At 33.7% G+C, this 144,179-nt stretch overlaps 4 protein-coding genes and 1 long non-coding RNA gene across 5 annotated transcripts; 3 read left to right on the top strand and 2 right to left on the bottom strand.

The window, feature by feature from the left end:
* Positions 1–64,808: 64,808 nt before the first annotated feature.
* LOC128996107 (uncharacterized) lies at positions 64,809–66,640 on the bottom strand. The gene is made up of 2 exons (XR_008491016.1): positions 66,455–66,640; positions 64,809–65,007 (listed from the first exon to the last, which is right to left on the bottom strand). It is a non-coding gene; the product is annotated as an uncharacterized LOC128996107 (long non-coding RNA).
* Positions 66,641–70,066: 3,426 nt separating this feature from the next.
* LOC128996881 (TM2 domain-containing protein almondex) lies at positions 70,067–77,333 on the top strand. Its single transcript, XM_054422405.1, has 6 exons — positions 70,067–70,322; positions 71,876–71,973; positions 74,195–74,329; positions 75,067–75,188; positions 76,576–76,719; positions 77,157–77,333. The coding sequence occupies exons 1-6, from the start codon at positions 70,238–70,240 to the stop codon at positions 77,290–77,292; spliced, it is 720 nt and encodes a 239-aa protein (XP_054278380.1). The 5' UTR covers positions 70,067–70,237; the 3' UTR covers positions 77,293–77,333.
* Positions 77,334–79,811: 2,478 nt separating this feature from the next.
* Positions 79,812–98,739, top strand: LOC128996440 (general transcription factor IIH subunit 4). Its single transcript, XM_054421769.1, has 10 exons — positions 79,812–80,045; positions 82,769–82,873; positions 83,564–83,695; positions 84,308–84,493; positions 84,813–84,993; positions 88,817–88,900; positions 89,311–89,495; positions 96,268–96,389; positions 97,013–97,206; positions 97,470–98,739. The coding sequence occupies exons 1-10, from the start codon at positions 79,894–79,896 to the stop codon at positions 97,536–97,538; spliced, it is 1,410 nt and encodes a 469-aa protein (XP_054277744.1). The 5' UTR covers positions 79,812–79,893; the 3' UTR covers positions 97,539–98,739.
* Positions 98,740–98,827: 88 nt separating this feature from the next.
* Positions 98,828–107,644, bottom strand: LOC128996441 (eukaryotic translation initiation factor 3 subunit J). The gene is made up of 8 exons (XM_054421771.1): positions 107,600–107,644; positions 106,658–106,771; positions 106,495–106,574; positions 105,273–105,389; positions 104,082–104,220; positions 102,863–103,009; positions 100,726–100,862; positions 98,828–99,594 (listed from the first exon to the last, which is right to left on the bottom strand). Exons 2-8 carry the CDS (start codon positions 106,668–106,670, stop codon positions 99,544–99,546), a joined length of 684 nt encoding a protein of 227 aa, XP_054277746.1. The 5' UTR covers positions 106,671–106,771; positions 107,600–107,644; the 3' UTR covers positions 98,828–99,543.
* A 2,754-nt stretch (positions 107,645–110,398) lies between these two features.
* Positions 110,399–143,596, top strand: LOC128996182 (uncharacterized). Its single transcript, XM_054421321.1, has 6 exons — positions 110,399–110,500; positions 112,449–112,619; positions 130,144–130,343; positions 135,269–135,448; positions 136,641–136,765; positions 139,684–143,596. The coding sequence occupies exons 2-6, from the start codon at positions 112,487–112,489 to the stop codon at positions 140,747–140,749; spliced, it is 1,704 nt and encodes a 567-aa protein (XP_054277296.1). The 5' UTR covers positions 110,399–110,500; positions 112,449–112,486; the 3' UTR covers positions 140,750–143,596.
* The last annotated feature ends 583 nt before the right edge of the window (positions 143,597–144,179 follow it).

Below are 144,179 nucleotides of genomic sequence, written 5' to 3'. Positions count from 1 at the left end.
TTTGGGTAGCAGTATTTATTTTATTTATATATGTATTAACCAATCCGATCCGGGGACTTATTTCTATCATTTACACTAGTAAAACTAGGAAATTCCCTTTGCAGCAAACCTAATTTCCCACCATACTTTCAGTTTTTCACATATTCATTGTTCATTACGTGTTTATGAGGAAAATAACTGCAACATAAGTTTTATTTATGTTACAAGGTGAAGTAATGCTTTTGTTAAATTATTAAATTATTTTTATTGCCCAAATATTTTAAGGACTTATGTTCAATGATGAATATCATAGAGCCATTAACCATTGTAGTTTCTATTCTTTTGTGGTATTATTGTTACGCGATGGATTTCCATTGTTATTAGGGACTTACTCTTATTTTTAAATTAAGCTATGTTCACAGATCAGGACATTATGCAATAATAATATGTAAATGAATTGGCTACCAACAAATGAAGTACAATATGTATTACTGTTTCTGTATAACGATTAGAAATTTGTTATATGTTTTGACAAAAAATCATGAAATAACTCTTAATTTTAATTATGCAAAACCAGTGAATGTTTTTTTAAAGGGGAAAAAGATAAGATGCATATAAAACTGTATATCCCATCCTAGTCATCTCCCATGATTATACGAAAGACAATTTGCTTTGTAGTTTATGAACGTTTTTTTAGAACATAGATATCTTTAAGAAATAAATAATGTTGTTTGGAGTGTAATATACGAGTAATGATGTCGTATAGCCCAGGGAGTGAGCCATGTTTTACTGAAGAAATAACACCTGAGTCTTCTCAGGGCGAGGTAATCAGGTAATCATTTACTGACCACAATATAAATCAGGTATGCCGTGTAACAAATCTAATAGCATGGTGTGATCAATAGTGTTTATCTGACGAAGTACACATAGGCTACACTAGGTGCTGATATTCAGGCCATTATTCACTGACCGTCCTATACATCAAATCCGTGTAAAAAACAGAGAACAAACGTTGTTCGATAAAGTAACGTGACCTACCTCAGGTGCTGATAATAATACTATCGATATCGGAGTATAAAATTGGTACGCCATATAACGAATCTAATAAAACACATTGGCTACTTCAGGTGCTAACGTGTTTAATAAATAATGAGTTTGAAAAGTAGCAACTGCTTGAAAGCTTATGGCGATATGAATAAGCAATTTTTCTAATGTGGGGAAAAAGGTATTGTACAGCAACACGAACACTTTCAGAGTGAAGGTACGAACCTTCGTTTTTGTGGATTTGGTGGGAATCAAAACCCTTCCTTCACTCACTGAAGCGATAGGCATATGTCCTAGGCATATGTCATAGGCATAAGTCATAGGCATATGTCATCCATTTTGCTATCAAAAATGTCTCAGTCTGTTAACATTATGGTGAAACAAAAAAGAATTTTCTAAGCTTAGTTTTAATATTATTCAACAGAATAAAAATATATTTACCTATTATACGTTAATAAATGACAAATATGATAGCAACAATATTTTATTGTATACGCTGTATTTATAAATGTTGAATATATAGTATTTAAGATTTAGTGAGGAACATTTAGTTAATTTAATGTAACTGGTGTAAATTAGTTAATTTATAAAGGACAAAAATTTGAGGTATAAGTTAAGCAACTATGTAATTTTTTATAGTCATTTCATAGGTAGTAAAAAGTTACTAACGCTTTGAGTTGCATGGCATATATATTCATACAATATAGTTAGTAAACTGTTGTACTATTTTATCTTTGCCCCATGTGATTTTACAAGATAGAGTTAATTATTGGCTTGAACACTATTTTTATCAACCTACTACATAAAATAATCTAATAATTTATAGTTGACCCAAATTAAATATAATTATATTTAACAAAATGAGATACTTCGTCATTGGTGGACATTTATTTGAACCACAGAGTAAGAAATATTTTTTTTATTATATTGCCTTTATTCCAAGGTGACTTATCAATGTTAAAAACATATAGTAGTCTTTGAAGGAAACTCCGTTATCCAATACCCATAATGCACCAATGTACTTTAGGCCAGACATCTTCCATAATTGCATATCTTCTTGGATGAAATTCCGAAATGGAATCATGCAATCATACCTCTACTAAATAGATTCCAGTTTAATATTATTCTCGTACAATTTATATTTGGTTAAATATATTGAACCAATGTAACTTAGTTGCACAGATTTTATCATATAAATTTATCATATACCTTTATAATATAAAAAAAAAACAGTTTAAAAACTTAACGATAAGTGAAATAACAAACGTCACAGCATGAACTACATAGTTGTTTCTATGCTGAGGATTTTTAGTGTGTTTAATATAATACGTCATATTTATTAAAATATATATCTTATATCTTAATTTGTAATAAGATGCTTGTTTACAAAATGGCCCTTGATGTATATTAAATAAAGAAAGTGTCTCAATAATTAACAAATCAATTGAATATTGCAAATAGAGAAAAACGTAAACACCAATAGATTTCGTGGAGCAAATAAAACTCTTTACAAAACTACTAAGAATGGTTATAAATTTGATTATAACGTATATTTTTTTGTAGTTCATTTACCTTCCGAAAAAAGCATAATAGTTGACTTTTGTTTAATTTATGACAAAGCCATACACCAAGCGTATATTGAGAAAACGTAAATGAAACATAAACTCAATAGTTTCTGAAAGGCCACCCGCTGTGGGACTGCTACCTCTCGCCACCGAATAACCTAAGTGATCCCTGTACTTGTATGTATTGCGTTTGCAATATTTTTATACGGAAACTTTTTATTTTTCAATATACTGTAACAGAAACTGTTAGCAAAATAAATTGATTCGTATCGCTTCCAAAGAGAGGTCATGTAACGGTTTGTGTGTAGTTCTTATTATAACTTAAGCATAATTAATAAATAACTAACAAATAATTCTACTAGTGTATTTAATGTGCCTTGAACAACTTTGTTTTAAGAGTGATTGATTTAAGACAGAAAGTTAGAGAGAGAGAGGTCATAGCATATATTTCTTTAATTGTAAGACAATAGAAAATTGTTTTCATCTACGGTAAACTAACTCGATAAATATAATCAACTTATTTTCTTCATTTACCACGATGTTAAAATCACGACGATAAATCTTTACCGCGTTGTTTAACTGCACTAGTAAACACTCCTTATTCTAAATGTCAATTCCGTAAAGTTGTGCGTTATGACTATTTGCTTACTTTCCGTATAATTATTCTTATAATATTATTTGTAGTAATTAAATGTGCTACATAAGTACTTCTGTATAAAAGCAAAATTTTGTACTTTCTATGCAATGTCCTTCAAATTATGGCTCTAAGGAATTAATTAAACTTCAAACATTTCAAATCAGTTTCAATGTGTATAACCATGTATTTAATTTTTTACTAATAAATCGAGAGAATATTGCATTTTAAATCATCCATGAGCGTTGTAAGTACTCTTGACTGAATTCTTAATGTACTTTAAATTACCAATGTAATTACACTCGTATAGTAATCATAGCCATTAAAACTGAATTTCTATCATTGTAATTAATTGAATACATTTATTAGTCTGATGCAACACAAATCAAATAGAGCGACTGCCTGAAGCGTAGCTGTATCAAAGGTCTGCTTGTTTATTAATGTTGAAACATAATAAATGCTTAGTTTTGTTTCACAACTCAGATGCAGCTTTTGACACAGACATAATTAGTTTTTAAAATGCTGACTGCCAATGAATACGAACCCTTTGTTTTAGGCCTGCCTACTTTTATACATTGTTTTGCAAATGAAATTTTTGTCAATTATATTGATATTAATTAAAACTATGGCTGCTTTATTTGATTGAAGACAACTTATTCTTTCTAGCCTTTTCTATAAAGTACTACATTTTACAGTAGCGTTTACACGTCAATCATTATAATAATTTATAACATGTAACCTATAATTGGGCATTTCAATATTAAGTGAACAGTTAAAAACTCAAAGCAATATTGTTAGCAATAATATTTTCAATATTCAAATGTTTTGTTTTGTTTTGAATAAATACAAACTTAAATCCAGAAACTGCTTAAAATAAATATTGAAACACCTGTAATTTTATTTTTATTTACTAATTTTCCGAGTTTGAGCTTAAAATGGAAGCAGCTTCAAAGGTATCAGGTCGAAAAGGGAAAACTATGTTCATATATTAATATTTATTATATACTGTATATATATTCAACTGTTACTGGTTAATCCGTTAGACTAATTTTTCAAAATGAATAAATATATTTTTCATTATTGTGTTCACGCCCTAATCTTTTATTTTCAATGCCAATTTATTTTAGTTAAAGCATATATTTTATATGACATTGTAATATTATAAACCTTTTTACATTTATTGTAATTATTGCAAGAAAATATTAATTTTACATCAAAGATATTTTATAGCCAATGACTGTATATACTATGTTGTACAGACAAAAATACTCTACAAATCCCTAATTTTTATTTTATTTGCAAAATAATATAATCACAAGTGTCCTTGATAAGTTGTAAGTAAAAACGAATTAAACAAGTCAGAGGCGAGTCTTAAAAAAATAATAATAATCTTCATTGCTTTAGGAAAGTTTATATTGTACAGTAAACGCCTTTAGTCTAATAATTAGTAATGCAATAAGTAACATAAATAGCATGGAATTTTAAATCAAATAACATCATATAGGGCCTACGAAAGTTAAAATTCAACAAATGTTAACCATAATAAATAAATACTAGAGTAATACAAGCAAGAGATGGAAGAAAAATTTAAGAACCTTACAGAAAAGCTTTTTTAAAAATTATTGTAACCGATTATAACAATGTAATTTTGTCATTCATCTTTAGATAAAAAAGGCTTAATAGTACGCCAGTATGTTGCACTTTGGTTGAAATAATATTTTGAAATTATATTGAATATAAATTATAAATACTTAACACACAGTTATAATTTTACTTCTGTGGTATTAATCTTTGAAACTACATTCTGAGTGTTAAACGAAATACCACCTTAAATACATTAAGTTTTCTATTTTAAAACCTTGCTTACTTAGTAATGAATAAGCATTCCAACCAGGGAGCAGTCCAATAATAAACCTGTCACTTTCAGATGTCATAAAATATAATGAGACAACTGACGCAGTCCCAGCTGTCTTTATTAGGGCTAATCACATCTCTGACAACAGAGAGTTGTTTACTGATTTATTTTTGTCCGATTCCATAAAATAGTTTATTGCTAATATAAATTTAGAAAAAAATAAAAGGACTTTATACCTATAAATTCAAAATTTCCTGCAGTTATTTCCTAATTAAAAAAAAATGTTTATCCAAACTAAATTTATTATTGACAATTTACGTATCGGTATTACATTATATTAACTCAACAATATGAAGGTACTTTGGACTGTAACCTTATTTACATAACCTTATAACCATGCTTTTATTCAAAACTTAAAACCTTTTGAGGCCTTTAGTTAGTTCAGAGGACATCAATTTTTTTCAGTTAGCAAAATAATTAAACTCAAGTAACACTAAACCAACAGTAAAGTTGATTTAAATATATTAGTAACAAGATTACATATAACACTTAAATCAATTAGATAGCTCTATGTAATATACGCAATTTGAGGCCAGCTACAAAAATTCTTCAGGATATAATTATTTTAATTTTTAATCTTTCTTTTTTTTAAGACAATAACTAAATTATTATAAATTTTTTTAAGTCTTGAGTCAAAAAAGGTAAAGATGTTATTTTTATTGTTTTCTGGTTATTGTGTCCGGTATTTAATAAAACAATTACTTAGATTTAATAAGACTTTATTACAAGTTTCTAAAGAAAGGAACCTGGTCAAGACATCCTCGCTGTACCCTTGTTGTGCATACTGTACGACCATTTTGTTTAAATCGCTTATGTCAAACAACATACAACGGTGTATGGTTCCATACAGGCAGTTTGAAAGTGAGCCAAAACAAATGCATCGTTTGGCGACCTGGTTGGCAGCTCAGCCAAACAAACATGACTGCAAAGGTTGGCCACAGTGTTCATCATGTTACAATAATAATAATAATAAATGTAACACATACAGTAAAACATAAATATAGAGAATACCTACAACAACTAGGTCAGAACGTAAATTGCTAAATATTATACCCTCCAGGATGGCATTGCATATAAATAAATATTAGAAATACAATGATATATTTGTCACATTATAGCTCCTGACATAGGTTATTGTGAATACTTAGAATTTCGTTAAAATATTCTATGGACTGTAACAAGTTAAAGGATACATAAACCTAACTATATATGATAAATCTTCAAACATACTTGCTTGCTTTTCCAACTAAGGTTTAACAGCGATTCTTTTGGTTCCTTTGTTTACAACAGTGTAAAAAAAAAAACATTTTCCTTTAAATCTTATAAAAGGTTGTCGTTTTGTTATTACATTTTTACTAAAACCCATCTAAATATTGTTTAATGCAATGTCAAAGGCTTTCTCTGTTACTCAAACTTGTATTGATACAAAAATATTTTCTCCAGGACATTATTACGAAAAACCTTCGTTTTTAACTGTTCGACTTTTAGTGAAAAACTTAAACAATATGAAGAAACCTAGCTTAGCCCGAGAGATTAAAACATTTTCTGTGTTCTTGATACACACTATAAATTGTGCTTTGAGAACCTTGTAAATTGATCAATGATTGCTAAATTCTCTCACAGGTGTCGTTTACAGATGATTAGAAAGGTTTTAACCTGTTGGTTTAAGACAGGAATACCTCTACTTAACCATTAGACCAGTCTTGTTAATCACAAATAAGGCATTTTTCTCTCACATTCATTTGCCTCACATAGACACTTTACAAGTGAGGAAGTCTTTAAGGTGCGAACGATTTAGGTACAGGAAAATATTGCAGCGTATTAATTTTCCAACTCTCTTAAGTTTACCCTTACTATTTACATTATTCTTTAAAATTATAATTTAGTGTTTTTTAAATATTTAACAGTGTGAATGTAATTAATTTTTTTATCTGACTTTTGAATATATAAAAGTATAGCGTTCTGAGTGAGATATTCCAATATATGTGTTTTGTCAATACTGTATGACAATTCGTACTATACCATTTCACTATTGCAGAACGTTTCATTACAGTTGTGCAACAATAAGTTTGTATGCATATTAACATACAAGATATAATATATCTTACTATATTACTATATTATTGTAATTATATATCTTAGGCAGTACTCTAAAAGAGTGGATTTTTCTAATTGAGTTCCTACAACAGCTGAGTATGAATAGAGTATGAATAAAAATGAATTGACAGGTAATAACAATCGCTCGACCTTCTGAAAAAGGCAACAATTTTATGGTTAAGAACTATTCTTGATTATCGTCCTATTTTGTAAATAATCCTGGCAAAATAAACATGTGATCTTTATTAGAAAAAAAATGGCAACGTCTAAAACCCTCTCCACATGTAGCTTTTACTCGTAGAACTTAAAATAAAGTTAAGCTAGAGCTAGTATTGTGTTTTATTGTTGAAATTATTGTTTGTAACTATCATTCAAAAACAATGTGATTTACAGGTTTTTATATAGTTTTTATCAATCAGATGTAGTACTTTAGTACAAATAACAGTTGGTAATGGTAATAATTAGTAATTTGTATGTGTTTGGTCAGTAGATAATAAATTTGATGGTTATGGATAACATGTAACTACATTAATCCTTGTCTCAAAGTAAATGTGTTTACCAACGATATATTGCTGTGAAGGCAACAAAAATTGCGGCAGTAAATTAGCCTTGGTTTATCAGAGTTGTGGTTGTACCTAATACAGACAGCTGAGGCTGGTCCATTAATCTTCTTTATGTTATTTCTCTCATTTAGGAAAAACCGAATTTAAAAAAATATCCAACCAATATCATGTAGCTAAATAATAGAAACAAAATAAATGTGTAATAGATATTATATATTATTATTTCGTATTTACAGTGATGCTTCTTTTATTATTGTTTTTTAATTTTGAAACGACAACAATTGTACATAAAAATTGTGTAAGACTCAAAAAATTGAACGACCAAAATTTATATCATGAAATATATTTTATACTGGCATGACAAGCATTCTTAATAATTCAAAAAATCCATATTTTCAACGTATTGAGTTTGTTTGGCTTAGAAATGGTTTGTGACATAAAACCTTATTTATGTAATCAAGAGCTGAACTAAACAATAGCAAAAGTGTTTGTCCGACTATAATCCTAAAACTATACAACTCATGGCTTAATTAAAGCACTTGTATTCTTGTATTTCTTTCACTCTGGGAAATAATGGTGTTTAACAGGAGCAAATGTACCTGTTTAACGTGTCTCAAGTAATAATTTAGCTTAGGTCAGTTTCGTTTGAGGCTGGATATCACATCTAGGTTAATTCTGTGCGCTCTCTCAAGTAGCTTGCTGATTGACCTACCTGTGAACCTATGAAGATTAACCTGTGAACCTATGAAGATTAACCTGTGAACATATGAAGATAGACCTGTAAACCTATGAAGATTAACCTGTGAACATATGAAGATTAACCTGTGAACATATGAAGATTAACCTGTGAACATATGAAGATTAACCTGTGAACATATGAAGATAGACCTGTAAACCTATGAAGATTAACCTGTGAACATATGAAGATTAACCTGTGAACATATGAAGATTAACCTGTGAACATATGAAGATTAACCTGTGAACATATGAAGATTAACCTGTGAACATATGAAGATTAACCTGTGAACATATGAAGATTAACCTGTGAACATATGAAGATTAACCTGTAAACATATGAAGATTGACCTGTGAAAATATGAAGATTAACCTGTGAACCTATGAAGATTAACCTGTGAACATATGAAGATTAACCTGTGAACATATGAAGATTAACCTGTGAACATATGAAGATTAACCTGTGAACATATGAAGATTGACCTGTGAACATATGAAAATTGACCTGTGAACATATGAAGATTAACCTGTGAACATATGAAGATTGACCTGTGAACCTATGAAGATTGACCTGTGAAAATATGAAGATTAACCTGTGAACATATGAAGATTAACCTGTGAACATATGAAGATTAACCTGTGAACATATGAAGATTAACCTGTGAACATATGAAGATTAACCTGTGAACATATGAAGATTAACCTGTGAACATATGAAGATTAACCTGTGAACATATGAAGATTAACCTGCGAACCTATGAAGATTAACCTGTGAACCTATGAAGATTAACATGAGCATTTAACCTGTGCGAGTTCGCACTTAGTTTCAGACTATACAGTGTATGGTTAAATTTTGTTTTTTGTGAATAACATGCTTTCGGTAAGACAAAGAGTGTTAAAAATAAGTTATGGGAGTGACCCACAGGATGGTTTTGTAGACATATATTTGTTTAAAGTGATGTTTTATGGGATAAAAGTTGCTGATATGTTAAATAATTTAAAAGCGTGGAATGCTTCAAAATCCATATAGTAGAATCGTATATTGATAAAACATATTGAAACTCTTATAGCAAATAAATTATTATTGTAAATAGATTTTTACTTAAACTTTCACAAATTTCACTCCGAGCTGAAATTAATTAAATGTTATGTTACGCTTCGGAATTGCGTGCTTGATTTCTCACGCCAGCAAATATTAGGTTGGAAATGCCATGTACATTTAATTTTAGTTTTGGAAAACATAAGCTAATATAAAAAATGTATCACACCTAGAGTAAAAGTCAAACTATTCAACCCAAACCTTTGTTTGTTATTGTAAATGAACTTTAAAATATTTAATTCAAAAACACAAGGAGACCTGAATATTTTTCAATAATATATAAAGTATGGACACTTTCAAAATAACATTTGAATGTTAAATATGTTGGTTTGAGCCTATCTGAAAGCTTACTTCCCCTCTTGTACATCTCGTGTAAGTAACATTGCCTTGTGGTTTTATATTTGCACTAAAACTTCATTTTTTTAGAATTCGCCCTTTACTAAATATACTTGTATGAAGGTAGACATATGTGTAATATTAATAACGTATACTATGCTAATTTTATAAATATTTGTATAACCTACACAAACTCAATACGTGAAATAAACTATAAATGAGGTGGAGATCATCTAATTTCAAAAGAGTTTACAATAAGAAACTAACGAAATAACAGTAATGGATATGCCAATATTATATACGTTAAATAGTTGTTCATAAAACGATAGCTACACCATACAGTTAAAATTAATATTTTTAATAACAAGTATTTCATTAAAGTAATTTTCTTTGTAATTAAATACGAGCACTTAAACCTTGGGGTTTGTTACTTGGAGACAATTGGTTTTAATTACTTGTGGTGTAGTTAAGAAAGTTGTTAAAAGTTGTTTGACTTAAAAGTTGAAGCTGTGTTTTTCATTAGCCACACTTCACGTCCTTCCTTCGACATTGTGAAGAATTGTAAATTATTTATTTATTTAAACAGACAAAGCTGAATATGTAGACATACAATTTAAACATAAATATTTCCAAAATATACCACAATCTATTTGCAATTTTTAATAATAAAAAATATTTTTAGTAGGGTTTACAACCTTTTTATTTTAAATAGCCAATAATACTATAAAATTGTATGGTAAATAATTTCCATAAGGGATAATTTGGGAACGCTATTATTGAAGTTAAATGGGTTTCCACTTTATTTGTTTCAATATTGGCAAATTTAAGAAAAGTTTGAATGGATAACAAATTATTCGTTTGCACTTGATAATACTTCCGTCAATTTCATGTCTGATACACGCTAGTTTAAATTTAAATTAGATTTGATATTTCTTTACCGATTCAGGCAGATATTGTTGTTATATAATAGTCCCCACTCATGCTTCGTCTCCTGGAATGTAGAAAGTTTCGAGCAGGACCCTCAAGTTAAATGGGTCAGCTTAACTTCATTCTAATCATTGACAACAATAGAGGCTATTCAAAACATATAATTAAAATTTATTTCTTAAAAAGAAAATATTACACTTTGGTGTTAAGTAACAAACGACAAACCAAGTTAGATACCTAGTATGCATGCATACGTACACGCCACGATCATCTAAACGAAAAGATTGATGCACACTACTACAGCATTACTTTTGCTCTATGTAGGCTTGATATTTAACAGGAAACATCCATCTCAATCCACCTTTATTTGCTGGTTTTCTAAATCAAACAATCGTTACAACTCCTTTCGGCATAATTTGTAAAAAATTTTCTCAATATTTACAACTAAACTGCTGTGTTAGACAAGCTTGTATATTTTCAAATATACAACTTCCAAATGTATACTTAGTTTAATCAAATATCCCTCAGTCTCTCAACAGATGAATATTTAATTGTAACCAGCTCCATCCAAGGTTCAGCTTTAGGGATTCAGTTGAAACAGGATAATCCTTCTGAGATTAATGTCTCAACGATTGAAACGTTAAATGTTGAAATACTCTTTGAGTCTGGAATGGTAACGTGGAGAGTTTTTATCAAAATCTTCACACATTTGTTTTAATTCTACCACTCATATCGTGTGATCACCTCTACAAAACCGTAGAAGACTTTGTTGTGCATTAACCTTTCACAGGGTGCATATTTTCAAAATTAAAGAATGCGCACTTTGAGAGCTTTAAAAACGATTCATACGAGAAAACGCGTTGGCATATACTCGTACATTATTTCTATTTCACGTTCGCCTGTATACATTATACTATGGTTATAAGGATGCAAAAAGCTAAATTAGTTTTTTATTCAATGGGTTTCTTAATTGGAAAAGATTACAAACAGAGCTAGATTCCAAGAAAAACTGTGTTCATCATGACACATGTAGATAATTTTATTTAGGTTTGCTGATTACTTTTCGGATTCTGATAAAAAAAACTCCCAAACTTAAACATTAACTCTAAAATTCAAAAATTGTAAATACGATAAAGGCGTTTCTGACGCTGTTGATTAAATGCTACTTTTATGTGAGATACGAAATTATTTTCAGAAATTAGGTATATTTTTATTTACACATTATTTCAAATTGAGGTGGCTCAGAATAATTCCCAGTTTAATCTTTCGATTCATCCTTGCATCCGATTCTTCCTTGTCTTGTGGCTCTTTTCCAGTTGCGAAAGTAGTTCTTTAGTGAAAGACACTTCAGGTTCATTCTAAATTATTCATTTATATGTTCCTAAAACAAACAAACTTCGAATTACCTTTCGAACTATGTCTAACCCTTAGTAACTACTCTTGGTAATCTGTTAAGATTAAGTGACGTTTGACGCTATCTAGAATTCACATTATTTCCCAGCAATGCTGATGACATAACAGGAGACGACATGAATTACAACAGACGTCTAGTTGGTATGTGAATATGTATCGTTGACATTAGTGAATGTGCTTAACATCAGTCTACACTGCACCGTACTTGAAACCTTACCTAAAATCTAACACGATTGATTATTTTGCATAAATTTATTTTTTACTAGATCAATGTACCGGAGGCAAAACAAGGTATACATTCCATCTGTAACAGATAGAAAATAAGATGTTTCCTTCAAATTAATTAAATTAACAAGAAACCAAAATTTAACGGTTCTTTATTTTATTTATCATCTGAAAGAGACATAAACTAATTCTTTGTGGTCTATAATGCCAGTGAAGCCGTTGTATTCCACTAAAAAGGATGCAAATTAGTGATGAGTTTAGTTTTTGTTGTTATTTTTTAGAGTTTATTAACATGTAATGTTGGACTATATTCTCAATTCCACCAAACTGTGGATTGTTTCACAATATTTTAAGGGAGGACGAAAAGAGTGGCTGATGAAAAACTAAAACTTTTGAGTCAAACCAGTTTAGAAACTTCCCTAACTACCTAACAAGTAATTAAAACCAATTGTCTCTAAGTAACAAAACTCAAGATTTGAGGTAAGTCGGAAAATTTATTTTGAGATATTTTTGGCCTTTTGATTATTTCAACTAAAAATATGTTATTTTTGTCATTACGTGAAAGATGAAAACAACTAAACAAATAAAGATTTCTAGGGACTCATTCATGTGTCTAATTCTACCTACTTTTTTTACTAATACTATTTCAAAACTTTATTTACTGTTTCAATATTATCACTGTAATTCAAGTATTGAAATATGTGATATTGTCATAAATATGTAAAAACAAATTCTTTCAATTCAATCTGGTGATTGTTACACAAGACAGAGTTTTATAAATAAATAAAACTCATATAAAATAAAAACGATACTGTCATGTTAGTTGGAATCTGGACAAAGTGATGCTTTGACGTCAAAAACTGGCATTTCATGTATATTTGTTCAGCGCTAACATTCTATGTATAGAATTCCTACCTTGTACACAATTACTTTACTGCTACTGTCAAGGTATTTCTGTTTCCAAAATCTTTTTATTACATCAATAATGTACCACAAAATGTTTCTATTAAACACCTTTTCCTTAAAAATGTATTGTATATTCTTTACATTTTTTTAGCTGACTGCATCTATAAAAACTGCACTTTGAATGACCATAACAAAAACTCACTCTGAAAACTACAATTTTAGGGCTTGATATGGACAACATGCAAAGGCATATATTTTTAAATCATACTTTTTTGGTGGTTCTCGGAATGAGTTTACGTAATGCGAGGTTAAATATGGCAGAGAAAAGAATTTCTGTTGTCATATTATAATGAAGGGTGTTTTTATAAAAATTACCTTAAAAATCTTTTAAACATCAGTTGAAGAAAACCCAACTGTTTCCAAACTTAGGCCTGGAAAAAATGACGTAAGAGAATAGCTGTTGACTATCTCTTGTGTTTTATTTTATTTTATTTAATGATGTTCAATTAAGAGCACAATTAATTGTTAAAAGTATTATTGTTGCCTGTTGATATTAATAAAATATTAAGTATCTCATAATAGAATTTCCGTTGATGTTGAAATGCATAGAATTAGTTATTGCTTAATCATCAAATAATGTTTAATAATGGCAAATGCAATACAATGAAATATCACTGTCCTATAGCAGATTATTTATGACATGATAATTGCATGTAGGCTACTGTATTGTATTTTTAATAGTCAAATATAAAAAAGGTTGACACTAGTATTATTTCTTATTTTTAAATTGGTTGTAACTAAGATGAAAATAACTTACAAAGGTAGGTTTTTAAGCTTATTAACTATCCGAACAAGTATGAAAACTGTTAACAACTAATATTGGTTTACAAATAAGTAATTACAGTTTTAGTACAGGTAAATTCTATTCAGTCGTCCCATACTGGGAAATCCAAATACTATCCTAAAAAAAATTTTCTAAATATAATAAAATATGTTTACAAAGATTTATTATTATTGAATCCTAATAATAATATTTTCAAGATTTAGCTTTTATCATTGGGCGTTTTCACAAGTTTTTATAATATTTTTGACTTCCAAAGACCGACTAGCAATAGAGTAAAACTAGTACCTAAGTATACCTGTGATCTAGTTTGCTTACAATAATTTAAAAGCCTCAAAACGCTTAGCTAAAGTTGTAATAAACCATTTATTGTCTGTTTTGTTTGTTCCATTGATGAGCAATAGCTTACACAACAAGATCCACATTTTATGGTTGGCATTTTACGACGCACGTAAGTCATAAAATGTTTCATCATGTAAAACGTGCAAATAGTGGTCATGTCGTCTGTAGTAACATTGGTAACATTGGTGTCTATAGAAGTTAAAGATATATCCTTTTGTTTGTATTGTCTATAGATCTTAAGAGTAAAATTCATTTATTAGGCCGGATTAACAAACATTTTGCAAATGTCAAGTTTAAACTAATAAAATTATATTTATTAACAAATTACATTAAAGTACTAATACAATTATACATGCTGTAAAACACGACCCATATCGGTGTTTAACTAGACTAACAGTAAATTCCAGCTCGTTGTAGCATACCTTATTTAACTAGATGGACTTGCAGACACATTCTAAATTCCCGATGTTCTTTGCGGCTTTCAATGGGAGAGGATAACATAAAAAATTTTACTACATTGAAGTGGTAGTGTTTTTCTTTTTTTTTATTTAGAAAGTTTTTGAGTATCGCGGTACTAAAATTTTTGCTGAAATGATTACTATGGATGCTTGGAGAACTACATGATCATCGGGTTTTGTTAATGAATGATAAGGTTTCTAAAATATAAATTGATGGAAAGGTGAGAACTTTATGGGACCAGAAGACTTTTGCAGAATTGGTGACGGTAAAAAACAATTCGGAAATTCTTTTTTCTGAACCTAGAATATTAATTGAGTCCTCTGGCTTTCACACTCCCAGTCAGGCACAGCATAAACTATTTTATGTTTTTATGCTTTCATTCAATGTTGGTAACACAGTTTCTATTTGATTAGTGTAGCAATCTGTGTGAGTAAATTTTCAACGATTAAATCTATAATAATCAATACATAAAATATGACTGCAAATTTTGTGAATAAAGTTAAAAAACAAAGGTAGTAGAGCTATACCCATATTTAATTATACATAACAGCTATTTAAAATAAAATTCCAAGCCAATCATGACAAAGAAGTAAAATCATGCACAGGTGGAATGTCTGCTAGAGAATATGAATGCTTTAATTTCCTTTCCATATCCGATACACTGTTGTCGACAACATTGCAATATTTTCTGTTGATAAATGTTAGAAATCTTTCATGAATTTAATATTACATTTGATGGTTTGTCTTCTTCAGGCATGAAATGGAGTTATATGTTTTAGAATATTTTGCGAGGAAAATGTATACTTCAAAACATGACCTAAGATTTAAAACAATTACATGTTTCAAATACATATAACTGTATAGGTAACTGTAAGGTTCAATATTAACTATCGTATTAGCCATAATTATAAAATTAGTTATTTAAAATATAAATCAAACCAACAACCTTTAGGAATCTTTATACAAAACGCAGGATAACACTGATTACTTGCGCTTGACAAATAAATGAAGTCGGGACGATTTTACGAATCTTAATCAATAACAAGGCGTTTAAATAACGGTAGCCTATAGCGAAACAACCTGATTGACAACCAAATTATGATACTTAAATGTGTTTACTTTATTATAGTAGATATTTTCCTAACATGCATTACAGAGTTTAACAAAGAATTTATGCTACAATAAAATAATAAACTAAAATTTAGAATATTTCACAAGTAGAAATGTCATGTCCAAAATAATACTTTTAAGGTAAGTCTGTCATAGTCACCTTAATCGTCAAAATAAAAACAATTACACTAACCTTTTGAACAAAGAGTTCCAGTTTTTTTCCTTTACAAGAATGACTTGTAAGGGAATCATTTTATGCAAAGTATGACTTGTATGTATAATTTTTTAAAGACCTAAAATCGTATTGTATGTGAGAACATTATATAATTAGTGTTAAACAAGATCAATAAAAAGGAACTTACGCATGCAATTCTATTAAGATAGACTAGCATACAAAATATAATATTTAAAAATACATTAATTAGCCTATCAAAAATATATAAATAAATATCGCAGACAATGATAAGCTATGTACTGCACATGTGACTTCCAGGTGTAAAACACCTTAAGCCTTTAATGCCCAAGATGCACGAGTGTTGATGGGAAGGAAATAATGTTATGAATAATTAGTAGAACCGAGTCGTAGTTCCCTTAGGTGCCGTCAGAAGCGCTAGCGGAAACGTGTAACGCTGTATCTGAGAGTGAGAAACAATCCCTAGAGAGACATACTGATTTGTTGTATCCGATTCAGTAAAAAAACTTTTTAAGAAATCCACGGTGACTTGGCGGAATAGCATTTTTATTTTTGTTTATCCAAGACCAAGTACAATAAATGTTAATTCAGCTCCTGTTTGATATTAAAAACCTAGCAGTGGCTGGATAACTAAATGCTTATACCTATAAAACTGTATAGTTTGGAAAGTGACGTTTGATGATTAATGATTAACCAATGCCGCATTGTAATATACCTTACCATCAAATAATCCAAAAACATAAAAACGCAAACCGTTAAAAGTTCAATGTAAAATTGTTAATAAAGGGTTTTTAATAATGTATATTCATTTTTTCTTATCGTTTCGAAACTTTTCCACTTAAAATATTTAATTTATAGGAATATAACATCCGAAAGTTATTCTTTAAAGACGGGTTTATCTCGAAGTTGATGTTAACGCCTGAAATCATACAGATAAAACTAGTACGGGTTTTGATCAACCACAGCTTATTGATATCCTTAAACATATGCTTACAGTTATTCAGTAAAAAAATATATAATGTCTAACCATGGCTCTGATTGTCCATCCGTCATATTATCCACTCTAGACTTATGACAAGGCTTCATTGCCTTAAATGAGTAAAATGAACCAGTATCTGTTAAACATTTATATGTAATTTGTTTCTTTTTTTGGGTCCTAAGTTTTCAAACTAGGACACTGATCTTTAGTCTACAACAATTTAACACATTGTTTTAGTCTGGGTCTAGAGGTTCAAGGCTTTATTTCATAACTAAAATCCATTGATAATTGCTCAACTTGAACCCGACGCTTCGGCAAAGAAACCCCCTAAGCATCTACACCGATTTCCTTTGCATTAAAGGTGAAAACATTACATCAAAAATGTTTACAGGAAATTACCATACAAAATCAGATATGCAAACACAATAACACAGGCAACAAACCTTTACTTCTAATTTAGCCATTTTCAATTTATACTTGAATGTATGCGGATAGCTATTATTTGACATATATTGCACTCTCTGAGTTACGTTATAAATTAATCAAACATTATTGAAATGAACAGTGTGTGCGTTATATAAAGGTCGAGTTTTAATTTTAAATAGAGCAAAGGTTTCAGTGGAGAACGACAACCAAATTCACTCCTCGCTGACATTAATTAAATTTCATGTCCCGCTTCCGAGAAGAACCCCGTGGTTGTTCATTTCTATTGTCATGAGTGTAAAACGTCACTTGATTCCAATATGTTTACACGTACACGATACCAAATAGAGGAAAACAATTGAATATAGATTGAAAAACTAAATTAAGTTCAGCAACATTTCATTAAACTATTATAAACACTATTAAAGTGTTATTAAAAATGAAAGCTTGAAATAAAAATGTTCTATCTATTTAATGTTAAGCTTTCTGAATTTATTGGAAAATTTGCATTTCAAATTTACTTTTGAGTTACGAACAAAAACTGAGCCAAAAGTATACAATAAAATCTAACTAAGTGATTTCAATTTTGTAAAGAAGTTTTACTTTGGTGTCAACTCATATTGGATTCTGTAAAAGGTTTATTACATTTGTTTATTTATGAAAAATCTAAATTTTTACAATCAATTGCATGCATAAAATTTGTGGATAATATTAATACTGTATACATGCAGTAAAACTTACATTGTGCTTTATAATTTTATTTTTATTTTAGGAAGAGGTAGGGAAATGCATTGTGCTATATGCTGGTTTATAAATACACGCTAACACGATTTGCAACTCATTTTTTATTTTCACATTATGAGGATTTGATTTCCAGTGCAAACACAACAAGAAGAAAACATCCACTGTTCTTTAATTTGAACGAAACATATTTAGCCAAGCTCTGCTATATATCAGACATTGAAATGAAAGGATATTTATTTTCAGGGTTCATAGTAATTCGTTAAAATCATACTGTAGTTGGATTGGAGTTGGACATATTCCATGTGATGGTGCATGTATTTTATGGTTGTAATACTTTTGCAACAATGTATGTTTAATGTCATCGTCAGCGTCAGTGGGATTCTTAATGAAAATAAAAGAAAATCCGTTTAGAGCAAGCTCTCCAAACCCCTCATATTTCTGTTGTTAGGTCGGGAATTGAAGGCATCCCTCCCACACCAAAGTCCGAGAAGCATACAACGCGGCTGTAAACGCATCCTAAATCCTTTAGCAAAAAAAGTTTACATAACCTTTAACTGAAGCCTGCTGAGACATTAGCTAACTGTCTTGGACTCTAAATTAAATGTTAAGTCATTGTTGTTGCACCTAGAAACCAGTCACAGTCTTATTTATCCCCTTACATATTGCATATATAAATATAATGATGGGTAGCACAGTATAACTACGATCCAAAACAACAGCCAATGGTTTAAAACTACTTAACTAGATCTTGTCTGGGTCCTTGACTTAAGTTTATAAAATCCATCAGAAAAATATTGTTTTATGTAATAACTACTACGATAATTTATAACAAGATATGAGATGGATAAACTAAAACACTTAGTCTGTAACTAAAGGTATATTTATTGGAAAGAATTTTTTTTTAGGTGACATAGAAAAGGAAAGTCGGGTTTTTTACTGAGAGACTCTTGAAAGTAGAGGCTCAAGAAGGTTCTGTGGCTCCCGTAATTTTGAATAAATACTGAGATAGAAAGCTTTTAAATATTCTCGCAAAGTCTCTTCAATAATTATCCATTGTTTTTTAACAGTTCTCCTAATGTTATCTTTATTCACAAATCTACTTGTGATACGCCTATGCATACAAAGTTCTATTCCATTGGTTTACTTAAAGTGGCTTTATGCATGAACTTGATCCTGTTCCACTCGAAGAATACATGAACATTAAAAACAAGCACAAAATGTATACTACTCTCCAAGCTATAGTAAGCGCTGTTTTGTGTAGAATAGTTAACATAACACCAATATAAACTGGACCCATAAAATAACAGTATTATATTCATAAATATCTCTTTCCCCTCGCCCATTAAATACATAGTTTAGAAGGTTTAAATTTTGGAATATTGGTGTAGGCATGGTTCTAGTTTTATAAACCAACATACTAGTGTATATATAGATCAATGCCATTTATTAGTTTTACTGTTACAGAACTACTGCAAACCATTTTAAAAACCATATAAGCATTTTCGTATGTAGGGAACCTTCAAAGTTTTTTTTTTTTTTACTTTTAGACTCAATTAAAATTTGTTATCGTCACGAATAGTGTTTAGATGTTTTGATTACCGTACTGCATTGGATAATTGTTATATAGCATCGAGCTGCAAATTACTTACAATCAATATTTCCACAGCAGGCTCTCTGGATGATTATTTAATTGAATCCACTTTAATCCAAGGTAAAACTCCTGGGATTTAACCAAGACGAGATGATCCGTTGTGATCAAAGTCTTAGCGATTGAAATGTTGAATCTTGAAATATTGTACTTTGTTGCTTTTACTAAGTAAAAAAATATATATTCTCAGAAATCAGATTTAAGCTCTAAAAACGATCACTAATATTAGTAAAATTTGATGAATATTTTCTTGTAAAAGATTTTTCTCTCTCTGAATGTGCACTGTGTGATTAGAAATAGTTGTCATTAAATAACGTTGAAAGAACTTTTTTTTATTCAATCCATTCGAAACTTAAAATAAAAACGTAATCATTATCTGCAACATTTCAGCTTAGTAAATACCTTTGATAATATTTATTATCTAACATACATACATCTTTACACTCTACATACACATTTTTTATACACATATTTATATATATCTTTTATTGTATTATTGATTGTAAATTGCCTGAAACTATACCCTAATAATTATCCTTGTTGGGTATAAAAATAAAAGGTCTTTGTATTTATTTAACATTGTATTATTTGCAAACACACAAGAATTTTGAACTATTTATATGTACTACTCTGTAGATACCATTAAAAGTTCTTACCGAAAATAGAAATGCTTGTAACATATTGCGAATGATTCCATATTTGAACGTCTTGTGTATTTCTTGCTATATTTTCCTTATTGCTTTATAATATCCATCTGTAATCGGATTGAACGTTCACCAGGGAATATTGGTTATTTTGTATTCCAAACTTGTTTTTCTTACAACTCTAAATAAAGAATTGTAAGTTTGCTGTTTATTACAAATGCGCATTTACGCGAATTCATCATTTGTTTTTATACATTGGTAGTTATAGTATTTGGTAAGTATCTAATTACAAAAGACAAATCTTCTGGTACTATATCATTACAATGAATTTTCCTTACCTTATTCAAATATTACGCTTTGTTTTTTAACCGTATATTTTAATTAAACAAATTAATAAACATTAGATTGTAAAACTTAATGTTTTGGTTAATAATTGTTTGTTCTGTTAATAATCCGCTGAAAATAATGCAGCGGCTTTATTTGTATGCAAGAAAATCATTCTAAGTAAGTTTTGATTCTCAACATTACGTAATTTGAGTTTTAAATATCAACACTACAGTTCGGAACCAACCTGTTTGTAGTTAGTTAGGGCAAAGAATATAATTTTCTTAAAAATACAAATTATTAATATTTTTATAATTTTAGTTTTTTTAAGCATAACTCTATCTAATTAAATATCTAAATTTATGTGAAAATTCTAACTAAAAGAACTTTAACATTACGATGTGTTGTTCTATAGGTTTAATAAGAACTAACAAAGAAATGACAGACGATAAAATTGTTTTTAAGATATATATTTTTCATTTTTTTTCAGAAACCTCATAAAGCAGTAATTATTAATAAAACACGTACTGAAGTACAACTGTATTATTTATACCAGAAATGGTAACAAGGTAGGTTACCTTACCCAAGGTAACCTGATAATTATAAATAATGATTACGCCAAAACAGTTGGAACTAAAACCAATAAAAACTACAATTCTCAGATTTCTACCAACTTTGAACATTAACTTTTTCCTCGTTGAACAAGTAACATTTAGGTTTGAAACGAAATAAATGTTTGCTTCGACATAATTAAACAAGCAACCCTTTGACAACACAGTCAAGCTGCAGGCGTATTTGGTACACGTTTCATCTGACGAATAAATAAACATGATTATTTACATGGAGACTTCTTCTGTTTCGATGAATATTATTTCTAATGATTGTGTAGTTGTGACTTTAAAGGTTAATATAACTATATTAGTTATGTAGGTCAGTCTATGGTATTTACAAGACATACATTTAGTTTGTAACACACCCTTTTCCTAAAATGATTATCAAAGTATTTTTTTTTTCATTTTACTTTTAAAATTCTAAAACATAAGTATTTTTAGTTTTTAATTCCTTTTAGAAATTTTTCACAAAATTATTATTCACCTTATTATTTATTTGTGTATTGCTTTTTTTCTGTAAAATAGGTACTAATTAAATGTAAAAGTTTTTTGATCAATCTTTCTCATACCTTTCTTGTGCCTTTGCCACACTATAAAAAATGTCAATGAATTTAAAATTACCTATACATTTTCAGTGTGAATATTAACATAATAGATTTCATTCCTTTGGCCCAATTTATAATATACAATAATAACTCATATTTTCGAAGAAAATAATTTTTCCTACAGTCACCCGGCAAAGTTGGCTTCCTTGTACTGTTTATAGTACAGAAAGCTGCTAATTGCTGCATATTTATACTTTGCCGTACGGTTTATACTTTTCCGTACGGTTTATACTTTGCCGCACATCAGGATTCCAACGAAACAATACAAAACAGCGTGGTTCTATTATGCACGTAATCCGTGTACGCTTGGAAATAGGTTGGCAACACTTAAAGATAATAATACTATGAGCAGCTGGTTGACTATTATAACTACGATTGAACCTGTCATTTCGTGATTATAGTTTCGGTATTTCTGAACTTTCTGGACTTTTCTTTTAAACGTTTTTAAAACCTTCCTACGATCTTAATAAACAAGAAAATACCTTTTAAGCATTTTTTTTAGGCGCGGAAACCACTTCAAATTACAAAAACATACGGAACTATATTCTCAAAACGCGGAGCACATTTCTTGCCGAGGAAAAATAGCGGAGTGATATGGACCGCGGGTACTACTTTCTCTAGGGCACCATTTGTGTTGCCAGCTGAACCTAAAAACGTGTTGCATAGTGTTTGAAAGACTAATTATTTATATGCTTTATAGTGACTGTAGGGAAAATATAATGTGTAACACGAGTGAAAAAGGCCTTTGCTGCACTCGAGATCATTCCACACTCGCCTGCGGCTCGTGCGTAAACATTGCTCTCGTGTGCAGCAAAGTGCCACTTTCACCACTAGTTACACAAATAACTATTTAATCGATTCCAACCCATAGTAATCCCAGTAATAGTGATCTAGCTAGACGCTCAAAGTGAGAGACTTTAATATTTAGCTCACTCGCAGTAACATTGTCGGGACACTTAATTAAAAATACCTCAAAATTTAATACAAAAGATTTCTTGTACTTACCAATGTAGGGAAATTCAAGCATCACTATTAATTTCTCTCGGCTCTCATTGCATTTTATACATTGCTATTTCTTTTACAATTACCTAAATGTGATGTGTAGTGGTTCATAATTCTAATATTTTGAATCTTTTGGAAGTGCATTTTATACCTTAGAAATGCGACTATTTTGAGTGGTAATCAGTGCTACATCTCAGAAAAAGTTTTAAGCATCTTGAAATGCTTACTTACACGAACAAATAATACAAGCTTAAACACAAATAAAATACGGTTGATTTCCAGAATGTAATAGACGTTTTTTTTTAATTTTTAACTGACATTTTTCACACTTCTTGCATAAACACCATCGACCTGTGATTTTGATAACAAGCTTTTATACGGCGATTATGATTGGCTTCTACTATTCCCTCTAGTGATCAAAAAATTTGTAGCAAGCTATATCTCGTATAACAAATGTAATCTGGTACTTCAGTATTAAACGGAGGCCACATTTTGTCAGCGCGCTGCGGCGGTTATGTTAGGTTGGGTTATCATAATAGAAAGTATCGTTCGATTCATAACGAAGCGAGGAAAGTCCTACACACATAATATTTACGATAACCCAACCTAACATAACCGCCGCAGCGAGCTGACAGAATGTGGCCTCCGTTTAATACTGAAGTACCTGTAATCTATTAAAAATGTTAAATAGCTAGGCAATTTTGATTTACTTTTACAAATTAATCCTTTTCCCCTTTAGTTTATTTAAAGGATTACAGAAAAATTGGAGATAAGGCGACTGTAAGAAGTCCCATAGTGGTTGACCTTTCGGGAAATATGACGCCTTCTGTTTTATTCATATGTTTGCTATTTTTGAACTTGTGTTTGTTTTTATTGGTCCCGTAACCTATTTATTATTTTTTTATTTTTATTTTAAAAGCTGCTTAACTTTTCTAGTTAATTATTTCATTTTACTGTAGGCAAGGGGCATAATAATATTAAAGATTACTGATAAAAAGTAATATAACCCCTTATTTCTATTTGTATAATAGCATATATTAGTAAGTCTGCTTTGAAACTTTTTTAAGTTTATATTATGTTTGTTTGTTTTGATGTGGTGGTAGTATTTAGTGTAATTATTATAATAATATGTAATAATTATTCCTCCATAGATTTATGTATTCATAAAGTTCATTTTTAATAAATGTGACATAATTTTAAAGGTTTTCTTGATCAATATACGAAAAAGTTTACACATTACACTTATTTCAGTCGTTTGAAAAGAGTTGTCTATTATATAGAATTTCAATTTGAAATATTGTGTAAGCTATTTGATCAACTGATTTATTTATAAATTAAATCATTCTCACTATCATACCGGAGGGGTGTGACACCTTCAAAGACACATACAGAGAACACGTTACAGCACACGTATGAGCAGAAAAATATGTAATTGCTATAAAAACATAGTGAATACGAAATTGATAATCAAATGAACTGAATAGCATTTATAAAATTACTCATGCATAGATAATTTGTAGAATGACTATTTAATATTCATGAATATTAACTAAACTACCTTTTATGAGCTGTGGTCTAGCTGACGTCATACTGAACTAATACTTCAGGTCAATATCGCTGCACTACACAGAATATTTAGATAGCATTATATTGACAAGTGGTAATTTTACCATTAGCATTTTTTCGCACTTATTGTTTCTAAGCGAATTGGTAAAATGTTAACCAATCAAGAATTTGTCAATAAAACCAAATCGTCTGACATGTGTTATTTCATCATGTTAACAATCCAGTTTTAGAAACGTGTTAAACATTATTTAAAATTAACGAAATGTTCGTATTGTAAATATGCCTACTTGCTATCGAGCAATAACATTTACACAACAATATAATTATTTTCTACAAAGTTGGGTTGCAATTGCTTTGGATTAAAATAAACGCATAGGTTATTGTGTTGTTTTTATAAATAATTGAACTTTCATATTTTACGTCTATATTTAATGTATACGCATATCATTGTTAAGTAACGCCTAGAAGACTAATACTATTTTCATCCTAATTGTATCCAACATGGGAAGGGAAGTGTGTTTGTTATTCATGTATTCCTCAGGAGGAACGGGATCAAGTCTCCATTAAACTTGTTTTAGCTTTGTAAATATCAATTTTGCCACGCCATTGCTTTAAACCCTACACTGATATTTTGTACTCTGTACTTCGCTTTAAGGAATGTATGGATATAATCGGTGTTGAAATTTAACTAACTATCATGTGAATTTAAAGGAAGAATACTCTAGCTTATCATCCCGTTGTTAAATAATTTATATTTCTTCAAACATGGTATTTTGTTTTATTATGTAATACTCATTTTAGACAACGCTTAAAGACAAAAGTAATTACCGAATAACAAAAAAACCTTCGAGAAACAATAAAATCAAAGAGTAACTGTAACATCGGTAGGTATTGGTTCTGTGATGTTTATTACCAACCATTAAATTGCCCTCGGAAAACAGGGTAGTAATATAAATCCCATTCGCTAAAATTACTGTCTTGACCATGTGTATTTAATAAAATACATGTTTCAGTTTAATTTCAGTCTACTATTCCTACTTTCATGTCTAAAAATATAATGATTGAGATATCTTAATGTTATGGGGCTTTTGCAGTTTTCGGATTTTTTTATTATTCAATTGCCCTTTTGAAAGTTCGAACACGAGCCAGTAAAATGTTTGCTTTGTTAATGTGTTCTGAATGCTATAATTTTCTAATCATAAACAAATATTTATTTTGAGAAATCAAAGTACAAACATCATTTACATCAACATTATTTAATATAAATATAATATAATATAAATATTAAACTATCTCCAACGCATTACCAAATTTGCAGTTTTTTACTGCTTTTTAAAACTTGAAATATTTCATTTAGAATTTGTTTTGAAAAGTGCTTTATTAGCTTTGGTTACTGTGTGATTCTTTTCGATAAACTAAATAATGGATTATTAAAATAGCTAGCTGTTGTTATAGTATCAAGAGCAGTATATCTCGGAATACCATAGAGAAGTTGGAGCTGTTTATATTTAATGGTATGTCATGCAACATTCTCCATGTAGCTTTGTTGTACCGGTGTCTTGTATGCTTCTAGAAGATAGTTCTGGACTAAAAACTGTCCCCTTAATCACAGTGGTACGCACATTTAATTAAATATTTATAAAATATTGAATTTCTTGAAGACGTCACCACATACATTACGTTAAGTATAATAAATGAAAATTATAAATCTTGATTTTATTTTTTTTCTGATTTGTGTTGAAATAGATCGTAAAATAAAATAGTTTATAGTAACAATAAGAAAATGTAAATGATATTTTAAATACTTGTTATTCGAATGTATGAGTTGAAATTAGTTGAAGTGAGACTACTACAACACACAAGAGAGTGGATTTTAATTAATTAGTAAACGACAATCTCTAAATTTATTCTAATTTACAAAGTGAATTGTTGTTCTGTTTTGAAAGCTGTGATTTCTACTCATGGTTTTTAGTAGGTGCTACAGAAAGATACCGACTTTATTCACACCCGTAAAAATGAAATAGGGTAAAAAATCATTTTTAACATGTAGTATTTTTTGAGTATTTTTTCTACATCTAAAAAAAAATCCAATGAAAATATTTTGTATTTGCAAAGTTTCTTAAACTCCTGAGACAGTCGGTTTTAACGACTTGATGTACTTTAGAAAGTTCGCGAAAGTTGCTCGACTTAAAAGTTCAAGCCTTGTTTTTCATTAGCCACTACTGTCTTCCTTTCTTCCAAGATAATATGTAATTCACTTTCACTTAGTAGATTTAAAAAAGCAAGTTGAGTTTATCAGTTTATACACTTTTATTGTAAACAACTAAATATGTATATTCCGGGGTCATAGCACATTTACATTGAGGTACCATAATAATTTATCAGGCCATGATATAACATATTATGCTAAAACCTAATGGGACGAATAGCTCAAACTGGCTTTGATTCACACTGCGTGCAAGGTAGCCTATATACTATATGTATTACATTATAAATTATCAAATATATGGCTAATTTATATAACCAACTATTTCTTGAACCATGTTAAGGTTAAGAACGATCTAAATTGTTATATTTAATAAATACATATACTAAATATAAATTGTCTCTTCGCTATGACATTTTATTTGGTATTGAAATATATAGAAGTAAAATTTGTTTATGTTTCAAATCTGAAAGGTAATTAATGTGTGCCTTCTGCGTGGTTCTTTATATTGTGTGCCACGACAAATATAAATATTCAATAGTTCTGGTATTTTAAAAAAAAATGCTAAGCAATAGTAAAAAATATATATGTATATATAAAACCATCCTTCTTGGACCCATATTTGCATTGATTTCCATTAAAGATTATTTCATTCGAATTATTCCAATTTGTTAAGTCCCAGGTAAGTTATAAATTGAGGTGTGGACATGATGTCAAGTAGGGTGTTATACATACAGTGACTTTACATATCACCTGTCAACATCTCTATACTAACTTGTCTTGTTACTGTAATATATCTCATCGCTTGGCATCTTATTCAAGTATAGCATCGAATAATTGTGTTTGATGTGTTGAATAAATTACGTCACCAAACCATCAATAGATTCAGTCGTGAAATACATTTCAAAGAGCAATTCGTTTAGCATTGAATAGTAATTTGAAAAAATATAATGTTGTGGAGATATTAAACACTTGAGGTGACTCTGGTACGATCATTTAACAGACTACATATTCCGTGGGGGATTGAACTACGATAGAAAATGAGGCTACTTCAATCGTGGTATCATATAATGTCCATAAGATTTACCATTATGTGAACATTCTTTTGATAAAACTAAGGGTAATTTAAACAACTAGCATGGCATACAATTAGGTTACAATTAGGAGGGCAAACCACCTCCATTAGGTTATTTTTAAGTTTAAACTTTTTTTTAAATAACATACAGTTTAAATAGAATATAATAAACTAGTTTCAAGCGAGATTTTCAAACGCAACCAAATTCAGAGTGAGGGAATAACAACCGAACTACAAGCTGACATTAATCAAATTTGATGTCACGCTTCATGGACGAGCAACGTTCTTGAATATTTGCTCTTACAACTTAGAAAACGTGAGTGAAAGAAATACTCTGTGACTGCAATGTTCTTTTGATAGGCCATGACGCAATATGTATAAGTTAATCCTTGGTTAAAATCTTAATCCTTTCCTTTCTTTTTGGTTAAATGTTAAAAACCTTTCTTTATAGTAAAGCACACCCCTCATAGACAGAAATAAAAAATATGAATGCCCTGTAATCATGTATATGACGAATCTATGTTACTTTTGCCTAATTTTATGTATAAGTAACATGGTAAACCCATTGACCATATTGTTTTGTAATTTAGAAGAACAGATAAAATATTTAAAAAAAATATTTAAAAAGTATTTTTTACAGCTTCGACGCAATAGAACTAATTTGGTAACATTGCACTTTTGTACCAATCACTTTGGTTATATCCTGCGTCCGTTTTTGTTTATAATATTGTGAAAATATTACACTGTTGTAATCGAACAAGTGAACATCAGATTTGAAAGCTAGGACTACAATCTTAGGGTAGTTTGCTAGGCTTTAATCCCCCAGGTCCCAGGTTCTAATCCTTCCAATCTTTATAGGATTTCAGTTATTTGGCGACTCCGTGACTCTATATTCTACCTTTAAATAATGTTAAAAACTGTTCCTGGCTCCACCCTATCATTCTGACTAAAAAATTGTTATCAATATTTGCAACTTAAATTTTGCATATTACATTTACATATTTATATTACATATTCGCTTTCACATTGATCACCAAAGAGTGCAAAAACTTAAACCTTACAATGAGGGCAGTTATCATTCAAATAATTAGTACTTAATTTCATTATTAACTTTAATTTCCTTGCCCATATTAAGTTTCATAAGTACTCCATTTTATTAAGGAAAGTGGTGTAATGCATGTTATTATGTGCAATAGTTAAACTAGTTTAATTGATACTTGATCCCGTCGCACTCGACGAATACATGAATACCAAATTACTTCTGCCAAAAATTGTATATATAAATAGAATATTAAAAACTATGTTTGGCTTTTAAATAACGTAAAATTATAATCATTAACATATAAAGTTAAAGAATAAAGTTAACACAATAACAAACAGTTGTCGACTTTATTATTGATCCTCTATGAAGTTATTAAGTCACCCCTTAACATAATTCTCACTCATCACAAGAAGGACGTAATGGTTTTGTGATTTTGAAGCAAATTTTTATCTTAAAAATATAATATTGTAGGAAAAATCTTTTTACTTTATAGTAATTTCTAAGTTAAATTATATTGTTTTCTTTTTTAGTAAATAATCTTCTAAGTTTAATTTTGGTCAACACTTTATGAATATTTTTAAACAACGAACGCCCTGTTTAATTACCGTCCTTTAAACTTACAAGGGGTTTAAAGGGAAATTTAAACGTCACGCACGAGTTCACGATTGTTTCCCAGAAACAGAACCGCTTATAAATACACAAGAGGCACGAGTGTTGATGTGAAGGAAATGATGATATGAATAATTAGTAGAACCGAGCCTTAGTTCCCTTCGGTGCCGTCAGTAGCGCTAGCAGCGCGGCGGTAAATGTGTAACGTTGTTTCTAAAACAGACACCATCTCTAGGAATAGGTGAATTTTAATGTAACTTTTCCACTTGCCAGTAAAATGTAGATTTGTTATTTCATTTCTATTGTTTAATGTTTTTAGCTATTCGTTGTATGGTTTTTTTGGCCATACACTTTCCCACGAATTCCAGTTTAAGGTCCCGATTAGATAATTTAACCATTGTTTAGTTCTAAAATCTACTCAAGTTTTAAAGTTGACTATTTTATCGTAGCATAAAACACAAAACAAAAATTGTACTTAACAGAACAGGAAATACAATTCACTATTTATTAACCCTAAAAGTGTGACTGTAGCTGCTTACTTATTGTACCCCTTCTCATTAATGCCAGTATAAGGGTTTGATACCTCTAAAATATAAAAAGATATTCTTTTAGTGATGGGTTAGGCTCATAATATTAAATAACATTAAATAAACCTTATAAGTAAAGTCAATTAATACAAACTGAATAAATGCAGCTGTGTACAAGGATGATATGATTACTGTACATGAAGGTCATCAGGATTAAAATGTTTTGACACATGAAGTATATTCGTCCAGAAACACATAGCACGCACACACATACAGCCGATAATATAAAATAGTAAACACGACAAGCGGACCAGTGTTGGTAATGCAAAAGTTAAGACGTTCATGTGAAGTAATCATATTATCCTTGTACACACCTGAGGACCTCCTAGAAGGTCGAAACTAGTTGTGGAATACAAAAATTGGATTTCCAGAATCAGATGTTTAAACTACTGTCATTAGTAAATAAATAAAGTTGGTTTTTGTGTAAAACTTAGTTTTAGTTAATTTTTAGTAATAAGAAGTGTTCGACTGACTATTTAAAAACTTTTGAATGTTGACAAATTATATATATGTTTTTCTTCCATCCCATTATGTTTAATTACAAGACAAATTATGCCAAAAGAGTAATTAGCTTGTCTGTCATGTTAGTTTACGAGTTGCAAATTACAAATTTACAAAACACTTCAGAATGTGAGCCAAATTTATTGCTTAGCTCTTATGAGGCTTGTAAAGCCTTATAAATTAATTATATTCCTTGGAAGTTAATCTAAATAAAGACATTCTCTGATGTGGGCTTCGCGAAATGTGTCCCGCTATTTGTACCCATTTCTCGTTTAAATAGGTAAATTTGATGATTATAATATATAAAATAATGATTAAATTGAACACAAATCCATGACGACACATTGAGCTTATTGCAGAAGCAGTCAAGTTCTCCGAGCTACGCCTGTGAACGTGAACTTCTCTTTTACATCCCATTGATATTCATGTATTCCTGACGCGTATACAGGATCAAGTGCTCAACTAGTCTTCAATATTCATACAAGATAAATGTTTGCGTTCTTCGGTATATCCTTCTATAGATTAGGAAAGGTCCTCTAACCTATGTCTTCTCCAGTCTACCCCTAATATATGATCCTTCGTATTAACGCATTTCGTTTTCGCCCACCTTAACTTCTACGTTCCTTGGAAATTGATCATACTATTTGTGTTTTATGGGGAACCTCAGTGTTATCCCGCTGCAGACTGGAGTGTTTCATAATAGCTTTGGCTTAGGATCAATGATACTCAAATAGAATCTATATGCAAGGCCTTAACCAGTATTACTAAGTTAACAAATTTGAATTAGTACTTATATTATTCCAATGAATTGGTTTATAAATAAGTTAGTTGATAGTTCATTTATGCTTGATAAAAATAATCAATTGGCAATGCTAAGAATTTGTATGTAAGAAGAATAGAAGAGTTCTGTTGCCCATTATTTCCTAGTATTCTGTATTCTAAAACTGGGTATTTTATCACTAGAAATAAAATGTCTGAAGAACCATTTTAAGTGTATTATATTTTAAGTTTGCGTTTGTAATAAAAGGATGGTTTTATAGTCAAAGATTATTAGTAAACTGTTTACTGAGTTGAAACTTAAAACTATTACTGTCCAAACAATACCTTTTGATAGACGTAATAGTAAAAGAGCAAATTGATAATCTTTTATATTGTAGTCAGCTATACTGTTTAAAGTCTAACAGGTAATGGTTAAATTAGAAAACTAGGTTTTGTGATGAAAACAAATTATATGAAAATGTGACCCAAACCCAAACTTTTAATTACGTATTATTAAAATAGGTTCTGGTACACTATGGCCTTACTTTTATGTAAGGCAAATCATGTCAAATAAACATTAAATAAGCCTACAATGGCGAAAACTTCTTCTAAGACCAAAATATTCACTTGATTTCAGTTAAAGCATACGACATTGATATTTTCAATATACAGCTAATGTTGAAGCAGAAAACACTAATAAATATTTTAATAAGCACACGTATAATAACACGATAAACATATTTAAAGCCGTTCAAAACGTATGTTTTACAAAATTACACTTATTCTTCCTACACAAATATCAATCACACGAAGTAACTGTTAAAGTTTGTTTTTCTGTAGCAAATTACATGAGAGTGTCCTCGAAGGAGTCTGGGAGGAAGAGTCAATTTGTTGGACAAATAATCTGTGAGAATGTCCGAGACATATCTGACATAAGGTCTGGACTTGTCCTATCAGGACCAGCAGAGTTGTGAGTGTGTTATGTGTGTTGTGGAAAATGGATTATCTCTCTTCAAAAACTTCATATTGGTATTTATTTACTCACTGACGGAATAACCTTTATTTAGGCAAGAAAGCTATGAAGATATACAACGCTTGTCCACTGGCTCCTAAATATTAGAAATAACCAATAACAAAACCATGTACATTCCAGAATAAATTGTTATGATGGTAATCTATTTATTATATTATAACCTATTTAATCCTGTATTTTAAATTAAGGTGTATATTTAACTACTAAACTACTAGGTTATGTAATATTATGTTAATGTTTCATGTTTTATAGTTTTGTTAGTTGTGCAATTTCCAATCCAAGTTATTATAAAATGACACTTTATGTTAAGGATCTTATGTAAATTATTGATCAGATTTAAGTTATGTATCTAACATTCATAATTATGACTACTTTTGCTCATCTATATAAATAAAATTAGAGTTTTGTCTGTACATTGCTCAGAATTATATACTTTTAGGTTATTTTTACGTTTTATATATTAAAGAAGCAGAAACGAGTCTTATCTCAATTTCTGTCTGTCTGTCTGTCCCTTTGTCTGTAACACTCAAGATGGCATTTTACGCAATCTTCTCCGTGAAAACCAGAGTACATATCAAGATCCAAGTCATTTTAATGTATTCACTGGATTGGCGAGAGTGTCTTTAGTGATTTAAATATAGCCTCACTACTTTGTAAATAAAATTACGGACGTTCAAAAATGCAGTTTTGTGCGATTTTTGTCAAATTTTCGTTCAATTTTTATCACATAATCGTCTATGAAATAACGAACAGCTGTTCGGATCAAGATTATTTTTTCTAGCTGTCAATGACATGTTTACAAATGTTGTTTACAAATACCGCAACTATTTCGAATCACGTTTTGAAAGCAAATCCCAACCAAGTGAGATTAAAAACGTTTTTCTTACATAACGGATTTAATTAATCGCAAGTGCAATAATATAGTCTAATAGTGTAACCGTAAATGAAATTAAATAACTAGACATCGTCCAAATCGGAACCTGAAATTCTTTGAGTATAAAATGTTTCTTGAGTTTTGACAACCAGAAAGAAGAAGACCTTGAATCAGTGTTGTATAGGGCTGTGACACTGAATTGATCGTCGCCAATAGCTTACAAAAAAGGTTTCCACTCATTGACGGCGCTTCAATGGCGGTTGTGTAAAGTGTAAAGTAAAAAATCACAACTGCAGTGGGTGATTGTAACAGAGGTTTAACAGAGGAAGTGCTAAACTCGCTTTTCCAATGTGTCACTTTCTGTTTCTACTCACCGTGTGATGCAATCGCTGGACCATACAGCCAATAGGCCCATAGCTCATATCTTGGGTACGTAAACCTACATATTTATTCATAACAACCTTTTTGACGACGATCCTTGATACCGGTACTTTTCCATAGAATACATGGCCTACCTACTTAAAAAATAAAATTACAAATGACCAAAACCCCAACATTGTGTGATTTTCGTCACATTTCCTTCTAATGTTAATAGATATACTAATCATTGTTTAGAGAATGCGTAATCTATTAAATAACAAAAAGTTGTTTGGGTAAGGTTGCTTTTTTTTCAAACTGACACCGATAAGTTTACGCTATAACTTTTTACGAGAAAATCCAAAAGCAAGAGATCAATAACCTCGGGACTAGATATTAATGTATTTAATTGGTCCGATTTACTATAGTTCTAGGTAGGTTCTTACGTAGGTACTGGTTCTTTTCCTTAGAACCGGTAGTTTACAAATTTGATATCGTTGGTGTTGCACCTTATTTATTAGAGCCGTCCGTATTCAATTTAAGTGATGTCTTAACTCTGTATAAGTTTTGCTTTTTCTGTCTGGATTCCAAATCTTAGCTTACCCGGTATGCTAAGAAAATGATAACCTATTTTAGTAAAACATTTGTTGGGCAAACCATCATGAATTTTTTACGCCTTTATATTGTTTATGTATCAATAGTTCGTGGCCTTTGTTGGATTGTTGTATTGTGTTGTTTTGTTGTATGTTGGTAACGCACTAATGTCCTTATTTCTCAGTGTTTCACGGAATGGACAAGAGCACCTTTGATACTGAAAATGTCAACCGGAATAAAGTGTTAAATGGTGAGGTTGAGGTAGTACTTTAAATGCGTTTAAGTTAACCGATGTGGAAAGTAACTTTCAATTATAGGCCTACTTTAGTGCTACGCTTCATGGATCTATAAAAGATTTTTTAGTTTAATCATTGGACATATGCACCAACACGATCCGGGTGACATTTAATTGCGAAGCATTTATTTTGGCTTGAACTGTCAGATACTGTATTTGCGAAGGTTTATGATATAATAGTTTTGCCAGCATATCTGCAAATATGCAAACTAATTGCTGTTCTTAATCTTAATATAAGAAGGTTTCAACTGACTACTATAAGATCCCCGTGCGTAGAACGGGCACACAGCTAGTTATTACTATTTTAACAAACTAACACATTTGTGATAGCCTTCAAAGAGTCATTGCATCTATTTCATTTCGAAATCTATAAATTTACATGTTACAGACCAAATTTAGTAGCTTTTAGGTACAAAAATTGGGGTTTTTTTGCTTGGTGATATGAAAGCAAATAAGTAAAATAAACTATAAACCAGATAATATAAAAAGATTACGTGAAAACACATGACGTAATAAAATAATAAAAATGATAATATAGAAAATACAATTACAATTCGATTTTCGTTGTGCGACAATCATAGATATATATTTTTTTTGTTAGAAATTATACAATGCTGTTTGATTGTAACTAATATGTACGGTGTATAACTTCCTATACTCGACTACGTTCATCGAGGGTAAATGCTAGACCAATTCCCATAAAAGTCGACTTGAGACGCTTTGATTGCGTATTTAGTCAGTGTTTATGTAGTCAGATCCAGATCGTTTGTAGGCAAATATGTCTCAATTTACTCCATCCAGCTCGTCTTGCCTCATGAATTGTGCATAGCTCAGAATAATATGTGTCATGTACAATTTACATTTATTTTATATATTTTGAATATGAAAGAAAATCTACTTGAAAAAAATTGTATCTTCCAATAGTTTACATATTTTCTTATAAATAAATATAAAACTAATGTACAAATTCTTAACTAGGTTTATCCACGTACACGTCAAAGTTAATATAACGTTACAATTTCTAATAAGTCCATAAAAATTTTTGAATTTTTCTTATTTAAAAATTATAAGCAATGCTCATCAGGTGAAAAATACCATTCAGTGATAAGCCAATAAACAGTTGATGAAATGACAACAGAATGATAACATTAAAGGTTAAATGATTAGGATCATAAAAAAAACAATGTAAAAATTCGAAAGAAAATATAATAAGCCATGACATTTTAAGAGCTAAGAATTCAAGACTCAATAGGTTTAATGCATATTTATTAGTAGAGTTGACAAATAATTGGATCTAATATACTGTATGGGTAATTTCTCTAAAAAAAAAAAAAAAAAAACTTAAAGTTGTAGTATCAATGATTATGTTTGATGACTTTCAGAAAAGTTGTCAAAACTTCGTTCGTTAGTTATCTAACTTAAAATTATTATTAATAAGTAAAAATAAATATTCTTTATTAATACCGGTCATTAAGATATATATTATGATATAATGGTTTAATAAATGTTTTTTGGTGTTATAATGTTTTTAGTTATGCTAAATGTTAAAGGAAATTAAATACGTAACGAGTAAACATTGCAAGCTGCTTTTAAACCCACTACATATTTTAATTATACGTCGTAAGTGTAGAATTTATATGGGTAAATGTGCTTGTAGCAGATATTATCTCCCTTACTTGTATATATCTCTGCAGAACTGAAACAAGGCTTGCAGTTTATAAACACATTATCCGGTTAAGAAATCCATTATACACTTTTAGCCTTATAATGCAAAATAAGTATTGGTGGTATAGATGTATTAAATATGGGCCACTGCGTGTAAAATAAAACTAATATAGTTTTAATTATACCTCACACAAAACTACCTGTATGTTTCTATAATTGATGTATAATTAATTAAATATTCAAGAATAAGCTCGAGGTCAGTTTCAAATCTAAAAAAATAATATAAAAGGATATCAATAATGTTTTTAGAAAACTGTCTTTTTGAGTATTACAAATCATCAAATCGCAATAAAATAATATAAAAATAAATGATAAATTATGCATCCAAAACTAATGTAAACATTTTTTGAATCGTATACTAATAAATGATACATTTTAAATCGCTTAAAATGATTCTAAATAACATTACTCATGGAAACTTATTATAATTTGCTCAATCTTTTTAAATCTACGTAATATAATGCAGCTTTACATGCAATTTAAAATACATAATAGACGCGTTAAAAAAGTAAATAAAGTGTATAAAGTTAAATACATATAAGTATTAGCCATAAGTAGTATAAGTAGTACCCGTTTACAAAAATCTGTATCACTTGTTTACCTGATGAAGTATCTTATGGGCTAGCTGAGGTGCTGATAATACAGTCATAATTTACTGGCCGTCCTAAAAAAACCTGGAAAAAACCCAATAACACAGAAGATAAACGACGTTTCGCGAGAGAATAAACTAAGTCCATCATCAATGGCAGTATTTTGATTATCATTCAAACTAACGGCAACCCTAATAAAACGTTATAGTAATTAGTAAGGTCAGTCAGTAAACCATTGTGAAACCACTATGAAATAATTTATGATTTAGTGAAATTAATAATTAGATCGAAAAGTTACCTTACAACGTAACAAGTTCTAAAAATATTATAAACTTCGATAAAACCTTTTAAATGCTGATATACGTAACTGTGACATAGTTGTAGTTATACTTTAATAATAATATTCATGTTCCATAGTATACAAAGTCCTGGTCCTACATTAAATCCAACCTTTTTATGTAACAAGTATACTGGAGAGCGTAACAAGTATTTTATTATCTAAATTTACAGCGTGAAACAGAGCGAGAATATTTTAGTAACAAAGAAATAGCTCTTTGTTCCACTTTGCCCTCGCATTTATATTAATGATATGGAATGTACTTCTGCTCTTTCAACGCTTTATATAAAGCAGGAAATTCAATAGTTGAATAATTTTAAAACTATCTTTATATAACAAATTAATTTTTTATGAACATAAAAAGTTAATGAAACGTATTTATGTACCTATTTAAAATATCATTTGGTTTTGTTTTAGTATTAAAAACAAAAATAAGAAAAACTTAAATTAAATTAATAGCTAAAATGTATTCTGATAGATAACAAATATTAGTATTGTTATTAATAACATATTTATTGTGTACACATTTCTTAAAAGCTAAACTTCAATGAACCTCCCCCTTATATGCCATCCATACGAGATTAGTTCTCAATAACATGTTAGGCCTAAGTGTTGAAGGTAAAACGATATACAGTATAAGTTTACTTCAGGTAATCTCAAACAATGCTATTATAATTTTAAGCTCACACTATATGGTTCAATTGCCAAACATTTAAAAAAATATATACGCCAATATGTGCTATCTGATCGTTTCGCTGAAATTTGAAAGCTGGCATCCGTTTGGACCATCGTATCATAACTGATGACTAATGAAATCTAAATCTCATGTAAAAAGTAAAGGAAAAAATATTCAGTGTCAGGGTTCAGTCTCCAATTGTCATCAGTACCTATTAAGAACATTTGGAACATCATGTCAACTTGAATTAACATTACCATGCACCGTTAAATAAATTCATTGTAACAATAAAAGTCGCCTCGCAATAATAAAATCACGAAAGAACACAGTAACCTGAAGGTAGATATTGGATTTGTAATGTTTATTACTTGCCATTAAGTTGCGTTCCAGTAATTTTCAGGAAAGCTATATACTATTCGGTAGATAAGCTAGATTTATACTGTTGATGATGTTTTGGAGTTCTTAAATTATTTTTCATGGCGGATTTTTCTTTTCTTTGTACTATTAATATAAGTATAAACGAATTATTATAAACTTTTGGTAGAGTTATCCAGCGAAAATGTCATATTTATAATATTATACAATATTATATTTCCTAACAAGAGTAGAAAGTGATTCATTACATATTTGAGACCATGTTTGAAGTGCGAGTTTTACCGAGCAATTAAATGGTCGACAATATGTATAGAGTGGATATTTCTTTATTGCAGTTAGGAACATTACAAAACTTAAAGCGTTTTTTAGGTTATGCTTTCAATTTTAGGTTAATATTTACTTTGGTTGTTGTAAATTTAAATAGTTCACAAAACAAAAACTAATATTAGTTTAATTACGTCGGCAAAATAAAAAAAATAGTAAACATTACTTTTGCATTGTAAACATTCTTTATCTGTAGTAAACAATGTAATGATGAATTTTCGCCGGTAACAAACATGTAGCGAAACAGGTCATTTCACAGTAGTGTAGCGAAAACAAATAAAATATTAATACAGATATTTTCGTATGAGGTAACTAAATCTCATCAGAATCGTCAAGTTCAACCTAATAACGTAGACCACTATGCATTTTTGTAAAGGTTTATAAGAACCAATCACTAAACATTACTGAAAACAGTTAGAGAAGATTTGTATATTAAAAACACTTGTGTATTGCACAGACTTATTTTAGTTTAAAACAAAACAAGTTATCGCAAGGATCTGGGTCGTGCCACCTCGTTATAATGTGACAAATATTTCAATTGGATTTTTATCGTATTGTCATACACACTTCGAGGGTATTATGTTCTGCAATATACGGTTTGACCTAGTTATTGTATTTATTCTGTATGTTCGTATTATACTCTACAACTCATGTTCATTGTTGTAGCACATGATGTTCCCTATGGACAACTTTTGCAGCAACGTTTGTTTGGCCAAGTTGCCAACCAGGTCGCCAAACAACGCATTTGGTTTGGCTAAATTTCAAACTGCCATGTATTAAACTATACACCTTATGTTAATTGACGCAAAAGACTTAGCTAAATATTGAAAATGCTATATATTTAAAAATAATGAAATGTGGCATATTTACATTATATCTTTTGACATTGTTTTAATGATCACGCAATTTAATTTCCATTGCAACTCAAACATTTTTTTAATTGGTACCATCCAGATTATTAGACCAATTCGTATATACCAAGGCAAAAATTTTGTTCGGATTCCACTATAAACTGTAGGTCTCTTAGTTACCATTAGTTGTATGGGCTATTAATTAACAGCTGTGTCTAAGGAACATGTCGGCCTTAGTCACTAACAAGACTACAAGATCGCGCCACTAATCTCCATTCATACTTAGCTTAAAATACCTACTTTGTATGGTCATCATTTCATTGGAAAGTATTAAAGTATTTATGTTAAATAATTTATAAATCAACCAATTGGTTGGAACTTAAAACTTTTAACAAAACAAATATGGCCAATGTGTCAGTTTGCTGGTACAGATTTAGTGTTAAAACACTCTATTAGGGGATTTACTGACTTTCGTCATAAAATCGTCATATTTTTCAGTTTTATATATATTTGGGATTATGTCATTTAGTTTTTGTATAAGTTATTTATCTTATAATAAATAAAGGCTTACGATTGCAAAGTATAAAGAAATCTCAGAGGTGTGATGTAAGTTTAATTGAATTTAGAATTAATTAAAACTAATGTCACGGAAGACAAAGGCAGCACTGGAGTTTCATTGTTCGTAGGTTGAATGTAAAATCTAGATTGTGGAAACTCTCTCAACTTTTCATTCATAGACTATTATAAGTGTTCTGTGTTACACTTAAAAATTTAAAGCATAAAAGAATCATGTTTAATACTTCGTTGGGATCAGGCATATATGGACATGGGTGGTAGCCCAATACCTTCATATCCAAATCTATTATAACAGCCTGGTTACATCGTATTAGCTTGTGTGCTAAGTAGGCTATGTAAATGTGTTCAACCCAATTCTACACAGACTATGTGCTAACTTTAATTAAAAATCCCCATTATAAGTAGTGAAAAAACAATGTTTTAATAACTTTTTAGCACTATAAAACAATTAAATATTCGGAATGATCATGTTTTACATTATTATAATGAAGCTAGGTGACTCTTCTGATATTTTATTATCTCATACAATCTCATATCCATATAATATATTATATTTGTTCACTGAATATATTCACTGAATTTGTAGGTTGGAAAACTCTACAAGTAGTTTCTAACAATTATGATTATAAATTATGGTTTTATTATGTACAAAGAAAATACAAATCTATCTTGTAAAATAATTTAAAAACTCCTAGAAATCTGCAATAGTATAAATCAAGCTATATATCTACCGAATAGGATATAGCTTTCCTGAAAATTACAGGAACGCAACTTAATGGCTTGTAATAAACATTACAAAGCCAATATCTACCTTCAGGCTACAGTTCTTTCGTGATTTTATTATTGCGAGGCGACTTTTATTGTTACAATGGATTTATTTAACGGTGCATAGTCAAGTTAATTGAAGTTAAAATAATGTTCTGAATATTTGTTAGCTACTGGGGGACTCAAACTTGACTGTGAACTTTTTGCGTTATTAAATATGAGATTTATTTTTTAGATTAGTCTTGTAAAGTTACGATACGATAGTTCAAACAACTTTCGAATTCCAGGCATAATATTAGCTTACGTAAATTGGTACATATTCATTTGAACCATATAGTGCAGTAAATAAGCATGATATAACAATACCATTGCTTAAGATGAACTGAGGAATTTCACATTATAAATACATAATTGAGGATGAAGTTCGCATACATATGGTTTTACAAAATATATTAATCAAATAATATTTCATAAATAGTAGTATTGATTTTATCATTAGTTGTTTTTTTTAAAGATCGTTGATGTTAATATTCAAACTAAATCAAATGATAATTTAAAGTAAAAATATTCCCAATGTGTTATTAACATTTTATAGTTCGTACAATAATACCAAATTAGTCAAATTACTTGAACTTCTTGTTTTAAATAAAGCGTTGAAAGGGCAGTACATTCCATATCATTAATATTTATGCGAGGGCAAAGTGGAACAAAGAGCTATTTCTTTGTTCCTAAAATATTCTCGCTCTGTTTCACGCTGTAAATTTAGCTAATAAAATAATTGTTAAGCTTTCCAGTATACTTGATACATACAATGGTCAACTTTTCTTGTAGCTGTGTTATTTAAGTATAACTACAGCCATGTCACAGTTAGGTATATCAGCAACAAAAAGTTATAATCAAAACTAATTATAATTTTAGAATTTTGTATGTTGTAACCTATATTTTTTCCAGGTTGTTTGTAAATAATTAGGCATAATTATATTTCACTAAATCATAAATAATTTCATAGCGGTTGCAAAGGTTTAATAACTGAGCTTACTATCACTATAACCTTTTATTACTATTCCCATTACTTCGCATGATAATGATAATCCAAATACTACTACTATTGATGATGAACTTGGTTTATAGCTAGAATAGGGTCACATTATCCCGGGCTTGTCCTAAAAGGCAACTCAAAGGGGAAGAGCACTCTTTTTCTTTTTCGTATCTCTTCTTCCAACACCATTTTCTGGTTCATCTTAGTAGTCCGGATTATTTTCGTACCACGTCGGTCTACTTAGTAAGATGACTTTGTGCTCTATAATAGTTTCGAAGTAGTGCTGGATGATCAGAGAGCACAGGTTAAAACTGGGTCCTGCACCTCCCGAGCAGCCAGATAATACAGACCGGATCAGACAGATAGTTAGCAATGACCCCGGGTATCAGCTGATGAAACCTTCTTGGCCTTATCAGTGCGGGTTGACCGGATAAAGCCATCCATGTCTTGGAGGACTCCGAAAACAATGTTTCTGGGCAGTGATTCTATCTACTCCAACGATACAAACACCCGACACTACCTACACTTATTTACACAAAACCTAGCCATTGAAGGGGTTGAAAATGCATTTTAGAGGAGGACTTTTCCCTCTAGAACGCTGAACAAGACAGACACAAGGCGTCGACAAACATCTTCTTCGTGATGTTCCAGTCCATAGAGCTAAAAACCCTCCTGAACTGATGCTGTTTTAGTACTATGTCCTCTTCAGCGAGGGGAAAGCATTAGAGATACCCACCTCCTCTTTATTTGGTGGGCAGAACACCTCCAGCTTGATCCAAAGAAAAGCTTTATGCTAAAAGTTGAAGAAATAGCTGTACGAAGAAACCGTGTCATTGGCGAGGGAGGAGGGGTGTTTCATCGTCAGCGAAACATAGTTTATTCCCTTAGTTTACAGGTGTTTATGGGACGGTCAGTAAATTACGACCGTATTATCAGCACCTCAGCTAGCCCATAAGATACGTCAGGTAAACATAGTGTGTTCCCTACGATTCACGAGACTGTTACAAAATATATATTACCCTTTAAACAATGTTATTTACTCTTCTAACGCGTCAAGGATCTGTTTAAAATTACAATAAAGGCTGTGTTTTAATACCTTGTTTTTAAAAGATAATAGTTTATATTACGTTTCCCTTGAAGAGGTTTTTTTATCATCTTAAACAAGTTAAAATATATCTGTTATTAGGGAACTCGTCTAAGAAAGTATAAATTAGTGTAGATTATTTTTAGTTTACAAGTATACTATGTTTTACAATGTTTACATACTTTACAATGTTATGTTTTAGGGTGCTTGGATTTTTATCTAAAAATTATTTTATTGTGGATTGATAAAAGCTATAGTACTGAAAAAGAGTTATTTGTAAAAATATTTTTGTAAACCTGTTATATTGTTTTTTTTAGATTTGAAAGTGGCCTAAAGTGTTGGGTTGGATATTCAATTAAAAATTGCTTAATAATAATGTACAGAAGACTTGCACGTAAGTTTTCGTAAGATTTAATTTCAACTATATTTGCTTTATTTGACATGCATTGTTTAATTTTTCAATACATTCACTTTACAATCATTATTTTGCATCATAATACTACAAATTGTATAATGGATTTCTTCAACAGATATTTATGTGTTTTAAAACTGCAAGATTTGTTACAGTACTGCAGAGATATATCTAGAAGTAAGGGAGATAATATATGTTACAAGCACGTTTACCCATATAAATTCTACCCTCACGACGTTTAATTACAATATGTAGTGGTTTTGGAAAAACTGTTTGGATTTTACATTCATTAGGTATTTTTGTTTCCTTTAACATTTAGCATAAGTTACACGACATGTTTAATACACTCCCTGACTATTTGTGTGTCTTTATGGATGGAGTTAAAAAATATATTGTTATTTATTTATAAATAGTTGTATATTTAGTAAGATAATAAAGTTTTGACAGCCTACCAGAGAGCCATCAAACATACACATTGTTACTGTTCCAACTTTTTGTGTATATTTTTCTATTTTATTATATAAGTGAGGAATTTTATAAATTTGTATCCATTCGTTTGCTATTTTTACTACTAAATATGCTTTAAGCTATTGAATATTTAAGTTTTAGCTCTTAAAATATTATAGCTAATGTATTTATATGTATGTAATATATGTACATAGCTAATAAATGTAATAGGTGATTTAACAATTACAACTTTATAATTTTGTTATCATATTTTATAAATAATTTTTTGCATCAAGTTTTATTTGGCTCATCAGTGAATTACATTTCCTACCTGATGGACATTGTTCATAATTTTTAAATTTGTATTTTCAAACATTTTAATATCCTTATTTGGGAGAAATATAAAAATCATATTAACTGCAACATTCTTACACAAGTGTGTACAGTGATAAACCTCTTAAAGAATTGTTAATCTAGTTTTGTAAGTATTTATTCACAAATATATGTAGACTATTGGAACTTGGACATTTAAACCAAAAAGATTATTCGTTATAGTATATGTAATCAGTGGATGGCATTTCTTCACCTAATGGACTTTGCTTATAATTTTTAAATTAGAAAAAATCAAACATTTTTAAAGACTAATTTGGAAGAAATTTTAACGTTTTTTTAACTGCTACATTGATACAAAAGTACGTGGATAAACCTGGTTAAGATTTTTTAAATTTGTTTTATATGTATTTATTCCAAAAAAATTAAACTATTGGAACTTAAACATGTTTTCCGAGAAGATTATCTTTCATATTCAAAATATATAAAATCAATGTAAATTTTATATGAGAAATGTTATACTGAGCTATGCACAATTCATGAGGCAAGACGAGCTGGGTTGAGTAAATTGAGACATATTTGCCTACAAACGATCTGGATCTGACTACATAAACACTGACTAAATACGCAATCAAAGCGTCTCAAGTTGACTTTTATGGGAATTGGTCTGTCATTTACCCTCGATGAAAGTAGTCGAGTATAGAAAGTTATACACCATACATTTTAGTTATCATTCAAACAGCATATAATTTCAAAAATAAAAATATGATTGTCACGTGATGAGAGTCGACTTATCTTTGTATTTGTTTTTCACTATATATTTTATTTCATATTATTTTCAACGTTTTTTTATATCACAAAGCATTCAAATTATTTTAGTTATTTAAAATATTTAGTTACCAGAATTGGTCATTAATTGAAGATTTGATATAAAACCCATAGAGTGAACAATAATTCCTTAAAGGTCCCAAACATATTGTTTAAAGTTTAAAGGGCTTAAATTGAAAATTTCACAACTAACAAAGCAAGAACACATTTAAATTAACATAGTATTACCTATTATTTAAAAATACACCTTAAAAATGGATTAAGTAAGTTATGTTCTAAAAGGTTATTATCATAAGATTTTATTCTCGAATTTAGATTAGGCCTAACCTTCACTTGGAAAGAAATCTTCATAGCTTTCTTGTCTGTAAAAAATGTCAGTGAGTAAATAAATACTAAACTTAAAAGAGATAATCCATTTTCCACAACACACTCACAACTCTGCTGGTCCTGATAGGACAAGTCCAGACCTTATGTCAGATATGTCTCGGACATTCTCACAGATTATTTGTCCAACAAATTGACTCTTCCTCCCAGACTCCTTCGAGGACGCTCTCATGTAATTTGCTACAGAAAAACAAACTTTAACAGTAACTTCGGGTGATTGATATTTGTGTAGGAAGAATAAGTGTAATTTTGCAACACATACATTTTTAACGGCTTTAAACATGTTTTATATGTGTACTTATTCACACATTTATTTTATTTTTCAGGATTTTAAATATACAATCAGACGAATATGTTTTTTTCACCAAAGTAGGATTGTTTCATGTTTGTGTGATCTTATTTGCTATACACCTATTTTAAATATTAAGTTTGATTTTGTATTAATATTTAGTATAATTGGCATTCAGAAACAAACCTGGGATTTTTTTACCTTTCCATTTACATGTCTACTTAAGTTATGTAAAGAGAAATATAACTATTACTACTTAATAAACTTCAAACAATACAGCTGACTAAAATACAAGACATTATAGATTTTATTTCCTCTTCCATTACGTCTATCAAAAGGTATTTTTTACAGTAATAGTTTTATGTTTGGGATTTTATCAAGCAAACAGTTTACAAATCATATTTTACTATAAAATCCATCCTTTTACACGTGAAGTGTAAAATATAAACAAGTGTCCTACATTTAAAAACTGGTTTAAATGCTTTCGTTATATTGATATACTGTAATTATGAAATAATTGGGTTTTTTGGGGTTTTTTTTGTGAGGATATAAAAACAAAGTTTGTTTAAATAAATTGGTTTATCTACGGCATATGGTCACCGAAGCAAACCCCTTCTGACTAAAACCGTTGTTTTGTGAGGTAAATGGGTTTCACAGTTTGGTAAAACAGCAAACATGTATTTACATTCCAGCCTGGGCATTTGATGTCTTTTACTGGATAGTTAACTTAAAATGGTACGTCATACATTTCATTTCTAGTGATAAAATACCCAGTTTTGGAATAAGAAACTTAAGGAAATCATGAGCAACAGAACTCCTCTGTTCTTCTTATACGCAAATGATTAGCAATGCTAAGTGATTATTTTATACTTAAGTATGAATCAAACATAATTTATCATAATATAAAAACTAATTTGTATAAACTACCTGTCTGTATGTGAGATAATACTGGATTTAAAATTGAACAGAAACAGTATGCTCGAATTTCAAAGAACGAAGAAATTATATTTGTTGCAAGCCAGAAAAAAAGTGAGTAAAAACCAAATGCATTCCAAATGATATACCGGAAAACACATTAAACATTTATCTTATATGAATATTGAAGACTAGTCGAGCACTTGATTCTGTATACGCGACAGGAATACATGAACAATCAATGCAGATGTAAAAGAGAAGTTCACGTTCACAGACGTAGCTCAGAGAACTAAAAAGCGAGTACAATCTTATTGAAAATGTTATTGCGGAACTCTGTTCAATTCAATCATTTGTATATGATAATATAAAATTAAACTCTTTGACCGTGAATTGGTGACGAATATGGGGGACACAATTGGCGAAGCCCCTTTCTGAGAATGTCTTTGTATATTGACGTCTAAGAGATATATCTTTGGTGTGATATTTTCTAAAATAACCAGACTAGTCGTCTCATAGGGGTCTTTAGTAGTAGAGAAATAAATAAGGAAAAAGGCATTTCATTAAGGAAGGCATTCAATAAGGAAAAATAAATAGTCTTAAATTTTGACTAGTTTTAATTGACGGGAGCTCAAAGGAGACCTTATTTTACGATAAAACCTCATGAAAGCTAAAGGAAAATCGTACGTAAAATGTATTAATTTAATAGTGAAATAAAACAGCACCTAAGTATATTTATTTAAATACTAAAGCTGTGTATTTTATAACTGTGACTCGTGCTACAAACTACACAAATATACTTATCAAACTTCCAGCAGCAGTAGCAAGAACTATTTGGTTTGACCAAGGAGGATTTTCACAAACGAAATGAAGCACTGAAACCACAAGGGACTTGCAATGTGGTTTTGTGTCAAGAACTGAAAAAGAAACGTTCTACACCGTGGTTTTATATGTTACTCTTAAAACACTGTGCTTTGTCAAATTACTATTCTAGCTTGTTATATTCATGTTATAATAGACACAATTTTACTTAATACGTTGGTTTCTATTCTATAAAGAGCCACCTACAGATGTTTTATGAATTTGGATTCATTATAAGAATACATACATAACATAACAATCTATAAAAAAATATGGATATAATTTTTATATTCTTGTAAGTATGCGTCCTTCCTACACTACTTTAGTGTTGTCTACCACTACGCTTACAATAAAACTTAAAATTCAAAAGAATATGAAGATGAACAATGACAAATAGTTGGTGTTATCTAAACGTGCGAGTTCCTCATTACATGTTCTCTTTAACTAATATAAAATCGTCGTCATCTATATAAGTCATAATTTAAGTTATTCAAGAAGTTCAAGTAATTAACTTCTTCAAGTTCTCGTTGTACATTGATGGGATCGGATAAAAAATTCCATTCCGTGGTAAAACTATTACTATACTAGTTAGTAATGAAAATAGCTACAACTTTATTCTAATAACTAGTGAACAATAACTGTCTGTCCATCATCTTCATTATGTACAGCAAATACGAAAGGCAATGAAGCGAAATGGCGTTCTTGCATAAATAATAGGACTAGGTTTCTGGAAGTTTCGGTGGACACATAACTACTCCGAAACTTCTGGCCACTAAGTATTAGTATTTGTGGAAGGACTACATTTTGACCATTTCAGTCTCAAATTAGCCTTGATAGTTACCATGTGGCTAGTTAAAATTATCTTTATTGTAAAATGTATTATATTTTACACAGCCTTAAAATAAATCACAGTATAAAAATACATGTATTATTTAAGTTATCATTTAGTAAACGCATTTATTATATCCGTATAATTTTTCTGAATAGATAGTGCGTAACACATTCTATACTGTATAAGCAAAACCCAATAACCTACTAATAACCCCAATAAAAAACTAATAACCCCAATAAAATATTGACATTAATTGATAATAACTTTTCACCCTTTCCGATGTAACCACCGCAGACTCGAGAGTGTTTCAAGATTCAACATTTCAATCACTGGAATGTTAATCATAGATGGATTATTCTGTCTCAGCTGAATCCCAGGAGTTTCACCTAAGGAAAAGCTTGATTAAATTAAATAATTATCTGTTAAGGAACTGTCAAGAGATCCGTATTGATTGTAGATTACAAAACATGTGGCTTAAGACGATTCTATAAATTAAACAATTTTTATCTCAAGTATGTTTCATTCTGCAACTAACTCATTAAAGTAGTCATATTGTTATATTGTTCACGTATCTTCAACTACTACTATTTCAAGGTGTCTGTAATTATTTTAAGTTTTAAAATTACTTAATGTTACCAAAATTATCGAAAGTAATAAAAAATTTATTTCATTATTTAGTTGTATTATTTCATAAATTGAACTAATAACAATGAAAAATTAGTAAAATGTGGGTTTTTAATCAATTACCCATATGGTATTAATCCCTTTCAACATTTACTGATTTGAAAGGACTTTAGTATGAAATTATTACCTCCCAACTTTCCCAAATGCTTTACTTTGAGGGAGTATCACAATCGTATTAAGATTAAAAATTCCTCCTTAAAGTCGAAACTTAAAAACTATACCCGATCGAATGATTTAATAAAATCACGTACTATGGTAAATATTTGACCGCGAGATGTTCAAAATTAAGGTAGCGATGATCTCTTTACACAGGTTTACGAATTATATATTGCAGATATTACTTATACTTGTTAACTAAACAATGGCGGATTTTGGGTATCAGTTAGCCAGAAACACCAAACATCCTAATGAAATTGCTTTAAGACGAGTAGCAATGAAATAACAAATTATCTTCTATGGTATAATTTATTAAATTTGTAGGTTAAGGGAATTAGTAGAGTTTTAAAACATTAACCATACAGTTGTATATTTTCGAATGGTTATATAGTTTATATTAGATAAAATAGTAAATTATACGACAAGTATAAGCATACCAGATGAGCCAGTGTTTCATGGCTTTACGTGCCTCATAAAAGCTAAACATAAATTCGGCTCACATTCTGAAGTGGTTGTAAATGTAAACGAACATAACAGACAAGTTAATTAGTTTTTAGTGTAATTTATCTTGTAAATAAACGTAGTAGGATAATATTGAAATAATTGCTTGATTTATTACAACAGAGTTTGAGTCAATCGTTATCTATGAATTAAGATCAATAAAAAAAATTAAATGAATATTTAAACTTAAACTAACTGTACTTATTCTGTTTGGGTTTGAATATTATTTGATTGAAAATTGTGTTTATACAATAAACAACCATAGTTTATACAATATACAAGATTACCCACCCATTAGTAAGCTAAATGTAAACTGTGCTTGGAATTTAAGTTTTTCATTTTTAATTGAAAGATTTAAAAAAAATACATCTTTACATTTGATTAGGCGAGCTAAGCTATAAGTAGCTGAACTAATCTACAGTCTCCTACTTAGTAAGTATTGCTAACTTTTCTCAGTAACAATGTTCTGAGCTTCACAGCTTTTTGTTTGTTACCTTGGAGAAACTCATAGAATTAATTGAATTAGTTTTAAGTTAGAATAAAAGGGATTGATCTCAATCCGATATGTAGAATAATTATTTTTCTATGGTGAATAGTCACGTATTTCTTGTTGTCGTTATCTGACTTGCATAGCTTAATTTTTTGAAAACATATTTTGACTACAAGTAATTTGACAAATAACTTCTTTTAGGGGACGTAATGAGTTTTTGTCGTGAGGATATAAAACGATAGCTATCATTTCAAAGGATATTTTAGAAAAAACAATATTCCTAAATAAAAAATACACATGAATATATTCCGGAAAAAATGTTTAACCATAGAGAATTTTTTAAGAAAGAATTTTTTTATATGTTTATGAGCTTGGTAGAAAATTTGTTCTTTTTCTTAGTCAGAAAACACCAAATGACGTTTAAGTGCCACAAACTCAAACTAATTTATTCTTTAGGAGCAATTCATTAGTATTAAAAATCTAGAAAATCTATGAATTCGTAGTAAACAAAGTTGTCATTTTTTTACAAACTTTAAGATCTTCAATAACTTAACTCAAGATTAGTTTTGAAATTATTTCTATACACGATTGGTTTTCAAACAAAGCCATAATACATTTTACGTTCAAAAATTCAAACTATTTTTGTATTGTCTTGCATGTCTGTTTAGAATATACCAGCATATTACAGAACACCAAATTTACGGTAAATTTAGATAAGATCAATAATAATTAGGCTGGATTAAAATCAGGATGTAATATGCTAGAAACTCGTTTAAAGGCTTAAGTTTAAAATCATCTCCAGATTATGGCGACAGTTTCATTTGGTCGCGTATGACTACAGACACATAAACCAAAATGGTGTTTCTAGTTTTCATTTGCTACAATGACAATGCACTGTCGAACCACCTTGTTGTTTGCTATTAAACACAATTTTGTGCATCGTAGCTTCCATGTTTATTACCTTGAAGCTTGCATACACGGGTTATGAGTGTATTTTAGTTCAGAGTTCTATTTCATAAGAGAAGATAATATGTTTTTATTTGCATTAGATAACACATGTTTTACCTTCACTCATTTCCATGAACTCCCAAAAAGGTTATACACTCATTTATTAACACTCTGATTTGAAACTGGTAGATTATTTTACTTTAATTAACTCCTCTTAAAAATTAGGTATTCTACAAATTATATAGTCGTAATATTTAAATAGGAAGAAAGATCTTCTACGTTAACTGTGTACTAAAAAATCTCTTAAAAATCAACGGTTATATAGAATAATTAGTTCAATTGCCGACAGATAGACGTCCGCGTATTTTAAAATCACCATTGCGAACTAATTAATATCTGACAGCTTAATGGTAAAATTAACAATTAATCTTGCTTGGCTAATTTGGCGAAACATGTAATCGCTTGAACATATCAGTAATTTCCATATAAAGTATAAAACTAACTAGTATTCACATACTTCAATTAGTCATTATTCATATTCAGTGTCATATCACAATTTCAAAAAGTATATAGGAACAAGTTTATGAAAACAACTGAACACAGACAATTATGATAATCAACCTCCTTTTTTAGTAAAAAATAAATAAATTATCTATCTCACAGACCAAAATTATTTCCCTGTGGTAGATCCACATACTGTAAACTGTTTGAGTTTGTTGGTGTCCAAGAACATCTAGCCATGCCATGTAAACCCCGCCTGTTTACAAGCGCGTAGTGACGATTTGTCAATGTTTTTACCGCCAGAAGTTGTAAAAGCATACACCACTAGTCCCTGAATTATATTGTCTTTTATGTGAATGTTTGAAACAACAAAACATACTGTGTAATGTGTTCACAGTAGTACATCCTGTTGAAGGGATACTGGTTATTTGTATGGACAAATGTAGGCATTTATCACTACAGCACATTATTTTGAGCGTTTTTGTGAGATAACGAATGGAAAAAATTGTGAAAAGTCTTAAGCTTTTAATGTGATAAACGTAATACACGTATTTAGGCTCGAAGAAGAAATAGCCTAAAACGAGTACAAACATTAACAGAAGAAATCTTAACTGTGATATGTAAATAACGTTTTGGCCCCGTTCAGTTACTTTCATTAACATTTTACATTTAAACAAAAAAGATTTCAATTCACATTGAATCAATTAGTACAGCAAAATACAAAAATTATCCGATTGTTTTAGATTGGCTTGTGAAACTCAACAATCTGATTTATCGACTATCAAACTTTCATAAGGTTTAATAATAATAAAACTGTGACAAGGTTCTACATTAACCTATAACTCTCTGTCTATTTTTATATTTCTTCTTTTACATGTTCATTTTCCCCTTTCTTATCTATTTTGTCGTAAGCGTGTTAAATAAAACGAAATTTTGCTACTTTTTTAACTACGTTTTACTAATTGCTCTTCTCTTAACAAATGCATTTTAAATTAGTATAGTAACGTTCAAAATAAACAAAAATCTACGGTCAATCTGTTAAATCCGAACAAATATTAGCTACACATTTTGGTTCTGTACAAAATAACTCTCATTCACTAAATTTAGAGGAAATATTTTGATTTCTTTTTTATTTTGAATATACATTTGGTATACAATGGTAAACACCATGCATTACAGCATATTTGTAATATATTACAGGTACAAATAGGAAAATATGTGCAATATACTTGAAAATATCTTGGTGGAACTTCTTTTATCCAGCAAATATAACAAAGGTGTCACCAAGTGTGCAACGGATATAGAGGGGAAATTAAAGCATTCATATTCTCTAGCAGACGTTTTGTATGTTTCACGGTATTGTTTGTTTGCTAGCCAAGAATGTGTTTCTAATTTCACTGTAGTGGGCTTTGATACAAAAACTAATCTGTTCCATTTTAGGTCTGAGCAAAATATAATTGTAATATGATGTTTTATATCTTTCGCATATCTATGCATATCTATCTCTGAGAAGTAGAGGATAATGACGGCAATTTATTATTTGCATGACGCGTGTTTAATTTTTTTTTTACTAAAACGTATGTTATTATTAAAATAACCTACTTCACTCCATTGATGGATGAATCATAACTATCAAGACAGTCCAGTTTAAGTTTACATTAGTTATACATTTAAAATGTTGTCGAAATCTTGCTTGTCCTAATTAAGCAATACAAATATTATAAGTAAAAAATCTTAAATAAATCCTTCGTATACGGATTTTTATTATAAGTCATAAGTTCTTTATTCCAAAATTGCATTGCATTGGAATAGTCAAGTTTATAATGAAATGCACAAAAGATAAAATATAAAAAAACTCTACTAACTAAACAATTTGACCTTCTAGTAAATCTAACATGACAGAAATCACTGACTACATGACAGTGGAAAAATCGCGGATTCTGTCATTCATTACAAATAATTAAACGTTTCAAATGCAGAGACCTAAACTTCAAAGGGCGATATCATCTTTAAAATATCGAAAATTTAGCTTTTATTGGGTGTAAGATTTTCATGACTGAGGTCTAAATAACCTTCCATCATATTTGTACATTTACGTTACCTACATTTCCTAGTAATGGTGCAGATTCATTTATTTCTATAGAATAACATAGACGTATTGATTCAATGTCAGCTCGCTGGATGACATGGTTACTATGTGCACATTTCAGTTGTGATATTTTATGACTTACGTGCGTCGTAAAAGGCTAACCATAAATATGGCTGATGCTGAAGTTATTGGTCATAAATGTTAACATTACATTACAGGCCGGTTATTTTGGGTACGGTATGTAGGACCAGTTTCCCACAAATCATTAATACAATTTTGCGTGATACAGACATAATTGAACATGCAGCTCATTGTACACTAGAAACACTAACTAATTGTGATAAATGTTTCTCCTGACTAGTTAATAGGTTTCCAAGTATAATACTGCCAGTTCATCAGACGGATTGTAGCAAGATATTTTTTTAACAGAGTATTTGACAGCTAGACTTAAAAAAGCGTTAAAAAGAAATTTTCCTATTAATCAACGGCTTCTTTTTTGTCTTTGGTTCTCCTGGTTCGTGGACCGTGAGTTGTTTTTACGGCAGTGTCTGTGAACAGTGTCAACCTGACAGAAAAACAAACAGAGAGTTACTGTTTGTTGGTTGAACATAACCTCTCAAATACACAAGCAATACATAAAGCAGAGTAAATAAATTTCTTTAAAATCTCAATTTTCCCTTCCCATGAAAGAGTATATTTATGTGCTATGGACTTAATCTAGTGGGTTTGGTATGTGTTTTTTAGTTAGCTAATTTTATATTTCTTTGACAGTATGGTATGACTCTAATTTTCAATTTTTATACTAGGCTATGTATGATTAGGTGGTGTAAAAGACACTGGACTTTTTGATTTCCCAAAATAGATTATACCAACGTTAATTACTAGGCATGAAATCATATTTGATTAAATCACTCATAATCTTTATTGATTACGTTTGGATCCTTAACAAGAATAGCTCAACAATTAAAGGAACATACTTCGTTGAATATATTTTGTTTAAAATCCATCCAACGCAATTTAGGAAATGAACATTTCTATTTCATAAGACGGAAAATGATTCATGTTGAGGAATTAATATTTCAAAAGAACAAGAATTAACTGTGAAATCTTCAGTAAAACATTTAATACGCAACTGTTAAAGATGGAGAAAAGTACTTATATTTCTCAGCCTGCGTTCCTTTTTGTAGATATTGAATAACTCCAGAGTTGCTCACTAAAACAACTTAGAGTAAACATAAATCTACCATTAGATATGTTTGTTGGATCCATCCTTTCCCATTAAATCATATGAATATTTTATTTCATGCAGGAAATTGAAAGATACTTGTCTGGAAATTGTGTTGACAAAAACATATTTAAATGTCTAGAGCGACGTAAAGAAAATACATTTGTCTGATGTAAACTCCACACAGAGAATAACAAATATGTTTTGATGGTAGGATATTTTTGTTTATCTCAGAAACACGTCTGTTTTGAAGTTTATGAACAAAACTGCTTTTACGTTAGTTTAATGATTATATTGTTATCAACTTAAACAACAAAGAATTTATAAAAATATCATGATTTATATAAAAGATTGCACTACTTCTTTTGACACTTTTTTAGATTATTGCCTACAAGTCATATTGTATTATACGAATAGTTAAATAGATTTGTACTCGATAGAGCAAATTTAAACTTTTCATCAGATTCAAAATTACCTATTTGTTTTAAAACATTATTTTCCCTCTCCAAATATTTTGGTTATGCATCCAAACTGTTTAAACCCTGTCTTAGAAGAAAAGTTACTGTTTTTGCTTTGTTCTATTTATTTTAATTTTATAGGACTTAATTTTGAATAATCGAAGGAATGTACCAAATTATCTTAGGTAAGGTATCTTTAATATTATTGTCATGTTGGTTATGATAACAATACCAACAAATCTCTAAAGGCCTGTGATGTTTATTACTTTGTGATAATACACCTCCAGTGTATTGCGATGTATCTTGTTTCCTTTACTTGCAATATTGTTAATTGGATGTTTTGTTTCATCTTTTATCTAATAAAGGCAATGTTACAATAGCCATTACTGGTTTCATGCAACTATTTGATCAATTAACGTTACTGAGTATGTAACAACATTGTGGTGAACATTTAAGATTTACCTTAGATTTTTTTTTTATTCTACGTCAAATCAAAACCAACAACTAGATGTGTTAATGAAAATTAAATAATATATGCATATCATTAGTGAATTTACAACCAAAAACAATTCTACTTATTTCGGCTATTTAAACCTTTACATAATATTTATGTTACTTAATTACAGTAGAATATTTCAACCTAATGAATAATTTCTGTTATGACTGCCTTACGTCAGGCTGAATATTTAATTTCACGCCTGAACTAAGTTTGAACAGAGCGCAGATTCCTGCGATAGCTAATTTAATTCTTGACTGCTTCAACATCGGAACCTTATTCCTGTTTACCATCGCACCCATTGTCTTATAAAATGTTCATAGATCGTTAAGGTTATTAAAGAAAATATATACAAACAGATTATTAAACTTATATAGTGTTAGCGATAGCCTACATAAATTAAATATTTGATATTCGACACTTTAAATACATATGTTGCTCCTTTTTTTGTCTCTAGCTTTCAATTCTTAAGCATACTAACTTTAAATCGTTTGTTCGTAATTTAAATGTTTTTTTTTTTTATTGTGACGTGACATTATGTGACGAAAAATTTAAGTTTTGTAAAAAAAGAAAATCTGAATATGGTATATTAATAACAAAATTAGTAATCCTGTTGGATGATCGGGGACCACTTTAGACAGTGCAGGTATTGTAACCTCTTTATATTGATAAATTAAATTTAGTACAAATATCTTTTCTAAGGTCTTAATCAGCTCTTTTAATTGAACTAGAGGAGCAAACTGCACTATTGGTAGAGTATGGGACTTAAAGTAGGTAGAGTTTGGGACTTAGATCCCCGAGGTCCCGGGTTAAAATCGTGTCAATCACAGATAGCTACAACTTATTTTGAAATAACCTAACGTAATAACTGTTGTAGGATCCAAGGGTAGACCATTGAAAATATTTATTTAAAACTATTATTTAGAGTTTTTGTTTATACAGTAGTAAGATGGGCTACCGTAGCAATGTCTAGGGTTCGATTCCCGTTTCCATCACTTATTTTTTTAGATTGGACGGCCCACTCCTTTCTTCGTTTATTCGTTCCATGCATAAGCCTGAAAAACACAATTTTCATATTCTAAAAAGATAGTATCGACTTATTTTTATTACAATGAAATATTTTTCTCACGAACAAGTCAGTTTGGATGGTTATTGGTAAATTTGTCACAAAGAATGACGCAAATGCTTATTTTCACTTTTTTACACAAAAAGCTAGCATGTGTTTTATGATCAATAAAAGCTAAAATCCGATAGGAAAGCAATCCATACACGTCACAGAGGAGTAATTGAATGATCCCGAATCGCGGAATGTCGTGCAACAAGAAATGCAATTATTGAAAACGAGTTGCCTGAAGTAGATTCATGCAGTTTATTTTTGTATTTGATTTCAAAACTTTATATTATTTGTATGTCTAGGTTGCCCTAATGATGTAGTTAACATAGTACTATAAGGTAATTTTGATTTTAACTCTAGTAAAAGGATATAATCAAATGGTTATTGATTCTTTTAAAATAAATTCAATATTTAGATAATTTAAATATTTTATAAAAATAGATGGTATATAACATTTTCTTGAAAGAAATGTAATGAAAATGTTATTATTTAATAACTTTTGAGTATAAAGTTCCCTTCAGCTATTTTGCACGTTGAGTTCTACCATAGATTAAACAAACTAATAATGGAAAATGTTTAATCTATGGTTCTACCTAGCAACTAGGTTCTAATACAATTCATGACTTAACTTATTAGGCACAGTCCTGCTAAGATGCATTGAAATAGGAACAGTATTTATAATAAACGAGGCACTGACACAAATGGTACGTTTTATATTTGCATACACAATATTGGTCAAAATTTTGTATAACTTTAAAAATCAAAACCCGTTGAAAAATAGCTACTCAACTACTTCATTCAGTTAAGATAACTGATAAAACAAACTGGAAACGCATCTGAAAACCAATGTTGAACATAAACACTAACGCTCTTCCAATGTTTGCTGTTTGTTTCCATAAAACTTGCTATCAATTTAAGTACATATTGATAAAATACTTTTCTTATTAAGGAGATACGTCAAGTAAAACTTCATTGATTCACGTTTAAACCTTTACTTTTTTGTTACTATCTATTGTCTCATAATGATATTTGCCAAAAAGAAGTATCATTCTACCAATGGCTATATTTATTTTTTTTCCATTAGGAAATTTAAATTCTAGCCACTCTCTAACAATTTAAATGTGAGTCATTTGTTATCGTATTATTATTACGTTTATTTTAGCTTATATATTTTTCGAAAAAGAAACACTGTGACTATGGTCAGAAATGAGTTGTTTTCTGTTGACTAAGCTCAAGTTGTATGGTGTTTGTTATATCTGTATAAATTACGTAAAAAATAAATTACTTACCATACCATACCAGAAAACCTCGAGAGAAAAATATTTAAGACATCACCTCACGGAAGCAATGCCTTCACTTTGCATCGTATTTTAATTTTATAGGACATCTTACATTTACTTCTCAAAATCGTATATACAGTATTATATTTACTTATGTTAGCAAATTTTAATGCCTCTGTATATTGTTTGAACAAATAATGATAAATACAGGTACTTCTAATTCATAAATTAATTACCCAAAGCCTAATCTACCAAACATAACATTTATTTATTTACTCAAGAGAACCCAATTAACGATGTTAATTCTACAATCCGTCTTGGTGTGGTGGAATTTAAAGTAGGTGGAATGTTATACAGTCTTGAACTATGAGAGTCATAAGCAATTCATGAGGCGAGACGAGCTGTGTTGAGGAAATTGAGACATATTTGCCTACAAACGGTCTCGATCTGACTCCATAAACACTGATGAATTAGGCAATCATCTATCTTGTGAATATATTAGAATAACTTGAGTTTTACTATCAGTGCGAATATCAGAGAATAGCAATCACTATGGTTTTTGTTTTACTGTCTATAATTATTTTCCGTCTAGATGTTATCAAGAAAATAGTTTCTAATAAAAAGTGAGATATAATAGCAACTTATGTTTATATACTGGGTGCCCAAAAACATAGGATCTTAGATAATTATTAATTACTTAAATAACCATATTAAAACCTAAATAACCAAAAGGAAAAATATCTATAGAGATATGCCCTTAAGTTATATTAACCTTGATACCTTCATAACTGTTCCCAACCATGTTTATTAAAAAGTCAGCTAATTCATGAACCGAATAAAAACATCATGTCAACAACATGATTTCTTCAACAATTATTAAAAAATAAGGATAATACTTTATACAATAATGTTGTATAAGTTTTCATAACACAAGCCTCAAACTACGAATAATAAATGTTCTTTAAATATATTTGAAACAGAAAATTGCAAAGATATTGAACTATACAGTATAAATACCAATGGCAACGAATTCTATATTTATTTAGTTCAATACTAATAAATTGTATATTATTTTGCGTTCCTCAGTATCTCAATCATTCAATTGAGATAGGGACTCGACCTTGGTGCGTATTTTAACCAAAATATAAGTGAAGGATGAATGTAGAATGGTGTGAGATGATCTGTGTAGGTTTGTTACTGACTAAGATCAGCTGTTAATTAGCTAAAAACATTTATTCAAAGCCCAACTCATTGCCAATGATCAGGAACAGCTGGGTACAGTGTCGAACTATGAAAAAGCTACTGACTTTTCTCCGGATCAAATCGGTGACCTTTTAATTGATATGCGAGCACTGTCCAGTAGGAGGTCCTACAAGAAGGATGAATCGGATACAGCCAAGATTTTCCCATTATGTTGTTTTACGCAAACATGTAAACTTAAAACATACTATCAAATAGCAAGGATGGATCTGAAAGTGCATTAATAATTTATCTTGTATGAAAGTTGAATACTTGTCGAGCACTTGATCCTGTACACGCGTCAGGAATACATGAATATCAATGGGATGTAAAAGAGAAGTTCACGTTCACAGACGTAGCTCAGAGAACTTAACTGCTTCTGCAAGAAACTGTGAAATAAGTGATACCTTTTTATCGTTGTATCAGTTTTATATCATTAATAATTACGACAGCCAGCTCTAATTCTGTACAATTAATTATGATCGTGTTTGTTCAAAATGGTATGATGAACAAAAACCGATTGTTTGGGTGACGCTATTACAAACGTGTTTTTTCTCATTTTAGACACTCAACCAATTTAATATTTAGGTATACCGAATCTAAGATTTTTTCCACACAAAATAGTTCAATGGTTCTCTATATTTACCTGTTTTAGTTGTGAACAAGTTTTAAAAAGGTTACGAAAGTTTATTTGCAAAGACCATATTTTTTCTTGGTTAGTTTTATTATTTAATTAATTCCAAAACAGGTTACCGCCCCAACTAAGCCATTATATGGTAGTATTTTTACAAGACTACATGTGTGGATATAAATTTACATTTTTAGTAAAAACCCAAAGAATTGGTAAATAAAATTATGCAATACTATAGGGTTACTGTTATATATTTTATTATTAACATGCAACGCAATAATAACGTACAAAACAATTACTTGTACCAAAAAACCTCGAGAGCAAATTTTTCAAGACAACATCACCTCACGGAAGCAATGACATTAATACAAATAGCAAGTAGTACATAATATGGCTGGTGCATTTCTTTACTTATTTACTACGATTTAGTGTGGCTTTATAATATCCTGTTTTGCTGCTGCTAGAGGTGTACATTTGCCACAGTAAACACTTTGAATACCATTTAATAAACCATTAAAATACACTAATTTCGTTATATCTCTTTAACCAATGAAGATACCAAAAAACATTAAATACAAAAATTATAGCAAATTTTAAGGGCTACAATGTGGTTTGTAATTAAACCCATGTTGCCATTTGAAATTTTTGAGATAACAGCTTTTGAAACTTCAAAAAGTTTGAAAATGCGTAACATAAGTAAAAAGATAGCAAAAGGGTTGAAACCAGAGTTTTTTAAAAGCTCATTTAGCAATTAAAGTGTTATCAAAAATGAACCCCCCTCAAAATTCCACTTCTTTACAGTGAAAAGTAGTTCAAAGGGCTATTTTTTGTACGTTTTTGAACACCCTGTAAATAGGGATGAAGATAATTTAAATCTTTTTCCACTAAAATACTCAGGACTAAAGGACCTTTAAAAAGAGGTATAACACGACCCCCCTTTACATTTGAAAATTTCCCAAAAACCACCCCCACCCCCCAAAATCTGCCCTTTGGGGTGCTTTTTTGGGGTTGAAAATAATTTAGCTGAATTCCTTGGGGTCAAAATAGGGGGTTCCAGTTGCAATTAGGTTTCCATTTGCTTTCATATTGGAGCTATACAAGCCGGCCGGGTGATCTGAGACACCCTGTATATGTAAACTATGTGTTTCTTTCTACGGATATATTATTTAACCCATATTCCTTTTTTTTGTCTAATGTTTATGATACACCTCGTATTCTTCTAATGTTCTGCTTTACCTTTTAGGACCCGGCTTTATGTTATATGACGGTTTTATGTAAAAAAAAAGTCACGCAATATGTTATATCATCAGTGTTGAAGAAGAAATCAAATTCACCAGTCAAACTTGTGGATATCCATATCTTTACCTGAATCACATCTGGATACAATATTGCCGCAAAGGTCTGAATATCAACATCTGCGTATGATCTGGTTATGTTGTACGTGAGGCGATTACCAACCAAAACGTTCCCAACTTTAGATTTCCCCGACGGGCAGTTTGTCTGGTAATTTTATATTTTATTCTTCGTGTGTTAAACATTGATGATTAATGGTATGATCAATAGCAACTATTAGAAATTTCAATCCCGTGAGTATTGTAATGGGTAGCTGAGAGGTTAAATAGTGCTTGCTTAACAATCAAAATGTCGCCGGTTCGATCCTGAGAAAAGTCATACTTCAATACTTTAGTTAGTAACTTTTTGATGGTTCGAAACCGGACCAAGCTGCTCCTGGTCATTAGGCTTTAAATCAATTACCGTATACTGATTAATGAACCAGCTGATCTTGGTCAGTAACAAAGCTACACAGATCATCTCACAACATTCTAGTCTCATCCTTCACTCATATTTGGGTTAAAATACGCACCTAGGTGGCGTTACCGTCTAATAACTATTATCTAAGTACTTACTTTGTTCTTTCATCTGTTTTTATAGAAGTATACTACAAGGTAGTTTTAAAGTCTTACTTTTACGCTATAAAAATACATGTAGTAAAATCCATGATTGGAACTAAAAGAGAAAGACATTTTCCACAGCTACAAGAAAGTTTTAGTTTGAACAAGGCCAATTGTCACACACAAAATGAAAACACACATGAAGCCTTGCCGTCACTAGGGACTTGCTATGTGGCTTTGTCCCAACTAAAACTGCAACAAATGTAGACCGAACAAGTTTTTTTTTACATTTAACTGTTTGTACTCTTGTTTCTATATTTGAATAATGTTCTTGTTCACAAACTCGTAATAACTTGAATCTACTGGAAATTTTTTTAATGGTTTACTTTGACATAAAACACAGAAGTTCCAATACTTTCAGTCGATGCGACATTCTTACACACGTCATTTAATTTTATTTTCATTCCAAAGGTCAAGACCATTACTTAATTGATGCAGCAATCACTATCTTATACTTACTTATACAAATAATATTTAGTCAGTCATACAATGCAATAAATAAGCATAACAGCTCGTACACATTATAAAGAGTTGAACAAAGAAAGAAAGAGACTACTATAAGTTAACATACAAATTGAATTATAAATATATTATATGTTACAATTATCCCAATCGATCTAACACGCATACAAAATACTCTATTTAGTTAAATACTACACACACAGTACGTAATATGCCTGGTGCATTTCTTTACTTATTTACTACGATTTAGAGTGGCTTTATAATATCCTGTTTTGGTTACGTTTACTAAATTGACATGAGCAAATGCTTAGCTTTTATCCAGAAAGATTTGCGTACTGTTAATTTTAGTTGGAGTTTTGGTGTTAGTCGAGCTGGATTATTATGACTTATAGAAGAGTCAGTTTGCAGATGCAGACAATTTTCTCCGTTCTTGAGAGCGAGAGACATTGTTGGCCTCCAGCTAGGATTGGTTCTAAATCACCAGGTGACAGTGTCAAGAGTTACCTCATAGCTAACAGCTATTGGTGATTGTAAGGACTTGAACCCGAATTCCACGATAAAGGTCACAACTATTCGCCAACCAGTCTCACCCCAGTTCTTGAAATCGTTCTTCGCCAACAAAATTATACTAATCAAATGTTATTTACTGAGTATAATAACATAATAACCATGATTTAAACTGTTGGAAGTATTCAAGTGTAAAATTACTTATTACAAGCATTTGTTCCGTTTATACGAGTATTCCAAGCATGAAATGAAATGTTCGCTGATACACAACGGTTCAATCGAAGTCATTATAAAATGCAGGTAGCTACTAATAACACGAAAGTAATTATAAGTCGAAAAAATGCTCATTTTATAAATAAACTAATTGTAATCTAATTTCATGATTCGCATTAAATTTGATAATACTGCGTTACTGTGTTGTGTAATAATAATACCCCCGCCGCAGCAAACCTGCCGTCTAAGCGAATTTCCATTTGGCTGAATTGATTTTCAATTGATCTATTTAAATAACATTAGGTTTAACGAGTACCTAGGTTTGCTGCTACAAGGAAACTAATAAAGTGTGTGTTTTAAGTAAAATAATTATTGCTTAGTATAAAATAAATATATTTGCCAAGTTTGATCAAAAGATATCCATAAACAAGCAAACTACAACATTTTACAATATTCTCCATAAGAATAACATGGGAATTTTAAATTTAAATTTTTTTTAGTTTTCTCCGTAACCAATAACCGTACAAAAACACTTTGATAAACTGAATTGTTTGTTTTTTTAAGCTCTTTAAGAAGGTTTAGAGAAAAATTGGAAAATTTTGTGTTTTGAGGGTCAAAAGTGAGAAAAACCAATTTTTACCCCATAAAACCCCCCATAAAATCCTGTTCCCATGGTCCGATCATGCTGGATCGCGAACTCATTCAAGTTTATCCCGCCTTACACCTTCAAACCAAATTTCATCAAAATCGGATAAAAATTACTCAAGTTATCGTGTTCACGGACACATATATATATAAATCTATATATATATATATACATATATAAAAATTTGAACGAATGGTGTTTTTGGCCTCTGGGGACATCAAAATGAAAATGTAAATCGGTCCCGGGCCTAAGTCTTACCATGAGACCTACGGTAATAGCTACTTCCCTATAGGGAAATTCGCTAAAACAGGTGATTTGTGAAATTTAAAACTTAATTATTTTGCCATAGTATGATACCTTATCATTTGACGCAAATTAGTTACACAGTAGTTCAAGGTATCACTTGATAATCTAAAAAAAAGCTTCAAATTATATATTCTCATTTTCATTCTAAAAAAAACCCGTGAACTAATAGCCCTGTAGGAGATCTAAAGACAGTGATAGGAAAAATAGTAATTGCTATATACACAGTAGACCGGCAATGGCCTTGGTTTATCACATAATTAACTGGATTGGTAAAAATTAAAAGTAAGTAACATTAAATTCCTTTTACCAAAAAGATTTTACCAAACTATATTCTACGTAAAAATGTAATGACTTACACATAATTTAGAATAGGCCTAATACTACACATACTGCTTTAAAAACACTACTGTACTAACAAGTTTAACGCATTTATTTCAAAAGAGCAGTATTTGTTGTAACAGATAAATTCAATGAAATCGATGAACATTTCTTTGTTACAACTTTTTCCAGCCCTCTAAGGGGACAGAACTGCACACATAGTGACGAAGAAACACCTTCCCTTCTTTCGCGTAGCACGACTCTCCCTCGCAGCAGTCTGATGAGTTTTGGCACTGAAAATAAAAAAAATCAAACATTATTTTATAAATTAGTGGAAACAGAGTAAATTACTGATCAGTAGTCTTTAGAACACAACAACATCTTTCATTGGGCTCTTGATTTTGGATACTATAATTGACTATATATACCTACATAAGTTAATGATACTATATAAAAACGTTCATGTTTCTGGTAATTATTAATACAAACAATCGTAATAAATTAAATCAGCAATATGGCGCATGCTTTCTCCCATAAGCTTGTCAACCTTTATAGGGTAAGCGGTAGGAGTAATACAATTTTATAGGGAAAAATCACAAAAGTTGCAATAACCTTTGAACCGTAATTTTTAAAGCAATCTGGGTTGCATTGTTAGAATTATAAGGACCATAACACATTAATTTGAATCAAAACCGGCTTTTTCCTAAAATCCGGATTTTTTTATGCTATGGGTTATTTATCGTCAGTTAACATACGTTACAATAGCTTTTGAATCGTAGTTTTGACGGAAATAGAATTTGTAACATTTTGTTCAGAATTTAAAGGACTATAACATACTATTTTTTATCAAAATCGATTGTGCTATTTTTGAGTAAATCCAATTTTTCAGTTATTTTATGGGTTTGTATGGAAAAATCACAATAAAAGTCAAAATTTCAAAAAGGAAATATACCTGGAGGTACCATGAATTAGTACCAATATACAAAATGTCATCAAAATCGGACTACAGGTGTGGTCTGTTAGCTCTGTACACATCCACACACAGACAGGCCCACCCACACGTGGACAGACATCTCTTCGAAAAACCGCTTTTTGGGGTTCAGGGTGACCCAAAACAAATAAATCTACTCAAAAATTAAATTCGAAAATGTTTACGAAAACATAACTTTCTACAATACTATGGTGTATAGGGGGAGAAATTAAAAATGTCAATAGTGTAGGATAACTTTTATAAATATATACTTCACTTTCATTTTTATCACATATTTTTTTCATTACCTTGACACCTATCTGTGCTGTATGATGGATTAACATTAGTGAGATAGGGACCATAGAGTGTATTGCTAGCAAAGTATTTTCATACTTCAATGTGAGAGGGACAAGTTCAATTCCCATCATGTCCATAGCAGGTGGAGTAGTTTGATTATACCACTTTCCCTTAAAGCACTTTTGATTTTTTCACTTTAAATGCAACTGAAGAAAACATTCATAAAAAATCCCCCTGTTGTTTTAAGAGTTTATATTTTTTTTTTTTACGCTGAGCTTTCAGAAACATACACTACAAGGCAAAATTCAAAAAGACATTTAAACTAGCTATGACTATAAAACAAATAACTACAATAATATTAAACTGAGCTATTCCAAGAAATTAATTATTATTTGTGGCCTATACAAAATATACCTAGACAAATTTTCTTCAATTAATTGTTCCCTTATTCATAAGTACTACATTTTACTCACCGCACCAATTCCACATAATCTAAACGACGATTTTGCAGTCTGTACGTAAATTAGTATCAAAAATGAAAATAAAAACGCATGAAGAACTCTCATGGTTGTAGATCGTGTTCAAGACAGGAGTTGAACAAAGGAAAGAATGATTTTAATTGGTATTATGATAATTTTGCAAACACTATTGTGTAGGTCACAGGCTATTAACACTGATGAATTCGAGTGATAGTGGTTGAAGTAAAAACACTTAACTTGTCATACAGTCAGTGCTAAAAGCGGTCTTGACTGATTTTGCACCAAATACAGCAATATAATGCAGCTACAATAATGTGGCTGAGAAAGATATTTGAGCGTATTTTTGTATTTGTGACGTTTTTAATTATTCTAATCAAGTGTTTTAGTAAAAAGAATCTACTTATGAAATTTATGTAGGATGAAAACCAATAATTTATTTTATAGCTTATCAATGCAATTACTAACAGTTAATAATGTTTTGGTACCATGGTACTGGATTATTAAAGTCGATAGCACGTATAGGTACTAGATAAAATACCGTAATGGATCATAAACAAATTACGTTTTTGGCCCGAAAGTAAACAAAACCCTTGTACTAATAGCATTAATCCACATATGGTTATGTTTACTTTCGGGCCAAAAACATCATTTGTTTATGTTTATGATCCATACCGGGTCTTTTCTAGTATTCGTGGTGGATACCGATTCTTTAAATTACCCGAATTTCTCTCCCAACCATTTTGTAGAGCTTAAAAAAATAATTTTGTATATTGAAGCATTGTTGTGTGCAAAATTGTTACGTAGATAATATAAAAAATTGTATAATTTAAAATGCCTATGTTATTCTTATGGAGAATAAATAAACTGCTGTAGTTTACTTGTTTATGGATATATTTTAATCAAATTTGGCAATTTTGTTTATTTCATACTAAGCTATCAACATTTCAATTCAAAAAACACACTTTAATGTCTTCCCCTTAGCAGCAAAAATAAGTACTCACTAAAATTAATGTTATTGTAATAGGAAATAAATCTGACAATTTTTTGGGAATATTTTAGTAGAAATGAAGCCGGGTAAATAGAAATTCGCTTATTCTGCAGGTTTGCTGCGGTGGGGGGTATTCTCATTTTTACCCTCAAAACATAAAATTTCCCAATTTCCTCTCTAGACCTTTTTAAATAGCTTACAAAAACAAATAATTTAGTATATCAAAGTGTTTTTTTACAATAATTAGTAACGGAGAAAATTAAAAAAAATTGTAAATTTAAAATTCCCATATTTTTCTTATGGAGAATATTGCAAAATGTTGTAGTTTGCTTGTTTATGGATATATTTTGATCAAACATGGCAATTGAATTTATTTTATACTAAGCTATTAAAATTTTACTAAAAACACACATTATCAGTTTCCTTGTAACAGCAAACCCGGGTACTCGTTAAACATAACGTCATTTAAATAGATTTGAAAATCAATTAAGACAGGTGGAAATTCGCTAAGTTGGCAGGTTTAATGTGGTGGGGGTATTTTTTTTATCAGCTGTCCTCAACATTGCAATTTCAAATCAAACTTTTTCAAAAGTTACCACCATTTTGAAACGGCTAAAGATAATTTATTTCTGTTTTCACCAAAATGTTTCTTTTTAACATGGCTTTAATTTAAAATTCTGTATAATATGATTTATGTTTGAATTTCATATTTCCAAGATTTGAACTAGTAACCCTCTAGGTTTTGAACACCCTGTATAAAAAAAAAATAGTTATTACGTTATTCCTTTGGAGTTGATTTAGTGGGGAATAATTTTACTTCGTCATTGTAGGACCAACGGTTTGTCATAAATCAAATTGAGACACCTTACGTGAACCACCCTGAAGAAAAGTTACATAAGAATGCATACCTATAGTCCATTAGTCAGTATTAGATCAATAAGCTTGTTTAGGAGTGCTATCTTAATAGAACACAACCATAGACTAACCAATACAAGTAGGTAGACTTTTCATTCCATTGTAAATTTTGAAGCGTGTTTATCGTGTCAAGTCTATGTCCGGTGACACTGATCGCTAGTGTAGACGAAATTTTGTTTCGGTTATTTTAGGTTTAATTTCATGATTTGCGCTTTACTGTTCGGTTGTATAACAAGGGGACGAGTTATTGTCTATGGTAAGTTCTTTTTATTTAGTTAAACGAGGTTTTTAATGACTACCTAAAATACCAAGAAACAAATTTGTAAACAAAACACATTATCTACAGTCCGCCGGACCCGGACGGAGCTAAGAATAAAATTGGCTTCAGCTGATCGATAATGTTGAGAAATCTACTAAAGGAGTAGTTTTATCAATGATACCACGACACAACTCTTATAATGTGTACTCATTATAATTAACTGATAAAACATATTATCAGTTAGTTTAAATTCCGTACTTTCATAATTTTTGTATATTTAGTATGGACCATAGACTAACCAACACGTTTTATCTATGGTATGGACTCATTTGTATGTCCTATGTGTGTCACTCCTTAAACATTTTAAGATTAGTTAGTTATAGTATTAGCAGGCAGGTTTTGATCAATGGTTTATTTTTGCTTGTAACTTATTAGTCTTTGTCATAATTACAACGATTCGATTAGTCGATCAGCACTCGGCAGAACTTGAGGGTGGGCAGATTTTCCCATCCTTGTTAGTCAGTCGTGACGTCATCGTTGATGCGATGCAACTATCGTACTGGTATCGCATAGCTCCACAAGTCAATAGTCGATATCGAATACCCCTTCTTCTTCTTCGTTCTTTGGTTCTTTCTTTGTTTTTGTTTGGTTGGATTGCATGTAATGTCGACAAGCGTAACGAAAGAAAAGTTGTTAATCTTGTTTTCAGATATAACTCACTATAGTTTAATTTTTAATTTAAACCCGTACTTAACTTACGAGAAGTTGTTTTCTGGATAGGCCTAGTTTAACTTAAATTATACATTTTTATATTTATATGACTTAAGTATTAACTTAGGCCTAGGCCTATTAGAGGATTTTAAATGGAGACAACAGAAGATAATAATAATGGTGATCAAGTGGAATCGAAATTACACTTTGTTAATACATACGACTAATTTCTACTAAAATTTCAAGAAACCAATAGCAAATTTGTTTGCAGGCGTGCTTGTAAGCAGGATTTTGGCCATAACCTGTATAATAGCTTTAAGTTCTTGTTTATCTTTTACTTGGTCACAAGCCAAGTCCAACTTGGTTATAAGCTCCTTATTACCGATAACACAATTAGATTTGCATATGAGCGGTAAATTTAAATTACAGACCGTTCTATAACTTTAGTTTAAAAGGGTTTTCTACTATGTGACTATCAGAATCATACTTCATATTCATAGATTGTAGAGAAACAACCTAAACCTACATTAATAACAACCTACAACAACCATAACCATGATGTTAACGAATTCGCCGCGAATAACGATCAAATATCGATAGACGATATTTAGAACTACATCGACTTCCCGAATCGATCGAATCAACGATGACGTCACGACTGACTAACAAGGATGGGAAAATCTGCCCACCGAACTTGAGAACTGTCAAAACGTCAAAACAAGTGTCAAAGTTCTGCTAGTAAAAAAACTAAAACATTGATTTGATTTGTTTGTAGATGTTCGAGTTCGAGCCTAGCTCCTAAACACTGTAGTAAATGGTTATAAATTCTGAAGTTTGTTGATATGCTGCCATAGTTTTTGAAAATGTTTTATTTTAGCATTAAACCTAGAATTATTTTCCGATAATGATCCGTTTGCAATATTTTTTTGGTTATGTATACTGCCTTCTTTTTCTACCGTGCCTGGGAATAACATTGGCATCCCAAAATGGTAAGTTTATATTTTTAAATATATCTAGTATAAAATAAAACTATCATAACATAACCTAACCAACCAAACTTGCTGATGGTGAAAAAATCGCATGAAGGTTTATTAATCTAATGGATAGTTTCAATCGATATTAGCATAGCCCAGTTAAGAAACTGTACCCACATTTAATTGGCCTAGTTTAAAATAAATGTTTCCTTTCAAGGTGATTGGTAACCTAACTTAACATACTCCTAAGATTTTGTGACGTACGTAATTTTCCCGTAACACAATACACCAGTTTAATATGCCAAGTTCAATCACCTCACGTTATACAGCGCAAAGTTTCCAGATAGGTCTCAGTACGGTACAGAGATTGGTTTGGCCTTACAGGGTTCACGAAGAAATTTTACCTTTCACACTCAACTGTGCCTTGCTTTGGCTAAGGTTTACCACGTCAGCAATCTCAAACATCTAGTTTATCACATAGTTGTGCCAGGGTCCAGATCAACCCTCACGGACCGGTCACTGCTCCTTCCACCGCAGTGAGACATGGTGGCCTTCCATGGACACTAGTCGCCACCCCTGAAGAAATCGTCTCCATGTTTAGCGTACAAAATCCAGCCTGGAGCTTTGGTTCGACACACCAAGTATTGGTTAACTCCAACTGCCACTGTAGCCTGTGGTTGAAAGTCGCCCTCCTGTCATCATAGGCTGAGGCTCATTCCGCCTCACCTCTCGTCAGAGAAGGCTGGGTCTGTTGTAACTCCCACCACTCCTACTGGAGGCTCGAGCTATACTTCCCCATTGGTCACCGCTGTCGTCTGGGCATCTGGTTTCACACACAGATCCCTGTCGATGCTGTCTTTTAGAAATCCGGCTCCTTGCATGATCCCCTGTCGTTGCCGCCACATGAGTGTCCCGTCCCGCTCGTTGCACTGACACCTGGCGATACTATCGTCTGGAAATCTGACTAATCTCACGGACCCCTGTCTCTGCCCCTTCCATCGCAGTCAGCCATGTGATGACCTTCCATTATCGTTAGTACTCATCCCCAAAATCAGGCCACATGACCAGGTTCAACAAACAGATTCTTGTGTTGACGAGGTAGGCCTACTCTTAAGGCTATTCGTCGATTAATGTTTGAAACGTATACACTTTATTAAAATCCACTCTTGAGGATGGTGATGTTTCAAAAAAGGTTTATTTATGGGCCTAGGCCTATCTGCTTAACCTTAAGATACCGGTACCCCTTGATTTTAAGGCCAAATTAATTGCTGAATGGTTTATGTATGGAGGTCTTTGTAGGCCTAATCATATCAAAAATTAAAACAAATGAAATGTATGTTACTTTTAATGAATTAGATTAGTTTATGGTTTCCTCCTCTGATTTCTTTGTTAAGCGGTGTTGGTTTTAGGTTTTAGAATGACAGCTGACCAAAATTTGCCAAACTGAAAGGAGGCGTTACCAACTGTCAACGAACATCACAAGTGATCTTAGAAAACAATGTTTTAGCTCTGTAATTGTGTTAAGAGGGAATATTTATTGTTTTTCATTCTGCTCTGTTGTATTTTAGATGAAGAACATGGGGAAATGTCACTACAAAGGGCAAAAGTGGAACTCACAACATCCACCCTTCAACCTGATGTGGCTTTAGGATTAAAAAACAGAGTTGTAAGTACATTTCCACTACAGGAAAGTATGATGCTGTTATAAAGGATAGTTTAATAATTATATTAGTTAATAAGTCCAACCTTAGCATTTCATTTTTAAAGTAAGTTATTTTAGTAATGAGTTACAGTAGAGCTAAGTTCCGAATGGTAATAGCTATGTTTATAAATTTAAACTCCTCTAAAACCTCCATTTGATGTACCTTATGATAGGGCTGTAACACAGTACCTCTCGACAGGTGTTGATGTCATTAATACTGTCAATTACGTGTAGTTAGGGCAAATGTGGATTTTTAGTGTATGTTCTCGGATCAGGGCGGTGATTTGTATATTCATATTGAGATTTAAATGCCCGACCCGACCTGTTTTTCTAGTTTAGAAACTCGGGTAAGTTACTTGGCAGATTTTTTGTGGTAGCTAGCTATTGAAGTGATTTGATCTAATTTTCTGCGATTTTGAACGATGCAGGACTACATTCAGTCATCAGATGACCAGTCAGGGTAAACCAACTTAGTTGCAAGAAAATTGTGGAAACCTCTCGGTTATTCACTCATATAAATAAATAGCAGTACCAGTACCAACATTTGTATTTTATATTAACTAGTGTACATGTTGCTCGAAATTGAGCAATTGCAAAGTAGTACAGGAGTTATTTATAAACAAATAACTTGTTTAAAAACTAATAATAGTCATAATCATAAATAATAATAATAATAAATAAATAATAATAGTCATAAATTCCGATGATTTAAAAGAGTCAAGATTTTAAAAGTTTATTTACTAATGGAAATACTGACAATTTACATAACAGTCCTATTCCAGTTTAAAGGGTTTTAAACTTTTAACGATCAAACTGCCCATGGACGGGAAAAGGTAAGCTTACAATTTAAGTCAACGTAAAAAGGCTGTCAGCTTTTATAATGTACCGTACCTAAGTTATTTAGCCAATTTGTAGACAATAAGGTGTAGGCTACTTTAAACTCTACAGGACAGAGTTAGGCAAAAACTGGCAGAACTCAGAAATGGTGTTATTTATCATAGGCTTATATGCCAAATCCATAAAATAAAAATTAAATAACTAATAATTTTAAACACAAACCAACATTCAAAACTATACACATTTTTAATACAACATAGATATTACACATTGACTGTTTAAAATTAACATTATTGTATACCTTTTTAATTGTTTCTTCTCACTATTAATTTTTGCTTCACAACGGGAAATATCTGTTTCATAATCATTGAAATGGATTTATAATAAATAATCTATCATAAAGTTTAAGATTAAATAAACCTACCACATAGTTGTTTAATTTTTTGGATCAGTTGTCTGAAATTGTAAAATAGGCATTTGACAGTTCTGGTTGTTTACATTTAAATGTCAAAGCAAATGTAAACATTGTGAATTTTCTCATGCTTCCATAGAGACCAAAATTATTGATATTTAATTTCAGACAACAGCTGGAGTTTCAAAACAATGTTTGATTCCCATGTTAATCTTATGGATAAATACGAAACTTTAAAGGGCCCCAGAGCCTCACTCTCTAATTATTTCCCTAATAAGAAAGTTTCCTGCACAACTTCACGTTACGCTCTTTCCAATGACACCAAAAACATGTCAATCGGTTCAGTAGTTTCATAGGAGTAATTGTCACAAAAATCCTGCTTGCGTATTAAATAAGTAATAGATATCTAGTCTAGTATAAATAGGCAAGCATATTTCTTTAAAAAATTTTTTGGCTCGTATGCATCGCAGGGAAAATGTACGCATACTGTTGGAAAGATATTTTCCTTATGTGGAGAATACCTTCACAAATTAAAATAGACTCAAAAATAAGCACAACAAATAAATTTAAAAAAATTAACATGGACCTTATGGGTTGCCATGCTGGTGACGAAATAACAACACAATAAACAAAAAATCAAAACAAATGGAAGAAATTCCAATCACATGTTTTATTTACAGCGTAGGGTGAAAATAGAGAAGTCTGTAGGCTACATTACATATTTTTGGTTTGAGTTTTTGACCACTGGACGACCTCTAGTTTAGGTATATTAATACTCATTTATTGCAAACTGATTTGGGTTATCCGGAAATTCGTTTTTAAAGGACTACAGTTTAAGATTGAACTGTAGGATTTGTGGCAAGCCTATCTAGATGCTATGCCCGGTAGAAAGAGTAACGGAAATGTAAAGTTTAAAGTTTGTTTTGTATGTTTTAGAGAGAAAGCCAATGCCCAAGTAATATCGAATGTTCAAAACTTGGGGATCCATGTATCAGTTGTACGTTCAATGAAACTTGCATCTATGGAGGAAAAACTAACGGAACTTGTAAAGCACTGGTGAATGACTGTTTGGTGAGTAGTGACTACAATATATTTCCATATGGGCCTACTGTATTTCGTACCGGTAGGCCTAACTGATTTCCTGGCTAAAATTCCATAAAAGCCAAGTGAAAAAACAGGATGAAATATTTTCTATCTACAGTAGGCCTACTATAAAATTTACTTTATTCAACTCTTAATCGTAATTGCAATAGAAAAAAACTTCACAGCATAGGAGATTACATCAAGTGTAAGACATAAATAAAAAAATTATTTTTAGTGAGAACATTAATTGCATTTGCCAGTTTAATTACAGCTCATTTTTAGGGTTGCAATTTGTAGTTCTTACAATAAAAATTTATTTCAAATTCCATCTTTGAGGAGATGGAATGTGGTTGAGTACAGGTCGTTCCACCAGCCAGTCTCGCAGTCCCTGTTTTAGTGCACTTCGTCTCATAGTCTTGAGGTCTTGGGGCAGTACATTGATGATCTTGCGGCTGAAATTGGATGGTTGGGTTTCATACTGAACTGTGTTGTATGGTGTGCAGGAAGGCTGAAATCTGTTGCTCTTCTGGTATGGGTGTAAATCTCCATTCCTGGGAAGGTCCAGCTGGTCAGTGTCACCGGACATGAACAAAACACAAAACAACATAAGCTTCAAAATGTATAATGGAATGAGAAGTATACTTTGTTGGTTAGTCTATGATACCACCTACTTGCTTGGCGCCTTTCACAAACAAAACTGAGTAATAAGATTTGTTATTTTCCAGGGCCCAAAAGAGTTTGAGATGGAGATCATCTGCCGCTACTGCTACCAAACTGACCACTGGGAACACTCGTGTGTGCAGAAAGCTGGGTGTAGCTCCGTGGTATCTCCGAGGGGGTATTACAGGTAACTGCACCTAAATTGTCAACATCAACTGAGTTGTAAATGCTCTAATTAAATCGGTGTCGAAATAACTAATCAAGTTTATGAAATACTTTCAGTAGGCCTATAGAGCCTTTTACACCTCTGGATAGCCGTACATAGCTGGGAATGTTTTTGAACATAAAACATCTAACTGTACTTAATTTTAAAATTTTAGTCAGTCATTACTTTGTTAATTTAATCCTTGCTGGGACTCTTTTTACATATATGCTAAATTTGTGTACTATTTCTAACCGACACAAGACTCTGATTTTGATTCTATATTCAAACCCCACTGAGTTTGTGATTTCATTTAATTTCTTAGTGAATTAGCGACCATAAAGATTTTGTGTACTTTGAATCTCTTTTTAGTATATATCGTTGTTGTGTATTGTTGTTAGTGATGATATTTTTTTAATTTATCAATATAAACTTTATTCAAAAACACAAAACTGTTACAGATCATTTCCAAAAAAATTTTTAAAAACTAGCTACTTGGGATGTATAAAAAAATAAAATGAAAGCTCAATAGAGCAATGGGGGAATTGCGGCACCATCTTCAAATTGAATGCTTCGAATTTTTCGTCTAGTTCCCCGTAGCCTAAGCGAAACTGCTCGAATGATGGAAAGCTGGCTTTGGATCCTCAACCATCCGATAATTTGGGAGTATGGTTTTCTCCATTTTACAGCCAGGGCTTCGCTTGTTCTCGTCTGAAACGCTTCATATTCTTTGTGGGGGACTCCTTCCGTGGAACATATTAATGGTGTGAAGCTTCCTCTGATGTCTTCGGCTGCTTTGTCATATTTATTGTGTTTCTGAACGGCATGGTTTCGAGATATTGTTCCCCATTCTTGGTTGGCGTAAGAGGGAGCGTCAGCATTAACAATGCGATTATCAGAAAACGCTACTCTCTCAGCCTCCCAAATACCATTAACTTTAAAATCAGCTTTTAAAGCAGGCATATTGTTTGCAGGGTCAGCTTCTCTCATAATAGGCTCGACTTCAACCCCTTTCCAGGCCATATTTGCTATTGCAGCACAGTGGTCTCGATGTTGATCATGCCCATATTTGATCAATCCTCCTTTTTTACAATTTAAAGCATGTGTAAGATTCATAGGTTGATCACAACCATCACATCGTACTGGTAAATATTTATAAATGGTTTAATAAATAAATTTTTAAATAAATATAAATGGTGATAATATTTTTGATTAACATTTACAATTTTCATACGAAGATAAAAAGCAATCGTCCTCAGGCCAACTGAATGGCTACACTTGCTGAAATTAGTTGCAATCTTCAATTTTTGGACTGTCTAATAAGAGCAGGTATTTAAACAGTTGTCAACAAGAAACTGCTCTGTTCTGCCAGGTCCAACTGTACAGTGAAGCCCGAAGTCCAATGTCTCGGGAGGCGCACCTTCTTGAAGAACTTGAAGTGTAACTGGACGGGAGGCTATCGATGGTCTACAGCTCTTATACTCAGCGTCACACTTGGTGGCTTCGGTGCAGACAGGTTTGTGCAACAAATTTAATTATATCTTAATGGTGGGCCAGTTACAAACTGTGCAAAAGGAGCATTTGTGAGGTCTTATGTTGTAAGGTAGTGAGGTGGGGGCACACACTTTTCCTGTTTTCACTAACAGCCAGACTGGTCACACAGAGTACTGGGGACCAGTAGAATAGTGGTGGGGGAACTAACTTTGTATTTGTACTATCTTACCCTGTTGCTATATCAGTTTGTCCGATACCTAAAATACAAATAACCATTCTATGCAAATAGGCCATCCAAAGCCTGACCCTTTTCAATTCTTAATTCAGGGTCGATGCAGCCAGTAACTATTGTGGTTAAGTTAATCCAAACAGTTAGGCTAAGTGGGAAAACAATTATGCAATTATTGCTTCTTGATTTACAAACAAACACTAGTTCATAAAATCAACTCACTGTTCCAGGTTCTACCTCGGACATTGGCAGGAAGGTATCGGGAAGTTATTCAGTTTTGGTGGCCTGGGAGTGTGGACTCTGATAGACGTAGTGCTTATCGCTATACACTATCTCGGCCCGGCGGATGGGTCTCTTTATATATGATACTTAAGCTATTTATTAAAAGTATACTGTGATTAAAGAAAGTGTGTTTTTAAGGTTTTATCATTTTATCCTTGAGTGTCTTTCATCATTTATTATTTTAAATTAAATATATATTAGTTATGTTGCATTTGTTTCTCTAGTTTGTGAACTTAAAGAAAGCTGTTTTGAAGTGGCACTTCCTCTGGACACAGTATGATCGCAAAACCGTACAGGACGTATGATCTGATACGCAAGTCATAAGGAACCACACATTGTGTACGGTAAATCTGCTTATATAGGCTACCTGATATGCATAGGAACTAGTCAAGTGAGAATCAAATATTGTGATAATAATATTAAGTTTAAGAAGTAAAGCTTTAGTTGTGTGTATTTTACTTTTTTATACAGTGTGTAAATTAAATCTTGAAACAAATCTGTATTTTTATTACCAAAATAGATGGAAAAGTTCTGTTTATGGGAATAATTGTTAACAATGGTTCCACAATTTGTTACATAAAAAATATTTTTAACCACTCTAGCAGAGTATAGCTGGGGGTAACTTATTTTTTTAATAACAACCCCTATTGAGTGACCCCTCATTTTGAAGGGTTTGTCAAAAGAAAAAAAAATGACGCAAACCCGAGGTAGATATGTCACCCCTAGCCTTAATGGTGGGTATTCCAAAATTTAATTCATGTGAAAAAGCACCCATTTTGGAATACCTACCGTTTTGGTTAGGCGTGAGATATTCACCTCGGATTTGCGTTATTGTGTTTATTTTGAGAATTAAATACTCCACAGACCACCCTTTTTACTGGGGCTTATTTCATACCCCAACCCCTCCTCCAAGGCCCCACTAGAAAAAACTTTTCTAGTGGGGCCTTGCCTCCTCCTCCAATCTACGTAAGTCACATCTTTCTGTTGAATCAGTTAATGTTGATGTTTCTTTGAACCTCAAGTGTCGATTTGGGTGACGCGGATTTTTCAGAAAATGTAAACCTAAGTTGAAGTTTAAAGTTGTAAGTTTGTCAAAAATTATCTACTACGGTTGACGTTCGTTAATATCAATTTGTATAACTTGTCTTTTCCTGTGGTTTTTTATAAATGCTTAATTGATAGAAAAAGAAAATGCATACAACATAGGTTTGACAAGTACCTAGTATACTAATGGCGCCACGTCTCGCAATTCTCTGATTCTGTCATTCTGATTCTGTTACCTCTGACTCTGACCTCATGAGCTATGTGCTTTTGCATGTGCTCCAGTTAGTTACAGTGTTATTTACTGGCGGCTAGTCCCTGCCCACCAAATCTGTTCGGGAGCGAAACTTCTACCCTCCAGCTGTTCAGATTGGCTAAGGGAACACCATTAAAGCAACGATACAACATGATGCCATCGGCCTCGGTGGTATAGTGGATAGAGTGCTGAGCTGATAATCTGGAGGAGCCGGGTTCGAATCTCACCTTAGGCACTACTTTTTGTCTCGGAATTTTTCATTATCAGCAAGTTTGGTTGGTTTGGTTAGGTTATGACAGTTTAATTTTATAATTAAAACATTATAAAATTAAATTTGAGCCATTTATAGTTTTATTTTATGAACAGAACTATACCTTAATTCGATTTTTCATTATCAGCAAGTTTGGTTAGGTTATGACAGTTTAATTTTATAATTAAAAATTGAATTTTCGAGGCATTTATAATTTTATTTTATGAACAGAAATATTTGTTCTTGATAAACCTTCATTGGATTTTTTCATTATCAGCACGATTGATGATCCGAAGGACCCGGGTTCGAATCCCAACCGTAACACAATTTTTTTGTATTGGATTTTTTTCATTATCAACAAGTTTGGTTAGGTTATGACGGTTTAATTTTATAATCAAAACAATATAAAATTGAATTTGACCCATTTTATAGTTTTATTTTATGAACAGAAATATTTTTTTCGGTTAAACCTTCATTTGATTTTTCATTATCAGCAAGTCTGGTTAGTTTGGTTAGGTTACGATGGTGTAGTTTTATAATAAAAAATTATAAAATTGGATTTGAGGCATATTTTTACCTAATTTTATTTTATGAACAGAACTATTTTTTCGATTAATAAACCTTCATCAGATTTTTTTCATTGTCAGCACGTTTGGTTAGGTTATGGCTGTTTAATTTCATAATATAAAATTGAATTTGAGGCATTTATAATTTTATTCTATGGACAAAAATAATTTTTCAATTACTAAACCTTCATTATAGATGATTATAGTCAATCAGAAGCCTCTAAATGGCACTGTTGGCAAAATTAATCCTGAAAAACAAATTGTGCGGGCAGGTACTAGCCGCTAGTGTTTTACTAATCTCAATCTCCCTACTCAACTCCCTCTTATCTACTCTAGTCTAGTTCAACCAAATTCAGTTCAGTTCAGTGCTGTGCTTTTACTTTACTTCTGTCACTCACTCACTGTGAATGCGAAACTATGTCATTATGCTACTCTATGCTAGATGCTTCCGCTAGATTCGCATTCGATTCAGTATTCAGATTGATGTTTGTTTTGTTGATTTGTTGTTTAGTTAGTTTTAGGTTATATTCGATAAGTTAGTCCTAATTTCTAATTTTCCATTAAATAAAGTCATGGCTGACCCGGGGAAGAGTAGTCACAACCCGTTGGTTCTTAAAAGTAAATCACTTCAGTGTAAAGATTTACACGATTACTTAAAAACCTTGCCCAAAGAGGTTTTAGAAAGACTTTACAATCACCCAACAACTTGTTTGGCTGTCTACCGGTAAGTTACTTTGTTTTACTCTTACTTAGCTTGTTAAGCATTATCCTTGACACATTACTCGACTTTTTATATGTCAGAATAGGCCTAGGCTAGATAGTGTAGATTTTTTAATTAGCTTATATAAAGGCATAAACTTAGCCTTTTGTGACAAAACAATGTACCCTACCTAGGCCTAATAATTCTAGATTCAACATGGTCTGTCTTAAGTTATCTTAACTAAGATTAACTCCAAATCAGGATTTTTTGGATGCACTTTACTTAAGGTCCTACACAAACAACCGAATGAAAATATTGAATGATTGTTTCAGTCGATATATATCGTTTGGTTAGTTAGGTTAGGTTAACCTTACCTAACTAACCAAACGATATATCGATTGATATTTTCATTCGAATGAGTGTAGGACCTAAAGTAAAGCGCAGCCGATTTTTTTAGTGGTTGTTGGCCTCCTTTTACCTTGCATTTGTACCACATGGACAACAGAGGCATGTGCGTAGAAAATATCCAGTACTTAACCCTCCGAGTGTTAAGCGTCGCGTAATCGACGCACAACACACCCGCCGTGGTGTTATGCGTCGTTTTTGCGACACATAAACATCATTTACGGCAAAGGCTCTGGGACTGACTGAATCAGATTGAACTGGATCGAGATTGGTATTGTTGTTTTCGGCAGATTCTAAGCTTTCTCCTGATGTCTGTTTCTAACTTAGACGCTTTTCATTTTAGTTCTAAAAATATTGTAGCAGACAGCTGACGTGCGTATTTGTAAACAACTTGGTTAACCTCGCAACGATGACTGATGTGTTTTATTACGTTTATCATTGTTTTAGTGTTAATAAAAAGTAGTGATATACGTGGTGCATTATAAGAAGATTTAAGTGATTTTGAAGGGCTGGTTGATGATCCTGAAGAAGTAGGTAGGTAGGCCTAGTGATATTGATGTAAATTATCGACCAGATTCCTAGCTATGGTTAGGCTATAAGTTATATGCATTCTTAGCTAACGCTAAGTGTACGAAATCTGTTTTTTACCAATAACTTATTTATTTGCAAATTTACTTAGGCTATATTATTGTATTTTTGTAATCCTTATGAAATTTAGAACAAAGTGGCTATTTAAAAAAAGTATTTGTAGACTTATAAATTCTAAAAATTTATTGAGCGCAAACATAAATTTTTTCATTTATTTTCTAATTTTTGAAAAATGTTAACCCCACAAAAATTTTTGAAAATGTTTTTGTAATGTTTTATATATTACATTGAAGCCCATAATTTTCCAAACAAAATGATACACAGTATACTTTACATTGTTTTTAAGTTTCTAAGGTAGGCCTACATTTTAATAAAACCCTGCGATTGCGCAATAAATGGGCGGACATTAATAGGCCTACCAATACTATGGACACTTGGAGGGTTAAAGCAAGGGATTTGCCGGTGCAGTTAGAAAGTGAGGTATAAGGATCCAACACCTTGACATTGCTGCCTTGGGCCAAAGTCTGTGGCACTAAGTTATAACGACTAAGTTACGGTAGGCTAACTTAAGACCAACGCAAACTGCTGATTTAGTGTTGTAATTACAAAGTAAGTAACAAAAGACGTTTAATTGAGAAATTCAGTTTTAAACTCACTAAGTTTTAAGGAAACTTAACTTAAGCTAACAGCCGAATAGCCGACAGTCCTTGTAAGTTACGCCTACCATATTAGCGATACATCCAGTCACCCATTGTCAAACCCTCTCTAAGCTTTCTTCTATTAACTTAAGCCTAAGACTCATAAAATTTATGACAATCCATGTTTTATCGTAGACCTAAATTTGAGAGACAGATCTTTGATGAAACCCTAAAATAAGTTAGCTAAGTTAAGTTATAGGCTATCCCCCAGAGACCCAGTAAAACTATTTCAGCAGTGGTGGTTCCTGGACCCTGGAAAAATAAATTCAAACATACATTTTGTCTTTTAAACACACAATGTTTTAAAATAGACAGCTATGTAGTTTTTTTCACTTTCTCTTTAAAAGCATTCAGGTCTAAGTTCCTGACTCTTTCGGGCAGGGTGTTAAAGATCTTTTTAGCAGAGTGCGGGTAGCTCTTTTGTGTTAGACTTAGACGGCAGCGAGGCATGTCCAAGTTATGAGCTCTAGGGTGCCGTGGTTGTGATGGCTACTTCTGCTATTAAAGCTGGTCAGGTTCTCTTTTAACAGTAATAGGCTGTTCAGGACATACTGGCTAACAACGGTGAGGATAGGCCTACCCAATTCTTTGAAAAGGGGTCGGCAGTGTTCTCTTGGGCCGGAGGATGTTATGACTCGCAAGGCTTTCTTTTGCAGCAGATATATACTCCCGGGCAGAAGGAGATTGGCCCCAGAGTACCTACTATTCCATACAGTATATGGCTATGGAACAAGGAATGGTAGATGGTTATCAAGTAGTTTTTAGTGATAATCTCTCTAAGCTTCCTGAGAAGGTTGAGTACTCTTGACAACTTGACGCATACCTTGTCTGTGTGGATGTTCCAGCCTAACCTAGGGTCAATCCAGAAACCTAATAGCTTTACAGCCTCGTCCTGCTCTACCCTCGATCGCAGAGTGCAGATTAGGGATTACAGGTAAATACATGAAATATGTATCAATGTCATCAGGATTCAATAGTCAATCAATTAACTAAGGCCTACTCAATCTGGTGTAAGAGAAGAAGACGTATGACTGACCATGTTGTATTGTATTTTAGGGAACTTCCTGCCATAGCCAAACATTATGTCATCAGATTACTATTTGTTGAGCAGCCTGTCCCTCAAGCTGTTATCGCTTCTTGGGTGTCTCAAGCTTATGCCAAGTAAGTGTTTCAAGTGACAAATTAAATACCTATCTACAGTAGAACCCTCCATGTCCGGCCACCACGGTACCGGGCCCTTGGCCGGATAAACCATTCTTTTATAAAACAATTTATTTCTTTGATAATATTATTCATCGTTCATTGTATTAGGGAGGCCTTTAATACATAGAATAAATACTGTACTGCTGTTCTAACACTGCAAAATAATCAACCAAATGTTTAGAGGCTAGGCCTACTAGCTCAACTTTTTAGTGACACAGTGCAATGTAAAATAAGAATAAATCGTTAGAATGTTTCAGCCTTGAAGAACAGGCTAAGTGCTTATAATTCTACTTCTCTTCTGTAAGCCGTGAGAAAAAATATTTTGATATTGGCTTCCTAGAAGTAAACAGATAAACTGAGGACTGGTAAAACTGAGGCAGGATATCAGAGGTTCTACTGTAGGCCTACGTGCAATAATGTTTTGAGCTAGCCTTATGGTGTGACGTAAATATTTCACACTTAAACCAAACAAATGCTTGGACTTCTCTATGAATAGGCCTAGTCTTTCATTCAAGAGACCGTTTAATTTTTTTAGGTTCTGCTATAAAATAACCGAACATCTACCCTTTGACTATAAGCCACTCTTGAAAGCTGAAATTTTACTAATAATGGCCTAGTAAACTGATGTAGAATCTAATTTGACTACAGAGATCACAACGAGGTGACTAAGGTGTTGTGTGAGTTGCGGATTTGGCAAGAAGCGTCAATACCGGGCGGATTAGCTGGATGGTCCCTTAATCCTACATTCAAGAAGAACACCAAGATTGCTCTTAATGGAGGGTAAGCCTAGCGTATTGTAATAAATAAACATCTGTAGGTTTATACTTTTAAACATGTTAAAATTCTACTGTGGATTATAGTTTAAAAAGTTATTTCAAACCAAAAGCGGCATTGTTCTTCAATATAGCTTACCAATTAAACAACTCTGCCTGGTTATATTTTTAGAAATCATTTTGAATTAAATATTGAAATAATTCGTAACCCTATTGGTGAATGAAATATTCTTTTTTGTCTTTTGAATGTTTGCAAATTATTAACAATATCTTGTATTAACTAAAATTATAAAGTTACTTAGTCTGTTATTCATTTCACGTTACTATAAATTACAAAAATAGACGTATCAGAATACAGTACTTATATTTTCTACTTTAAGTTACTTATATTTTTCCATCAGGGTGTTCCACAATAATGTCAATGTGTCATTATATTTTCTCTAGAATTAAAGATAGAAGCAATACACATAAACAAAATAACTGCAGCCCACTGAATAAAAATTGTAAGCCACCAGCTTTTAGCCTATACTACTCCAATGTGCAATGAAACCATTTTGCCTACTAAAACATGTTTTTTTTAACATTAAACATTGACTTTATACTTTCTCAATATCACCAGAGGCAAGCCTTGGACATTGTCGACGCAGCTTGAGACAGACCCCAAATACCGAGACATTGGCTACCTAGACAAGTACGCTCTAGAGAGGTGGGAGTGTGTGCTGCACTACATGGTCGGCTCACAACAGCAGGAGGGCATCTCAGCAGACGCTGTCAGGATACTGTTGCACGCTGGTCTCATGAAGAGGTAGGTTACCAACACAAGTAGACTTTTCATCTCATTTGATGAGAACAGTTCAAACTATTTAATTCATAGTGATCATTTTTCTGCAATGACTCAGTTGTCAATGTAAAAAATCAGCATCACAAATCTTCATTCATATTTTATATAGGCTTCATACACAAATAGTGTTCTCAGTATCAGACCAACAGTTTTTTTTTTTTTTTTTACTTTTTTTCATTTTACATAATGGCTATTTTTTGGTTACCTATATAATGTGTATGATGATCTTATCAAAGATTTGAGTGCACGTAAAGCCCTAAAAGTAGTTTGTTGTCTGTTTCAGAGATGAAGATGATGGTAGTCCAGTCATCACTAGGGAAGGATTCCAGTTTCTTCTGTTGGACACCCCCGCTCAAGTGTGGTACTTTATACTTCAGTATTTGGACACGGTCGAGTCTCGTGGTCTCGATCTCGTAGAATGTCTCACTTTTCTCTTCCAGCTCAGTTTCAGCACATTGGGAAAGGTGAGGTTAGATTTGAGTACATTTTTGGCTTTTGGTATGTTGCTTTGACTAATGTTTACTGTACATGTAACCTTGGGCTTGTCAGACTTTTGAACATTAACGACAAATACTTGTTGAAACAATTTTCTGATGCTTCATTTTGTGGATTAAAAAAAAAATATTATGTCTGTATTATTATCTGGACTTCTTTAAATACTTAGTTACAATGTTTCACCCATGTTATACAAAAAGGATGCCTTATTATGCAGTGCAATTTTGGTTTACTGGGATGAATTGCTTCAGTTTGATTTTAAGCTTTGACAAGTCCCAAAAATTAGAGGTGTGCGGAGAGTGAAATTTCATTTCGGATTCGGATCGGATCGGATATTTTCGGATTATATAGGATTATTTGCAGTCCATTATTGTTAAGCAGTATGGTCCCAAATTATTGTTTTTGATTTTGAAACATCACAGTTCATTTGACAAAGTTATAGTTGAAGCAGCCCAATGTAAAGTCACGCTTGTGCAATAGTTTGTTTACAAGCTTTCTCCAGACCACGGGGTAGGGGAGGGTCTGATAAGCCGTCTATTGTTCACCCCCAAGAAGGTCCGACCCTCATTAGTGCCGCTCGGCTGCACTCAGTGGGGAACCCAATACCACAAATCAATCTTTTAAATTAATGCAAATATTTGGTAATAATTGTTTTATTAATATTCACCTTGAAATTTCAATAAATTTGGTGTAAAATTTGTCAAAAATCGGCCATTTTGACCGATTATTAATACAGTACCAAATACCAATAAATTAGTAATGTCATTGGTAATTAAATAATAGGTAAATATTTTTCGCCAAGTTTTACCCCCCTGCTGTGCGCTATGTCACAAAAGCTGATAACGACATGGGTGATTAGTAACCATGGCAACTTGTTGAATGCGTGATGAAGGGAAACCCAAGAAATAGAAGAACAAAGAGAAAGAATAACGACGTTGTTATGTTTATACCCTTTTTACAATTTCCGTTATTGTCATCTTTATGTAAGATTTTATGATTTTGTTTTATAGGTTTATAAAATAATTCTTTTTAACTACGGGAATATCAATTTATAATTTATCAACGTGCTTCTCTTCTGAAACAGCAATACCGGATGCATAATAAAGGTCAATGGCCTAAAATATCACAATTATGTGCAATATTGTATTTTGATGTTGAAATTAAAATCACAACAAAAGTTTGTATATATCCATGGTCCCTATAGTTCAATCATTTAATATGTACACAATCAATGCTAAATAATTGTGGTTAGTTCTAAACTTTATTTTTTATTATTCAAAGTTTCTACACAGTAAGACAATCTAAAGTCAAACCGGGCAATGAAGTATCTTGTCCTGTGATTGGAATACCACTCGCCGGCCAGTCCTTTAAGTTTAGGGAAGTAGTGGAAGTATATATATAGCTTCAAGGTCTTACCCACCCCTTCCCCCTCCGGTCCTACTTGACTCACTACCCGCGCTCCTTTCGAGGTCATTGCCCAACCCCTCCCACCCTTCTATTGTGTTGCCTTTCTATTGTTTCTATTCTGACTTTTTTTCGGGAAACATTAAATCTATTGTTTAAACGTAACATCACAGTAGTATGCTAGATTTTTCTACTTTGAAACAGTACTGTAAAAAAACTATTACACAGCGCCCCTAATATCAGGAGCGAGACAAGCACGAGTTGACTTTCATTTGACCATGGTAGTTCTTTTCTGCTTTATGTCTGTTCGTTCCAGACAAATCTATTCGTAAAGCAAAACAGCCGATAACGACTAAACTAGTTATCAGTATTGCATCATACGGCTTCTTTGCCGTTTGCTGTTAGGTCGTTGGAAACGTACTGCTGTAATTTTGTCCTGGGAAAAAAACCCGATTTTTCGGATATCCGCACACCTCTACCAAAAATCAAATTTCAGGTTCCCAAACTTCTCAGAACCTCAGAACATGTATTTTATGGATCCAATTATTTACTGAAGTACAGTACATGCATCCCTGTGGTTATTAAAGACAACTGCATGCACATATACTGATGTATTGTTGTTTGCTCTTTTTAAACCAAACTTTACTGTATTTCAGTTACAGTAGAACCTCGCTAATCCGTCACCAACAGGACCGGGAGCATGGTCGGAACAGCAAAAAGGTCGGATTATCAGAGGACCGGTTATTGACATAAAAACGTAGTAAAACTGTATTTAGACCAGACCATGGATAACTGATAACCTTGGTTAATCCAACATGACATAAAAATCAAACAGTTATTTCTAACTCATACAATTCTTAATACTAACTGTACTGTATAAATGGACTTTAAAGTGATAATTTGCATATTCAAAATAAAAATACAATTGGTAGGCTATTGCGCAATCATGATGATTATGTTATGTCATTAACCTTGGTTCAGTAATAAAAACTGTAATGTTTAAAATCACAGCTTTTTTGAACTTTTACTCAAACAAACAAATTGCCAAACATTGTACAGCAAAATAAAGAACAGAACAATAGAAAGTCTAGTAAGCTACTGCTAGTCATAGGCTACTGCTACGCTGTTTCAGGACAGAAGAATGTCAATAAAAACATAAGATAACACATAAAAAAAGTATAAAATAATAGTAGACTATTTATAGCATAACAACAGTCGTAAAATACACCATAAAGATAACAATTACATAAAAACATTGCTTATTCTTATCTCTTTGTTATTCTATTCTTTCTTGAGTTTCTCTTAATACAACCATTCAACAAGTTGCCACGGTTACTATCACTCAATCGCAGGCTACTAAAGTTGTCATGATTACCAAATACCCAATCACAAAATGTTGTGACATAGCAAGCGCACAGCATACAGATGTGTTGTGTGTAGGCCAGAGCAGACAATTGTCAGTGCAAACGGATAGCTTGACCAGGGCCGTCCCTAGGGTTGGCGGCGCCCGGAGCAAACGTGGTCGTAGCGCCCCCTTTTCCCCCCCCCACCAGTTATAGTCGCATTCGCATATTTTTAATACTATGTTAATACAAATAGCCGCGGCACGACGCCCCCTCAGCCGCGGCGCCCAGGGCAACCCACTACGGACGGCCCTGAGCTTGACCTTCAAGCTTTGATCGACATTCCTTTGTTTGGACTGATTCTCTTCTTATTATTACTGTATTTAATTTTTGACGTTGAGCCAATATATAACACGATGAGTTTGTTTTCTAAATTCATATGTAATTTTGCGGGGCATAGAGCCGCACAGGTTCACTAGTTTATTAATAATGGGCAGAAACAGTTAAATATGCAAAAAATTTCAGCACATTAGACAAAAAAAAACACAATTTATAAAGTTGTCTAGGTATTTTTCTTGGACAAAGGTTATGTTAGGGGAAGCCTATTGTGTTGGCGGCACGGTCGGACTAAGCGAGGTGTCGGACCATCGGAGGCCGGATTAGTAAGGTTCTACTGTACTTAAGAAGTACTGGACCTCAATTTCAATTTTGTAAAACAAAATTTCAGATGCATAGTATGATAAAGGTTTTTATCAATAACAATTTTTTTTTTATACGGTCTATAGAGCACGCCTTCAAATCTGAATGTTGCTGGTTCATTTAATGTGGGACTGATTCTAGGCCCTGAACCTGTTTGTCAGTTAGCAATAGTTAATTCTCATTTCTAAAAAAAGTATACGTTGGATAGTAAATAGACCAGGCATTGGACCTTTTTCTTTAAAAAAATTGTGTTTATCTTCAGTTGTGGTGAAAACTTTATTTTAAGTTTAATGTATCTTCCATCTAATTTTTTCTTCTCACTGTTCATAATTTTTTTTCTATCTAGGACTACAGCACGGAAGGTATGAGTGAAGGGCTTCTGATGTTTCTTCAACATCTACGAGAATTTGGGCTGGTTTACCAACGAAAGGTAAATACAAATGCATAAATTACATTCATATCTAATAATCTATACAAACAAATTCATTGTTGTAAAGATGGTTGTGTGCAAAAAATGACAAAAAATCTAATTAAAATAAAGTAGCCTACTAAACAAAACACATGGTGGCTTTTCTTGGATTTGTCTTATTCTACTAATCGATGGAATTCACTAGACAGTAACAATTTCTTTTTCAAAAGAATCCAAACAGCATGACAATGAATTTATTTTTTGTCAATACTTTTAACCTATCCACAGTACTTTCAATAACAAGTCTTAACTGATAAGCTTACTACAAGTGTAAAACTGTAAAACAATTAATTTTTGCACCAACCTACATATTGCTGTGTATCATTTTGTTGAATAACTTCATTGTAATATCGAAAAGTCATGTTTTGCAGAGGAAAGAAAAGAGGTTTTACCCCACGAGACTGGCTTTAAACATGGCTTCAGGACAGACTGGTTCGCCTACAGACCTTCAGAAGGAAGGCTACATCATAGTGGAGACCAACTATAGAGTGTATGCCTACACAGACTCCAATCTGCAGGTCGCTCTGCTAGCTCTGTTCTGTGAAATGCTCTACAGGTCGGTGTAAAAAGTATACTATCAAATATTGTGCTGTCAGAGGTTTCGTTGTCATTTCAATATAGTAGTACCGAATGCACGGAAGGTACTGCTGGTAGGGAATGTTGCTGAAAGTCAACAGTCCCGGAAGATCAAATAATTTATACCTGTGCCGCTAGGTCAAAAACTACAATGTTTGCAGTGTCTGTAGATCAAAAGTCCCAGTAAGTCAAATAGTACAGTCCGAGCTAAAAACGTGGTCTATGTTAAAGCAATTGACTTATTGGGAATTTGACCTAATGCAACAGCAGTTTTAATATAACGAAATACGGTAAAATACAAGTTCAGTTTCGCTGAGTCAACAGTGCCGGAAGATCAAAAGCAATAAAAGTGAACGTCGATTCAGTGTAAAGTAGACCTCCTGCAACGCTTACTACACCAACAAAACTTGCTTTTAGTTACTTCGTGTTTTGTCATAATTAGAATAGAGCTAAAATTATCATATTTGGTACCTAGCTTATCTATTAATGCTTCTTGCCAACTGGTTGGTCAACACTGTAAATAGGTATAGTTTATGTAATGAAAAGCCTTTCGTCAAAATTTGTGGCATAAAATACACGCAAGGACGATCTGAAAATTTCTGGTTATTATATACGTTTGTAAAAGGAGATCCATTTAATTTTAGAACTATTTTATAAGTTATAATGTAGTCTACACATAAACTGTGTAAATGTATTACGCCTCGGAAGGGTTGAAACCTGTCCAAACTATCAAATATATTATTAAAACGTAAATATGGTTTTTTCACATTCTGAATCAACCAGTCGACGGATTTTCATTATTTTTGTGTTGAAAGAAAGATAATTTTGAGAACTAGGAAATGTCAAAGCCATAATTATAATTAAGGGTCCCAGTTTTTTAGAAATTAAGTTTTAATTTTTTTAAAGTCTAGCAGCCGACGCTAACCTTCTAAGCCAGCTTTTAGTACAATATAATTTGCTTAGCATAACAGCTGTAAACATTCAGCATTTGTGACACAAATTCAGCATTTGGAAACAAATTTAAAGACATATTTAGAGTTGACTTATTTATACTATGTGTAATGCTGACCATTGATACATTCAATTCCTAGGTATGAGGATGGCAGATTATTTAAATTTGCATAGAAAAATAGTAGGATGATCAAATTATTTTTTAAAGGAATCTTTGTAATCATCGATTTGTTTTAGTCCCATATAATTTGTTTTAACTAACAGCTGGTTGAATGTAATATTGTTCTATATAACTATTAGGTTTTTGGCGAATTTCCCATATAGGGAATAAGCTATTACCGTAGTACTTATGGTAACACTTGGACCCGGGACCGATTTCATTTTTCGTTTTGAGGTCCCTAGAGGCCAAAATCACCATCCGTTCAAATTCATATATACAGGGTGATCAACTCAAGGAGGCCACCATTGGGAAGTCGGAATTAGAGAAAACATTAAATGGGGGACATTCCTTTATTTTTTGTGGCAGTTAAAAATATGATTTCAGTTTTTTTATCATGTTTTCGGATAGAATATGCAATTTAAAAACTTTTTTAGCCTGGACACTTTTTCGATAAACCCACTCGTTTAGGAGTACAGCCTATGGAAAAATGACTTCCGGTGTACATTTTACATCATGTAGCTCCTAAACGAGTAAGTTTAGAGCAAAATCGCAAAAAGTAAATTAGTCTTAGAATTGCATCTTCATTCCTTAAAGACTATAAAATAAAAAGTTTTCCACTTTTCAAGTTTGCCGCCATTTTTTTTAAATAATATAATTTATATTTTTAATTAATTTTATGGTCTTTTTGGAATGTGGATGCAATTGTAAGACTTTTTTACTCCTCGTATTTTTGCTTTAAACTTACTTGTTTAGGAGCTACATGATTTAATATGTACACCGGAAGTCATTTTTCCATAGGCTGTAACTCCTAAACGAGTGGGTTTATCGAAAAAATGTCAAGGATAAAAAAGTTTTAAAATTGCCTATTATGTCCGAAAACATGATAAAATAGGGTGTTCGATAAGAAATTTTAAATTTGGCCGCCATTTTGGAAAATGGCGGCTGAATTTCAAACGACTAAAATCATATTTTAAACCGCCACAAAAAATGAAGGAATGTCTTCCATTTTAAGTTTTCTCTAATTATTACCGTTTCCGATATCCCAATGGTGGCCTCCTTGAGTTGATCACCCTGTATAGCCTATATTTATTTATTTATATATTTTTCCTGGAGGGAACCCCAAGACCCCCTCCTTTTTGGGGGGTATTCCATACCCCCCAGGCCCCCGGTGACCCCCCCCCCCAAAATATATGTCTAGGAGCGCCCTTGTCTTCTTTACCTATAAAACACATGGGATACAGCCTTTTCTTCACTGATCACGTAATGCGTGATTTTCTATAAAGTCTTGGAAAAATAAAAGGTAAAATAGATAGAATAAAGGTGTACTGTATGTGGTTTACACACAAATATTCATCAAACTGTGTGATATTTTGTTATTGCAATGAACAATTTGGGAGTATCGTATTGTTTAAGTCGATGGAAAATCTCTGTTGATCCTGTTTTACAAGCAAACCAAAAAGATACATTAGTCACCACTCTATGCGACATATTCTAACCACAAAATTGTAATCGTATGATTCTATAAGCATTGATAGGATTGCAAAGTACTTCACAAACATTATTTCAAGGGTAATAACAGTCACAATTTCCCCCGACTTTAAAAGAGTCAACTAAACTACTATACTAATGGACACACAACTAAATGAAACAACTAATGGAACAACTCACGATGTACATATAACAGTTCGATATAAGCATTGAGTATACACGTCAGTGGATACGTGTATACCGTACCCAATGATATAAGCAACGGTTCTTGCAATTTATTGCTTATTGTTTTTTAGAGTTGTTTTCGGACTTACTCTGTTTTCGGACGTACTCACACTCGTATAAGGTTGTCCACGTTTGTCATTGATAATGTAGCCATGTTACATGGTTACACCCGTTGTCAAGAATATGGTTACAAGTTTTCCGTCTGTTTTTGAATAGCGATACATTTTTCACATACTTAAGAACCACCTGATTTCGTGCATTACATGTTCGTCTCAATTTTAATTGCTTTAGTAGGCATTATTTTGGTTGATGAGGACTTCAATCGGTCCTTTCAATGATAGCTCATGAAATATAGTGCTTTGTCCATTAATTTTATTTTTTGGTAAAATGGATTAAATTATCCTGCAAACCCAAATAGAAAAGTAAATATAGTATTTGAAACAAATCAGTAACATGTTAATAATGTAACCTACATTATTTCCTTGAATTGCATAACAGCAATTAACTGGGCTGATCCTAATATAAATAAATCAATATGTTCTTCATAGGCATAACATGGGTTCATAACATGAGCCGATGGGGCTGAGCCCAAGGGATTTAAAAATGTAAGGTTGGTTTGCAAATGTACGTGACACGCTCTTTCTAATGAGACATGAATGGTCAAAATCACCTAAGAAATTCGGAGGAGTTCAACGGAAAAATTTCGTGTTGGCGTTATACAGTATGGTTGAAAAGTCCTGGATTGGCTATATTTTTTTAACAATATAGATAAAGTAGTGAGACTTGGTATATCAATAATATAATAGCCATAAATATCTACTGTCTTAAGCTATTATCACTGTTTAATCCCTTAAGGGGGATGGACCACAAAGACTAAGACAAAATTCTTATATAATTTTAATACTATTTTACCTGTTTTTGAAATGGCGACCATGCAAATGCATGCATTTTAAGCCAAGTATGAATGGAGTTGAGTGTGTGATGAGTGGAGCGATCTTGTTTTCCTGTTAGTGACTAAGGCCGACGTAATCCTTAGACACAGCTGTTAATTAATAGTCCATACAGTCAATTAATAGCAGCACAGGTCAAGTTTGGTAGGTATCAAATTAAAGGTTTTAATTATAAAAATACATTGCCGCAAACCCAAACTCAAACGATGATGATGATAATAATGTTAATGATGTAGCTAAAACGTATCGTTTGAAATTCAACAGCTGAAAATAAGTTAAATAGAAAAGGTTTTGGTTAAATCCATCAAATTGTTATTGGACACTAGTAAGTATAGTACTAGTGCACTTTTTTATATTGATTATATGATTATATTGATTTACTTTGGATTTTAAAAATGTGAACGTTTTATTTTATTAAAGATTTATGGTGATACGTAAATATTGTGGTGTAGTAAAGTATATTATATTGTAGTTAAGTGTTAAATTTTGAAATTTTAGGGTGAATCGAGATGAATCTTTTTTTATAACATGGGTCTCTCCTACCTACATACCAAGTTGGATACATACCAAGTTTCATAAACATCGGTTGGAAAAGTGTAAAGATAAATATTTGTATGTAAAAAATACAAAATGGCGGATATCTGGTTAACGAAACGATTTTGGAAAAAATGTTATCCTTCATTTTCTGTTTATTTTGACCCAAGGAATTACTAGGTAAAGTATCTCCCCGCTTATTTTTAACACCCTGTTTATGATGTATTCTTATAAGTGAAAAATGTAAGCTGGTAATACAGAAAGATGTTTTATAAATAACTAGCTGTTGTACCCGTGCTTTGCAACGGGAAGAGGACACAAAATAGAAACATTTTAATCTTTACATCTGTTGCATATAATAGTTACACATCCGCCAACAATTTTAGAAAAAAAAAATCAGTGGTGTGGCAAAACACAAATAATAAATGTATCAAATAAAGTAAATGTGAACTGAAAGCTATGTTAAGATAAAATAAGAGTATTTTGTATTAACATTTAATAATTAAATATTGTTACACATATACAACAGATTTTAGAAAACAAAAATCAACGACGTACAATTTAGTTATTGGTGATATTAGGCCTACATATTAAAAACAATGTGATGTGTGTAAGTTGTGTTAAGTTAATGTAACACATGTTAAGCAGTTATAATGTATTTAAAGTAGCCTCCAAATTTATACAAAACATCTATACATTGTAATTTTCATACTGTTTTTATGAAAACATATCAATAACATTGTTTTCATAACTTAGACGCTTTATAAAATCCAAAGCAAAGAAGAGATTGGTACAGCAACGGGTATAGAATCTTTATTTTCTATAATCATTGACATAGTTTTAGAATAAATAATCCATGACAAAAGGTTAGATTAAAATAATCCTACCTCATAGTTATGGAAAATATAATATTTAATTTCTTTGTATCAGCTGTCTGAAATTGTGAAATATGCAGTTAAGCAGTTCTTCTTGTTTACATTTAAATGTCAAAGCAAATGTAAACAAACATTAATAGTGTTCTCATCGCAGCCATGGAGACCAATCAATATTTACTTTTAAAATGTTCACCTCAGAACTTTTAAAGCCAAAGGGGCAAAGCCTACGGTCAGTATCGAAAGGAGAATAGTCCTGTAATGGTCCTTGGTATGGTAGCTATATTTTTGTAAAATTTAAGCCCAGTTGGTTTAGTAGTTTTTGCACCTATTAGTAACACACATACAGACAGACACCATTAGATTTTTATATAATAGTATAGATATGAATGTACAGGTGATCTGTATATTCATCTTTTTCTTGGTCTTAGAACTGTAAATTAAAAGTCCACTCAGCAGTCGCATCGTACGATGTTGTTCTTTCCATGCGTTGCGAAATGTTAAATTTGCCGTCCTCTTCAACCCAAGTTATCTATTGAACCACTGATTGTAAAAAATTCAAAAAAATATATTTTACGCATCACACTTTTGGCTACAACTTTGCCACAGACAAAACCTCCTTAACCCAAAAACAAAACAAAAATCTCGCATGCTATCTTTTTAATGCTAGAAATCACGATTTAAAACTATTTCACCATACATATAAATTTTTATTAATTAGATCGGTAAATAGTTTAAAGTTCCAACAAAATAGTCATCGAGTAGGACTAACCAAGAAGCTCTGTGCCAATTTTCAAAATTTTAGCACAACTTTAAGTACACCAAAACACGAAATTATTGAAGTCATGCGTCGAGAGGACTATTGCTGTTTTTAACAGATTATACTTTTGACCTTCCGGCACTGTTGACTCAGCGAAACTGAACTTATATTTTATCTTATTTCGTTATATTAAAACTGCTGTTGCATTAGGTCAAATTCCCAATAAGTCAATTGCTTTAACATAGACCACGTTTTTAGCTCGGACTGTACTATTTGACTTGCTGGGATTTTTGATCTACAGACACTGCAAACATTGTAGTTTTTGACCTAGCGGCACAGGTATAAATTATTTGACCTTCCGGGACTGTTGACTTTCTGCAACGCGTCCCTGCTGGTATCAGTTTGGTTAGTTTGGCCGCCCATGCAATAATCTATATTCTAAATAGGCCCTACTTAATACAATGAGGGTTTTCTTTGTAACATCCCTTTTTTCACCAGTCCTGCTTAATCAATTTTCATAATTGAGGTGCCATTCCTCATATATATATATATATATATATTTATTTAGAATTGCAAAAACAATGATGGAAGCTATGTTGGATGCTCACAAGCCTAACATTTTGAGCAGTTTGGTAACAAATATTGTACATGGCATGGTCTAACTCTAAATCATTGGACCTTCTTAATTTTCCAAATTCTCCCAAAATAAAATTGAGCTTATATTGAAAGTGTAGATTCTGATCTTGTCGAAAAAGGTTTCCAGCTCAATATTCTTGTGTCAATACCCTTGTGGTGACTTTTTATGTTTGTAGGTTTCCCAACCTGGCTGTCGGCATCCTCACCAGAGACTCAGTCAGAATGGCTCTCAGGAGTGGTATCACTGCCCAACAGATGATCGGGTTCCTGAGGCTGCATGCTCACCCCCGCATGTTAGGTTGGTATCACTGATTCTATCAGCTCTCGGGGCATAGACATTGACGTTACTTATTGATGGGTTGATTGCTGATTTCATCAGTTTGGTTTATTTGAGAATCAGATTTTTTTTTTCCATTTATAACTATATTTTTCTCTTAACAAAATATAATTTTTCCCTCTGCTTATGTAAAAGTAGTGCATGCATATGTTTAAAATTGCAACTTGACCTTTATCTGAAGGCCATTGTAAATAACTTAGTACCACTCTCAGGATTTATTTAATATAACTAGTTAAGGAATTTCATAAAAATTTTTCAAAAGTGCTTCAATTTTGCATTGAAGTCGAGATTATAATATTGCAAGTGACAATTTATCTGTACGACTTGCTGGAAATAGAATACCAACAATTTTGACTTATTTTATATTTCATGTAAGGTTGTTAATGGGTATTTCACAATGCTTTGAGAGGAGAATGGGGAAGGGATGAATGATGTTCGATAATGAATGATATCCACAATGTCACTAGTGGAAATAGACAACGAACGACAGAAGGCTTGTAACCGATTGAATCTTAAAACTGAAAACGTTTCCAAAGTTTTGGCGGTTTTGATTGACAGATTACCATAACCCACTCTGTTATCAGTCGCAGGTCCTCCAGTTCTTCCTCCTACAGTCGTAGATCAGATTCAACTGTGGGAGAATGAACGCGACAGGTTCATTTTCACGGAGGGAGTCTTGTACAGTCAGTTCCTGTCACAAGCAGACTTTGACATTCTACGAGACTACGCCCAGGACCTTGGTGTGCTCACTTGGCAGAACGACAGGAGAAGAACTATGGTGAGGATTCTTCAACTTCCCTAGGTCGGATTTAAATACTGAATAAATGGTTTTAGCAAACTGACACATACTGCCTCCCATTTGCCAGGGACGGAGGAAGTAACTATGGGGTTTTGTGGTGGAAATGACAATAACTTTGCATAGCATGTTTTGGGTTGGGCCATTTCTTGGCTATGATGTTACTTGCCAGTTGCCAAACAGCTTAAATATGTAAGTTATTACATAAAAATATGTTTTTTTCTAAATTCGTGTTGTTTTTTCAGGTGGTAACTAAACAAGGACACGATGAAGTAAAAAAGTTTTGGAAGCGTCATTCAAAAGGGAGCAATTAAAGTAGTAAAGTAGTTGTAATATTTGTTATGTAATTTGTAAATATATTTGTTAGGCTATTTGTAAACTTTTTAAATAAATATTTAGTTTTCCAAAACTATGTGTGGCCATCTGGTCTTTTGGTGGATGTAATCACATTATTATTCAAGTTGGAAACGGGCACTTTGTTGAACCTTAAATTTTATCAGAGGACACAGCTTACAGCGAATAACAGGCCCAAGAGCCAGCTTTGATGAAAGCAAACATCACCTAAGTCATTATTAACTAATATAATGGTTTTAAATACCATCAGTCACCAGTTCAAATAAGTCGGCTGTTGCAACCTAGGTTTCGGCACGAAGTTGTACCATCATCAGGCGGGCAAGTTATGAGTCTTCAGTCCAATTGACGTCGTTGGGTTAAAACAAATAACAGTTCACGACATACAGCACAAACACACACACGAACACATATAACGAATGATGATGATAGATGAGAACGTTTCCATTCTCAGCTATTGTAAGAAAGGATTTTTATTGGACACGTTAGAAGAGTTCCATATCTACAAATCGTTAAAAGTAGATGCCGACAACCTACTAAACAACCAAATCCACCACAGCTCCAATTTAATTTTTAACAAAATAATTGAAACCCAAGCAACACTAACGCATCCTATTAGACATGGCTCAAAACAATCCCGAGGACAAAGGTCAGATAGACCACTTGATCGTTCCAGTTAGTTGTGGCTTAGATGTCACCCGTCGCGGCCGGTGAACTTACAAAAATGTCGTCCTTCTGTAAATACCAGTTAATTCGTTATATGTGTTCGTGTGCGTGTTTATGCTGTATGTCGTGTTATTTGTTTTAACCCAACGACGTCCATTGGACTGAAGACTCAAAACTGGCCCGCCTGATGATGGTACAACTTCGTGCCAAAACCTAGGTTGCAACAGCCGACTTATTTGAACTGGAGACTGAAGGTATTTAAAACCGTTATATTAGTTACTATAACCAGTTCAGGGGCAATTCTACATCTTATGATGTCGAAATTAAGTCATTATTACTGTGGAATTATTAACATTCAATCATGAAAATTAACTGATGGCAAAAACCTTTAATTTTTTCAAAGACATCCAGGCTGAAATATTGGCAACTTTTCCAACACATTGTATGGTTTAGTACACTGTTTCCGCTTTACTCTTTATTTACTGTGCTATATTGTAACTTATTTTCTATTGATCTGGTTTCCAGATTTGTCTATATCTTCAATATTGTGGCAAGGGGATTTAAAAATAAAAATATGAAACATAAATATCATCCCAACTCAAAATATTGTATATTTGGAGTGTGGCTTGTTCATGGTTTCGATAACAACATGGTCTAATATTAGTGTAACATGAGAAAACATATCAACCAAAGTTACAAACCCAACTCTCAAACTTAACCAAATGAATCAACCTCATTTACAGCTATGCAGGCCCGGTGCTAATTTGTAAAATGGTGTGAGTTAGTAAACAGATAACTCAAATTGAAATCCACATCCCGACCAAATTCTAAAGCCAATATTAGATATGAGTTTTAGTGATATAAAGTATAATACATACAAATACAAAGAAATAATTCACCTTAACATCTACAAATGGCAAAATCTGCAATCCTGATAAATAGATTTACGCTAAAATTTCAAGTTACGTATAGCTTATATGCTAGTGATTTTCATACAAATTGCTGCGATTATTTTAACAACTTGTTATACTACTTTTAGCGAAGCGTTATGAGTAAATCCAAAAGTGAAACAGTTGCCATATTCTGAAATACACTATACAAACAAACATGGAAGGTATGAGCTTATTTTAACGGTATTAATATAAAACCCATATCAAAAATACACTTTCTTAAAAAATAACTCAACAAATAAATAAATGAAAAGTCTTTGAATAAAATGTAGCATACAAAAAAATCACTATTGTATATTATTTGATTCCTATATGTCCGTGAAAACTGCACTGTTCAAATGACACTTGGGTACTACATGAAGTCATCATAGTCTTCTGTGTAGGCTGAAAACTCGTTGTAGTCCTGTGAAAAAGCATGAAAAGTTAGTGACAACAACATAAAAAGTTAAGGTAGGTAGATGTAAAAGATTAATTTTGAGTAAAATGTTTAATTTCATTTTAATAGACATCAATTACTTCAGTTAGTTAATTTCATTACTCATAGTATTAGGTTTTTTTGTTATATTGAATACAAGACTTAAGAACTAAATTGTACAACAATTAGACAGGTAGATAATTATTGGGGTACTATTAACTGCTGGACACAAAACAGGTTAATTTGTTAAATAAAAACTGCCTTAATAAAGGAATCAAAAACTATTGGAACAGCTGCACAGGGTGGCATCATAACTCGTGAAAAAAATTCTCGCTTGCCTCCGGCAGAAAGATTTTGATTTTTCCCGGTCATGAAAAGACCTTTTTCCTAGAGGTCTGCAGATTGTAGATATTTTTGGGTCAGGTTGGCTCGAGGGAATAGTTTGTGCCGAAGATGATTTTCCAACATCACCAAGCTCAGTCAAGTCAAGCAGAGCCTTAACATTGACATGGTACCGTAGAGAAAATTTACAGTTTTGTCGGGATTGTGGGTAATGTTAACGGTTTGGCCGCGATCGTCAAAGACGATGATGTCGCTGTGACCACAATTTTGACATGACCGCAGATTTTCTTGATTCTGCCATTACTGTGGAGGGTGTTCACAATTTCACTGTAACTGTAGAAGATATTCTTCTCGGCTGTACTAAGACTGTGGGAGAAGTTCACTTTTTTGTGGCCATGGAAGATGTTCACGATTTTGCCATGATCGCAGATGTTATATAATTTGCCGTGTGACTGTGAAAGGTGATCATGACTCTTGGGTGATGCTCTATGGGCTCGAGAGATAATTAATTGTGCCCTTCTCTACCAACATTATGGAAAATTGTTGTGTAGTGTTATGAAAATAAGTCTCATGAGGCTATTTTCTACAGGTTTTATCATTTAGCTTGCCAAATAGTAGAAGTAAAAGGCTTTCTGAGTTCTTGTATTAACTGTTGTGAGACATTAATACTTTATTTTTCAAACAGTCAATTCTTGCCACAAAACTAGATTTAAATGTATAGTAATAAAAATAGCTGTTGATAACTGATGTTCTAAAAAAATTAATTAGGCTACTTACAGTTTCTCCTTCCAGCTTCAACTTTGCTTTGCCTTTCCCTTTGTTTTTCTTTCCCTTATCTCCTTTTTCTATTTTTAATTTCTCTATGTGCATGTTATTAAGCCACGTTGAAAGTTTCTTAAGGTCAGTAGAATTTACTGCAAAAATGTATAACTAGTGAGAAAACAAAAACCTTAAATCATATATTTGCTTTTAAAAAATTAGAGTAGATTTACTAAATAATTCTGAGTAAACAAAAATAATTTTATGAGACTAAATATCAGGAGTCTCCTTGGTTCTTGGTGAAAACTAATATTTTTGGTCTATCTGGTATAGGTAGTTGATCCACCCACTGAATTACAGTAAAAGTGTTACAACTCTAATTTGTTGAATAATGAATAATGAAAATTTAGTTAGGTGTTAACTGAACAAATACCTACTTAAATATAGTAAGGATTGTTCTCAACTGTTCTCCTATATAAAAGGTATTTCCTGCTCACTAAACAAAAAGTAAAATAGTTCCAAAAAAGGGATTTTTAATAAAACCTCAATTTGAAGGTAATTTTAAATCACAAAATGTTTGGTTGTGACACAATCAATTTTAAGTCAAATGTGTTTAATATTTTTATCTATGAAATTACACCGAGGGAATATTTACCTAGAATTTGAACCAAGTCGGTAATTTACATAGATTATGTGATGAAGAGTAAGAACCAAATTTTAAATCTAAAGACAGAATTCAAAATACGGCTTGGTTTGAGAATTACAGTAATCTGTAATCTCATATATTCTATTTAAACTTGTTGTTTGCTCACTTTGCAAACTGAGTGAAATCTGAACTAGCTTCAAAGGCAGACCAGGGTTACGAATATGTTTCATGATGGTTAGCCACTGGATCGTTAAAATTAGCATTAATAAGGTTTATGTTACCTGGCTTCTGTCTACGATCCACGGTTGTTTTTGGAAGTCGGTAGACAAGAAGCCAGGTAACATAACCTTATTAGTATAGCCTAAATGTTTTATTAATCATTTTGATCTTTAGAAATTAAATATTGAAAATAAAGGGGCTTACCTTGGAAGAAAACACATTTAAGACAATATTTCGCCCCCTGAGAGCTTTGTTGACAAAAGTCTACCCTGGAGATGAAATATTGTGTTTTATTTGTCTTCTATTGCCTACCTCTACTTTGAAAGGTAAGCTAGTTGCAATTTCCTTTTTTTTACAATCCAATATATTAGTAAGGTGGCCTAAGTTAACCAATCTGGGGTTTTGAGGTTTAAATTGGGTATGTTAAATTTATAACGATTTCATGTTACGGTTTAGTATTATTTTGGTACCTACATTGTAAAACCAATTTACAGAAATTGGTATTTTCCTCTAGAGGATACCGAAGAACTCCAACCGTCCAAATAGTTTTGGGCCAGACCTTAATCAAATACTAGAAAATTATGATTACGGTTTTTAACAAAATTCAGGTAACTATTTTCAATATTCAAAAATATGCTTGGCATTGTATGAGTTTTTTATAAATAATGGATAGAATGAGAATTATTTCTAAATTATACTTCACTGGTACTACAGTACTAGTGTTTTAAATATAAGTTGTTCAGTAGAGGTGTGCTGCAGCTTGATTTTCGAGCCGAGTGATCGAACACCAAGTAGGCTAAATACATTAAGCTAGAGCTAAGATTTTACTATCGAAATCAAAAAACCTTTTGGTAAAATTTCCCTTATAAAAGGTTGAAGTTTCCTTTGCAATTTCGGAGGACGATGATAACGTTTTAGTGAAACAGGACAATGGGTGTGTCTACTAGAACGCAGGTGTGATATTCAAGATAGCTTAACTATTTGTATAATCGTTGATATGGATAGTTGGAGTTCACTTTTCTTCTTCTTTCTTTTACTGCATTGTATTTTTATTGCAAGTGATAACTTGCTTGCTGCAACTTTCCTTTTTCAATAAGCCAACTTTTTCACAGAAGGTATTTTTTTTCTCGTATTTCAGATTTAAGAATTATCATTTTTGAGAATTTGGGGTCGAATTTAAAATTAAATTTGGGACAACTGACTAGTACCTATCTACAGCATTTTTATTAAGCATATCTAAGCTAGTTAAGATTAAAAACTTGTATAAGATATTGTAGATTAACTACTTACAATGTACACACAAAGATTGTACTAATTGGTCTACAAAATTGGGAAAGTTTTCTTTCTTTGTAGAGTCCCCTAATTTGTTGATTATGTCATCCTTAAATTTCTCGAAATCCTCTGGAGTTTCTAATACTAGTGATATTCCGTCGGTTCCTGAAACATTGAAGAAAGCTCCGATGTAAACATGTGTTTAAATTAACACTTAGATGTTTCCAGCTGTTTTAGGAGCATTTCATTGCGAAAAATTATGTTAACTGCCGAACTGATTTGATTTTAAAACTAATTGTTGAAATCCAACTACGAGTTGATTTTGCACAAACATTCACACGTCTCAAAATGAAGCTTCAGACGTATAGGCCTACTGCACTTGATAGATTGCAGCTCATAGGCTATTCGTTGAGATTACATTACTTGCATTGTTGTATCGCAAACAAATCAATGCAGCAAAATTGATATTTTGGTTGTATATTCCACTTACAACAGTCATAAATAACTGAATAAGTATTAATTAATTCATGAGGTGAAATCAACACTTCAACTCAGACCAAAGTATTTTGCAATTCCTCCATAAAAATATGTATTCAATCATACGTTTACTGTTATGATGCCTATTTGGGACATCTACCTCATTTTAGAAATCTATGAGTTGCTCAAAACCAAGCCTCATACAAACCAATTGTACAGTATGCAGTAGGCTTCTCTGTGGTAATTTAAAATGCACCTAAGACAGGTAACCTGCCTGTCTACTTGCCTCGTGTGCTTAGTGGCCAAATGAAATCAATTGATTGACTCAAATTATTATTTTAGAGTAAATATATAACATTAATGTTCATAACAACATATTTATTTGTCAACTTCATTGGAATTAGCCTATCAACATTTCATTAACATCTAATCAACTGATTACTTTGAAATAACTCTTTGGAATACTTTACCAAACAAACTTTGAAACCATCTGGGTCAATCCTAAGGGTAGATCTTTAAATCTAAAAAATGCAGATCTAGCATTTGTGAACTTATGTTCAATAGGCTACTATATGTACAGGTAATCAAAGTTCAAAGGGTCTAAAAGTCATCCACAAAGATCAATAAACCTTTTTAATAATATAGAAGAGACGGCACATATACTTGTCACAATATTAAATTTTCACACAATCATGCAAACTGGAAAAAACATTGTAAAATCAAAATTACTATAAATTACTATCTTTGTCTAAATAAGCACCTAATAGCTGTTTGGCCAAAAGAAGGTCTGACTCCTCTTGTAGTTTTTGTCTGCGAATCTTCTCGGCTAACTGTTCTTCAGGTGTAAGTGAAGCTTGTTTTTCACTTAGTTTCTTTTCGATTTCTTCTTTTCTTTTTCTCTGCAAAATGAACAAACGATTTAATGAAATTTGAACAAAAATGTTATACAAATTTTCATGAATCAAATATTTTTTTAATACCCGCTGATCGTGCTATTTGTTCCCACTAAGGGTGATCGAGATCTTACTTTGAAATTGTGATCTATATATCCATGTTATTGACATTATGGTTTGAATCATTTCAGTTATGCTGAGACAACTCTTTTTGTTGGCCCCCACTGTAAACTTCCACAGGATTGCACAGGATACGAGGGTCAGGTATAGGAAAATCAGTACTTTTATGTCCGTTCTTATTTTTTAGAGCAAATTTGTTACCTATGTTATTTTTTATGATGGCTTGGAAACAAAACAGTTGGTTTCAATTTAAGACAAATTCAAATAACTTAAATAGGTTTGACAACAGGCTATGGTTTTCCCTAGGCTATGATTGTAGGCAAATCAATATTAAAACATTTTTTTACAATTCAACAGCACAGTAACACCAATAGGCCTAATGATTGTCATTCACTTAAATGATCAGCCTAGCCTACATAGCCTATCTGATTCAACATATCATGTTTTTTCCTGACAAAAGACTATGTTACAGCGGGAACAATTAAAAGGAATTGGTTAAAAGGAAAACGGGTTCAATCCCGGCACATCCACTGAACATTTATCTCTCGTAACTCTCGTAAAATGCTACTGGCGTTGAAAAAAAAAAGAAAAAAAAGTTACTAGAGCGTTCTCATAATATAGGCAACTGTAAAATCTGAAGAAGTTTTACCTGTGTTTAAGATCTGATGATGCTCAAGTGGGCTGATGTAGTCTTGACAAACAAATTATTCCTGATTTGGTCAGTTCACCAATGTTAAAGATATCACAAGTTTGTTAAATAAATATAAATTACTGGTAGAGGCCTAAGTTAATAGTTAACTTGAAAACACAAAAATAAGTTATATGCCTAGAGCCCTCCAAACAAAAACATAGGTCAAAGTTATGCCTACTTAGAGTCGTCTGATCCATAAGGATGCTAACTACAACAGAATGTGTAGTTAAACCATGCTGCTACTTACTTCCTTTTCCTCAATTTTTCCTAGTAAGGCCTTTTTGGGTTTCTTGGCAGCAGAAACTGCTTGAGTTTTAGAAGAGTCCTCCTCTTTCTTTTCTTCCTCAGGATCATCCCAACTGTCCTACAAAATTACCAAAATACCAAAGTATATTTGGGTTTTAAAAGTAAGCATGGTAGCCTAAATTACTGAATAAGAACACAATAACATCACACTGGAATACTTATTTTTACTTTCTCCCCCCTATACCATACGCCTGCCTACTACAGGCACTACTTTGTATAGGAGAGAAAGCATAGTTTTTGTAAAAATGTTCGAGTTTGAGTTTTGAGCGGATCTACATCCATTTTGGGTCCCCCCCAAACACAAAAAGTGGTTTTCAAAGTGATATCTGGCAAAGCCGCAGATCGGCTGACAGAAACAGCTGTTGCACTAATTAATTCATAGCCTAATGGAGTGTACCTACTTATGCACAATATTTAAATGTTTACAAGTCTGTTGTTCCTGTTATTACCATGGCAATAACTTAGTTATTCCGGATGCTTCATGCCAACGCCGCGGCCATGTATATTTTGATGGGCAAATAGTACAAGCCGATCGATATATCGATAAGTTATATCGTTTGGTTAGTTAACTTGGGTAAGGTTAACCTAACCTAACTAACCAAAAGATATATCAAATGAAACAATCGAATAATCGATATCTATTCGAATGAGTGTAGGACATAAAGTAAAGAGCAGCCTTATCCACATTAATTGGTGGTAAGTTAAGTTACACAGTCAAAATTAAGTTAGCTTAACTTAGGTGGCATTCAATGTATTAGCCTACAATGTTCAATGATACAATTTGTACTCATCTTGGACCGTGATAGGCAACAAGGCCAACGGTTTAATGATCCCATTACAGTTCTACTCGGCAAAATTAAATACTTCGCAATTTGAAGCTGAACTTAACCTAGGTAGGCCTACCTAAACTTAAGTTTAAGGGTTATCTTAGCCTACATCTCTCAAACAGCTCAAAACATAGCATAGCCAATTAGATATTGGGATTGGCCCTCCTTCATAAGTTCAGCCTGTGAACAGGCTATAGGTTCTATGGGAGTAACCATATTGAAACATTATTTTAGTCTCAACACGTTTTATCTTTGGAGTTCTGCTGATTTAATGTGGATGTTTGATTTAGGCATTATTATTATTACAATGTAAACGATATCATATTTGTTACTCACTTTAACTTCATCATCTTCGTCCTCTCCCTCCCATTTGTTCAAAGCCTTGGCAGGCATGGTGACCTCAAAATCCTCATTTTCTGAAATACATGCATAAGAATGTAAGTGGTCTGCATTCAAAATTAACTTAATGGTAAACTATACAAACGTTTTAGTTACTTACCCCAACTATCCATTATAATTTGGATTTCATTTAGCACATAATAAACCAGAAATGAAATAAACTAGCCTAATACGTTGCGTTCACGGCAGACAGTCACAGAAACGGACGACGGTTAGTGATGGGAGAATCGAATACAGAATCGAATAGTATTCGAATACAGCCCGAGTATTCGTAGATTCGAATACTTCAGATTCGTACGAATACTTTTTTGTGAATACTCTTGACCTCAGATTTTGCAGGATTTCTATTCGGGGGATTCAAAAATGTATTCAACACTTTTTCAACTACTGAATTCCCTTTTGAATATCTTACGTTACGAATCCGTAGCATTCGTAAGAGTATTTAATGTTTTTACTGCAGCATTTGTTTTCATCTATTCGTTATAATTTTACCATTAGCCCTATAATTTACATAAGATTATTATTAATCGTTAACATTTAGAATATATTGGATACCTATTTAAAATATTAGGTTACTACTGGTAGAGGGCAATTGAATAGAATTTATTATAACTACAACCGATTTATATAGTTACATGGCAAAATAACATGCATATCTGATGTAAATTATCCATACAAATGAATAAGACATATTATTAAAGATATTAATTAGTTAATATGATAGAAAATAATACATTAATAAGACTGTAACTGACCATGAAATAATTATAAGTCAAAATAAATGTACCTTTTAAAAATCATATAATTTAAAATTACATTGAATAAATTATATTAATGAATTAATTACTGTAAAACGAAATAACAGTGGCCAAAAGAACCGTTGCATTATGAAAAAAGAATTACACACTCATTTTCCATGCTTTGCAGACTCAAAGGTGTTTGAATACAAGTATTCGTAAAAGTATTCGAATACAGGGGAGGCTACGAATTCACTGTATTCGATTCTTTAAAGTATTCGATTCTCCCATCACTAACGACGGTTCGTGTTTCGACGGTTCTCTTTTACGGTTGCATGATGATGTCACAACTCACAACCCCACAAAACCCAACCTCAAACCAGAATCCAGTTCCGGAGCGAGAGCTAACTCAAAGATCTAAAAAAAAAACCGTAGAAAACCTTGTAATATATCTCAAATGTCTATAACCATAGACTAACCATTGTTTTATCTTTGCTATAACATTGACTTTTTAAACTAGGTTAAACCATAGATAAAACATACTCCGTTTTATCTATGGTTAAATTCAATGTTAGCACTTTTGAGAAGTTCAAAATCTATAGCATAGATAAAACAACTGTTAGTTATTCTAATCTCATTTTGAGGTAATTTTGAGCTTCATCATGTGGTCCTCGAACACCTGTAAGGCTGCTTGGGGAATTGTAAATGAACATAGGAAATTAAACGCCATCCCTCCCATTGTGGCTTCACCGGATGATTTTAATGACTATTTCGTAGCTGATGACATAATTAAAAGTATGCCTCTGTTACAGCACATGGACCCACTGGACACTATAGCAGACATCTCACACATACACACCCTTACACGCTGGAAAGAGGTGATTGACAGTCAGATTCTTAGCATAGTTAGGTGTTTTAAGGATTCAAACAGCCAAGATGTAAACGGTGTCTCTTGCTCCATCTTAAAGAGCACAATTGAGTTTACACTAAAGCCTCTGACTCGGCTAGTAAACCTTTGTCTTAGGTGTGGGGTTTTTCATGATTCCCTAAAGGTAGCAAAAACCCATACTTGGGAATAACGAATAGAAATTCTAACGAATAGCACTATTCGTTCGGGTTTTTTTTACTTACTTATTAGTTAGTTTTTAAAAAGAGCTGGAAATAACTTCTACTCAGTTAGTTTAATAGACAACGAATAGATAATATATTCGCTAGTTTTAAATCATTAGCTTTTCTGGTCAGGCGAAAGTATTTCCAGTACGGGTTATTTATTTTACGTGTTCAGTGAGGGTTGCGTACGTAAGAGGTCAGCGCCCTTGTGACAAACAACGTGAGGGGTGGTGAAAGAGAAAGTCAAAGTCCAGTCGCTTTGGTATGCAGCGGACCCGGGGAGGGGGGCGAGCCAATGGAAGCCAATAACAATACCCCAAGCACCGAAGGGTGGGAAGGAGGAATGTTTGTTTGGCGATTATGTATACTGTAATCTCAAGTGTCAAAACAATGTCTTCACTTCAGTCGATGTTCAATATCTGACCGTGACAGGTGTTAATTTTTTGTTAGTTTCTTAGTTGTCTTGTCGTTATATATATTTTAGTGATAGTTAAATAATTTAAATATATATAAGTTATTAAGGTGAACAGTGTTTAATTAAGTATAGGAGTAGATTGATAACATTTGATTGCAATGGCGGGTGAGTGTGATATCAAGTGACCATAATCTTAAGTGGCATATTTCAACAAGTTGAAAAAATGAAAAGGGTGGAAACGCGTTATAATGTTTATTGTGTTTGTACCCAAAACAAATATAATTAGAGCATCTGTCACAAGCGCTTCGAGGTAAAATGGAGAAAAAGTATGATGGTCTCGTTTTAATTAACTTAAAGTGGAATAGGTCTATATATTTTTTAATTAATATAATTTTTATTTTTTAGTACAGTTATAGTGTATTTCTCAATTTGTTTCCCATGCTCGTTTAAACTTTATCTCGCCACAAATAGGTCACTTTTAAATTTAGTAGTAAACTATACTTTTATCACACTGGAAAAACTACTTCATCAGACTTTAAAAAATTATCTGATATTTCGTAATCCATTAAGCCAAGTATGAATGGAGATGAGTGTATATGGCGTGTAGTCTTGTTAGTAGTTATTATCCTTAATATTTAGTATTCTTTATATAATAATAATATACTTTTTGTGGTATTGAGTGTTTTTCTTACTACTATCTGGCGGAAAGACACAAGGAGGTCCCCATTGAGGGAGCAACATCTAAGCCCAAATATGTCAGGTACGGCGCAGGCCCGTTTAGGATTGTGGGCCCGTTGTATTCCTAATAATCAACGACCTTGATATGAGGGGTGGTGTTTGTGCTGACCACACAACCCTGGTATCACGGGGACCCCAAATTATGCTGTCCACTCCAGAGAAGATGCAAGCAAACACAAACCAACAGCCGTAGCATCCCACTGGTTTGAGGAAAATGGTACTCAGCTCAACCAGGATAAAACCCAGGCACCCTGCAACCATCAGCAGTCTGGCGAGAAATGCCCCACCTGGTGAACCAGTAATGCTCCTTGGATTCTATCTGGATAGGAAATTGGCGTGGAATGATAAAGTCACTAGCAAACTTTCAAGGTTTCAAGGGTGTATGTTACCTGCTACTCTAGCTGTAGTTTTATCACTGAGCAATACCTGTTGCCTGTTGAACATAAATCATGCCATTTTTCACTGTCGTGTTAGCTATGGCCTAATACTACGGGGTTATGCTGCAGAGGTTTACGAATTTAGTGATACAGAAACGTGCTTGACTTACTTTTAGTGACCACCTTGACCACTGTTGACCCACATTTGCAAATATATTCGTTTAAAATGCACCACTGAAATTATATGATTACAGAATAAGACTATATTCAAAATAAAAAAATTAAAAGCGTCATACATTATTTACCGTTTACATAGTAAAAGTTTTACCTTTCTTAGAGCTGCAGGAGTTGTTAGGTTGGCAATACTACTATTATAATTCTGTCTGAATGAGATTGGATTGAAGGAATGAAGGAATAGAACTAGAAGAACATAGAAATTAGAACAGAACAAGAAGAACCAGAACAGAACGGAACGACAAACCTGGAAAGTTATTTATGGAAAAATCTTGTTCCTTCATTTATTTTTATTTAAGTGTCATTAATTCTATTGATAGACACCGTCTCAAGTAAGTACTGTATTCTTAAGTAGGCTAACATTAGTAAACTCAACTAATTTTTGTATACATTTAAACATCCTAGAAAATTTATTAAATTTCAACTCGTTTTTGGATAGGTTAGGCCTATGCTATAGTGATAGATTTGGAAATGGATCAAATGCAGTCTCATAGGCCTACCCATAGGCCTATCACTTTACCTTTTTTATATACCCTTGACCGATATTAATAGCCTAATCAGCCTAGGACTGTCACTGTCATGTGTTTAATTAAAATTTCAAGCAGAGAAAATTGTAACTTAGGCCTATGGTTGATTAAGTTAGCTATGTGATTTTGGTATAGGCCTAGGCCTACCTAACTTACTTAAAACTAACCAGCCTAGGCCTAGTCTACTGAGCATATTATAAAATTAAGTTATAACTTAGTGAATGAAAAAAAAAACTTGTTGGTAGGCCTACCATTGGTGTGAACCTGGCAATAACTCAGAAATAAGTAGTGTGTGCGCCTTAAAAAATCTATTACCGGCCGTTTTTGTGGAAAAATACGGCCGCGAACCATATTAGGGTAACGATAATGTCAACAGATATGTCAAAAGATGTCTTCTATCTGTTGACATCATCGGTAATTGGTTTGCGGCCGTATTTTTCCGCAAAACAGCCAGCAATAGATTTGTTAAGGCATACGCACTACTTATTGCTGACTTTACCCCCCCCCCCTAACTTACTCCCCAGGTTGGCCTAGGCCTACATGATATTGATACTGTTGTGTCCGTTGAAGTGTCCTATCTTTTAACATTATCGGTAATGGTTCTCGGCCGTATTTTTCCGCAAAACGGCCAGCAAGGCTTAACTTGCATTAGGTACTTAAGTTATTGCTGACTTTACCCCCCCCTAACTTATTCCCCAGGTACATGATATTGATAGGCCTACTGTTGTGCCCGTTAAAGTGTCCTCTAAGTTATCTGTTGACATTATTGGTAATATGGTTCACGGTTGTATTTTTCCGCAAAACGGCCAGCAATAGATTTTTTAAGGTGCTCAAACTACTTATTGCCGACACTCCCCCCAACTTACTCCCCGAGGAAAATAATTTGAGTCTGTCGTGTCCGTTAAAGTGTACTCTATCTTTTGACATTATCGGTAATATGGTTTGCGGCCGTATTTTCCGCAAAACGGCCAGCAATAGATTTTATCTGCAAAACGGCCAGAAATAGATTTTATTGGGCGCGTGCACTACCTGTTGCTGACTTTACCTTCCAACTTACTCTCCAGGTATATGATATTGATAGTGTCGTGTCCGTTAAAGTGTGCTCTTTCTGTTGACATTAAATCGGTAATATGGTTTGGGCCAAATCTTTTGCAAAACGGCCAGCAATAGATTTTTGAAGGCCTGCGCACAACTTATTGCTGAGTTATTGCCAGGTTCACACAAGTGTAGGTACCCTAGGGAAAAATAACTAGCCTAATTTGATAAGTTAGGCTACCAAACTTAATTTTCAAGCTTATTATCTTAACTTACTTTTCCTGTGTAGCAGCACACCCAAGTAACTTCTTAGCCTAAACCTGATTTAATTTAAATAAGAAATACATCTGACATGTTCAAGGAGACATTTTTTTGTCAAAATTCAATCAGGCCAATGGAAATTTGCTAAGTCAAGTAAGTTAATGGAAGGCCTAGGATGTGTTGGGGTAAAGTTATTTCATTATTGGTTTTACATATAGGCTATCTAACTTAGTTTTCTTTGTGAACTAAATTATGCTATAGGACTATTCTGTTTTTTTTATAAATTACATAAAATATAGAGAGATTCAAGAGATTTATTATACCATTAAGTAAATAAATACAATAGGTAACGTCAAACTATTCTAAAATAAACGCTATATTATTCTAAAATAATATAGCCTACTCCCTTCAGTTGAACTGATGGAAAATAATAAAATGTGAGTTATATTGTTTACAGAAATTATTAAATAATGTGAAGTCTGTAAACTGATCAGTATGGCAGTGGACTACATGGTTAGGGACCGTATAGGCCTACGGGACTTGTGGGCTCAAATAGATCACCTTCACCTAAACTATCTGCAAGCGGATGAAAGTCCTCGGAAGATAGACGAAAGGAAAAGACTTGAAGGTAAACAGCTTAGGCCTATGTTACAGACTTTTAAACACCTGCGTAGGATTGTTAGCACTTTTTAGCAACAATATTTAGAATGTCATATCGAAGGCCATAACTTATGTGAAAAATATTTTCTTAGATTTTTCACTGTTAATAACTTAGTCAAAAGTTGTGAATTTCACAGCTTTACCCGTAAGGTTCATTAAAAAAAAGATAAGAAGTTAAAAACAGGACGGACATATTTCTTTACGTTCCCAGTTACATACTTACTTAGGCTAGAAATTTTAAAATCAGTAACTTAACCTATTAACTTAAACAAAGTTTGGACAGCTGTAAACAGCTATATTACTTATACTTTACCTATACAATAGCCTACATTTTAATAGCCTAGTTTTTAAGAGCTTTGCTAAAAAGTGTAGCTTTTAGAATTTGTGTAAATATTTATTTTTTCAAAATACAGGCTTAGTTTTAAATCTAAGAGCAACCTGTCCAGTGAGACAATATCATTTATAACTTATAGCCTAAAGTAAAACGCTGTCAGAGTGAGGCGGAACCCAACAGAACCAGTCAAACGCACTAGGCCCTGCTAGGAGCTGCTCCCAGGCAGACGGTGTCCTGTTCATTGGTCAAGCTTTTTTGATTAAGAAAATGTGTACAGATCTGATTGTTTAAATTACCGTACCGGTACTGAATTTTTGTCTCCTGTTAATTTTGATACCAAATTTGATTGTTGCTTGGATGACACCTGGCACGGCCGTGAAACTCATACAATGAGTGCCTCTTTGTTTTATAAATAAATACTCACTGATCATATTTGTCTCATGTGAACATTATATAACTTTAACTCATCGACCAAGTAACGTTTCAATGGACTGAATGTTCTACACTGGAGCCTGATAACAGCACAACAATATGCTGAAACCTAGGTCGCAGAAAATCAACATTTTAAAAGGGATGAATAAGAATAAGAATAAGAATAAGAACTTTATTCAGCCAGAAAATATTTCATGCAAATACATTGGCACGTCAATTTTATAAATAAATAATATTCAACAGAAGTCCTTAACAGTCCATTGTCTTGACATATACTCTTCTATAGAATAAAATGATCTTTTACATAGAAAATAATTTAATTTAATTTTAAAATCCTTATCACTAAGCAGTTTTATATCTAATGGTAACTTATTGTACAACTTAATTGCAATCATCATTGGTCTTTTATCTGTCTTGGCTAGTCTTACTTTTGGCAAATTAATGTTATTATAACTGTGCACATCTTTTCTACAGTCTAATAAATGAATATTGGCTCTAATATAAAGTAGACATTGTTGTATAAATAAAGAAAACAAAGTCAAAATTTTAAACTCCTTGAATAGATTTTTACAACTATGACACATTTTTACACCAGCAATGACTCTAAGAACTTTTTTTTGCATAATAAAAACTTCATTTGCATGAGGAGAAGATCCCCAAACAATCAAACCATACCTTAAATGGCTATGAAATAGTCCATAATAAGCCTGTATTAAAGAATTCTGATTCAATTCACCACACAAACATTTCATAGCAAATATACCTACTCGAACTAAGCCTTGCCTTTACCAAATGAACATGATATTGCCAATTTAGAGTAGTATCAAAAGTTAGTCCCAAAAACTTTGGATGCAGATTTTCATTTGGCATCTCAGGAATTTCTCTAAGACTAAATACTACAGTTGATGTTTTATCTTTATTTAGAATTAAATTATTTGCTGTTAGCCAGTTCTCAACAACATTTTTATTCAACTCACAGTTTTCTAAAAGTTGACTATAGTCTGAACTCCTGGTGATTACCGTGGTGTCGTCTGCGTATAAAACAATATCTGTAGGGACATTTACGCTTAAGTCATTGACCACCATCAAGAACAATAATGGCCCAAGTACCGAGCCCTAAAGGAACTCCACAAGTTACAGGTTTACATTGAGACAGGTTATTTCCTAATGCCACATACTGAGATCTATTTTGCAGATAAGACCTAAATAAATCTAAAGCCACACCTTTGATATTGTAGTGCTTTAATTTTTCTAACAGTAACAGTACTGTATGCGAAACTATCATACTAAAATACCTAATTTTATAACTTCTATAGGTTGATGGATTCACCTCAAATTTGAAATCAAAATGAACAGGAGATAAAAATGCATTTATTTATACCACGGGTTTGCTATATTTTCTTCAATAAAAATTTTTGTAAAGGGCCAGAAGAAGAATCATAAGTATTACTCATTGACCAAGGCCACTGTCTACCTGATCAGCTCCAAGCGTGCACAATAGACTCATGGGATAAGGATGTTATTGCATACTTTGTGGTTGGCTGACCAGGATTTGCTTTTTAAATGTAATAATTATATGACTTACCGTCTTGAAGCAATCCAGTTTTGTACTCAGTGTACAGCTGTTTCGGCTTAATCAAGCCATCTTCAGCACTTTCTTAGAGGTCAAATCATAGTAAATAAGCGAACATTCTGGTTCTTGTCGACTTTTTACAATACATTACACAACACAAAAGATGAAACATAAAGTTTAGTAGGGCCTAGGCCTACTTGTATGTCGCGACATAACCTCACTTTTGACAAGTGCTCAACTGACAGACAACAGACGACAGGCAATTTCGATTTTTTGTTCTGGTTGCTGGAGCATCAATGCCTTCATGATCATTTTGTGTCTTCGTCCGTTCTGACTATTTTGTCATATAGGCTATTACATTGGCTGTAAAATTGGATTGGACATTGATGAGGTTTTGGTTGTCATATTTGTGAGCGTGATATATTTTCACTTCCTCTAACCTGTCAAGCCTATATGATTTGTTGCATGTGTGCAGAACTTCTAAACAATCTTCAACTGGTTTATAATCATGCATTGAATCCCTGATGTGTGCTGCGAAGTTGGATTTTTGAAGGCTGGGCTTGGAACCAATTGCTTAAATGAGCTCATTGTACCTTAACTTAAATTTACGCCCTGTTTGGCCTATATAGAACGAATCACAACTGCCACATCTTAGTTTATAAACTCCTTGTTTTTCTTTGTCCGGGATTTTTTCTTCTATAGGTTTTAGCACTTTAGATAAGTTGTTATTAGTTCTAAAGGCAACTGTTACAGGAGTATTCTTGTAAACTTGGTTAGCTAGTTGTTTGGCAGTCTTACTGTACTCTACTGTAACAAATCTCTTGCTCTCTATCTCTTTAGGGGACTTTGCCTGAATATTTTTATATATTCTGTCTATAAGTGAGGATTTATAGCCATTTTGCTGAGCAATGTATTTCATTATTGTGAGCTCCTTATCTTTGTCTTCTTTGGACAGCGGTACTTTAAGGAGGCGGTTTAGCATAAATCTAAATGCTGCCGTTTTGTGGGAATGTGGGTGGTTTGAGTCAGCATGAATAACTTGATCGATGTGAGTTGGTTTCTTGTAAATGTTAAATTTATGGTGCTGGTTATGCTTCATGATGGTTATATCTAGATAATTTATTTGTTCTTCTCGCTCTATTTCTTGATATTAGTGCAGTCGACTGGTTCCGTCGAGTTCTGCGTGCGTTCAAACTATAGTTATTCAAAAAGTATCTTTAACAAGCTAAAATATAATTTATAGACTATTCAAAATTACTGGATGTATAAGAAATGTATGTCTGGCAATATAATTTGTGCAAAAATTCTATTGTAGACAATATTAGTAATATATTCGAGACGTAGGAATTGGCTAACTCAGGAACTCGCTAACTCGGTCGTGTGTCGGAACTGGCTAACTCTGGAACTGGCTAACCGTCTCAGTCAGGAATTGGCTAACTCCGGAACCCGCTAACTCGATTTTGTCTCGCGGCGGAATTCGCTAACTCTGGAAGTCGCTAACCCGGCCGCGCCCACTGCACGGAGCGTTGCCAACCTTGTACGACAAAATAATCGTACACTGCCGTATTTCAAAATGTCAGTGTCAATAAAGATACAGTAAATATTATTGTTTTTTGTTATCAATTCCACTTTTAACAGATAACTAGCCCAAAGTAATTCAAAGACAATTAAAAAATCATGAAAAAGTGGTTTTTTTTTATTAAACTAATGCTAGTTAATAAAATGTTAGTTTTTTTTATTAATGGCCAGTTAAATGTTTATGATTTCGATCTTAAATATAAATGCCATCAGTATAAAAGAAAATAATAGAATATGAAAAATATTGAAATTTCAGTTTAATTGGTACCAAATAATTAAACCTCTACGAAACTAAGCTAAAATACACGCAAGTTCTTAAACACGGAAAACAGATTTATGTTACATGTTATAAAACCGTTTTTAGATTGTACACCTAAGCACTACTAGTAAAAAATAGTAAAAGATATAATATTCATATAATAAAACGTGACACGGTAATTTTAATTCACGATTCTTAATAAACGAATTGACGGATTTTCCTGATTTGAGTGTTGGGTTTCCTTTATATTGCTTTCACAATCGATATAAACTATACCAAGCCATTGCTCGGTTCACCGTTGCTTAGTACTGAGCTTCACAATAGACAATAGCTTTGTTTTTGAATAAGATTAAGTAATTTTAGCTATGACCACCAATTCATAGAATTGTAACAAACAAGAACGCCTGCATCCATTTAGAATCAGCCTAGAGAAAAACTCCAGACTTTTAAAAAGTAGGCCTACTGAAAGACGTAAAATTAATATTAATTCAACAAAATTAAGAGGATGACCCCGGTTCTACACTAATAGCCTACGATAAAAGAAATTTACAAGTTGTATTTATGCATAGACTAACTTTTATGCAATCCATGAATACATTAGGCCTACCACTTTATAATGTATTGATAAATATTTATTTAAATTCAATAGCTCTATTTAAAAATACATTACCACTACAATGTAATTCTTTAATTACGTTTAACGTGTAAATTTTATTATGATTTACGAGCTGGTGGCCCGTCCTACGTACGGGAATCGAGTTGTCAACTAAAACGGAATAATTCAGAACATCTAGTTTACACGCATCTAGACACAAATTCTGGCAATTTTAATGGGGAAGATTACCTTATAAACAAAAGTAACGTGACAACCTATTTATTCCATTCGAATAAAGACCTAAAATATGGCGATATGCATTTTAAATCCGATAATTTTACCATAAAACAGCATTTGTGTCGATTTGAAAAATATTGCAGTGAGATTTGAGCCGTGACTAATTCCACCGGGCGAATGTCACGACTCATGATCAATGGTTCAAGTGTTTTTTTTATAGTAGGCTAGTTCAGTGTTTCGTTGTCACTCCACGGCCCCCCGAACAAGGCTGTGGGTTTTGTTCTTATTACTCCGACCGCGAAGTGTCAGAGGTTGCGAGACGTCGGATTTGAGTACTTCACTGAAGATTTTTATCCTTTTAAATCTTCCTTTTTTGGATAATAAATGTGCCTTTTAAGTTTTATTCTTGGCCGTTTGTGAGAACTTTCTTTATGGAGTAACTTTAGTACGCCCCGCGCGCCTTTTGGGGCCCGTGAGGAGGAAAATGACTGACCATCTTCAGCGGAGAGGAATGTTGCGACCAGGCTGGCGCTGCATATTGGCCCCCTCTCCGCCCTGCCTCTTCTCTCCTCCGGTGCTGTCCGCCCAGCTTCATGGCCCTCCGGTGTCACACCCTTGAAGACTGTTACCGCAAGTTACCGACTAATTGTTATTTATCTAATTGTTATATATATTGCTGTTGCCGAATGGACTTTAAGATTTTTAACATTTGTTGACTATTTATAAGCACAGCAGCCTATTGTTATTCATTTCAAATTTTATTCTACTGTTGCCTAATCATCCGATTTTAAAATCTCTCCACTGTATTTAATTTTTGGGGCCCCTAGTTAATTGTTAACTTTTCAGATATTTATTAAAAGAGTCATCATATTTTATTATTGTTATAGTTTGTTAATTTTGGTAATTTCCTTTTATTAAATGTTAAATTTTTACTAAATCCTTCTGATTTTCTGAATGATTAAAATAAATTATTGTAAGTCAGCAGCTTAAACGGGTACCTAAATTTATTTAAGGTTTATTGAGAGTATTTAATTCATGTATTGTTGTTGATTATTGTTGTTGTGTTTTCTTTTAAATGGTTAATTACAGCTCGTTTCTCTCAAATGGCGTGTTGTTCTTGAACCTCCATCCATGGTTCTCATTTTGTTAAGTAAAGTTTTGTGAGCCGCTCCTCGGGCCTGCGCATGGATCACGCTTCCATTTCGTTAGTCTGGGTGCAGGCACGAGGGCATGGTTCATCTGGTAGCAGAGCGTGGTTGGTGGGTTGCGTCCTGGGTGCCTTGCCGTGAAACTTGGTTTCACGACTCGGATACTTAGAGATGCGATCACTGTCCACGTTCTGTTTTTTTGGTTTGTTTTGAAGAGCCGTGGATGGATTGGTTTCTTGGGAATGTTCTGGCCTGGCAGTTTTGGAAAAAGGTCTTGTTGTTGTTGTGGTGGGGCGTAAACACATTTTATTAGGAGCTCGCCCTTTGGCCGAGGCACCGGGTGGAATCGGTGGTAATGACTTGCATCCTTCGGGAGCAAGAGTGTCAAAAGCATGGTCATGTGTAAAAAAAAAAAAAAAAAAAAAAAAAAAAAAGGTTTTTGTGTGTACCCCCCATCACACAAGTGTTAGGTGTTGTCTAGTGTATGTATCGGTGTATGTTTGTGTGTGTGTACGTTCGTGGGTCAGTTGTTGTTGTTTTTTCTTGCGGTACTTGCGGTATGAATGGGCAGGTTCTTCTTTTGGGCCCCATCAGGTGCGTAGGCATCAACGTCCAGAAGCCTTAGGAATTAAATTTCTGTGTTTGTTTTGTAAAAAAATTTTGTTGGCTGTTATTTTGAGTCAAGTGCTGGTTGAGACTCGGTATGGCGTCAATTGTGCCGGAATATTTGAGGAAGCCGGAGCTGGTGTACGAGGTGCGGTCCCGGGGGGAGACTCCTGGAACTGATGTACGCACTTTGCGTACACAGTTCAGACAAATTGCTAGCATGCCTCAAGCTTGGGTTGAGTCGCTCAGTTTGGATGAGGAACTGGAGGCATGTAAAGAGAGGATGGAAGAGCTAAGTGGGGAAATTAATAGTTGGAGTGGTTTGCCTATGGGCTCAGCTAAGGGTTCGGCTATCACACAGCTGACGCACTGGCGTAAGCGTCTGCTCTTGGTTTCAGGGCAACCTGAAATCCAGGATGAGGACAAGAGCTGGGTGGAAGCCAGAATTCTTGAGCTGGAAGGAATTTTGGAGAGTATTAAGGCAGGAAAGTCTGTCAAAGAGAAAGTCGAAATTTTTGAAGACAACCGTTCTTCGGAAACTTCAAACGAAGTGCCAAAGTCTGTTGTTGAAGTTGTGGCTCCAGTGGGTACCCCCCAGGCTCCGCCTACGCCAAGTACACTGCTCCAGTTGCCTGCAAATGTTCAAATGTCAAATGCAAATGTCACACCGTCCCCCTCTCACACGTCCACCTTGGCTGCGGCTACGCTGAATGTCCAGTCCCCATCTCCCTTTCCTTCTCAAGTTCATAGTTCCCCTTCCATCTCTAACTCCTTTGGCAAACTCCCCCATCCCCTTGCCTCTGTCCTGAGTGGTTTCCGGCCGGTGGACGGGTTAGATGTGAATGGTCTTTGTTTTTTTCTGGAGAGTGTTTTGCGCATGCGTGAATACCCTGGCATGTCAGACGCAACTTTGATGGAACTCATTGCTCCATACTGTCTGAAACCGTTGGGGGACAGATTGCTTGATTGTTTGCGCAGAGGCGTCACCTTTGATGTTTTCCATAAAGAAGTTTTGGAGCTTTTCATGCCCCGTCGGGTCATGGAGAAGCTGAAAGTTGAGAGAGTTTTTCGTCCTCAGCAGCCAGCCGAGTCTCTCAGCCAGTACGTGGGGGACATTCGCACGGTGGAAAGGGTCTTGCGTTTGGGGATCAGTGAGCTTGAGCTCATTGACATTGTGCTTCAGGGGTTGAAGCCTGAGGAACGCTCCCGTCTGGTTTTTGCACCACGGCCTTCTTCTTTTGCGGATCTGGACAGACTTTCCATCCTTTCGAGATCTGTCCAGGACGCTGATTTTCAGAGAGACCAAGCGGCGGGGCATCTTCCCCTAGCTGGTCATCATGCTGTCGTAGCACCCGTGGGAGTGTTGGGTCCTGAACCGCCGCAGTGGCAGAGGCAACCTGTTGTTTGTTTTGGTTGTGGGCAACCAGGTCACATTCGGCGGCATTGCCGTCAAGGTGGAAATTTTGGACGTGGTCCAAAAAACTAGTTTGCTCACAGGAGGAAAAATTGCCCAATCCTTCCTGTGAGGTTGTTGGTGATAATGTAAAGGGCAATAATTCGAAAGTTTTTTCAAGTAAGTCAAAGTCTAAGTTAAAGTCAGTTAATGTTTCTGTTGCCTCCCCTTCTGGGAGTGTTGTGCCTGTGACCGAGCCTCTGCTGCGGGGGATTGCGGGCCTTGCTACCATGGGCGTGAAAGCGGCGCGCTCAACTTGCCCACGTCTCAACATCTTCATAGGTTCCACGGTGCAGAAGGCCCTAGTGGATTCTGGGTCAGCCCGTTGCCTCATTTCCTTGTCCCTTTTTGAAAAACTTGAATCGTCTGGGCTTATCAAGCAAGTTGAGCGAAAAACCCCTATCTGCTGGACTGCGTCAAATTCACCCCTTCCCATCATCTATGAAGCCCGTTTCAAGTTCAAAATTGAACATTTTTCTTGGGTTTGGAGTTTTTGGGTGGCTAAGGACCTTTGTTTCCCTGTCATTTTGGGAGCGGATTTTATCAAGCACACTGGCCTAATTTTGGATTTAGGCAGAGGTCAGTGTTTTTTCCGATTTGCGAGACGGGTATTAATATCTTTTGCTGATGAAATTGGTGGTGGTGCTGCGGTAGTTGAGCCTGAGATACCCAGCAAGCCAACAATTGATCCGTTAGGGCATCTGACTACTTGCGAGGCTGAAGCCATCAGAACCTTGTGTTCTCGTTTCCCAGATGTGCTGACGCCAAAGCTTGGAGTCACTAACCTGTTGGAGTACGAGATTCGTCTAACAGATACCCGTCCCGTTCGCTCTCACCCATACAAATTAGCTCCACCCAAAATGGAAACTCTCAGAAAAATCATTGACGAACTTCTGGAAAATGGTGTCATTGAACCTTCCCGTTCGAGCTACGCTAGTCCAGCCTTTCTCGTCCCAAAACCCAATGGCAAGTCCCGAATGGTTTTGGACTATCGCAAATTGAATGCGCAAATTGAAATCGACTCTGTGCCTCTCCCCGATTTGCATTCTGCGTTTGATTGGTTCGGTAAGGCCAAGTATTTTTCTGTTTTTGATCTGAATCAGGCCTATCATCAGATTCCTTTGAAACCTGAGTCTCGACCTCTCACTGCTTTCTGCGTTCCGTGGAATTTGTATCAGTTCACAAGAGTTCCGATGGGTCTTGCTGTGGGGGCCCAGACTCTCACCAGACTCCTTGATTCCATCTTTCATGATGTCAAGTTCAAGTTTGTGTTCAATTACCTCGACGATCTCTTGGTGTACAGTGAGAGCTTCGAAGATCACCTGATTCATCTTGAAGAAGTCATGAGTAGATTGAATAGGGCTGGCCTTACCGTGAATCCTGACAAGGTTAGTTTTGCAAAGCCGGAAATTTCGTTCCTTGGTCATCTTATCTCTCATAGAGGCGTCTGCATCGACCCCGCTAGAACCCAGGCTATCAGGGAGTTTCCTCCTCCCAGAGATGTCAAGGGTATTGCTAGGTTCATCGGCATGGTAGGTTTTTACCGACGCTTCATACCCAATGTTGCTGAATTGGCGGCTCCTCTCAATGAGCTTCGGAAGAAGGGCGCCAAGTTTGTCTGGGGTGAAGCGCAGCAGACGTCTTTTGATCTTCTCAAGGAGGCTATCATGCAGCCCCCTGTTTTGGCGATGCCGGATTTCAATCAAAACTTTGTCTTGCAAACAGATGCTTCCTCCGTCGCTATTGCGGCTGTGTTGTCACAAGAGGTGGATGGTGTTAGGCAGCCAATTGCGTACGCCTCACGCACTTTGAGTCCCTGCGAAAAGAAAAGCTCTTCCGTGTATGAACTCGAGTGTTTGGCTGTCGTGTTTGGAGTCAATAAATTCAGACGCTTTTTGGAGCACAAGGAGTTTTTATTGGAAACCGACAACCAGGCACTCTCGTGGCTTCTTGCACATCCACGCCAGCTTGGGAAAATTGGTCGTTGGGTTGTCCAAATATCGTCCCTTAAGTTCCAAGTGCAACACGTTCGAGGCACTCAGAATGTGATTGCTGACACACTATCTAGGATGTACCATTCACCCGACGATCATCCTTCTGACCAAGAGCAACCGGGTTGTGCCGTGCTCTTGGAGTTTCCACTCGCCTTTTCTGATTTCATTCCCCATCAGCTGAAGGATCCTGAGCTGGCAAAGATCATTGGTGAGCTTCAAAATGGGGGAGCCCACCCCCCATATTTTCTGTCCCAGGGTGCCCTTTGCTGTCGCGCTCGGCAGCGAGGTAAACCTAAAGTTGTGCTGCCTAGTCTTCTAATCCCTATGGTCTTTGAGTATTTTCATTCTTCTCCTGTGGGTGGGCATCTAGGTATCCACAAGACCATTGCAAAGGTTAGGGAAATGTTCATCTGGAAGGGTATGGATCGGGATCTTGCTGCTAGGGTGCGTTCTTGTCAAACGTGCTCACTGAGCAAGCCCGCTCAAAACTCTAAGTTTGGTTTGTTGTCATCTGAGGTGGCGGAAAGACCTTTGGAGAAGGTTTTCATTGACTATGTAGGGCCTCTCCCGCGTAGCAAGTCAGGAAATAAGTTCCTACTTGTTTGTGTGGATGCCTTCTCCAAGTTTTGTTGGCTTTTCCCCTTAAGGAATGCCACTGCACAGCTCACCGTGCAGGTACTTCGAACTCACCTCTTCCAACATTTTGGAATACCCGCCACCATTGTTTCCGACAACGGAACACAGTTTGTTTCCCATCTGTTCAAAAGAATGTGCTTTGGGCACGGAATCCGCCATGTGACTACTTCCCCTTACTATCCACAGCCTTCTCATGCTGAAAGGTTCAATCGCAATCTTCGTTCCGCTCTCATAGCTTTCCATGCTGACAAGCAGACCACCTGGGATCAGGAACTCCCTTGGCTTCAGTTTGCTTTCAATACTGCTCACCATGAGAGTCACAAGGCGGTCCCTTTCGAGCTGTTTCTAGGCTATCCGCCTAACAACCCGTTAGCGAATGTGTGGGGAATTGGCGACCTTCTGCCACCTCCTGGTGCGGCTGATGTCAAGGCAACTTGGCAAGCGGCCAGGAGAAACTTGATCAGAGCTAGGGAATTGGTCCGGAGGAAGCACAATCGTGGTAGAGTAGACAACCCTTTCCAGGTGGGGGATTTGGTGTTTTGTAAAGCTCATCCAGCCAGTTCGGCTGTGGACAAGAGAGCTGCAAAGTTGTGTCATCGGTGGTCAGGTCCCCACCGCATCCTGAGGTTTTTGACGCCTGTCACGGCGGAGCTTGGAGATCCGCGGACTGGAAAAGTGTTCCGGAGGGCGCACATTTCTCATCTCAAGCCCTTCCGCGGAACTCTTCCGTAGGCAATTTTCTTTCCTCTTGTGTCTGGGTGGGAAGTGCACTGGGCCAGAGAACCTGATCACTTCTCCTGTCCCCTGTGTTCTGCGAAGGAATTTCCCTCACAAAATTTTCCAGCTCTGGCCAGAGCAAACCCTGGGGGTGAGTTTTCCCCTCAGTTTGGAAGTCCCTTGGCGTTCCCCACCACAGACACCTGAGTTGTCTTTCAGGTCAATTTCTTTTCAGGAAGTGGGGGAGAGGCTTGTTTGTTTGTCCCTTTTGGAGAGGAGTGTCCTCTTTTGGGGAGGGAGGTTGAGCCGTGACTAATTCCACCGGGCGAATGTCACGACTCATGATCAATGGTTCAAGTGTTTTTTTTATAGTAGGCTAGTTCAGTGTTTCGTTGTCACTCCACGGCCCCCCGAACAAGGCTGTGGGTTTTGTTCTTATTACTCCGACCGCGAAGTGTCAGAGGTTGCGAGACGTCGGATTTGAGTACTTCACTGAAGATTTTTATCCTTTTAAATCTTCCTTTTTTGGATAATAAATGTGCCTTTTAAGTTTTATTCTTGGCCGTTTGTGAGAACTTTCTTTATGGAGTAACTTTAGTACGCCCCGCGCGCCTTTTGGGGCCCGTGAGGAGGAAAATGACTGACCATCTTCAGCGGAGAGGAATGTTGCGACCAGGCTGGCGCTGCATATTGGCCCCCTCTCCGCCCTGCCTCTTCTCTCCTCCGGTGCTGTCCGCCCAGCTTCATGGCCCTCCGGTGTCACACCCTTGAAGACTGTTACCGCAAGTTACCGACTAATTGTTATTTATCTAATTGTTATATATATTGCTGTTGCCGAATGGACTTAAAGATTTTTAACATTTGTTGACTATTTATAAGCACAGCAGCCTATTGTTATTCATTTCAAATTTTATTCTACTGTTGCCTAATCATCCGATTTTAAAATCTCTCCACTGTATTTAATTTTTGGGGCCCCTAGTTAATTGTTAACTTTTCAGATATTTATTAAAAGAGTCATCATATTTTATTATTGTTATAGTTTGTTAATTTTGGTAATTTCCTTTTATTAAATGTTAAATTTTTACTAAATCCTTCTGATTTTCTGAATGATTAAAATAAATTATTGTAAGTCAGCAGCTTAAACGGGTACCTAAATTTATTTAAGGTTTATTGAGAGTATTTAATTCATGTATTGTTGTTGATTATTGTTGTTGTGTTTTCTTTTAAATGGTTAATTACAGCTCGTTTCTCTCAAATGGCGTGTTGTTCTTGAACCTCCATCCATGGTTCTCATTTTGTTAAGTAAAGTTTTGTGAGCCGCTCCTCGGGCCTGCGCATGGATCACGCTTCCATTTCGTTAGTCTGGGTGCAGGCACGAGGGCATGGTTCAGATTGGCGACCGATTCACACTGGTTTTGAGTAGAGTAGCTACATGCTACCTCCAATTTATTGCATACTGTACTACTTATGTACTTACCGTACCTTATCTTACCTCCGTGACCACTGAAACCTTTATGAGGATTCTCTTCTATCACCTGCCTCTTCAAAATTTAGATCCCAGTCTGAGGATGCATTTCATAACTTGATATTCCTGTCTATCGTGTGGTACTCCTTGGAATATACTTTTTAAAAGTTTATGCACAGCCTGTCCATCCAATCTTTACTTACTTCTGGAAAGCATCCCTATATTTGGGTGTTAACACATTTCTCTTACCGGTAGCTCTCTGATCTTTTTTATTTTGACCTCCAGGCCGTTTTCTTGAACTGGTCTGTATATTTTCTCTGTACTTTATTATCTAACCCAGCATTAAGGTTTTTCGGTTCTTTGGTCAGTGCCCAAGTTTCTGAATCATCAGTACTACGGGGATAGTTGGTATGGTATGAGTCGACTTTGGTTTCTGCTGCACCCTGCAGTTTATTTGGCAGTTTTATAGAGACCTACTACACCGATTGACGCTTTCATTACTAACCAACATTTTAGTATGCCGACGTACTCACATTCAAACATACAGAAAAAGAAGTAGGTATCAACACGTAAACCACTTATATCTTAAATAATTAAGCAATAAACTGCTGAAAAGATGTTTCCCAAATACAGTATGAGTTGAAATTTGCAATGCATAAACTAAATACTTACACAGATTGCATTTACGACAAAACTTGAGTAAACGCAAGTGTTTGAGATGTTTAGTTCAAAATAACACATTTCCTGATAACGGAGATCCTTCACGGTAGGGGTAAACTATCTACATTTTAAAGTGAAATAGTATGTAGGCAAACACTAACGAACAATATTTTTGTAAACAAACAACTCGTAACATAAACATTTCAATGACAGTTATAAACCAGCTGTTAGTTAAACCACCATTGAAAATACTTTAAATTGCTAGCGTCGGCTGCTAGACTTTTTAAAAATTAAAACTTAATTTCTAAAAAACTGAAACCCTAAACTAAAATTATGGCTTCGACATTCCCTAGTTCTCAAAATTATCTTTCTTTCAACACAAAAATCATGAAAATCCGTCAAGTGGTTGATTCAGAATCGTGAAATAAAAAAACCCAGTTTCGTTTTAATATTATAGAATAGACGAGATGTTAGCCCGTCCTACGTACGGGAATTCAGTAGCCAGTTAAAACCGTGTACAATTCAGATCAGCTAGTTTACACATATAAAGACAAAGTTTCTTGCAGTTTTAATGTAAAAAATCATCTTGTAAACAAATGTTGTGTGACCAAATATGTTTTTATTCCATCATAGGCCTATACGATATGCATTTTAAATCCGTTAATTTTAAAATAAAACAGCAATTCTGCAATTTTTACGATGTGAAAAGCGTTGAAGTGAGATTTGCAGCCGATTCGCACAGACGCACACTGATTATAAGTAGCATATTGTAGAGAGAGTAATAGTCAAAATTGAGAAGTGTATAGACCTAGTCAACGATACCCCCTTTCATAGCGCATACCTGCCTCTTCCATAATTATTATCACCACAATACAACTACTATACACAATTTCCAGTAGGTCTGAATAGAAACGACCTAAAACAAAACGATAATATCCAATAAAATTCACAGTACACAAACTTTGGTGTCCTAACATCAAAACGAATCGTCACACCTATCCTTTATATGAATTTCACTGCATTAATTGATAAATAAATATGCGTAAACAAAGAAAAGTAAAAACAATAACAGTTTGTTTTGAAACAGCTGTTTGGTTCAAATAACATTCATTTGAAAATAAGAACTGGTCACATGTAGCAGGAATATAAAAAGTAAACACGCTAGTAAAGCTAATGACGTAATTGTCAATGTTTATTATCTATACCGTTTTCAGTTCTATTCTTGATAATTACACACCCTCATTGAAGAAATGTACATCTTAATTTCCCATATTAGTTAACTTAAACTACAATATATTCATAGTTGAAATAAAAGTGATATTATTTTCACGTTTGGGGGCGCTGATATAGGTGCCCCCAAACGTAACCACAACTGAACACGATTTTAAGGATGGTTTGTCTAATTGCAGTATCCTAGGTCAATGTTGACGTTGTGTTCAATCTATGTCATCCATCTGTTTATCTTTGTATAAAACCCGGCTGAGGTTGTGGTCGTAATTTAAAATCGTGATTCCTGATTATTCTTGATCTTCTTTTTATGACATCAATATTTCCGGGCCTAATCCATACAAAGTTAAAGCAGACAAACATTAATTGTAAACAAAAAGCTACCATGAAAAATTAAAACATGTAAACATTGTTATTTTTCTAATCTTTCCTTGAAAAGAGGAGCAGTAAAATAATTTGCATTTATCCTTTTTTATTAAGACTCGTGTACAGAGCCTCGATTTGTACTGTGGTTTAATTAATATTGGTTTAAACTGTGGTCTAATTATCTCTACTAATCTTACTTATTTCCTATAATCAATGAAAAAAATAAAATAACCTCATAGTTCCATAGTTTATATTTAACCAGCTGTTAGTTAAAACAAATTATATTGCTCTAAAACAAATCGAAGATTACAAAGATTGCTTTAAAAAATAATTTGAACATCCTAGTATTTTACTATGTATATTTAATTAATCTGCCATCCTCTTACAGAAGAATTGAACGTATCAATGATTAGCATTACACATGGTATAAATAAGTCAATCCTAAGTATGTCTTTACATTTTTATCCAAATGCTGAATTTGTGACACAAAAGCTGAATGTTTACAGCTGTTATGTTAAGCAAATTATTTTATGCCAAAAGCTAGTTTAGAATCTTAGCGTCGGCTGCTAGACTTTTTAAAAATTAAAACTTAATTTCTAAAAAACTGGGACCCTAAACTAAAATTATGGCTTCGACATTCCCTAGTTCTCAAAATTATCTTTCTTTCAACCCAAAAATCATGAAAATCCGTCGAGTGGTTGATTCAGAATCGTGAAATAAAAAAACACACTTTCGTTTTAATATTATAGATGATTCAAGGTTACAAGCCCAGTATATAAAATACGAACTCAATAATTTTATCTGCAGAAATTTACAAAATGGTATTTATTCGAATAAAAGAAACAAATGGCGGACTACGAAAATAGATATTTCATAACATGTAATAGATCCAAATTAAATGTGCATTTTTATCTTTTTGCATACCAATAAGCTACTATCATAGATAAAACATACTCCCTTAGTAGATTTCTCATCCTAATGGATCAGCTGAAGACAGTTTTATTGTTAGTTCTGTCCAGTGCACTGTCTTTAGAGGTCGTGTTTTGTTTACAATTGTTTCTTGTTTTCAGTAATTTAAAACCTCGTTTAACCAAATAAAACGTTCTAATCAAAACTAATAACACGTCCCCTAGTTATATAACCAAACATTAAAAAACAAATCATGAAGTTAACTATAAAATAATAGAAACACACTTTTGTCGACACTAGCGATCAGTGTCACCGGACATGAACTAGACACGAAAAACGAGCTTCGAAGTTTACAATGGGATGTAAAGTTTACTTGTGTTGGTTAGTCTATGGTAAGACTATAATGCATTTTCCACAATAATAATCATAGGAATAATGTTAAACATACTTCTAAATATATTTATTTTATCGACTACGTTGCTCTTACTCCTAATAGTCGTAGGATACGACATTATGGTACCGATACGATATAGGTACTACACTTTCGGCAACACTGGCCAAAAATATTCGTGTTTGGCTCCCATTGGACGGCTCGCGAGGCTTCTGATTGGGAGTTAGCGAGTTCTGCCGAGGGACCGAGTTAGCGACTTCCATGCCAGGACGGAATTCGCTAACCCGGCTCTAGAGTGGGTTAGCGGGTTCCGGAGTTAGCCAATTCCGAAACCGAACAAGTTAGCGAGTTCCTCTCATCGACCAAATTTGAAGATAGGGCGTTTAACATGGGGTTAGCGAGTTCCAGAGTTAGCCAATTCCGCGGACCCATATATTCCATATAAATGCCGATCTGCAAGTTATTGTACAAGCTCTTAAATACTCATATGATGTGACAAACCTCTTTATTTTTACTGCTAGATACAGTAAAGTCCCGCAAACTCGGCGTAATGTGGACTAGAAGGGTGCCGAGTTTGTGAAATGCCGGGATATCGGGAACTGTAGAGTTAAAAATAAGAGCAATACAATTTTTAAGCTTTTTAACCACCTTTTTCAATTAGATTTCTATTACAAGTCAGTATTAAATCTTTAGACATAGTACAACAAATCCTTAGTACGAGTTGCAAATGATTATACTTGAGCTGGCTTGTGTCCATGTTTAACTCGGACTCAAAAAATCACTAATTTTCTGAGCTAGGCTTTTCTGATGGCCGAGTTATCCAGACTGCCGGGTTATTCAGTGCCGAGTTTGCGGGACTCTACTGTATAACCATAAATAATTTAGTCACTAACATGTATTTAAACATGATAGCCTACATCCGAGAGTTCCTATGTCTCGCCACTCATGAGACCAAGTTCTGTTTCCGCGAAACGGCTGAGGTCCTGCATCGCAGTGTAGAAAGGCAGGAGGAGTTTAGTCCGTATCGAGCTAATGCCGCATGGATGGCGATAGCTTCGTACGCACACAACTTGCTGGCGCAACCCTGGCGCAAGGAGTTTCACGAAATTAAGGTGAGAAACCAGCTAGTGTTCGCTAACATAGTAGTTGAGAGGTTTTTCAGTCTAATTTTATGGTAGGGTAGGTAGATTGTATAGAGTGTACATGAGTGCTTTACCTTTCTTTGCATTACATACTTTAGACCAAATGTTGTAGGCCTACACAGGGTAGCCACAGATGGAATTACAGGAAAACCGGGATGTTTACGAACACACAGCAACGTACTTTATTTGCTTGCATAAATGTTCATGAAACTACATGAAAAACTTAACTGACTGTTAAAACATCACCTACGGTCATGGGGAAATCCTGAATGTATCTGCGGTCATGGCAAAATCAAGAACAGCAAAAGATCACTGCAAAATTGAGAACATTGTATACAGCCTTATAGTAAATTAGAGAACATCTTCTGCAGTCTGGAATAATCATGAACGTGAACAAACATCTTCCAATGTCATGGCAAATTTGTAAACATCTTCGCAATCACAAAAAAATTGTGAACATATCACTAAGGTTACAGAAATATCTTGAACATCTTCAGCAATCACTAAGATGTCATTTTTTGATAGCACATTGTTGGTTTTTGCCATCACAGAAATAATAATCTGCTCAGCTCGACTCAATCAGAGCTTGGCCCAATAATCACTTATTGCCCAAACTGGTCCATTTGCCTGACTTGACCCCAAAATATCAAATACCCGCAGACCCCTAGTTAACTGAACCACTTTACGACCGGGAATCATGGCCGGGAAAACCCGCTTTATGTGCCAAATAAATTGGGAATAGTGTGTAAATTTTTTCAAGAAGTTCTGTGGCTACCCTGTTACAGTTGAAGAAATTGACTGTTAAATGGTGTCTTAGTATTGGGTGGAATGTAATATAGCCTGTATAGTATGTTGGTGTTTGACAGACGTACTGTGGCTACTACAAGCACAACCTGGAGAGCAACCTGGTGGGAGCTGAGCTGATGTTGGAGGCTATGGGCTACAGACACTCTAGTCACTCTACACTGGTGTTGGATGGTCCTGTAGACCAGGAGTGTAATATAGCCTGTATAGTATGTTGGTGTTTGACAGACGTACTGTGGCTACTACAAGCACAACCTGGAGAGCAACCTGGTGGGAGCTGAGCTGATGTTGGAGGCTATGGGCTACAAACACTCTAGTCACTCTACCCTGGTGTTGGATGGTCCTGTCGACCAGAAGTGTAATATAGCCTGTATAGTATGTTCATGTTTGACAGACGTACTGTGGCTACTACAAGCACAACCTGGAGAGCAACCTGTTGGGAGCTGAGCTGATGTTGGAGGCTATGGGCTACAGACACTCTAGTCACTCTACACTGGTGTTGGATGGTCCTGTAGACCAGGAGTGTAATATAGCCTGTATAGTATGTTGGTGTTTGACAGACGTACTGTGGCTACTACAAGCACAACCTGGAGAGCAACTTGGTGGGAGCTGAGCTGATGTTGGAGGCTATGGGCTACAAACACTCTAGTCACTCTACCCTGGTGTTGGATGGTCCTGTCGACCAGAAGTGTAATATAGCCTGTATAGTATGTTCATGTTTGACAGACGTACTGTGGCTACTACAAGCACAACCTGGAGAGCAACCTGGTGGGAGCTGAGTTGATGTTGGAGGCTATGGGCTACAAACACTCTAGTCACTCTACACTAGTGTTGGATGGTCCTGTAGACCAGGAGTGTAATATAGCCTGTATAGCATGTTGGTGTTTGACAGACGTACTGTGGCTACTACAAGCACAACCTGGAGAGCAACCTGGTGGGAGCTGAGCTGATGTTGGAGGCTATGGGCTACAAACACTCTAGTCACTCTACCCTGGTGTTGGATGGTCCTGTCGACCAGAAGTGTAATATAGCCTGTATAGCCCCAAAGCAGAATGGTTCCTACGTGTCTGCAACGGCCTGTGAAAACCTCAAAATGTGTCCGCAAGCGCTAAAACTAAATAATGACTTATATACCGGTATATATAATTATATATATATATATTCACTCTTTAGGGCTACTAGTAATATAGTTAAATAAAATAAGTAAATTTCAATAACTTGTATAGCCTACTTTTAAAACAAAAAACTAAAAAACTATTAAGGGGTAGGCATAATCAGGTTATTTAAATTTACTTTTTTTAAATACGTATATATATACACATACCTTAACAAGTGTTAACAAGGTCTTCGGAAGTAAAACTTTAAATGTACTATAGTTTCTTTATATAAACACACTAGGGATGGACGGGATTGAAATTTTAGTTCGGTACTGGACGGGACGGGATTTTTATTTCCTTCCAGATTTTTGGGACGGGATGGGACAGGATTTTTTTCTGTGCATAAAAAAGTACTGTATTGCAGTTACCAAAAAAGACATACGAAATCAATTTTTACCATTTGTGGCACTGATCTATAAAAACCAAAAAATGGGTAACAATTTACAGGTACCTATAGAAACTTGTGACTCGCGGGTCACGGGGTGATCGTCTGTAGACCTCACGGTCACGGCGCGATCGTCGTCATGACTCGCAGTCACGGCGCGATCGTCGGTATGACTCCGCGGTCACGGGGTTATCGTCGGTATGACTCCACGGTCACGGTGCGATCGTCGTCATGACTCGCGGTCACGGCGCGATCGTCGGTATGACTCGCGGTCACGGCTCGATCGTCAGCATGACTCCGCCATCACGGCATGATCGTCAGTATGACTCCACGGTCACGGCGCGATCGTCGGTATGACTCCGCGGTCACGGGGTTATCGTCGGTATGACTCCACGGTCACGGTGCGATCGTCGTCATGACTCGCGGTCACGGCGCGATCGTCGGTATGACTCGCGGTCACGGCTCGATCGTCAGCATGACTCCGCCATCACGGCATGATCGTCAGTATGACTCCGCGGTCACGGCACGATTGTCGGTAGGACTCTGCGGTTACTGCGCGATCGTCGGTAGGACTCCGCGGTCACGGGGTTATCATCGGTATGACTCCACGGTCACGGCGCGATCGTCGGTATGACTCGCGGTCACGGCTCGATCGTCAGCATGACTCCGCCATCACGGCATGATCGTCAGTATGACTCCGCGGTCACGGCGCGATCGTCGGTAGGACTCTGCGGTCACGGCGTGATCGTCGATATGACTCGTGGTCACAGCGTGATCGTCGGTAGGACTTCGCGGTCACGGCGCGATCGTCGTTATGACTCCGCGGTCACGGCGTGACTGTCGGTATGACTCCGCGGTCACAGCCCGATCGTCGTTATGACTCGCGGTCACGGTACGATCGTCGGTCCAATAATCGCAGCCACGGCGCGATCGTCATTATGACTCCGTAAATGTGTCCGCAGGCCCGCGTTTCTCGGCGTTTCGTGTCCGCGACAATGTCGCAGCGTCGCTCGTTGTTCTGCTTTGGGGCTGTATAGTATGTTCATGTTTGACAGACGTACTGTGGCTACTACAAGCACAACCTGGAGAGCAACCTGGTGGGAGCTGAGCTGATGTTGGAGGCTATGGGCTACAAACACTCTAGTCACTCTACACTGGTGTTGGATGGTCCTGTAGACCAGGAGTGTAATATAGCCTGTATAGTATGTTGGTGTTTGACAGACGTACTGTGGCTACTACAAGCACAACCTGGAGAGCAACCTGGTGGGAGCTGAGCTGATGTTGGAGGCTATGGGCTACAAACACTCTAGTCACTCTACCCTGGTGTTGGATGGTCCTGTAGACCAGGAGTGTAATATAGCCTGTATAGTATGTTGGTGTTTGACAGACGTACTGTGGCTACTACAAGCACAACCTGGAGAGCAACCTGGTGGGAGCTGAGCTGATGTTGGAGGCTATGGGCTACAAACACTCTAGTCACTCTACCCTGGTGTTGGATGGTCCTGTAGACCAGGAGTGTAATATAGCCTGTATAGTATGTTGGTGTTTGACAGACGTACTGTGGCTACTACAAGCACAACCTGGAGAGCAACCTGGTGGGAGCTGAGCTGATGTTGGAGGCTATGGGCTACAAACACTCTAGTCACTCTACCCTGGTGTTGGATGGTCCTGTCGACCAGGAGTGTAATATAGCCTGTATAGTATGTTGGTGTTTGACAGACGTACTGTGGCTACTACAAGCACAACCTGGAGAGCAACCTGGTGGGAGCTGAGCTGATGTTGGAGGCTATGGGCTACAAACACTCTAGTCACTCTACACTAGTGTTGGATGGTCCTGTAGACCAGGAGTGTAATATAGCCTGTATAGTATGTTGGTGTTTGACAGACGTACTGTGGCTACTACAAGCACAACCTGGAGAGCAACTTGGTGGGAGCTGAGCTGATGTTGGAGGCTATGGGCTACAAACACTCTAGTCACTCTACACTGGTGTTGGATGGTCCTGTAGACCAGGAATGTAATATAGCCTGTATAGTATGTTGGTGTTTGACAGACGTACTGTGGCTACTACAAGCACAACCTGGAGAGCAACTTGGTGGGAGCTGAGCTGATGTTGGAGGCTATGGGCTACAAACACTCTAGTCACACTACCCTGGTGTTGGATGGTCCTGTCGACCAGAAGTGTAATATAGCCTGTATAGTATGTTGATGTTTGACAGACGTACTGTGGCTACTACAAGCACAACCTGGAGAGCAACCTGGTGGGAGCTGAGCTGATGTTGGAGGCTATGGGCTACAAACACTCTAGTCACTCTACACTAGTGTTGGATGGTCCTGTAGACCAGGAGTGTAATATAGCCTGTATAGTATGTTGGTGTTTGACAGACGTACTGTGGCTACTACAAGCACAACCTGGAGAGCAACCTGGTGGGAGCTGAGCTGATGTTGGAGGCTATGGGCTACAAACACTCTAGTCACTCTACACTAGTGTTGGATGGTCCTGTAGACCAGGAGTGTAATATAGCCTGTATAGTATGTTGGTGTTTGACAGACGTACTGTGGCTACTACAAGCACAACCTGGAGAGCAACCTGGTGGGAGCTGAGTTGATGTTGGAGGCTATGGGCTACAAACACTCTAGTCACTCTACACTGGTGTTGGATGGTCCTGTAGACCCAGACAGAGTCACAATGGTGTCTCGAGACGCAATTGTGGCGTTGGTCGAGTGTCAGGTAACAAACCATAAACTATATTTAAAAAATCTAAATTTCAGTAATGTGATGATAATGAACGTAATTTATTTTTTTTTAGTGCCATGAGTACGTGATTGATGTGAATCGATGATATGTACTCTGTTTTCGATGGGAATTGTTAATTTTATTCAGCTTATTCCATATCTTCTTAGCTATCATAGTAGGCCTAATGTCAAATAATCAAAATAATACAAAGATTTACTACTGATTTTAATTTGTGATTTCCAAGACAGTTTTTACAGTTTGTTCTAGTGCAGTTAGACATAAGTCTTCAAATAACAAATAGCCCTACCTACCTTTGCAATTTAGTTCAGGTTACTAAACAATCAACAAACCATACACTATTAATCTACTACATATTTTGGAGGTCTGCGATCCCTAATATTGTCGGGCCAGGGTGGGCCAACAGTTGGGTCAAGATATTAGTTTGGGTCAGAACTAATTATCAGACCAAGCTGGGTTTGTGTTTTGTCGAGCATTTACTTTTGTGATCCTTGAAAGTCTTTACAAAGTTGAGTGATGAAAATTGACAATTTTGTTGTGATTGTGGGAGATGATAATGTCACTTAGACTGTGTAACATGTTCACCGTAACCTTGGAAGATATTTACAATTTTTTGCCATAATTACACAACAGGCCTATCTCTATGACTACAGAAAATGTTCACGATTTTGCCATGATCGCAGAAGATATTCCCGATTCTGTTGTAACCACGCTGGCCTTGTTTATTTAGATTATTTTCTAGATTCTTTTCTTATTCTAATTGTGGAGAGTCAGTTCAACAAGTGGCTCAGTGGCTCAGTTGCTACTGTCGGGGAAATAAATATGTGCACTTGAGTTTGAGCCTAAATATCTCTGAGATGAAAATCATTTTATTTAGTTTTTGTTTCAACAAAATCGGATAATTCATCTCAGAGATATGATTAGGCTCAAACTCGAGTGCACATATTTATTTCCCCGACAGTAGTGTCACAGACTTTGGGCCCAAGGCAGCGATGTCGTGGGTTCGGATCCTGGTCACTGCCAAAAACACTTTTTCAGTACAGTTATCCATTGTACTGTACCGACTCACCCCTTGCTTTGCTGGATAAAAGATGGTGTAAGTCGAAAACTAGTCTAAGAAAGATATTAGTCTTTCAAATACTTGATGTATTTTATTTTGGTTTTGCAGATAATACGAAGTATATACGCAGAGGTTTTCAAAGTGGTGTCATCTTGCACTTGGCTGGAAGTGCTGCAATATCGGGAGACGCATGTTTGTACACCAGAACTAGCCGTGAGAGGTCTGACTTTCAGGTAAATATTAGCCTTCCTACTAAGCGGCTGAAAGCTATACGTCACCTGTGCTGCAACTTTCAGATTTACAACTACTGCCCTTAGGCTTGTCGGTTGACCAGTGTTGATGTGCAGGAAACGTTTAGGTCGGATCGATGATTGAGCCATCTAAAGTGCTGTTTCTCTGGCCAGAAGACAGCATCATATTGTGAGCATAAATCCTGTCTCTGTTAGGTCAGGAGTGAACTGATGAGTTCACAGTGTCGAGGGACGTATTTAACTATCTGCCGCAGCAAACTTAACCGCCTCCACCCCCGACCACTCTAAGATTACCCCAATACATGCCCTGTCAGCTGGTTTTTTAGAAAAGTAACCGGCAATTGCTCCATCAACAAATCTAATAACATATTGGACCCTTTTTTACAGACTTTTTTGTTTTACAGTTTTCATGCAAAATGCAATTCTGTTTTGCATACATGGAAGGCAGCGTTGTTGTATTTAATCAGAAAAGTCATAATCACGTTTTGTGGTGCGTAAACTGCACACAAAAACATCCATATACAAGGGTTCTTATAATGCTTTTAATTGAAAACTTTTAATAAATAATGGTTTAATTACCTTATACTGTCAAAATGATCCTTTGTAGTCTATATAGGCTACTGCAGTTTCGTTTCCAATGGTAATCAAGCTGTCAAGGACATCAAATTTCAGGAAGTGGTTGAAGTTACAATCCATCGATGTCACACATTTAACAACACACAAAAAAAAGACAAACAATAAATAAACATTACAAAAACGCCGGTATCGGGAAACACGATACCGAAACAGAGGGCAGATCTACACAATGCCTACGCAGTGGCCGGCAGCCCACGCCCGCGAGCCGCGATGTGTCCGCCAGACTGCAGGGCAGCACGGAAAACACGGCACAGCCGTAGGGGAGAGTGGTACATACTGGGACGAAAATATTAAAAGATTTTTTTCTTCAATATTAGTTGACTTAGAAGAACAATCTTTACACAAAAATAAAGCACTTTTAAAACTCTTTTAATGATATTTTTTTCAAAATTATTAACTTATATTTAAAAGGCCAAAAACCGTTTGTCCCGCTTTATACCACTTGTCCCAACATGTACCGACCCTGGTACAAGGTGGGACAGCAATATGGTACAAAGTGGGACAGCATATGGTACAAAGTGGGACAATAAATGGTACAAAGTGGGACATCCTGTTATGCATAGGAGGTATACTTAAATAAGACAGTTTCAGACAAATAAAAATATTGATTGATATATGTGACTTGTAAAAACTTATAGTAAATAGTTAGTAATTAAACTAGGCTATAAGGCTCAAAATTGCTCCATCTTCTGCATGCTCCAAAAACTTCTTGCGGCAAATCTTCGGCATTATGGACCTGAAAAAATATTTTTTTTTGTAAAATTTCACTATAATGTTCTTTGATGAATAACTATGATATGAATGAATGTGTCTATATTTTAAGAGTTAAATGTAGGTCTACTTCTGCATAAAACCGACCCCGCTAAAACTCTATTTATGTTATAAGTAGGTAAAAAAGAAGAAAGGAATTGTTTAATTGAAAATATAAGTACTAAACAGTTTAAAAATACCTAGGCCTGACACAAAATTATGACAATGGTTGTGTTTCTGGGTAAACCGTGTTAGGGTTTACCATGAGGAGTAAGTTAAGGGCTTTTTTTATTTAACAAACCCTAGGTCCTATTCTTGGTAACCTACCAAGCAGATGAGGCATGTTATATATTTATATGGGTATGCTTGTATTTATAGCCTATTATGAATTGCTATAATAGTATAATAAATCAATTATAATTGCTTGTCCCACTATGTACCGATTTCCCACTTTGTACCACCTTATTTAACATTGTCCCACTATATATCACAAATAACTGTCCCACCTTGTACCACATGTAGGGTTATATTGTTTTTAAGTTTTACCCCAAACAGTGCATCTCAGACATCCCTGACCTCCTTCTATTGAACAAAGAAGGTTTTTTAATGTTAGGCATATCAAATTTAACCTGCTTATCAAACTAATTTCATAAGAAAATGATGATTGCTTACCTCAAAAATGTAACTTTTGAGACTATAGTTGTAGCAGACTGTCATTCAGTACTTTCCAACATGACTGAAACTTCAGAACTAACTTAAAACACACTGTTGGCCATGACTTAACACTTTTGGAGGGAAACTGGCCACATGGCTTTGAAGATAAAAAAGTTATATGGAATGTCCCACTATAAACCGTGTCCCACCTTGTACCACTCTCCCCTATAGTAAATTATCGACTTTGACTTAAATGAAATGTGTTCTGAAATCATTTTATACCCAGTCAAAGTATTTAAAATAGCATTTTTTCAGTTCTCAAAATTAATTGATCAACATTTAGTATTTTTGTTAGATTAAAACCTCCTTTTTAATTAATTTTGTGCCCCCTACAATTTGCCGCACTAGGCACGCGCCTAGTCCGCCTATTCGGAAATACGGCCCTGCCTGTGGTTTAATGTTTAACGATTCCAATATTCTGGTAATGCTAGAAATTACTCTACGCCTAGGTTTCATGCTGATAAATATTGTCTTACTACAGAAACCAAATTAATTATTTGGTATTATTTGTCTTGGGTGTTGTACCAAGGATTGAATAAATTTAGATACTGTGACTTTCTAATATTTAGCTGTTTGCTGTCTGGATAGAATTATTAGGCATCACTTAAAGAGAACAGTATGGATAACAATAACTTGTTGTTTAAAGGTTTAATGTAGACTCTAGTCTCCTATTTTTAAACTAGACTAGTTTCTTACCATCAAGGTACAATAATCGTTTGTTGTAACCCACACTATCAGTTCCCATATTGAATAATCCTCCCAGTTCCCATCGTTTCTCATGATTGTTCTCCCACTTGCAGCCTACAGAAGCGCAGGTATGAGGAGCAGCAGTACAGACTACACATGGACAGCTACAACACAGTGTCTAGATATCACCCGGTCGCTGACCCCTGTCCCTACGACCCGAGGTACCATTACAACTACGCCCTGACTACACCAAGGTACAGTGTGGTCAGTCCTCCCTCCTACCCCATGTACATCAAACCCCACGAGGTGTACCCAGGCAGCTACTACCCTGTACAGAACGGTTATATCCCGCTGCCTGTGCCCCCTCCCCCCGTCGTGATGCCAAACTACTCGTGTACAGTTCCGACGGCCCAGCTGATCGAGCTAGATACGCCCCACGATATACCCGTGTCTTACACTAACACGCATCGAAGAAGCTCGTCTGACCATCGGGTGGAACACGAGGTGAGAAGGAACGGAGAGCGATATCCCTCGGACATGTACAGTAGGTCGACGACCTCCGACGACCTGGGGAGTAGGAAGAGTGGGAAGAAGGAGGGAAACCGTGACAGCAACTGGGGCTACGTTTACAAAAGACTAGAAGAGAAGACGGGCCAAAAGAGAGACGAAGAGAAAAGAAAAGACAAAAGGCCTCCTTCACCTTTGGATTTTGACGAGGCCGTGAAAGCGTTCAGCCTCGATGACCTTCACCAACTGTCCATTCCGGACCAGAGGACGATGAAAATCAACGAAGCTTTGAATAAAATGAAGTTGGACGAGGTGGATGGGAAACGTAGAGAAAACCGGGTGAGTCTTTACGACAACTCATCACCCCCCGGTAGCAGTCCTAGGCAGAGTCAAACAACCTCGAAGAAACCGGACGATGCGAAATTGGTGAACGTGAGGAAACTCACGGTGAAACTGTCAGAGAAGTGGGAGTGCGTGGCGTGTACATACCACAACTCCGTGAGTCTGGACGTTTGTGAGATGTGCGGGAAGAGCCGCAACCAGGGTGGTGAGATGAAGCCCCTGGCTAGCGGAGGAAGACAATGTCCTCACTGTACTCTGGTCAACGAGAAGGGAGTGACCAGCTGTGAAGCGTGCGGCAGTAGTCTCAAAGACTCTCCCACTTACATCTGACAGAATCACTACATCAACCCGAATATGTGTCTTATCATAGAGTAAGTAGGCTTAACTAATCGGTTGTCTCACCTGTGTAATAAGGCTGATACCATGTAGCTTTTGTTGTTTAACTGCAGTATATAAATACCGAATCGTGTCAAACACGACGATTGGTTTTGTGGAGTAATACCCACTCTAATATTATACTCTGGTAATAAAAAAAAAAACTACCTAAAAAACTTGAAATGAGCTGAGTGTTATATTACTATTTTAAAATTGTATAGCATTTATTTTTGCTGATTTTAATTTAAAATGACATGTTCCACCATTATTTTGTGATCTTAATCAGGTTATTTTAAAATTTAACAAGTGTTTTAAATGTAGGTCATGAACTGAATTGATAATCAAATTGTCATAACACTATAGTGTCAATATCTAAAAGTTTTCCAGTTAACTCTTTAACAAAAAAAATGTATCCGAATAATTTAAAAGACAAACTTATTGACTTATTTTACTTATTGAGAGGGTCTATTTTTTGTGATAAATTAACTTACCGATTTTATTGCCAGTGATTAAATAACACCAAATTAGTAATGCAAGTTTTTTTTCACAACAACGATGCATATTTGTGATACTGTATTTTTCAATTTAATGTGTGATGAGTTGAAAAAAAATAGGTTTTTTGTCATGCGGACTAACAAGATGACAATATATTTAAATATCCCTTTTATCAGTGCTATTAGTAAACACTGTTTCTTTTAATGTTATATATAGATTGTTTGTTTTATTCGCTTGAAAGCAAGAGAGGAGATTTATTATGAGTAATGTAGTTTTCCTTCTTGTTTCTACAAAGTGCTTACATTAACTAATACCACCTTGTACATATACTCTGAGTATTAAGGTTATAGCACAACTAGTCATGTTAGGTTTGTTTTCCGTGTCAATGTTTGTAGGTTTGTAAGTTTTTATAAGTTACTTGTCCTTCTGTCACAAATGATACTTTAACTGTTTTTGTTGTAGTGTAAGAGGCACAAATTTTATTGTGAGTTAATTACTTTTAGAATATATTTTGGTTTTCACCCAAATACTTTGTTTTTATCGTTTGGTTTTATTGAAACGTCTTCTGGAATTACTGTCTAAGACTGATTTAATAAATCGTTGTTTAAACTTCTGAGCATTGAGATAATGTGATAAGTTTATATTAAATACCTAATTTGTCTACACGAATTTCAACTGTTAATACGGTATTGTATTCAATCAGTAACTCGAACTCAGTGTATTCATTCAATAAAACTAAGTAGGCCTATGTGCTTTTTTCTTTAAAGTATAAATACATTTTAAAGTCACTATCTATCACAAAGTAAATAGATTTTAAAAGGTGTAATGTCAGCAAAACTGTAGTTGACATTAATCAACAATGTAAGCAATGTATTTTTGCTCCGACTTTCTTACAAGTTACTTTATCTATGGCAAACTTAATCTCAAATTAAATTTAAAAATTTATAACTGTTAAAATTCATGGTTATTACTGTAAACCTTAAAATGTTTTTCAAAATAATTTCTTTTAGTTTTCGTCACTCAATTTGTTTCCTACAATCTGTTCTGATTAGAAAAAGTTTTTGGTGTAGAAAGTTTAAATTTGGACTGTACAAAATTTGCCAGACTTGAGGGGTTTTCAATGCAAAATTTGCAATCTTAATTATGAATAAGGGATGATCAAGGAGAGTGAAAGAATTGATCAAACATCCTATAAGATAAACTCAACTATTTGTATAAAAGTGTACTTAGTAACTTTACTTTTAATTAACCACCACAACTATAAATTTATTTTAATAAAAATTAAAGTTTACTTACAATGATCCATTTACTTAAATAGATACACCAAAAAATTGTCATCATCCTTGATTTTTTTCTTAAAAGTCTCCATCAAAGCAAAATATTAAAACTAACGCTTAAAAAAATTAGAAGCATTTAATGCGATGAGGCACATAAATAGCCATAATTGTAATGTCAATCTAGTCTTTACATAAAACACTAATTAAATTTGTTTTCAATTGTTAACACTGTTTTTAACAAGTTGTAATTTTTTAAAGAAATTCCACACAAACTCGAAAAAGAAGGATGATTAAGTGTTTTTAGTTTAGGAATATCTTACTTTTAGTATAGTAGGCCTAGTTGTTTTGATCAAAATATTACCTGTTTGAAAATAATGTGGTGGAATGAAATGAAAAAATATTAAATTTTTACAGAGAATTTCATAATTCACAAAGAATAATATTACAGAGAATTCAATATGATGCCATTGTACCAAGTTACCCAAGTTAGGATTTGTTGTTGATTGACATACATTGATTACCATTATGAATAATTAGGCCAGTTTGGTAGGAATAAAAAAAAACAACTTAATGGTTCTGTAGTTTTTAAAAGGTAAAAACTTTCATGAGAAAATGTGACATGCTGTTAGTTTCTTAAAGTTTTTACTGTCCGAGCTTTACTCAATAACCGAAATACTTATGATTTGTAAACATTGTTACCATTTATGCACTTAATCTTCAATAATATATATTTTACTGTAATATTGTACATAGTAAAATAACCTTACGATAAATATATTTTTTAATCAAATAAATAACTTGTAGATAAAAACCTGTATACTTGAAGGATTGTTGTGTATTAAAATATTGATTTATTGTGTTCTACTTACTGTAGACCTGTGACTTGTATGATAGTGATTGTATTTTATTGTTTGTACAGTTCAGTCCTAATTGATTAAGTGTTAAATTGAAAGCTAAAGCTTGCTTTGTTTAATCTAGGTCTCATATTTTCTAAAATAATTTCTAAAGAGAATATAGTATGTTTTTTCAATGTCTTGTTTTTAATTCTGTACTTATTACCTATAACTTCTACGCAATACGCTGAGCTCCAAAAGCCAATATGTATTGGACACATGAGTAACTCAACCAAACTTCCATTTACTTATACAGTGGTGTAAGTCATAAATTTTCCAGTGTGGGAACACTCACAATTAACTCACCATTATCATTATTATTATGAGATGGATACTTCTACTAGGTGCATATTTTAACCCAAATACGAGTGAAGGATGAGTGTATAATAGTGAGATGATCTGTGCAGCTTAGTTACTGACTAATATCAGCTGTTTCATCAGTCAGGACTATTTATTTAAAGCTCAATGATTAGGAACAGCTGGGTCCAGTTTCGAACCATCAAAAAGCTACTGACTTTTCTAAGGATCGAACTGGCGACCTTTTGATTGTTAGGTGAGCACTTTAACCACTCAGCTACCCAGCCAGTTACATGTGAAAAATATGGGTCGTCTTATCAATATATCTCTAGAAAATCCAGAGTGGGTACACCATTTCCACACCTTGATCCACTACACCACAGTTCTTACCTAACTATCTTTGCAACTGCAACTCAACAAAAC

The sequence above is a fragment of the Macrosteles quadrilineatus genome, unplaced genomic scaffold (assembly GCF_028750875.1).
Source record: "Macrosteles quadrilineatus isolate MER2022 unplaced genomic scaffold, UCM_ALF_1.0 Scaffold_6__1_contigs__length_79288215, whole genome shotgun sequence".
Classification (NCBI taxonomy): Eukaryota; Metazoa; Arthropoda; class Insecta; order Hemiptera; family Cicadellidae; genus Macrosteles; species Macrosteles quadrilineatus.
The sequence above is the reverse complement of the archived record's forward strand: the minus strand, read 5'-3'. Positions and strand labels throughout refer to the sequence as shown.

Excerpts from the sequence above, each read along its gene's own strand:
- LOC128996881 (XM_054422405.1), top strand. The coding sequence starts at position 70,238 with ATGATCCGTTTGCAATATTTTTTTGGTTATGTATACTGCCTTCTTTTT. Across the intron at positions 70,323-71,875 it reads AACATTGGCATCCCAAAATG|ATGAAGAACATGGGGAAATG; the intron begins GTAAGTTTATAT and ends GTTGTATTTTAG. Across the intron at positions 71,974-74,194 it reads TAGGATTAAAAAACAGAGTT|AGAGAAAGCCAATGCCCAAG; the intron begins GTAAGTACATTT and ends TGTATGTTTTAG.
- LOC128996440 (XM_054421769.1), top strand. The coding sequence starts at position 79,894 with ATGGCTGACCCGGGGAAGAGTAGTCACAACCCGTTGGTTCTTAAAAGT. Across the intron at positions 84,994-88,816 it reads GTTTCAGCACATTGGGAAAG|GACTACAGCACGGAAGGTAT; the intron begins GTGAGGTTAGAT and ends TTTTCTATCTAG. Across the intron at positions 89,496-96,267 it reads TTCTGTGAAATGCTCTACAG|GTTTCCCAACCTGGCTGTCG; the intron begins GTCGGTGTAAAA and ends TTATGTTTGTAG.
- LOC128996441 (XM_054421771.1), bottom strand. Across the intron at positions 104,221-105,272 it reads GAAAAATTGAGGAAAAGGAA|AGAAAAAGAAAAGAAGAAAT; the intron begins GTAAGTAGCAGC and ends TTCATTTTGCAG. Across the intron at positions 103,010-104,081 it reads TTTGGCCAAACAGCTATTAG|GAACCGACGGAATATCACTA; the intron begins GTGCTTATTTAG and ends TCAATGTTTCAG.
- LOC128996182 (XM_054421321.1), top strand. The coding sequence starts at position 112,487 with ATGGCAGTGGACTACATGGTTAGGGACCGTATAGGCCTACGGGACTTG. Across the intron at positions 112,620-130,143 it reads CGAAAGGAAAAGACTTGAAG|CCTACATCCGAGAGTTCCTA; the intron begins GTAAACAGCTTA and ends TAAACATGATAG. Across the intron at positions 130,344-135,268 it reads AGGAGTTTCACGAAATTAAG|ACGTACTGTGGCTACTACAA; the intron begins GTGAGAAACCAG and ends GGTGTTTGACAG.